Source organism: Nicotiana tabacum, chromosome 23, assembly GCF_000715075.1.
Source record: "Nicotiana tabacum cultivar K326 chromosome 23, ASM71507v2, whole genome shotgun sequence".
Taxonomy (NCBI): Eukaryota; Viridiplantae; Streptophyta; class Magnoliopsida; order Solanales; family Solanaceae; genus Nicotiana; species Nicotiana tabacum.
Genome location: NC_134102.1, coordinates 8998273 through 9142451, shown reverse-complemented (window position 1 = coordinate 9142451; position 144179 = coordinate 8998273). Strand labels below are relative to the sequence as shown.

At 39.2% G+C, this 144179-nt stretch overlaps 3 protein-coding genes and 3 pseudogenes across 3 annotated transcripts; 4 read left to right on the top strand and 2 right to left on the bottom strand.

Annotated features, from left to right (window-relative positions):
* Window positions 1-41915: 41915 nt before the first annotated feature.
* Window positions 41916-42329, bottom strand: LOC107787690 (putative mitochondrial protein AtMg01250). Its single transcript, XM_016609291.1, has one exon. The coding sequence runs from the start codon at window positions 42327-42329 to the stop codon at window positions 41916-41918; it is 414 nt and encodes a 137-aa protein (XP_016464777.1).
* A 5213-nt stretch (window positions 42330-47542) lies between these two features.
* Window positions 47543-65468, top strand: LOC107796371 (ATP-dependent RNA helicase DEAH11, chloroplastic-like). Its single transcript, XM_075246063.1, is given in 6 exon segments — window positions 47543-48045; window positions 48048-48550; window positions 51989-53183; window positions 61182-62612; window positions 62615-63136; window positions 64043-65468. Coding segments are annotated over 6 exon segments (5220 nt in total). The 5' UTR covers window positions 47543-47690; the 3' UTR covers window positions 65257-65468.
* Window positions 65469-70501: 5033 nt separating this feature from the next.
* Window positions 70502-72309, top strand: LOC107796369 (RING-H2 finger protein ATL52-like). The gene has a single exon (XM_016619123.2). The coding sequence runs from the start codon at window positions 70815-70817 to the stop codon at window positions 72012-72014; it is 1200 nt and encodes a 399-aa protein (XP_016474609.1). The 5' UTR covers window positions 70502-70814; the 3' UTR covers window positions 72015-72309.
* A 10088-nt stretch (window positions 72310-82397) lies between these two features.
* LOC107769607 (sucrose synthase-like) lies at window positions 82398-85047 on the top strand (annotated as a pseudogene).
* A 44-nt stretch (window positions 85048-85091) lies between these two features.
* On the top strand, window positions 85092-86309 carry LOC142161796 (sucrose synthase-like; annotated as a pseudogene).
* A 387-nt stretch (window positions 86310-86696) lies between these two features.
* LOC107769606 (uncharacterized) lies at window positions 86697-93474 on the bottom strand (annotated as a pseudogene).
* Between the last annotated feature and the right edge of the window lie 50705 nt (window positions 93475-144179).

Below are 144179 nucleotides of genomic sequence, written 5' to 3'. Positions count from 1 at the left end.
GGCTAAAAGAAATTTGGGATAAAATCAAGAGATTGATAGTCCCAATTAAAGAGTTGAACCTAGAGATAGTAAAACTCGACTTGAGCATTTTATCAACTGTTTTGTTCAATACCCATTTGGACTTGAGAAAGCCAAATTGGGCAAAATCACTCTCTTACCGAGAGGTATTGAGTGGGTACTTGAGTATTGATAGCTATAATACACCCCGACCAATGAAACAAGCTTTAAAGTTTACAACACATTAGGCAAAACACCTAGGTGAAGGCCATAGCTCTAGGCCTTTTACATTATTTGAAAACAACAACAAAAATAATTTCTTAGTTTTAATTATTTATCTTGTAATCTTAGTTTAAACTAGATCTAGAATCAACCAAATCTTGTGAAAGTGCAATTTAAGATAGTTCAAGCTCATTCACCGCAATATATACTTGTAAATCCCATTCATATAGCTCCCTGTGGAATTCGACCCCGACTCTCGGTTAGGTATTACTATTGCATCGACCGTTTCATATCCTCAAATATAGGTGTGACTTGGACGAGATCAATTTTTGGCGCCGTTGCTGGGGAGATAAAAATGGATTTAGCTATATATTTGGTTTTGTGTGTGAATTGTCTAATTTTCCTTCCATATTACTAATCTTTTTGGTGAAACAATTGTAGGTGAAATAATGGCTCTCAACAATAATGATCCTCTTGGAAACATGACTATGGGGGATATGGACGTGGAAGATGACTAAGTTAAAGAGGTTCCTCTGGAACCTCAAGCAAATAGACGAGGCCGACCGCCTCAAGACAACGTTCCCATTCCACCCTCACCACCAAGAGCGGCTCCACACCGGGTGTTGCCGAATGAAGGAGATGCAAGTGCCATAGTCGCGCCCCACATTAGGGCGGGCAACTTTCAAATCACAAATGTTATGCTCACATTGCTAGAGCAATGAGGATTCTTCACCGGGGCTCCGAATCAAAACGCGTACAAACACTTGAAGGGGTTTGTAGACACTTGTCGGGGGATTAAACAAATAAGCGTATCCAAAGATGCTTTAAGGTTAAGGCTATTTCCTTTCTCTCAATGGGGGAAAGCCTTGGATTGGTTAGAAAGGTTGCCAAACCATTCCATCCATACATGGGATGAATTGGTGGAGAAATTTATTTCCAAGTTCTTTTATCCCATGCATATGGCTACTCTTAGAGACAAGATTCTAGCATTCAAACAAGAACCTAATGAGCCTTTGTATGAGATATGGGAGAGGCACCGAACTATGGTGAAAGAGTGCCCAAACAATGACATGACGGAGGCTATAATTCAACAAACTTTCTATAGGGGGATCAATACTACCAATCAATGCGTGATCAACCAACTTGTCAAGGAAAATTTCATGATAACGCCATATGCGGAAGCTTGTGAGATCTTAGATGAAATGGCAGATACTTCATCGGCATGGCAAAGTAGAGAAAATTTTCCTCAAGGTTATCCAAACGTGATTCACTTACATAAAGAATTGTATGATCATGGGCAAGCAATTGGCAAGTTGACCACCATAATGAATCAATTAGCCAAGGCTCAACTTCAACAAGTGAAAGGTCCTACGCAAGTCAATGCAATGGATGGAGTTAATATGATGGTAAACAAGAGAAGGCAAACTGGTCCTCAAGTGCAAAATCGTGCGAAATATTATATGTAAGAAGATAGTGGGTTTGATCAAGATGAATCTTACAATGAACAAGAGGAGGAAGTACAATATGTGAACAACTTCCAACGGCAAAAAAACAACTCTCAAGGCCCGAATCAACAACAATGGCGACTTCATGGTAATCAAGGGAATTGAAATTCTAGCAACCAAGGTAACTGATATGGTGGTAACAACCAAGGGAATTGGAATAATCAAAGCAATCAAGGAAATTGGAATAGTCAAAATAACCAAGTCAATTGGAGTGGCAATAGTCAAGGATATTGGGGAGGTAACAACCAAGGAGGATGGAATAATAACCAAGGAAATAGGGGGTCGGGCTTTCAAAGGCCCCCGATGTATCAACAACCGAGAAATTGCCCCTTTATCCTTCCCATGGTCCAAGCTCTTCCAATAATGAGATGGGACGAATTGAGAACATGTTAAAACAAATGATGGAGAAGAATGCCGACTCTGATGCCCAACTAGCCTCTCACAACACTTCAATTCGCAATTTGGAAGTTCAATTGGGGCAAATCTCGCAAGCTTTAAACACTCATCCTAAGGGGGCACTACCAAGTGACACGGTGGTGAACCCAAAGAGTGGGAATAACACGGGATATGCTATGGCCATTACTACAAGAAGTAGAAAAGGTGGGGATGCACCCACCTCAAGTTAAGGGAAAATTGTGGATGATGAGCAAGTGGTACAAGAAGATGAGATCCCGAACAATGTGGTGCAAGAAAATGATGAAGTAAGAATTGATATTGATGACAAAGTGGAGTAGACTCAAGAGGAAGTGAGCCCGTCTAGGGAGCACATTGTTAACATACTGGAACCGGTAGTGCCAAAGGCTAAGGTACCAATGCCAAGGCCTCCTCCTCCATATCCTCAAAGGCTTGCCAAGCAAAATGGCGAGAATCAATTCAAAAAGTTCATTGACATGATGAAGAGTCTATATATTAATATGCCATTGGTTGAGGCTTTGGAGAAAATGCCAGGTTATGCAAAGTTTATGAAGGACTTGGTGATAAAGAAGCGGTCGATGAATTACGAAACTATAAAGATTACTCATCAAGTGAGTGTAATTGTGCATTCAATTGCTCCTAAATTGGAAAATCCTGACGCTTTCACAATCCCTTGTACCATTGGAAGTGCCGACTTTGCTAAATCTCTTTGTGATCTTGGGGCAAGTATCAATTTGATGCCATATTCGGTTTTTAACACTTTGGGAATTGGGCAACCAAGACCCACATCTATGAGATTACAAATGGCGGATCGTACCATGAAGAGACCGTTGGGTATAATTGATTATGTGTTGGTACGTGTTGATAAATTCATTCTCCCAGCAGATTTTATGATTTTTGATTATGAAGTGGACTATGAGGTGCCGATTACTCTGGGTAGACCTTTCCTTGCTACAGAAAAGGCTCTTGTTGATGTGAAAGTCGATGAACTCACTTTCCGGGTGGGTGATGAAAAGGTGGGTTTTCATGTGTGCAAATCTATGAGGCAACCGAATAGCAATGAAGTTGTCACGACCCAAAAACCTAACATGTCATGATGGCGCCTATTGATGGTAGTAGGCAAGCCGACTTTCCCAAAATACTCCAGTAGTTCAATAAAAGGTAGTTTAAAACTTTTTCATATCAAAATTTTTCATAAAAACCAAAGTTGAACGCAATATAGAATCAAAATGCGGAAACCAGCCCCAAATATCGGGGTGTCACTAAGTTATGAGCATCTAGATAACCAAACTAATACAACCAGTGTCTAAGTATTAATACAAGATAGAAAAAAATATAGAATGAGAGACGAGGTCCTGCGGACGCCGACAACTACCTCGTAGTCTCCGATACTCGGTCGCGCCCGAACTCAGCGACCTCCGTGATCAAACACGCCTAGATCTGCACATAAGTGTAGGGTGTAGCATGAGTACAACCAACTCAGCAAGTAACAGAAATAAATAAGAAATTGAGAAGTAGTGACGAGCTATACAATACAGTTCATTTTCAGTAATTCCAGCAAAGAGTAGACATGCTTTCAAATCCATCAATTTAAGTCAAATCAGTTGTTCAAGTTCATGTATTCCAGATATAAAATCTTCCAGAAATTTCACAACAACAACAGATAGCAATTAAGTGTAATGATAAATAAAATCAAGTACAACCTCTCAAGGGAGCAGTCACTCAACCCATCTCAACAACTCACACTCTAGGCTCTCAGCCCTCAATACACACTCTCAATAGGTGCCTGCGCTCACTGGGGGTGTTCAGACTCATGAGGGGCTCTTACAGCCAAGCACTATAAGCACGGACAACTCGCGTGCTATAATATCATATTTGGATCCGCACGGACAACTCATGTGCCATAGTATAAACATAAGGATCCGCATAGACAACTCATGTGATGCACGGACAACTCACGTGCCATAGAACAATACCTCACAACCAGGCCTTCGGCCTTACTCAGTCATGAACCTCTCTAGTTTCATAGCTCTCAATAAAGAAAGGGAAAGCAGCCCAAATCAAAGTGTTACAGTATATCATCAGGGAAAAATAACAGAGACTGAGGTAAACACGTACAAGAATCACTATGACTGAATATAACTACCATGAGCAGGAATATAGCCTAAGCATGGTTTCTAACATGAAAGGCAATCATGTTCTAGTAAACAGGAATGCATATAAACACAAATAAATTCTATTTGACTTCAAAGTCTCCTGGGATGGACCAAGTCTCAATCCCTCACGGCGTACATCCGCCCGCTCATCACCTAGCATGGGTGCCACCTCTAAACAGTCACATTATACCAAACTCCGGGTTTCATACCTTCAAGACCAGATTTAAAGTTGTTGCATACCTCAAACCGATCAAATCCCTACTGTGCGATGCTCTTGCCCCTCGATTCGGCCTCCAAATGCTCTGAATCTATTCACAATCAGTACAATACCATCAATTTATGCTAAAAGAATGAATTCTACAAGAAAACTATCAAATTAGCCCAAAATCTCGAAATCGACTCAAACCTGGCCCCCAGGCCCACGTCTCAAAATCTGACAAAATTTACAAAACTAGAAAGCCCATTCACTCACGAGTCCATACATATGAAATTTATCAAAATCCGACATCGTTTACACATAGGTCAACATCTAGTTGACTTTTCCTACTTAAGCTTCTACTTTAGAGACTAAGTGTCTCAATCCACTCTGAAACCACTACGGACCCGAACCAACTAACCCGGTATATCATAAAATAGTTAAAAAGCACAAAAGGAAGTAGAAATGGGGGAAACGGGGCCATAACTCTCAAAACGACCGACCGGGTCGTTACATCCCCCCCTCCTAAACAACCGTTTGTCCTCGAACGGATCTAGAAACATACCTGGACTCTCTAATAGGCATGGATATCTGCTCTACATCTCCCGCTCGATCTCCCAGGTGGCCTCCTCCACAGGCTAACCTCTCCACTGCATCTTTACCGAAGCTATGTCCTTTGACCTCAACTTCCGAATCTGCCGATCCAAAATGGCCACCGGCTCCACATCATAAGTCATATCACCCTCCAATTGAACCGTGATGAAGTCCAAAACATGAGACGGATCACCAACATACTTCCGGAGCATGGAAACATGAAACAATGGATGCACACTCGACAATCTAGGTGGCAAGGCAAGTTTATAAGCCACCTCCCATATCCTCTAAAGTACCTCAAAAGGCCTAATGAACCGGGGACTCAACTTGCCCCTCTTCACAAACCTCATAACACCCTTTATGGGTGATACCTTCAGCAAAACCTTCTCCCTAACCATAAAAGATACATCATGGACCTTTCTGTCCGCATAGCTCTTCTGCCTAGACTGCGTCGTGTGAAGCCGCTCCTGAATCAATTTCACCTTATCTAATGCATCCTGGACCAAGTTTGTACCCAAGAGCCTAGCCTCACCCGGCTCAAACCATACAACTATATATCTATACCTCTTCTCATATAAAGCCTCGTACGGAGCCATCTGAATACTCGACTAGTAATTGTTGTTATATGCAAACTCTGCGAGCGGCAAGAACTGGTCCTATGAACCCCCAAAGTTAATGACACAAGCGCGCAACATGTCCTCCAATATCTGAATCGTGCGCTCGGACTGACCGTCCGTCTGAGGGTGAAAAGGTGTGCTCAACTCAACCTGAGTACCCAACTCTCGCTGCACGGCCCTCTAAAACTGCGATGTAAACTGAGTACCTCTATCCAAACTAATGGAAACTGGAACACCATGCAAGCAAATAATCTCGCGAATATAAATCTCATACAACCGCTCTAAAGTGTAAGTAGTACCAATAGGAATGAAGTGCGTGGACTTGGTCAGCCGATCCTTAATAACCCAAACAACATCGAACTTCATCGGAGTCCGCGGGAGCCCAACTACGAAGTCCATGGTGATCCTCTCCCACTTCCACTCCGGGATCTCTAATCTCTGAAGCAAGTCACCCGGTCTCTGATGCTCGTACTTAACCTGCTGACAGTTGAGACACCGAGCTACAAACCCAACTATATCCTTCTTCATCCGCCTCCACCAATAGTGTTGTCTTAAATCCTGGTACATCTTCACGGTACTCGGATGGATGGAATACCGCAAGTTGTGGGCCTCCTCAAGAATCAACTTCTGAAGCCCATCTACATTAGGCACACATATTCGGCCCTACATCCTCAACATGTCGTCATCACCAATAGTCACATCCCTAGCATCACCTCTCTGAACCTTGTCTTGAAGAATGAGTAAGTGAGAGTCATCATATTGACGCTCCCTGATACGGTCATAAAGAGGAGACCTAGAGACGACACAAGCCAATACCCGACTCGACTTCAAAATATCCAATCTCACAAGCTGGCCCGCTAAGGCCTGAACATCCAATGCCAAAGGTCTCTCTGTTGCTGGAAGATATGCTAAACTCCCCAAACTTTCCGCCCGGCGACTCAAGGCATCGGCCACTATATTGGCCTTCCCCGGATGGTACAAAATAGTGATATCATAGTCCTTAAGAAGCTTCAACCATCTCCGCTGATGCAAATTAAGATCCTTATGCTTAAACAGATGTTGCAGACTCCGGTGATCAGTATAAATCTCACAATGAACCCTATACAAATAATGACGCCATATCTTCAAGGCGTGAACAATGGCTGCTAACTCAAGAAAATGGACAAGATAGTTCTTCTCATGGGTCTTCAACTGGCACAAGGTGTAGGCAATCACCCTACCCTCCTGCATCAAAACATAACCAATGTCTATCCTCGAGGCATCATAATAAACGGTGTAAGAACTTGAAGCTGATGGCAGAACTAACACTAGAGCTATGGTCAAAGCAGTCTTGAGCTTCGGAAAGCTGTCATCACATTCATCCAACCACCTGAATGGAGAACCCTTTTGGGTCAACTTGGTCAAGGGCCATGCAATAGATGAAAATCCCTCCAAAAAGCGACGGTAGTAACCCGCCAAACCAAGAAAGCTTCTTATCTCCGTGGCTGAGGACGGTCTAGGCCAACTCTGCACCACCTCTATCTTCTTCGAATCCACCTGAATGCCCTCACTGGACACCACAAAACTCACACTTGGAGAACATTGCATAAAGCTTTTCCTCCCTCAATCTCTGCAACACAACCCTAAAATGCTGAGCATGCTCCTCCTGGCTATGAGAGTACACCAGGATGTCATCAATGAATACAATAACGAATGAGTCCAAATAGGGTTGGAATACATTGTTCATAAAATGTATAAACGCTGCTGGGGCATTGGTCAGCCCAAAAGACATCACTAAGAACTCATAATGGCCATATCGGGTCCTGAAAGTTATCTTAAGAATATCTGAATCCCGAATATGATAACCGGACCTCAAATCAATCTTGGAGAACACCCTCGCTCCCTGAAGCTAGTCAAATAAATCATCAATACGAGGCAAAGGATACTTGTTCTTGACTGTGACCTTGTTCAACTGCCTGTAATCAATACACATTCTCATGGAACCATCCTTCTTCTTCACAAATAGAATCGGTGCACCCCAATATGACACACTAAGCCGAATAAACCCCTTATTAAGGAGTTCCTGAAGTTGTTCCTTCTACTTCTTCAACTCCGCCGGTTCCATATGATACGGTGGAATAGAAATGGGTTGAGTGCTCGGCACCAAATCAATACCGAAGTCAATATCCCTGTTTGGCGGCATGCCTAGCAGGTGTGCAGGAAACACATCCGGAAAATCACGTACCACCGGAACAAAATCAATGGCAGGAGTCTCTGCACTAACATCCCTCACAAACGCCAAATAAGATAGGCAACCCTTCTCAACCATACGCTGAGCCTTCAAATATGAAATCACCCGACTAGGTACATAATATATAGAACCGCTTCACTCAACCCTTAGAAATCCCTGCATCGCCAACGTCACAGTCTTATCATGACAATCTAGAACAGCATGACATGGAAATAACCAATCCATACCCAATATCACATCAAAGTCAACCATACTAAGCAGCAAAAGGTCCACTCGGGTCTCCAGACCCCCAATAGTCACCACACATAACTGATATACGTGGTCCATAACAATAGTATCGCCCACAGGAGTAGATAAATGAACAGATGAAAATAAAGACTCATGGGGCATATCCAGAAAATGGGCGAAATACGAGGAAATATATGAATACATGGAACCAGGGTCAAATAATACAAAGGTATCTCTATGACAAACTGAGACAATACCTGTAATCACAGCATCTGAAGCAATAGCATCTGGTCTGGCAGGGAGGGCATAAAAACGTGCCTAGCCACCCCCTTATCTGCCTCCCCCTCTCGGGCGACCCATAGCTGACTGGGCTCCGCCCTTAGCTGGCTGAGCTCCACCCCTAGCTAGTTGGGCGGGTGGTGGAGGAACTGGTATTGGTGCCATCGGTCGAGTACTCCATTGTGGAGTCCTACCTAATAGCCTAGGGTAATCTCTCATAATGTGACCAAAATCGATGCACTCGAAACAACCCCTCCTCTAACGAAATGTCTGGCCATGCTGATGACTGTGAGAACTATGGCCAAATGATGCACCACGGTGAAATGACCAAGATGACTGAGCATGTCTGAAATGATGACCTCTACCGTGCTGGAACTGACCCCAAAAGGAGCACCGCTGAATCCACCCTGACCACGAGGCCTCTTGGCCTCCCTCTCAGTCATTTCTTGACCGTGAACCATCTCAATATACCGAGCAATGTCGACAACCTCATCAAAGGTAGCACCAAACACCCTCTCTCTGGTTATAAGCAATCGCAGCTGCAAAGTGAGACCATCTATAAGCCTCATGATCCTCTCCCTGTCTGTGGGAACCAACCAGATAGCATGATAGGCCAACTCTGAGAATCGCATCTCATACTGCATCACATACATATCACCCTGGCGAAGCTACTCAAACTGTCTGTGCAGCTACTCTCTGTGGGATTGAGGCACGAACTTCTCCAAAAAGACCACGGAGAACTACTGCCAAGTAAGGGGTGTTGCGCCAATAGGCTTATGCCTCTCGTAAGTCTCCTACCATCTGTGCAGCCCTAGAAAATTGAAAGGTAGTGAATGAGACCCCACAAGTCTCTAGAATACCAGTTGTACGGAGTATCCTCTGACACCTTTCCAAGAAGTCCTGAGCATCTTCTCTCTCTGAGCCACTGAAAGATGGCGGCTGGAGTCTCCCAAACCTCTCTAACCTACGCGGATCATCCTCAGGTATAGCAAGAACCACATAATCCTATGCAGCTGTAATCGGATGGGCTGGTGGTGCTCCCGGTGTCTGGAGTCCCTGAACAACCTGCTCGGATGTGCGAGCGATGGGAGTCTGAGTGCCTGTGCCTCCCCCTGCTTGAGAAGTGGCTGCAGCTGTCGAGATAGAGACCACCTAAGCAAGGCTGGTACACGCAGTCAAAATCTGAGCTAGGACCTCCTGGAGGCCTGGAATCATAATAGGCACAGGTGGTGCATGAGCGGGTGCATCAACAACTGGAATCTGGTCCTGATTTAGGACAACTGGTGGATCTGCAGGTACTGCCCCAGCTGTTGTGTGGGCTGCACCTCTGCCCCTACCGCGACCTCAGCCTCTCGCGGCCCTTGCTGGTAGTACTAGTGGTTGTCCATCTGGCCCAGTAGTTCGAGTCCTCACCATCTGTGAAAGAATGAAACAACAGATGTTTAGTTACCAGAATCAACAAATTCGCACGATAAGAATTCAAGAATGTGGAATTTTCCTAAAGGTTATGTAGCCCCTCGAAGATAAGTACAGACGTCTCCGTACCGATCCGCAAGACTCTACTAAACCTGCTCATGACTCGTGAGTCCTATGTAACCTAGGGTTCTGATACCAATCTGTCACAACCCAAAAACCTAACCTGTCATTATGGCGCCTATCGATGGTACTAGGCAAGCCGACTTTCCCAAAATACTCTAGTAGTTTAATTAAAGGTAATTTAAAACTTTTTCATATCAAAAGTTTTCATAAAAACCAATGTTGAACGCAATATAGAATGAAAATGCGGAAACCAGCCCCAAACATTGGGGTGTCACTAAGTCATGAGCATCTAGATAACCAAACTAATACAACCAGTGTCTAAGTATCAATACAAGACAGAAAGAAATATAGAATGAGAGACAAGGTCATGCGGACGCCGACAACTATCTCGTAGTCTCTGATACTTGGTCGCGCCCGAACTCAGCGACCTCCGTGATTAAACACGCCTAGATCTACACATGAAGTGTAGGGTGTAGCATGAGTACAACCAACTCAGCAAGTAACAGAAATAAATAAGGAATTGAAAAGTAGTGACGAGCTATACAATACAGTTCATTTTCAGTAATTCCAGCAAAGAGTAGACATGCTTTCAAATCCATCAATTTAAGTCAAATCAGTTCTATACAGTTCAAGTTCATGTATTCCAGATATAAAATCTTCCATAAATTTCACAACAACAACAGATAGCAATTAAGTGCAATAATAAATAAAAGCAAGTACAACCTCTCAAGGGAGCAGTCACTCAACCCATCTCAACAGCTCACACTCTCGGCTCTTAGCCATCAATACACACTCTCAATAGGTACATGCGCTCACTAGGGGTGTTCAGACTCATGTGGGTATTCAAACTCATGAGGGGATCTTACATCCCAAGCGCTATAATCACAGACAACTCACGTGCTATAATATCATATCTGGATCCGCACGGATAACTCACGTGCTGCACGGACAACTCACGTGCCACAGTATAAATATAAGCATTCGCACGGACAACTCACATGTTGCACGGACTAACTCACGTGCCATAGAACAATACATCATAACCAGGACTTCGGCCTTACTCAGTTATGAACCTCTCTAGTCTCATATCTCTCAATAAATAAAGGGAAAGCAGCCCAATTCAAAGTGTTACAGTATATCATCAGGGGAAAATAACAGAGACTAAGTTAAACACGCACAATAATCACTATGACTAAATAGAACTACCATGGCAGGAATATAGCCTAAGCATGATTTGTAACATGAAAGACAATCAAGTTCTATTAGACTTCATAGTCTCCCAGGACTGACCAAGTCTCAATCCCTCACGGCGTACATCCACTCGCCCATCACCTAGCATGGGTGCCACCTCCAAACAGTCACATTATACCAAACTCTGGGTTTCATTCCCTCAAGACCAGATTTAAAGTTGTTACTTACCTCAAACCGATAAAATCCCTACTACGCGATGCTCTTACCCCTCGATTCGGCTTCCAAATGCTTCGAATCTATTCACAATTAGTACAATACCATTAATTTATGCTAAAGGAATGAATTCCACAAGAAAAACTATAAAATTAGCCCAAAATCCCGAAATTATCTCAAACCCGGCCTCAAGGCCCACGTCTCAAAATCCGACAAAATTTACAAAACTAGAAAGCTCATTCACTCACGAGTCCATACATACAAAATATATCAAAATCCGACATCGTTTACACATAGGTCAACATCTAGTTAACTTTTCCAACTTAAGCTTTTACTTTAGAGATTAAGTGTCTCAATCCACTCTGAATCCACTCCGGACCTGAACCAACTAACCCGGTATATCATAACATAGTTAAAAATCACAAAAGGAAGCAAAAATGGGGGAAACAAGGCTATAACTCTCGAAACGACTGGTTGGGTCATTACAGAAGTGTGTTCGTTTGTGGACTTGGTGACCGATGTGCTTATTGATGATACTAGTGCCACGATGAATGTTGATGATACATTGGAGGCCGTTTTGCTTAACCTTGAAGATGACGAGATGGATGGCTTTGTGGAATACGTGAACTCATTGCAAGGAATGGGGTCGTACACTTATGAACCGCGCAAATTGTCCTTGGATCTTGAATATCGGAACACTCCTCCAACAAAGCCCTCAATCGTGGAGCCTCCCATTTTGGAGTTAAAGCCATTGACTCCGGATCTCAGGTATGAATTCCTTGGCCCTTGTTCTACTTTACCGGTTATTCTTTTCTCTTGTTTGACTAACGTGCAGGTAGACTCTATATTGGCGGTGCTACAAAAGAGGAAGAAAGCTATTGGATGGATATTGGCGGACATTCGGGGAATAAGCACCGCATTTTGCATGCACAAGATTAATTTGGAGGAGGATGCCAAACCCTCCATTGAATATCAAAGGAGGCTAAATGAAGCAATGCAAGAGGTGGTCAAAAAGGAGATCATAAAGTGGTTGGATGTCGGGGTTGTCTACCCCATTTCTAAAAGTTCATAGACTTCGCCGGTGTAATGTGTTCCGAATAAGGGGGCATAACTGTGGTCACCAATGATAAAAATGAGTTGATTCCAATAAGAACGGTGACCGGGTGGAGAATGTGCATGGACTATCGAAAGCTAAACAAAGTCACAATGAAAGACCATTTTCCACTTCCCTTTCTTGACCAAATGCTTGATCAATTGGCCGGCCAAGCGTTCTATTGCTTTCTAGATGGGTATTCAGGCTACAATCAAATCCTTATTGCTTCGGAAGATCAAGAGAAAACAACTTTCACTTGTCCCTATGGCACTTTCCCTTTCAAGTGGATGTCATTCAGCTTATGCAATGCACCGACAACTTTTCAACGGTGTATGATGGCGATCTTTACATATATGGTAGAGGATTACCTTGAAGTCTTCATGGATGACTTTTCAGTAGTTGCATATTCCTTTGATGATTGCTTGGCAAATTTGGATAAGGTTTTGGAAATATGTGAAGAGACGAACTTGGTGTTGAATTGGGAGAAATGCCATTTCATGGTCGGGGAGGGTATTTTCCTTAACCACAAGATTTCAAAGAAGGGGATTGAGGTCGATGATAAGTAGGGATTTTAGCCTATTAATTGCTCGCTTTTACATGTGTATTGGGCCAAAAATGCGTGAAGGTATTCCCGAAAACTAACTTAATATGCTTGCTTGCAGGGATTGTTCAAAATGAGCCATAATCAACTCATAAAGAAGTCAAAACTTGAACAAAAACTAAAACTGGGCCAAGAGGTGTGGAACGCGGACCGCGACAAAAAAGTGCGGCCGCAAAAGTATCAACGTGGACGCGGCCATTATTTCGAGGTCCGCGATATGAAGAATCAGAGAGACGGTTTTTTGGGCACAAACATGAACGCGGACCGCGACAAGAAGATGCGGCCATGAAAGTACCAGCACAGCCATGATGGGAATTCCACGGACCGCGGTTGCAAAGGTTCAGAGAGTGCATAATTCAAGCAAAAATGAGAATAGCGGTCCGCGTCAAAATTATGCGGCCACGAAAGTCTCTCACGCGGACGCGGTGGAAATTATACGGTCAGCAAAACAAGGTTCAACCCAGGTCCAGATGTGAAAAAATGCGGACCGCGATCAGAATTACGCGGCCGCGAAAGCAAGTGTGCGGCCACAGTCAGAATTACGCGGCCGCGAAACTTCCACATAGGTATTTTTGTCTGAAAATTTTAGCTTAATATAAATAGATCTTTTTGTTAATTTTAGAAGAGGTTATGTTTTTGCTGAGTACGTGAGACGACTAGGTTTTCCTTTTTGGGCAATTTTGTACAAGATTTACCTTATAACATTAGATTTTCATCTTTTAATTTAGTATTATGGATTATATCTTCTCTTTATCTTTGAATTCTACTATTATTATGAGTAGCTAGACCTATAGCTAGGGTTGTGACTCAACCCTAGTGTGGGTATTTAATGGGTCTTGAACTTTAGGGCTTGAATGTTTATGGGTTCGTGATATTTAGCCTAGTTCTTGCTAAAATTATAGAATTACTGGTTGCAAACACTGATTCATGCCTTTATGATTTGGTCCCTTCTTGAGAAAGAGGGATTAAGTCTGGAAAAACTAGGCTAACAAGGAATTGGGGTGAACTCAAGAAGTTGATAGCCCCAATTAAAGGGTTAAACCTAGATATAGTAATACCTGACTTGAGCTAATATCACATGACTTTCATGAATACCCAGTTAGACTTGAGAAAGCCAAATTGGGCAAAATCACTCAAACTATCGAGAGATATAGAGTGAGTACTTGGGTGTGATAGCTATATTACAATCCCAAATTAATCAAGCTTTCCCTAGATTCTTAATACCCGTTAGATATCCACGTAGGCAGAAGTCGCTACCCTAGTCCTTTTAAACACTTGAAAACCAACATAAAAAATATTATACTTAGATTTAATCTTAGCATACAATATAAATAGAAATAGAAGTAGAATCAACACCTTCATGCTTGGAAGTGCAAATAGGAACAAAACACGCATCTAGACTTAGATATAAACCTAATTCCAAATCAATTAACTCTCTGTGGATTCGATCCCGACCTTGTTGGGTAAAACTGCATCAACCATCCTCGCTACTCAATAGTAGTGCAGGCTTGGACCCGATCAGTTGACAAGGCAAAATTAGAGGTGATTTCTAAACTTTACCTCCAACATCCGTGAAGGGAGTGAGGAGTTCCTTGGGTCATGTGGGGTTCTACCGGCGTTTCATCGAGGATTTCCAAAAGTGGTTAAACCTATGTGTAAGCTTTTGGAGAAAGATTCCAAATTCCACATCAATGAGGATTGCATGAAAGCATTTGAATTGCTCAAGTTCAAGTTTACAACTACTCCTATTTTCACCACCCCGAATTGGAACTTACCTTTTGAGCTCATGTGTGACGCTAGTGATGTGGCGGTTGGAGCAATTTTGGGGCAACGTATCAACAAGATCTTTCATCAGGTCTATTATGCTAGTAAGAACATGAATAATGCCCAGGTTAATTATACTGTGACAGAAAAAGAGCTCCTTGTTATTATTTTTGCTATGGATAAGTTTCGCACGTACTTGATGGGTACAAAACCAAGTGGCGGACCACTTGTATCGCTTGGAGGAGGAGAGGAGGCCACATGGCGGCCTTGAAATCAATGACTCCTTCCCCGATGAGCAACTTCTAGCCATTTCAATGACCGAGATGCCATGGTTCGCTGATTTAGCAGATTATCTTGTGAGTGGTATTATTCCGGATGAGTTCTCTTCAAATAAAAGGAAGAAGCTCAAACATGATTGCCAAGACCATTATTGGGATGAACCATACATCTTCCGGATTTGTACCGATGGTGTGATTAGAAGATGTGTGCTGGAGGAGGAACAAGTTGAAATTCTTAGGGCTTGTCATTCTTCACCATATGGTGGTCACCATGGTGGAGCAAGAACGGCGGCCAAAGTGTTGAGTTGTGGATTCTATTGGCCTACTTTCTACAAGGACGCAAGTGATCTAGTCAAGCGTTGTGATGAATGTCAAAGGGCCAGTGGGATTTCAAAGAAAAATGAAATGCCCCTCACCACCATCTTGGAAATTGATATTTTTGATGTGTGGGGTATTGACTTTGTGGGACCACTTCTAAGCTTTTGTGGGAACAACTACATTTTGGTAGCGGTGGATTATGTGTCAAAATGGGTTGAGGCCGTTGCTCTACCCAACAACGAAGCAAGAAGTGTGGTGGCATTTTTGAAAAAGAACATATTCACAAGGTTTGGTACTCTGCGGGCCATCATAAGCGATTGGGGGTTGCATTTTTGCAACAGAGCTTTTGACACCTTGCTTAGAAAGTATGGTCTCACTCACAAAGTCACGACTCCCTATCACCCTCAAGCAAGCGGACAAGTAGAAATCTCCAACCGGGAGATCAAGAATATATTGTCTAAGTCAGTGAATGCTAACCGGACAGATTGGTCAAAAAAGCTGGTTGATGCACTATAGGCTTATTGGTTTCAAAACTCCTATCGGGATGTCTCCATACCGGTTGGTGTTTGGAAAAGTTTGTCACCTTCCGGTGGAACTTGAGCAAAAGGCCATGTGGGCTTTGAAGAAGCTAAATCTTGATTAGGATGCAACTTCCACATTGCGGGTTGCACATTTGAATGAGCTAGATGAATTCTGGTACCATGCATTTACAAGTCCTTCCTTATACAAGGAGGAGATTAAGTACCTCCATCACAAGTACATTCGGAACAAGGAGTTTAAAGAAGGTGATCTTGTATTTTTGTTCAATTCTCGGTTACGGATGTTTTCGGGAAAGTCTAAATGGAGTGGCCCGTTTGAGATTGTGAGTGTGACACCCTTTGGTTCAATGGACTTGAAGAATAAAAATGACGAGGTGTTTAGAGTCAATGGTCACCGGGTGAAGCACTATCTGGGAAAAGTTGGTGATGGCCACATCGTGACAGTGATTCATTTCAAGTGATGATGGTAATTTGCGTCGTACCGTGACGTTAAATCAGGCGCTTCTTGGGAGGCAACCCATGTTTCTTTTTCTTCTTTCTTAGATAGGTCTTGTTTTGTGCTAACTGGTTTTGAAGTATGTTGCAGGAATGAGTGTGCTTTGCAGGAACTGTGCTTAGAAAAAAATGGCTAAGTGTGAAAAAAGTGCGGACCGCACACTTTTGAATGCCATAGCAGAAAGTCATCTGCGGCCATACAATTCTTATGCGGACCGCACAACTGGAGATCAAAAATTGCAAACTCTCTGAAGTTTGCCTATCAGAGAAATGGCCAAAGTGCAGCCGCACAAGGAAATGTGCGGTCCGCACCAAAATCTGCGGCCGCACTCAAATATGTACGGATCGCAGATCAGCAAAGGGTAAATGTGTAACATGTAAAGGAGTGCGGACCGCACATGAAATTGTGCGGCCGCACTCATCTCCTGAACTCTTGCCCTAACCGGTCAACTATAAATAGTAGACTTCTCAATATTGTTGAGACTTTACGAACTCTGAACAATTAACACAAAGGAAAACACAGTGCACTCAACTGATTCACGCAACTAACACTCATTTCATCATCTTTGATTCTTCCTTAGCATCACTACATTACTAGTATGTTCAATTCATCTTTAAATTTTTCAGTTTTCTTAATTTTGTTCATAATTAGTTTAGTTATTTTTTGGCCTAATGTCAAATTCATCATCATGTGAGCTTAAATTTGTGTGGGTAATTTCCTATTTGTTATTTGGGGGATGGGTAAACTGTGTATCATGTCAAAATTTCGACTACCATGTCTAAATTGTACGTAAATTAGAAACCCTAAGTTTACTGCCGATTGTTTTTGAATTGTGTGGCCGCAGAAGGAATTGTGAGGTCTACAGATCAGTAGGCCGGGGCATATGGTGTGAAATGATTGTGCGGACCGCACTTAAAATTGTGCAGTCCACAGAAATTGAACCATGACCGCAGAAAAGTATGTGCGGCCGCAGATCGAGCAATTCTCTGTCTTCAGAGAGTTGTGATTTTTGAGCTTTCATTGTGCGGTCGTACTCAAAATTTTACGGATCGCATTTCAATTGTGTGGACCGCATAATCAGCACTGCGGCCGCACTTCCAAATTATGCGGTCCGCACAAGCCCATCTGCGGCCGCACTTCCCCAACCTGCAACATGTTTTGTTCTGCAAATTTTCTGCTTACCTGCACTTAACTAGAACTGACTCTTACTGCTATTTTGTGCAGAATATGATTAGATCATATGGTCGTGGTTATACATCAAAGGGTAGGGGTGAACCTTCAAGAGGCAGAGGCAAAAACACATTACCCCTACCCTCCAAAAAGTGATCAGTAAGAAGGCAACAACATGTCGGGGTAGACAGCCGGAGCCCTCCTCATATGCCACGTCTAGGGAAGCATCGGAGGGTGACTCAGTGCAAAGGCAGCCTACTGTGCAATCATAGCCACATCAGCCTCATGACACAAACCAACTAAGAAATTAGCCTACCTCTTCTGAAAGTACTTCTGAGGGATTGTAAGGGAACAATCAGGCTTCCGAGCCTTCATCTACACATGCCCCTGACGCTCCAGCTACTACAATGTATATGTATGATATCCAGGATGATGGCCGAGGGAGCGATACTAGAGTTTCCGGCCTTGACAGGTCAAAGAAGAAAGAAATCTGGGAAGATAGGTTCGTCAGTCTAACTGCATTCAATATGTTTCGAGAGTGGTGGCCGCAGAGATCGCTCACTCTTGAGCGGCAGTTTGTGTTGTAAGATCTGGATAGATACAACCCAAATGTGTTAAGACAATTTTGGGAGAGAAAATAGTGGAGATGTTTCACTCAAAGTGTAGTGGATGCCAAAGAGCACTTGGTCCGGGAATTTTATGCCAATGTGGCACACATCAAGAAGGGGGCCAAAGTGACGAAAGTGAGGAACTTGAAAGTGAGGTTTGACCAAACCACCCTGAACACATACCTAAGGTTGGAGGATGTGGAGCCAGTGCAATACTTGGAAAAGTTGGCTATGGGCGATGCAGCTAGCCCATGGCTAGCCGAGCTTCTGGCAGCTCCGGGACCACCACCACCATGGCTCACAGCAGGGATTCCAATTCAGCGGAACACCCTGAATTTTGAGGCAAAGGGATGGCAGATGTTTGTGTGTAGCAGAATAGACCCATGCAGGAATGAAACAAATCTACCAAACCCGCGAGCAGTTCTTGTCACCTCGATCATGGTCGGGTACCCAATAAATGTGGGTGTCGTGATGTCGGCCAACATGTCCTTGGTTCCCAGACAAGGTGACACCTCCTACCCATATCCCAACACTATGACTGAGTACCTTACAGATTCGGGGGTGGACCAAGGGATATTGACACCAAGGTGAGGGCGAAAAATCCTTTCTCATGGTATTCTTTGATAGATGGTGGAAACCCAAAGAAGAAGGGTCAGCCCTCTACTACTGCAGGCCAGTCTGATGAGCCTGCCAGGGTAGATGCTAGGACAGTTGACATGCCATCTACTTCAGCAGATCCTTCTGATATTGCAGTAGGTATGCCTCCACCTCTTTCTTCAGGTCCTTCAGCTTATGTGCCTTCCACATCGGTTTTGAAGTCGGTGCTCGTGCCCACTCATCCACTATCTACGCTGCGGGTCTCCCAAACACTGGCGAGCCTCAACAACTGGATGCAGACAACTACAACAAATCTGACCGACATATCCAGTGCTGTTGCACCACAGTCATCCATCCCGGCACCCCACATTCCTTCGACATTGGAGGACACATTGAAGAAGATATTAGTGAACCAAACCACCATCATGAACACCTTGGTAGCACATGGATCAGTGATTGAGGAGTTGGGGAAGAAGGTAAAGAAAATGAGGAAATCCCAGGCGTCCAAGAAATCAGTTGACAGGTTGAGGATAGAGGTAACCAAGATAGCAGCAGCTGGGGAGCTTCCAATCGATTTGCTCATAGGGTCAGACCCACCACCTGTTCCAGTGGCACCAGCTGGCCAGTCTAAGGAGCCAGATAGGGCTGTTGACATTGCTGAGGTGGTGTGCCAGATGTTCACCAACCCAGTTACTCCTAGAGTCTGGGATGATGAAATCCAGTTAGAGGAGACTGAGGGCGGTGACACTGCTATGGACACAGAGATGTCCAAGGCCCCATAGGGAGTCCTCTTTACTCTTACCCTTACTTATTCTTATTTTGTTAAGCATTGAGGACAATGCTTATTTTTATTCGGGGGTGGAGTTTATTTGATATTTGGCTATTTGACATTTGGTTCGTACTAACAAATAACATTTTCCTCTTTCCTTTTATTTATGTATATATTCTTCCCTCTTTCTCTATTGATGTAGATATTCTATCTTTTCCCCTCTCATTATGTACATTCATTTATGTCTTTAGTAACTTTTTTTGTAGCTTCTTTATTTTGTTTTCTTATTAGCCTACGTTTAATTGTGTAGCTTCTTTTTATGTTTTTAGTAGTCAATAAACCTTTGGTTTTCTTAATGCCACGGTTCTTTCCAAATGTAGTTTTTGTGTGAACCGGGTGATTCTTCCCAACGATGGATGGCGTGACAATCTTCTTAAGGGATTGAGTCCGTTTTTAATGTTTAGGTAAGAATAGTAGTAGTAATGAATAAAAGAGTCAAACATGCTTGACTTGGTACCAGCACACTTAACTACGTGCTTATGGTTAAAAACAAGTTTCTCGGGAAAGAAGTAGCTCTAATTAGCGACCCTATGACTCTTGCGTTGACTTAGGCAATCATCGAATGGTTTAGTCGAGCCATAGTGATTTTTAATCCTAAATATGGTCGTTGTGGGCCCTCGACTCTATCCTTTTTAACATTCCAGCTACGTGAGAGGTGAGATGATTTTTGTTGCAAGTTTAAGTACCCGTGCAAATGGTCTAAAACTTGCCCCGAATGTGTTTCTAGGCAAAATTTTAAGTATTGCTTGGCTTGAGAAGTGATTGTAGGCTCTCTTTGACCCGCTTAAAATTTTCCATGACCCACCAAAGTTTTTATCCCTAGTCAACCCATTTGAGCCTAAAACCTTTCTCATTTGATAACCATGTTACAAACCTTGACCCGTTTTGTAATGACCCTCTCTTGGCACCCGAGCTTTTCTTAACACTCTTGAGAAACAATTGGTAAAACATAAGTTTGGGGGAGAGACGAGGAGTTTGAAAAAGGTATCAAGGCACAAAAAGATAAAAGAAATGAAGAATGGGGAAGGCAAGAAAAAGAAAGAAGAATAAAAAGAAAAATGCAAAAAAAAAGTGAATAAGTTGAAAAATTGAAGGGATTTCAAAGAATGGTAATGATGCAAAGCATGGAAAAAATAAAGAAGGATGAAATGAATATCATGACCAAGAAAGAGTGATGCTAAGTCTCTCTAACCCCCCTATAGGAAAGAAAATGCCTCCAAAAAGTGGTATATGATGAGCCTATAAGAGAAAATAGAGTGCTTAAGAAAAGATGAACCCCTTCTATCCTAGTATATCCAACCTTAGTCCAAAATCCTTCATTACATTCCCAAAATGCCCTATGTGATTTCAAGTCGAGTGAGCTTACATTAGTGGTAATTTACACGAGGGGCAAGCTTATGGTACTTAAAGTCGTATTTGCGACATTCTTTTGAGAGAGATGAGCGAACCTTTCACAAAACTTTGAATTAAGTGATACATTCTTAAGTGAGGTGTAAACGGAGAGTAGAAGGGGAGGAGTTTGGGATCCACAATGACCTACATGAAAGAGCGAGCTTCCTTAATGAATAAAGTCAACTCTTGATGCTCAAGTGTCACATTAGAACTATTTGTGCTTAAAACTTCAAATCATTGCCTTGTTGATAATTCATAAGTGTTGTGGGTAATTGTTGGTCCCAATTGATGTGTGTTTGATACATCTTAGATTAGATGGAATAGCTCTTATCTTGTGGAGGTGGGAATTACCTTATTAGCTTGAGGACAAGCAAAAGCTAAAGTTTGGGGGAGTTGATTAGTGGGGATTTTGACTACTTATTAGCGCCTTTTAGCTTTTATTTTACTCCAAAAGTGTTTAATTGTATTCCCAAAAACTGATAAAATATGCTTAATTGCAGGAGTATTAGAAAATGTGCCATTAAGATAAAATCCAACTCAAGAAAGAGTGATCTGAACTCAAGGACAAAAATCAGGCAATAATCTAAAATGCGGACCGCAGATTTTCATCTGCGACCGCAGAATGTGAAGGAAATTTAACAGAGTCCAGGTGCAAAGTGCGGACCGCACAATTATTATGCGGCCGCAGAAGCTATGCAAGAGCTAAAGTTCAGAGAGTCTAATTTCAAGCTCAAAAAGAAATGCGGACAGCACAATAATTGTGCGGCCGTAGAAATCAGCTACGCGGCCGCACTCAGAAATATGTGGTCCGCAGAAGAGCCTTGTGCGGACGCACTAAGAATTGTACGGACCGCAGAATATGAGAGATGCATTCGCAGTCCAGAATTGTGCGGCCGCAGAGTCAACTCCTGTCAACACTGAAGAGAAGTGCGGACCGCACATGGAATTGTGCGATCGTAGAACCTCCAGAAGGGCATTTTTGTCCTAAAATTACGGCTTTGTATAAATAGACTAGTTTCACCAAATTAGAAAAGTTTTGAATATTAAAAGTACTGTAGTCATTTTTCCTAGCCTCTTTAGGCAACTTTAGCTTACTTTTGGTGATTTAACATTGAATTTTTATCTTTTAGTTTTGCAATATGAATTTTATCATCTTTTCTTCTTCATTTTGTTCTATACCCATTATGAGTACCTAGATTTTTAACTAGGGTTATGACCCAACCCTAGTGTGTAAACCTAATGGGTGTTTGATTTATGGCTTGTTTATGATAGGGAGTTTATTATTTAGCCTTATTCTTGCTTTTAATTGTAGAATTAATGGTTACAAATATTAGTTCATGCCTATTTGACTTGACCTTTTCTTGAGAAAGAGAGACTTAGTCTAGAAAAACTTGGCTAACAAGAATTTGGGATAAAATCAAGAGATTGATTTGAGCACCTAATTTTGACCATGCTTGAATTTTCGCCCACTCATCTCACCAATACCACACTTTATCCCCACTCCACTTTCCCTTGTCCCTCATGCTTGTCCCCCACTCACAAACCCCATACCCCATTTTCAGCCATTAAAACACACGCATAACACACAAAAGGAGCGGGACAGACCTGGAAAAAAAAATAACATAGGGAGGAATGGGCAAATAATTAGACCAAAAGAGACAACAAGCTTTCTTCTTCTTCCAGATTTTTCACAAAACTTCAACACCCTCACTTGGCTTCACGACAGAACCATTTTACTACCCGAAAACCAGTTGTGTTCCACCATGAAAACTCCATGAAAACATGTCACTAAAGCTTCAAACACTTCACTAAAACTCAGTTGAAAAACACACCCAACAGCCGCTAGCCGGGGATCTCTCTCAAGTCCTCCCCTCTCTCTCTCTCTCATGGTTGTCACAGTCAACTCAGGAAAGTTATAATTTAAAAAGAAGGTTTGAAGAGAACTAATTTCAAAGCTCAACGTTTTCTCTTCCTGGGTTTTATAAGTTGTAGAAGCTCGATCTTGTGGTTGCCGTTGCTTGCTCTTGTTGAATCTATTGTGATGAGTTTCATCTTTAAAGATTCAAGCCTTTTAGGTTCGTTCTATTATCTTGTTTCGTGTTTAATGCTTGTACTTTGATGTTTCACCTGTTTGAATAAAAGGATGCTTTTCATGTTGATGCATTCTCGTATGTTTCCTTCACTGTTTGTCTTATCTTAACATTTGTTTTTAGAAACCATCATGGTTTGATCTAGCCTTAATTCACTAGTTTGGTCTATTTTCTTTTTAATGTTATGAACGTGATGTTAATTGAGCATATTGGTTCCAAAAGGTGTTAAGTTTTGAAGTTGAAAAATGAGACTTTCAGAGTTTAAGTTCAATAGAACCAATAATCCACTTGAAATTGGACCATGATTTTTGTGGTGAGAATTGATTTCTTATAGGCCCGTACAGTAATTATTCAGAAAGGAAAGAAATAAATTTGGGCCATTATGTGATTGCATGATATGTGCCATTGTATTTTTGTAGTAATTAAAAGAGATATCGTATCTTGGGCTCATGGGAATTCGGTTTGATCAAGACCAACGAAGGAATTGGGTTTGAGTTTAATTACTATTGAACTGTTTTATCTAAATGGGCAAAGAAACTTTCCTGTTAGGCCAGACTAAATAGCCCATTCTTTACAAATTAATAAACGCTAAATGATTCACAATGTATTAGAATACTTTAGGCACACTCTTAATTAATTAAATCATCGTGATTATGTATATGTTCGCGTAACATAATTACGGTTCCCAAAATAAATCAAAGTACGTGTTCACACGACTTTGGCCAAAACAATCATAATTAATAAAGCACGATTAATTGTGTACACGTACGCGTGACATGATTTTAGCGCCCCAATAAAACGGTTTCACGCACATGTAATCCGTTTCAAAGATAAATTCATATTTTAATAATTAAAAGCGGATAGATAAAACATGAAAACCAATAAATCACAGTTTATCCCAAATTAATTCAAGCCAAGTTGTAGTCAATGAAGCAACCGTGCTAGAATCACGGGACTCAGAGAATGCCTTACACCTTCTCCTCGGTCAACAGAATTCCTTACCCGGACTTTATTTTTGCAGACCAATAATAATAGAGTCAAACCTTCCTTTGACTAGGGATTCAAATAAAAGGTGGCTTTGAACACCCAAAACTCAATTCCAAGTGACGACTTTGTAAATAAAATAATCCCTACTCAAGTTTGTCACTTTAATTGGAAAGACTTTTTAACCCACAACAATAAAACACATATATCGTTTTGGGGGTAGAAAAGGGGTGTGACAGCTTTGGCGACTTTGCTGGGGACTTTCAAGAATTCGAGCTTATACATTGACTTTATGTGGATTTATTAATTTTTGTATGTATTGTGATTTATTTGGGTTTAATGTGCTGCTTGTCCACTTTTTACCGCTTTGATATTATTGAACTATACATATAAATTGTCTTCTCACGCACCCCATCTGAGTCTTCTGAAATTAAATTGGGCATTTGCTTGACATAGCCCGCTTTCTTTGAGATAGTCGAGGTGCTTGCTACCCGGTGAAGGATTTTAGTCACACATGTTTTAGGCGGGGATCACCACCAGTTAAGCCGGAAAGCAATGCTACCGGTATGCTGACCCTCCTCGGCTCGAGTTGTCCGCTCGAGAAAGCCAGTCTAGATACCTACTCCATCATGATTTAAACCTAGAAGAACAAACCTCATGCTGGATATCCCTAGTAGGTTCACTTTATTTGCATCACGTGCATTTGACTTAGCATGGCTCAACACAAGGGTCGGGTGCTATTTAGGATAAGTACTTTGTTGTGACCATTATGTTCATGTTATGTGCTACGTGTTTGCATTATTTGGGAGGCTTGCATGTTGACCGACTTTAGGATAGATTAGTTGAATGAACAGGAAAAACATAATGTGGTCTGGTACGTATGATTTTTAAAGATTAATTTTCATAAAAAAAGAAGAGAAAAATAGTCGGTTTTACTGAACTACGCGGGTCTGATTCTGACCGGATGTGAGATACGTAGGCAAATCTCATCGGTTCCTGCCCCCAATTTTCAAAAATCCAAAAATATTTACTTTCTTTTTAAAAAAAAAAAGTCTTTCTCCCAAAATTCAAAAAAAAAAAAATAAAATCAAAATCAAAATCCAAAAATATGTTTTTTCCTTCTTTAGAATTCTTTCTCCCAAAAAATTCAAAAGAAAATCAATCAAAATCCAAAAAATATTTTCTTTCTCCTTTAAGAAGTCTTCTTTTCAAACATTCCCAAAGAAAAATGAAAGAGCTAGCTTATGCACTTTGTTCCCGGTATTCCTGAACTACGCAAGATCTGATTCATGCGGTGTCATGATACGTAGGCAATCCCCATCGGATTCGATCATTGCCATCAAATAAACTGAGTGGGAAAAAAAGAGAAGAAAGAAAAGAGTGACAAAAATAACAAAGAAAAATAAATAAAAATAAAGCAATAGTGAAAAATCCAAAAAGAGAACTCTATGTCCAGTTTGACAAAGAAAATGGCGGACAGTTTCTGTGAATACTGTCAAACGGTGCGAACAAGCCGCCATGGTAAAGTCTCAAATGGACGAAGCAGAAATGGTTATTGTCTTCCAACAGGCCCAAGAGGCGGACTACTTCCAGAACATGATGTCCGTTCGCCGAGACTATCAAAATTGGGGAGTTGATCGAAAATGGTTTAAAAACCGGGTCGAATTTTGAATTATACTACCTTTAAGGCCACATCACAGGTCGTTGCACCGCCTCCCTATACGGTGATGAACGCACAACCTTACACACAACCACTGCATTATACACAACATCAAGATCCACTTCCCAGAAATACATGTTCTTACCAAGCTCCATATAATCCCCAACCAAATGATCCCCAATACAATCCTTGCCCAAGAGAGCCTTTCAGAAAGAATCAGTTCACCCCTATTGGTGAATCATACTCGAGTTTGTTCCAAAAGCTAGTCAGGCTAGGTCTGCTACAATCAGTGGCCCCGAACCGGCCAAACCCTGAGCCCCCATCGCACTAGGCTAATGCTAGATGTGAATACCACTTTGGAGTAGTGGGACATGATACAAAAAATTGTTAGACTCTTAAGGGAGTAGTGGAAGACCTCATCGAGATCAAGACAATAGTGCTTAGGGATGAAGAGGCCCCTAATATGATGAACAGTGCTCTGCCTACTCACACCAATAGGCAAATAGTCGGAATGATCTCTGAAGATGAGGAATTTGATCTGGCACTAAAGGTCATTGCATCCATTGTCGAGACATAAGAAAATCCAAAATGGTCGCCAAGCTTGAAAGTCCCTCATCAGACGGGAGTCTCGGTAGCCAGTCTTGCTATCCTTTCTGCGTCCGGATTATTTCAGGGCGTAATCCGGATGTTTTACTTTATTGTCTTACTTTCCGATGTAAACCTTTCTATATTTAAAAATAAAAAAATCAAATTAAAAAAAAAGATTAAATTTTAAAAAAATTAATTAAATGAAATTAATAATTCATTATCAAGGAATGTCTATGTTCTTAATCTTGTCACCTTTCTTATTCTTTTTTCAGCTCTGTTAATGCAGATTATAATAACATGACATGCTTGCAGACTTCATGCCCAGATCCTAAGACATTGTCAGGCCTCTAAATAATGAATTAAGAAGCATAATATTTTGAAGACAAGGCTTGTAAGAGAATAAATAGAAAATTGGAACGAAGTTGAGATTCCCTCTCTTCGGATCATTGTTGAAGCCGAGATCGAGGATAATGAATCGGTCAAGACCCGGTTGGAACAATTGACTATGATTAATGAAAAACGGATGGCCGCAATTTGCCAGAGGTAGTTGTACCAACAAAGAATGGCTTGTGTCTACAACAAGAAAGTGCGATCCAGGAAATTTGGAATAGGACAACTCATTTTGAGACGTATCCCCCCACCTCATGAAGAAGCTAAAGGAAAATTAACTCCAAATTGGAAAGGTCCATACATTATAACGAGAGTACTGCCAAAAGAGAGTGTTCTACCTGGGAAACATCGAAGGAAATATCCCTGAAATAATTGTCAACACGGATGCAGTCAAAAAGTATTATGTTTGACCCTCTATGTAGCATTAATGTTCTCTGATTGGCATGGCGAAGGCTTTCATTCTCGCTACCCAAACATCATTAATCCTTTTGTCAACTCTTTGAGCTGGTTACCTTTCTTTGATTACCCTCTTTGGAACCTGACAGAGTTATTAAAAAATAAATTAAAAAAAAGAGAAAGGAAAAGAAAAGGAAAAGAAAAAAGAAGAAGAAAAAAAAAGAAAAAAGAAGAAGAGAGAAACAAAAACAAAACAGAAGAAAAACAAAACAAAAAAATCGAACAAGTTCATATTGCTTGAACTACGTTCGACTTGATTCCGAAAGGATACGTATGTAGCCTCTCTCTGGGGGGTTCAGTCACACCAAAATAAAAATTCACATTCCAAAAAATGATTAAAAAAATTAAAACCGGGGGCAGATGTTAAAATTGGTTCGGCGATGGTTTTGCCTGAAAGGTTCCAAAGTTGTAATTCAATCCAAATCCTTCTCAAGTCCTTCCGATCAATCAACGAGAATGTTCAAAATGGGAGGATACAGTTACTTGGATCTGATGCTATCAAATGAGAGAAATAAAATGAGAGAGTCTTATTGGTGAAAATCCTCACGGGCTAAGCAGAGAAATTTAAATGAGAGAGTCTTGTTAGTGAAAACTCGCAAAGAGCACTGTAAGGCGATGGTGAGAAAAGAAATGAGAGAGGTCAGTTGGTAAAAATCTGTGAAGGGCGCCACTAATCAAAAAAGAGGATTCCCACAGTTACTGGCATCGACACAGTCCTGGCAAGATTTTTCGGTTTCGAGAAAAAGGTTTGATGATTTTCCAAGAGTCAGACGGTTTACACATATCAGGCATCCAGTCCAAAAGGCATGTCATGTTCATTGAAGTTCGCATGTACTCCAGATAAGTCCTTCTTTCATTTTTCTGAAAGGAATACCTCTTGTCTAAATTCATTTGTTCATTCCATTGTTTTTTTTTGAATCCCTTTCGGTCTAACTCTGTTCCGAAACTAAGACAAATAAGGGATGGTAAGACTGATTTACAAGGCTCTTGTTTGATAAAAGCTAAAATGCAAAAAAGCACCCAGACTCGGCAGGGGATCAAGTCGACCTTGACTGGCCATGGCGGCCGATGATTCGAAATAAAAAACTCTTGTAAGGAGAAAATCAAATTGAAAGTGCCTACAAGGGCAAAATAAAGTTGAAAAAGTTAAGTTCCAAGTGGCTAACTATTTTGGCAAAGTTTGAAAAGCCAAAGGTTCCCCAATGCTCTGAAATTGAAAGTGTTGAGTAAAGAAGTTGAAAGTGAAATACCACAAAGGAAAAATAAAGTTGAAAGTTAAGTCCCACGCGATCAACCGTCATGTAAAAGTTTGAGAAGTCAAAGGCTCTCCGGGGCCAGAAATGCAAGTGGTTTTCAGGAAACATCTAGTAGGTTGAAATCATCATCAAAAGGAGATGGTCACAAAGCCAAGCTGCCAAAGACATCAAGGCCACAAACCGATCACCACTTTTAAAACTCACAATTTTTCTTTGTTTGTAGCAGGAACAAAGCAGTGCAAAATGATGATTCCTAAAGAGCGAATGTGACCAAAGGTGAGTTTCACAAAATCTCTATTTTCTTTTATTGTCAGCATGCATCACTATTACAGATTATTTTCGTAGCTTAACTCAGGTAGAACCTTTTTGCCTAGGGGGATTCGGCTCATAGTTTCGGGTAGAAGTACTCTTCGGCCAGGGTGTTTTTCATAGCTTAACCTAGGTAGAACCTATTCGCCTAGGGGGATTCAGCTCATAGTTCCGGGTAGAAGTACTCTTCGCTCAGGCTGTTTTTTGTAGCTTAACCTAGGTAGAACCTTTTCGCCTAGGAGGATCCAGCTCATAGTTCCGGGTAGAAGAACTCTTCGCCCAGGATGTTTTTCATAGCTTAACCCAGGTAGAACTTTTTCGCCTAGGGGGATCCAGCTCATAGTTCCGGGTAGAAGTACTTTTCGCCTAGGTTGTTTTTCGTACCTTAACTCACGTAGAACCTTTCCGCGTAGGGGCATCCAGCTAATAGTTTCCGGGTAGAAGTATTTTTCGCCTATGCTATTTTTCGTAGCTTAACCCAGGTAGAACTTTTTCGCCTAGGGGGATCCAGCTCATAGTTCCGGGTAGAAGTACTCTTCGCCCAGGTTGTTTTTCGTACCTTAACCCAGGTAGAACCTTTCCGAGTAGGGGGATCCAGCTAATAGTTCCGGGTAGAAGTACTCTTCACTCAGGCTGTTTTTCGTAGCTTAACCCATGTAGAACCTTTTTGCCTAGGGGGTCCAGCTCATAGTTCCGGGTAGAAGTACTCTTCGCTCAGGCTGTTTTTCGTAACTTAACCCATGTAGAACCTTTTCGCCTAGGGGGTCCAGCTCATAGTTTTCGGGTAGAAGTACACTTCGCTTAGGCTATTTTTCGTAGCTTAACCCAGGTAGAACCTTTTCGCCTAGGGGATCCAGCTCATAGTTCTGGGTAGAAGTACTCTTCGCTTAGGCTATTTTTCGTAGCTTAACCCATGTAGAACCTTTTCGCCTAGGGGGTCCAGCTCATAGTTTTCTGGTAGAAGTACTATTTGCCCAGGTTGTTTTTTGTAGCTTAACCCAGATAGAACCTTTTCGCCTAGGGGGATCCAGCTCATAGTTTCGGGTAAAAGTATTCTTCGCTTAGGCTGTTTTTCGTAGCTTAACCCAGGTAGAACCTTTTCGCCTAGGGGGATCCAGCTCATAGTTTCCGGGTAGAAGTACTCTTCGCCCAGGTTGTTTTTTGTAGCTTAACCCCAGTAGAACTTTTTCACCTAGGGGGATCCAGCTCATAGTTCCGGGTAGAAGTACTCTTCGCTTAGGCTATTTTACATAGCTTAACTCAGGTAGAACTATTTCGCCTAGGGGGATCCAGCTCATAGTTCCGGGTAGAAGTACTCTTTGCTCAAGAATGTTTTACGTCGCTTAACCCAGGTAGAACCTTTTCACCTTAGGGGATCCAGCTCATAGTTCCGGGTAGAAGTACTATTCGCTCAGGATGTTTATACATAGCTTAACTCAGGTAGAACCATTTCGCATAGGGGTATCCAGCTCATACTATTTGCTCAGGTTTTGATACATAGCTTAACTCAGGTAGAACTATTTTGCCTAGGGGGAACCAGCTCATATTTCCGGGTAGAAGTACTTTTCGCTCAGCTTTTTATACATAGCTTAACTCAGGTAGAACCATTTCGCCTAGGGGGATCCAACTCATATATCTGGGTAGATGTACTTTTCGCCCAGGCTTGCTTTTTGTAGCTTAACCCAGGTAGAACCTTTTCACCTAGGGGGATCCAACTCATATTTCTAGGTAGAAGTACTTTTCGCCCGTGCTTGCTTTTCGTAGCTTTACCTAGGTAGAATATTTTAACCAAGGTGGATCTAGCTCATATTTCCGGGTATAAGTACTCTTCGCCCACGTTTGCTTTTTGTAGCTTAATCCGGGTAGAATTACTCTTTGTCTAGGCTTGCTTTTCATAGTTTAACCCAGATAGAACCTTTTCGCCAAGGGGATTCAGCATTTATTTTCAGTAATACAGGGTGCCAACCCCTGGTTACATTTCCTTTCCAGTAATACAGGGCGCCAATCCTTGGTTATATTTCCTTTTAAGTAATACATAGCGCCAACCCCTGGTTACATTTCCTTTCCAGTAATACAGGACGTCAACCCCTGGTTACATTTCCTTTCCAGTAATACAGGGTGCCAACCCCTGGTTATATTTCTTTTTCAGTAATACAGGGCGCCAACCCCTGGTTATATTTCTTTTTTAGTAATACAGGGCGCCAACCCCTGGTTACATTCCTTTTTCAGTAATACAGGACGCCAACCCCTGGTTACATTTCCTTTTTAGTAATATAGGGCGCCAACCCCTGGTTATATTTTCCTTTTCAGTAATACAGGGCGCCAATTTCTGGTTACATTTTTTTTTCAGTAATACATGGCGTCAACCCCTGGTTATATTTCTTTTTCAGTAATATAGGGCGCCAACCCCTAGTTACATTTCTTTTTCAGTAATACCGGGGGCCATCCCCTCATTACATTTCCTTACCAGTATAGGGTACACCAATCCCTGATCTCCTTACCAGTATAGGGTACACCAATACCTAGTTGTGTTCTCCAACATAGGATGCACCACTCCCTAGTTGATTTGATTTTAAATGCAGGATACACTACTCTCTGATATCATTTCCAGTATAGGGTGTCCCAATTTTCATGGCCACATTTTCCCAACATAAGGTACACCAATCCTTAGTTGAGATATTCTTTTGGGATAATAAAAAAAATCATCATGACCTTTTCAGGGTACACCATTCCAATTTTTTTTTATTGCTTTCAATAAAGAAGTAGTTTAGAATTTTGTTACAATAACTCACGAAATTTTCCTAGTAAAAATTGGGGCAGAAACATTTCATTCGTTTGTTTGTTATGATGGCTGAGCAGGTTTACCTCGAGGCACATGGTTCGAAATGAACAAAATAAGAAGTCTCAATCCAGAATAAAGAAAAGAAAAGGAAAAGAAGTGAATCCAAATGTAGAAGAAGATGGAAATGATATGGATTGCTCAAGACATGACTGAGGTTACGAGCTTCACATTTTCCGTTTGGCTCAGAAGAAGCCGTAGAAGAATGAACTAGCACCTACAGCTAGCAAGCATCAAGGTTCAGATCAGTGCATGCATGAACAACCAGTCAAGACTCATGATCAAGCTTCAAAAGCTTATAGATAGGAATCTTGTAACTCAAAGTTGATAGGCTTGTTTAGTTTCTTTCGATTTTGATGTAATAGCAGGACCACAGACCGGAGCCTCGACGGAACCTCACTCGACTCTTCAACTCATCATTCTATCACTTTTCTTGAAGTACACGCGACCTGATTCCCCTATAACCCGGGATATGTAGGATGTCTAAACTAGGACTCGGTTGCACCCTATCTTTTATTTTCTTCCCTTTTGAATAATGGTATGGCCAAAAATTAGTCATATCGCTCATATTTTCTTTGCATGAAAACTCTTCATGTTTCCAAGCAAAGAGGGACATGCTGTGAGCACCTAATTTTTGACTGTGCTTGAATTTTCGCCCACTCATCTCACCAATATCACACTTTGTCCCCACTCCACTTTCCCTTGTCCCCCACTCACAAACCCCATACCCCATACCCCATTTTCAGCCATTAAAACACATGCATAACACACAAAATGAGAGGGACAGATATGAAAAAAAAAACAAAAAAGAAAGAGGGAGGGGCGGGCAAATAATTAGACCAAAAAATACAGCAAGCTTTATTCTTCTTCCGGATTTTTCACAAAACTTCAACTCCCTCACTTGGCTTCATGACAGAACCATTTTACTACCTGAAAACCAGTTGTGTTCCACCATGAAAACTCCATGAAAACCTGTCACTAAAGCTTCAAACACTTCACTAAAACTCAGTTGAAAAACACACCCAACAGCCGCTAGCCGGGGATCTCTCTCAAGTCCTCGCCTCTCTCTCTCTCTCATGGCTAACACAGTAAACTTAGGAAAGTTAGAATTCAAAAAGAAGGTTTGAAGAGAACTGATTTCAAAGCTCAACTTTTTCTCTTCCTAGGTTTTATAAATTGTAGAAGCTCGATCTTGTGGTTGTCGTTGCTTGCTCTTGTTGAATCTATTGTGCTGAGTTTCATCTTTAAAGATTCAAGCCTTTTAGGTCCGTTCTATTATCTTGTTTCATGTTTAATTCTTGTACTTTGATGCTTCACCTGTTTGAATAAAAGGATGTTTTTCATGTTGATGCATTCTCGTATGTTTCCTTCACTGTTTATCTTATGTTAACATTTTTTTTTAATATCATCATGGTTTGATCTAGCCTTAATTCACTAGTTTGGTCTATCTTCTTTTTAATGTTATGAACGTGATGTTAATTGAGCATATTGGCTCCAAAAGGTGTTAAGTTTTGAAGTTGAAAAATGAGACTTTTAGAGTTTAAGTTCAATAGAACCAATAATCCACTTGAAATTGGACCATGATTGTTTTGGTGAGAATTGATTTCTTATAGGCCCGTACAGTAATTATTCAGAATGGAAAGAAATAAATTTGGGCCATTATGTGATTTCATGATATGTGCCATTGTATTTTCGTAGTAATTAAAAGAGCTATCGTATCTTGGGCTCATGGGAATTAAGTTTGATCAAGACCAACGAAGGAATTGGGTTTGAGTTTAATTACTATTGAACTATTTTAATCTAAATGGGCAAAGACACTTTCCTATTAGGTCGGACTAAATAGCCCATTCTTTACAAATTAATAGACGCCAAATGATTCACAATGTGTTAGAATACTTTAGGCACACTCTTAATTAATTAAATCGTCGTGATTATGTATATGTTCGCGTAACATAATTACGGTTCCCAAAATAAATCAAAGTACGCGTTCACCCGACTTTGGCCAAAACAATCATAATTAATAAAGCACGATTAATTGTGTACACGTACACGTGACATGATTTTAACGCCCCAATAAAACAGTTTCACGCACATGTGATGAGTTTCAAAGATAAATTTATATTTTAATAATTAAAAGCGGATAGATAAAACATGGAAACCAATAAATCACAATTTATCCCAAATTAATTCAAGCCAAGTTGTAGTCAATGAAGCGACCGTGCTAGAACCACGGGACTCAGGGAATGCCTTACACCTTCTCCCCGGTCAACAGAATTTCTTACCCGAAAATTATTTTCGCAGATCAATAATAATAGAGTCAACCCTTTCTTTGACTAGAGATTCAAATAAAATGTGACTTGGAATACCCAAAACTCAATTCCAAGTGGCGATTCTGTAAATAAAATAATCCCTACTCAAGTTTGTCACTTTAATTGGAAATACTCTTTAACCCACAACAATAAAACACATATATCATTTTAGGGGTAGAAAGGGGGTGTGACAATTGATAGTCCCAATTAAAGGGTTGAACCTAGATATAGTAAAATCAGACTTGAGCATTTTATCAATTGTTTTATTCAATACCCATTTTTACTTGAGAAAGCCAAATTGGGCAAAGTCACTCTCTTACCGAGAGGTATTGAGTGGGTACTTGGGTGTTGATAGCTATAATACACACCGACCAACGAAACAAGCTTTAAAGTTTACAACCTGTTAGGCAAACACCTAGGTAAAGGTCATAGCCTAAGGCCTTTTACATTATTTGAAAACAACAACAAAAATAATTTCTTAGTTTTAATTATTTGTCTTGCAATCTTAGTTTAAACTAGATCTAGAATCAACCAAATATTGTTGAAGTGCAATTTAAGATAGCTCAAGCTCATTCACCACAATATATACTTCTAAATCCTATTCATATAGCTCTTTGTGGAATTTGACACAGACTCTCTGTTGGGTATTACTATTGCATCGACCATTTCATAACCTCAAATAGAGGTGTGACTTAGACGAGATCAGACCTGGACTGGTATAACATATACGTATGAGTTGGAACCTCTGCTTCCAAATCCACCTGAGGTTCTACAACAGGTGATGCTACTCGAGTTCTAGACTAAGCTCTACCTCTGCCTCTACCTCGGCCTCAGCCTCGACCTCTACCCCTGGTCATAGTTGGTTCTGGTCCTTGTCCGTCAGTAGATGTATTACGTGTTCTCGCCATCTGCGAGAGAATAAAAATAGAATGGTTCAATCATTGATGATAGAATAATATCGCACGACAAAATAAAGAAAGAAGTGATATTGTTCCTAAACTTCATAGCCTCTGAAAGATAAGTACACACGTCTCCGTACCGATCCTTCAGACTCTACTAAGCTTGCTCGTGCCTCGTGAGACCTAAGTAACCTAGTGCTCTGATACCAATTTGTCACAACCCGAAATTCTCACCATCAGGACCGTGATGACGCCTACCATTTCACTTGATAGACAAGCCAACGTTAGAATAATTTTAACCATTTTTAAATAAATTAAATTAAACGGAAGTTCATTACTGAAATAAAGTGCGGAAGATCATAACAAACGGATCATCCAAATACATCCCCGAATCTGGTGTCACAAGTGCACGAGCTACTAGAATAATACAAATAAAGGTCTGAATAAAATTCAAGTTGTTTGAAAGATAATATGCATCTAAGATAATATAGAAGAGGAATTCAGAACTGCAGACGATGTGCAGTTATACCTCAAGTCTCCTCTGGGTAGCTAAATCTGAGCAAGTCTATGGTCCGCCGCTAGGACCAACTCCAAAATCTGCACAAGAAGTGCAAAGTATAGTATGAGTACAATCGACCACATGTACTCCGTAAGTGTCGAGCCTAACCTCAACGAAGTAGTGACGAGGCTATGACAAGATACGTACGTAAACAACCTGTACAAGTATATATAAATACGAAGCAACAATTACACAATAAATAACATTCTATAAATTTGGGAGGGAACATGCGAAGGGGAATGGTATAGAAATTTCAGCAGGAGAAGTGTCACGTAGCAGCCAATTAATTCATAAACAATAAAATGAACAACTGATAATATGAAAATGGAACGGCACCACCCTTCGTGCTTTTACACTCCTCCTTACCATGAAAATAATAATATAAATCTGGAAAAGTATTAAAATGAGGGAATATATATACTTATCAATCAATTCTATACCAGAATAACGATCTCACCTTCCAAAATATTCAACAATAATTAAACTGGAAATAATCTCATGAAAAATTATCAAATAAACAATAATGGCTTAAGCAGGAATATTTTAATTAAATAGACAATTATTCATAATAAACAAATCTCACCCGCATGCTTTGGATCAACCACAACGCATAAGTACTCGTCACCTCACATATACGTTGTACCCGCACATTAAATCACGTAACAAATAGACAAATAAATCATACTCCCTCAAGTCAAGGTTAACCATGACATTTACCTCGCTTTGCAACCAACTCAAGATTCCAATAAATCTTTGCCTCGTGAATTTGTATCTGATATCTTCAAATCTAGTCATAAAAAATTCAATATACTCAATACAAATCGTAGGAATTGATTCCATATGAATTTACTAATTTTTCGGATTAAAATCTGAAATTCATTTTAAAAATCGAAAGTGGTACCCACATTTTGAATCCCAAAAAACTCACGAAAACCGAACATCCGTTCCGATACGAGTTCAACCATATAAAAATTATCGAATTCCGACATCAGATTGGCTTTCAAATCTTTATTTTATATTTTTGAAAGATTTTATAAAAATCTCAATTTCTTCCATCTAAATCCGAAATAAACGATGAATATTGACATGGATTTATGAAATGTAATCACTTTCGAATATAGAATACTTACCCAAGTCGAAATCATGAAAAATCCCTTTGGAATTGACTAAATCAGAGACTCAAAACTCAAAAATGAATAAAAATGGCTAACTTCCGATTTTATGGGTTTTGTCTAGTATTTTTGCACCTATAGACTATATTTTCGCATATGCGGACTCGCATTTTCGGAAGAGGACTTCCCCGCAGAAGACCACATCTGCAGACTTTCATGTCGCATAAGCGAATGCGCAGAAGCGCGAAGGAAGCCGCAAAAGCGAGACCTCCGCATTTGCGGTCTCTTTGCCGCAGAAGCGGCATCACTCCTGCGCGAAATGCACCGCAGAAGCGGTCAGGAGGTGACCAATGCCCACATCACAGAAGCGACCAAAATTCTGCAAAAGCAGCCTCGCACCTGCGGCCAAAATTGCGCAGGTGCGACGCACCAAAACCATCCCAGTGTTCTTGAACAAAAATGGTCCGAAATTCGCCCGAAACTCATCTGAGCACCTCGAGACCTCGTTGGAATATTCCAATAAGCCCCGTAATATAATGTGGACTTATTTTGTGTTTCAAATCACGTCAAACAATATCGAAATTCTAATTCACACCTCGATTCAAACTTTTGATTTTTCAAACTTTTCACTTTGCAAAACTCGTGCCAAAACATATTAAACGCATCCGGAATGACTTCAAATTTGGCACACAAGTCATAAATGACATAATGGAGCTATCCCCCCTAACTTTTAATATAACCCCTAAGTTTATTAAATTACACTTTAGCCCTATTTTCTACTATAAATACCCCCATCCTTCTTCATTGTTTCCCACAAAAATCAATTATTCTCTCTCAAAACTCTTACATTATATCTATATTATTCTATCAATTTTGTCACAATCAAGTGATAAGTTTCAAGTATTTGGGCAAATATCTTCAAGTTTCAATATTTAATCACGGTGCACTCGTTCCATCTCCTAATTTTAATATATAATTTTTGCGCATCATTTTAGTGCTTAATTTTTGTGTTTACTTTACGTGTTTTATTTTCGTATTTCATTTGTGTGTTTAATTTTTATGTTAACTTTTTAAATTTAATTTCGTATTTAAATTATGGCACCTAAAAATGTATTTGGCGTATTTAAAAAAACTAGTAAAGGTGAAAGTAGTAGTAATCCTAACCCTTCTCCTAAAATTAGAAAACACAAAGATGAAATGACTCATGTTGATAAAATTTCATTTTTCTAACCCCCCGCATGTTATAATATTAATTTCGGAGAACAACTAGATCATGAAACTTTATAAAGATAATTTGGCAATGATATTTTTATTGAGGACGAAGAAAATAAGGATGAAGAAAATGAGAAAGAAGAATTAGATGAAACACCCACTAGTCCCATAATACAAACTCCAACTCAGAGTCAATCTCGGTCTGGAGCTTTACCCCCTGTACCTCCTGTAAGGGATAAGCCTAAGGGTGAACATCCCAAAACATCACTTGTATGAAAATGTCAATCAACGTGCTACATGTGAAATATGTAAGCAACGATTCGCGCACACCAAAAGTGGTGGGACGGGAGGGGGGGGAGGGTTAACTAGGCACTTAGGTAGGGACCACAAAGTTTTATGGATACAAGCTAAAATAGAAGTCGGACAAATACCGGATCCTAGCACCGGTACTGGCACTCCTAGTGGATTTGGCGGGTTTTTTTACAACAACAACTTGACCCTGCTTCTGGTACTATTTTACGCCCCTATAAGAAAGATAGAGATCGTGAGAACTTAGAAAAAATTGTGGTTGTCTGTGTCTTACTTTTTACTTTTCCTTCGCACCCTGCTTTTGTGCATTATATACAAGAAACTTATAATCCTGCTTTTCAAGGTTTTCCTAAGACCACTGTTAGAAATGATGTTTTTAAATTTCAAACAGAATATCTTGAGTATATTTGTTGTGTATTTTTTCACTTCCTAGAAGGTGGCTACGTAGATTAGGTGCTTTTCAAAAGAATTATATTTGTATGTGAGATTTGAAAGTTCTATTAATAAAATAAAAGGCTCTAAGCATTGAATTATTTTTATGAATTGTCTTACACTCTTACTTAGTTATTTAATGGCTTGAAATTATATTAAATAAATTATAACTCTATTATAAATTTATAATTACTGGAATATTTCATTACAAGTCTTTTGTTTTAATATTTTATAATTCTTTACTTAGTTTTCTAATTTTCGTTTAACTTTAAGTTTATTAAATAAGTCAAAAAACTAGCTGTTGCAAATTTTAAAAACTTAGTTAAAACAATAGCCGTTGCCAAACTTAATGCTTAAATACTTTTATTTTTAAAACGGCACTTAAGGCCCGCGAACCCATCCCGTTTCGTCATGTCCCGTCCTGTCCCATCCCGTTTGTTAGTGGGACGGGATGGGCCTACCGTTTCGTCTCGTTTATCCCATCCCGTTTTGTCCCATCCCGGCTAAATATCGTCCCGTCCAGTTAATTTTGTCTCGTCCCGTCCCGTTGGACAGCCATACGCCCAAGTCCCAAATCACGATACGGATCTACCAGAGCTGTCAAAATACTGATCCGGGTCCGTTTGCTCAAAATGTTGACCAAATTTAACTCAATTGAGTTTTAAGGCTCTATTTTACATTTTAATCCATTTTTCACATAAAAACTTTCCGAAAAATTATACGGACTGCACATGCAAGTCGAAGAGTGATGAGTAGTACTTTACGAGGTCTTATAACACATAAATGAATGTTTAAATTAAATATGATATTTTGGATTATCACATAAAGTTTGGCCTTAACTTCTACTTTGTATATTATAAAGAATAAAAGGAATGTTACAAATAGAAGGGACATAAACCCCACCTCCCAATCTTGTGGCGGTACGCTAGTTAACTACCTTACTAAAAGTTGTTATCCATACTCCAAAACCTAAAGATGGAAACTAGATTATCTAGCTAACAAAATGAGGGAGTGTCTCCTCTTACAACAATATATACAATGTACGGTTAAGGTACATTAAAAGAGAAAAGAAATGGCATCCAAATTAAAATATAAGTTAGATGAGAGAAATTCTTCATTGAAGCTCTAACCATAACAGAGGAAACAACCTTGTTGAAGATTCCCAGATAGTAAGTTCTCAAAAAACATGCCAAATTGGCAAGTACCTCATACTTGCCAATGTATATATGTCTAAATGTTGGAGTCCCAAATTGGTCATGTCTGATTTGGCCTCTTAACATATTTTTCAACTATTGTTGGTTGTGACAGTATTTAGATAGAGAATCAGCTGGGAGATTAGCCTCCCTATAAAATGGCATTTAAACACCACTTGGGTTGTTGCATGACCTTTGCATTAGTTATGTACGTATAATCAAACTTCTATATAATAGTCTCGTTTGTTCCGAATATTTTTGGATGCTATAGCGAAATGTTATTATAGAGAACATATATTATAACATAACATGAAAATTGATTTCGCAAAAGCTTAGTTTTTATAGTGAAGTGATGTTATACGGAGATGTTGTTATAGAGAGGTATGACTTAGCATGTTAATTTGGGTTATTTTTACAAAAGAGACCGAATTAGCATCTTGGGATGTAATTAATTAATAATTTTGCAAAGGAAAGTGTTGAACGGCCTTGCTTTGCATGAAATATTTTTGATTGGCTATAAAGTTCTATCTTAACTATTGACCTGACTTCAAGTTCAAGGATAGAAATACAAATAAAGTTATTGCATTATCAAGAAAAGACAACAAAGAATAGATAAAGGACAAGGACATATGACCCACAGGAAAAAGAAAGACGAGGACACAAGAAGAGAGTTACAGGCCAAGCTTCAAAACTCATTTTCTTTTGAATAGTGCTTTTTTTTAAAAATTGATAGCGTTAGTATATATTAATAAAGTCAGTACATAGGTTGTACTGAGAACCATATTTACAGGTAAATGTTAGCTGGATGTGCTAGTGTGCAATCCTAGCAAGATCCTAGTATGTCTAGGATTGATAGTGTATCTTCTGTGTAAATTTGTTTACACCAAAAATAAAAAAAAGAATACAATTGAGTTTGATCTTCTGCACTGAGTTGCTTCTGTCTTCAAAACATCTAGCATTCCTTTCTTTTCAAATTGTCTACCATATGCATGCTGGAACAGTCCTCCATCTATCTCTGTTAGTTGTTTCAGCTCCAGCTTCTTCCCAACTAAAAAGAACTTTTGTAATCCTGCAGGGCATTGTCCATGAAATACCCCTTAGACTAACAAAAAAATTTCATAGTTGGTATGTTATCTTGCAGTGTATAAATAGATGGCTAACTGTCTCCGTATTTTTCACACATAGAAAGCATCTTGAACACAAAGAGATTCCTCTCTTTATGAGATTATCCTGGGTTAAGACAGCCTCCTTTGCTAGTAGCCAAGTGAAACAAGCTACCTTATAGGGAATTTTGGTTCTCCGTATATGCTTCCATGGCCAATCATTTACATGTAGATCACTTTGATTCAAAATCTTATATGCTGCCTTCACCTGATAGACCCCTCTATTTTGCCTCTGCCACCAAAGTGAGTCCATCCCTTCCTGTATTCCTTTGAATGCTTCCAGTTTGTTGTAGAGGTCAGTTAATCTTGCTATCTCCCAGTCATATAACAGTCATCTACGGGTGAGTTCCTAGCCTTGAGTCCACATTTCAGCTATTGTCTTCTGTTGGTTTTGTGCCAAACCAAACATATCAGGGTAAAGTTCCTTTAGGCATTTATGTCCCAACCAGTTATCATTCCATAATGATATTTTCCTTCCATTATTCACTCTAATGAAAGTATGATTCTTCATTGTAGGCCAAAGTACCTTGATGGATTTCCACACACTAACTCCATATGATGTGCTGACTTTCTTTGACACCCAGTTATTTTCCTCACCATACTTAGCTTTGATCACTTTGCTCCATAAGTTTTGGGATTCTTGAGAATATCTCCATAGCCATTTCATTTTGAGAGCCTTGCTTTGATTCTTCAAGTTTCTAATTCCCAGACCACCTTGCCTTTTCGCCACTATGAGGGATTTCCATTTGACCAAATGGAAGACCTTTTTTTCCTTATTCCCCTGCCAAAGGAATGATCTTCTGAGTTTGTCTAATATTTGTATAACTTCAGCTGGAATTGGGAACAAGGACATCATGTAAGTAGGAAGTGAGTCTAATACTGAGTTGATTAAGACTAGCCTTCCCCCCACCCACCCATTGATAGATATTGTGCTCTCCACCTTGACAACTTCTTCTCGCATTTTTCAATAACTGAGTTCCAAATCTCTTTGGATTTAGATCTTGCACCCAACGACATCCCAAGGTAAACAGTAGGTAGAGACCCTACTTCTCCTCCCAGTACAAATGTCAATTGCTCCATATTATAAACTTAATTAATGGGATCAATATGGCTCTTTCTACAGTTGATGTGGAGTCCTGAGATTCCCTCAAACAGAACCAAGATAATCCTCAAAAACCTCAGTTGCTCCTCTTCAGCATCACAAAAGACTAGAGTATCATCAGCATATTGGAGATGTGTGATCTCTAGACTGTTTGGTCCATTCATGTCAACCTCAAAACCTTTAACCCATAAATTGACTTTAGCTGCCTTAATCATGTTGTTCAGGCCTTCCATGGCTATAATGAAAAGGAAGAGAGATAAGGGATCACCTTGTCTTAGACCTTTATAAGTAGGGAAGAAGCCTTCAGGAGATCCATTTATGAGAATGGAGAATCTAACAGTAAAGATACAAAATTTCATCCAATTAACCCATTTCTGTCCAAAACCCCTTTGTTCTAACATTTTTAGCAGAAATCTCTAGTTGACATGATCATAAGCCTTCTCAATATCTAGTTTACATAGAATTCCTGATTTTTTCTGTTTGATTCTTGAGTCCACAGCTTCATTAGCAATCAACACTGCATCCATTATTTGTCTTCCTTTGATAAAAGCCATTTGTTGAGCACCTACTAGTTTGCCTACCACCCTCTTAAGTCTTTCAGTCAAGACTTTTGAGAGTAGCTTGTAGAAACTCCCTATCAGACTGATTGGCCTGAAATCTCTCAATTCCTTGGCCCCCGTCTTCTTTGGAATCAGAGTTATGTATGTTACATTGAAGCTTTTCTCAAACATCTCCTGGGAATGAAAGTTGTTGAAAGCCTCCATGATGTCCTGCTTCAAAATATCTCAGTACTTAATGAAAAAGCCCATTGTGCATCCATCATGACATGGGGCCTTGTCACTTGCACACATCTTCAGGCAGCTCAGGACCTCTTGCTCTTCAAATTTGCTTTGTAGAGGCTCCTTCTCTAATTCTGAAATTATGGGACAATTGTTGAAATTGGTTGCAGGTCTCCACTCTTCAGGTTCTGTGTATAACTTCTTGTAGAATTCAATGATCTCATTCTTTATTCTGTTTGGCTCCTCTACTGTTTCATCTTGAATCACTAGTTGGTCAATATTGTTGCATCTCTTGTGTGCATTGGCAGTGCGATGGAAAAACTTTGTATTTCTATCCCCTTATTTGAGCCACAGGGCCCTTGATTTCTGTCTCCATGCACTTTCTTCATTCTCGAGGTGATCCTCAAATTCCATGAGGATAACTGCCTTCCTCACTGATTCCTCCTCTGTCAGAGCTCTTGATTGTTGTGTTACATCAAAACCTGTCAATTGACTCAACAATTTTAATTTTTGCATTCCCAGATTTTCCTTACAACTTCTACTCTATTCATTTAACTTATCTTTGAGAGATTTTAGTTTGCAAGCTAAAATATAGTCTGGTCTTCCTGAAAATTCAAAAGATGACCACCAATTCCTGATTCTGTCATCAAAACCTTCGGAATTCAGCTACCAATTTTCAAACTTAAAGTGTGATTTATCTTGCTCCCAAGCACCACAACGTAGGGCCACAGGGGTATGGTCAGAGATCAGCCTTTGTTGGAGAGTTTGCTTGATATTTCTGAAGCTATCATCCCATTCTTCTGAAATTAGAAATCTGTCAATTCTAGAAGCAGTAGTATGATTATCCGCTTTGAACCAAGTGTAGGATCCTCCTTCGAGTTGAAGATCTATCAACTCCATGTCTTCTATAAAATCTGAGAATCCCACCATCTCACTGGACCTCCTCGAGCAGTCCCTTTTTTCAGAGGGGTACTTTGTGACATTAAAGTCACCACAAACTACCCAAGGGCCTTCCATCAGACCCCTCACTGCACCAATTTCCCTCCATACTGTTCTTCTTTCTATTCTGTAATTAGGAGCATATACCCCTGTTATAAGACAGTGAAAGTTCTGTAAAAGAGCCTCGAACTTGCATGTCAAAGTGTATGCACCAATCTGTAACATCTCCCCTTTCCATACTCTGCAGTCCCATAGTAACAAAATTCCCCATCTCGTGCTACTAGCTTCTAAACATGCATACCTCACCCATCTCCCACCCCAAATTTGACTAACAATTTCCTTGATTTCCCCCTCCAATTTTGTCTCCTGCAGACAAATAATGTCTGTCTTCCAATTGAGTACTTGACTCTTTATGATCTCCCTTTTCTTCTTGTCATTTAATCCCCTTACATTCCATGTTATTAAATTGATCTTCATATTGCAATAATAGACATATCTTTTCCCCTATTTCTTTTCTCATCGCTCTTAAATTTGACATCAAAAGAGGCCAAAACTTTTAGTTCCAGTGAGCCTTTGAACCTTTGTTTCTTCACCTCCACCTCTGTCTCCAATCTTTTGACTTGTCTACAACTGTCAATTTGCATGAGTAACTCCAGTGCTTCTTCTTCATGGCCTTGAAAATCTACTCTGAATATTTTTCCCAATTTAATCATATTCTGATGTACCCACAGTGTCGCATCCATCTTTTTTTCCATTACTGAATTGTGGTGTTGTACTGAGAGAGCAGTAACCTCCTCCACCTCCCAATTTTGATCAGAATTGAGGTGACATAACTGCTGTTGGTGCTCCAATCTGGTATCAACTTGATCTTCCCCCATTTTCATGCATATAGTATCCTCCCCTGCCTTCTGACCCAATTTTCTTGTCTCTGCTACACATTCTGGCTGGTCGCAATTCATGTGTGTTATTGCATGTGCCATAATTTCGAGGTTTGCAGTGGGAATTGGATCCCCTGCATTGGTTTCTTGAATTTTCGAGCAAGAGGCACTGCCCAGTTCCTCACTAAAAGGCGTCATTCTTTTTTCTTCAGTGGGCTCACGTAAAACGTCATTAAAAATGACCTGGGCTGCAGAATCATGCCCATTTAATTTCAACTCAGTATTTGGATCATTAAGGCCCAGATCAATTGTATTAAAACTTGGACCTTGCATGTGTTGCGCACGTGCCTTTCCCTTATTTTTAATTTGCAATACAATACACCCCATGTTCTCGCCCATCATGTCTACAGCTGTTTGACTGCCTTTATCCATTAGTTGCTTATAGGGTTCCTTTGTCCACTAGTCTCTTATGAGTTTCGTTTCTTTATCTTCTCCGACGCTGTCTAGGTTTTTCGACGACTTCAGTTCAAATCTTGCCTATTTTTCAGCCCATATTGGAATGAAAAATCTGATCCCTTCTCTTTCAATCACGATATCATTAGGTATCTTTCTGCCATCACCAGTAATTTGAACTCTGGTCCACTTGAGATGATTTTTGAGATTAGTTTCTTCTTCAGTAGCTATCCATCCCCCCACAGAGATCTCCTATTTCTTTGAAGATCTTTTATGACCACACATGTAGGGGAATCCCCATGACTCTAATCCAGTAGGTTTTCACAATTTGAGAGTTTGGTATGCAGCCAGCAGTGTAGTTCCACCATTCCAGATGAAACTTGAACTTTTTCCATCTCCATTATCCTTGAAGAATATGCTCAACCATGTATTTATTCAGAAATTCGAATGGAAACATGTTACCAGTCATCTCATGCATGTTGACCCCAAATGCTTTGTTCCATGAAGCAGTAGCCCATCGCTTTATGTCTGCTAATGAGGGTCTCTCAGTGATTTCCTTCCCAAAGTACCCAATAATGCATCTTTTCAGCTAACTAGTGTCCTCAATTCCGGGTGGTTCCAAAATAGAGATATCTCATTTTTTGGTACTGACATCTGCCTCTCGGAGAGTATTAGATTCCCATTTACTCTCCTTAACTGCTTTGACATAAGGGTAGTTATCCACCGTATTTCTGGGTGGTACTGTGACATTCAACTTGGGGGCATAATAAATGAATCTTTCTATCTTAAATGCTATGTCTTTCCAGCCTGCATTCGAAGCCAACTATGGGATAATAATGACTGATCTTCCTTCTCCCTTTAATGACAAAATACTCATATACCTTCCATGGGCATTGAATTCCCTAGTACAGAAATATTCTGTCAGTTGGTCCTTATTTTTCCATCTCTTTACTAAATTCTTGTGATCTTTCGATGCTTCTTTAAGTACGTAGCAAATCCATTCCATTGTCTTTCTGCCCATGGATGAGCGTCTCATCATATTGCGACTTCTCTCCACCCATTCAAACCATATGTCTTGTTGGAATTCCATCTAGTGATATCGAAAGATTTGAAGCCGACATTGAAGTATATCCTGTTTTCTCCCATATTAGTGCTAACTTCTGCTTAGGTTATGTGAAAAAAGGAGGTTTGGTAGTAATCACAGTGGGTGAATACAGATTTAGAAGAAAGAAATGTTAGATTCCGCCGGAATCTGATGTTTAATGGCCGGAAAAAGAAAAAGACGTCGGAATTTGATGAAGCCGAAACAGGAAGGTTCGGAAAATCCTCGAGAGGAGGCTGTCTGAAGAAAATAGTTTGAAAAGTCGCCGGAAAAAGCCACACGTGCCGACGCGTGGCTGAGATCTCGCCGGAAAAGCACGCGAGTTGGCCGCGCGTGAGGGCGCAGAGGGCTCGTTTGCCGGTTAACTTCACTAGGTTTTGGACGCAGGAAGCTTGGCTTTTGGTGGGGGTGGTGTAGTCTTAGGAAGAAAAAGTTTTTGAATAGTGCTTTTTTATAAAGTATTTTTGATAAAAATTAGTTTGTGTTTGAATAATTAATTTGAAAAATACTTTTGAGCAGCAATTAGTGTTTGGCCAAATTTTTAAAAAGTACTTATAAGTGTATTTTTCTCAAAAATATTTTAAAAAAAAGTACTTTTAGGGAGAAGCTATAATTTTCTGATTCTCCAAAACCGCTTTTGCTTCTACTCAAAAGTATTTTTTTTATTTTTAAATCTTGGCCAAACACTTCAACTTTGAAAGAAAAGTGCTTTTGAATTTGGAGAAGGTTGGCCAAATAGCGGAGTAGGTTGTAGAAGCAGAAATGATAGCAAAATATGTTACACGTGAAAATTTTAGGTTTCTTTTTTTTTTTTTTCAAAAGAAATTGAAACACACACATATTAATTAGTTCAAGAATGAAGGAAACTTGTAGGTTTTTCTTTCAAAAGAAAATAAAACACACACACATAAAAAATATAGTGTCGCTATAGAATTTAGGTTAGTCGGCCCCTGAAGACAAAAGTATTAGTGGGCGTTTGGACATAAGAATTGTAAAAATTTGGAAAAAATGAACTTTTATTCAAGTGAAAATGATATTTGAAAATTAGAGTTGTGTTTGAATATGAATATAATTTTGGGTTGTTTTAATGTTTTGTGAGTGAAAATTTTAAAAACAGCTTTTGGAGTTTTTAAATTTTTTGAAAAATTTCAAAATTCATCTTCAAGTGAAAATTGGAAAGTTTATGGCTAAACACTGATTTCGAAAAAAAGTAAAAAAAAATCGGAAAAAGTGAAAAACATTTCATGCCGCTCTAGTCTCTTTCTTTTGCACTATATTTCTTTTGTCTCAATTTATGTGATACCCTTTTTTTTTAATAATTTCAAAAAAAGAATAATAATATTTAATAATAATTTTAATTTTAAATTTCTCTTTTTAATAAAATAATATTTAGCCGATGGTGGGAGTATAACTTAATAAAAGAAAATTCAATTTGTTTTATAAAGAAGGCGCTAATTTCAATTCCAAATCAACTTCAGCGGACTGTAAAACCCGTCTAGTTTGCACGTCTCTTCGTTTATCCCTCCATTTTTTGTTCTAGAAATTTCACTGAACTGTAAGCTGTCACTTCTTCTGTGTGCAACTGTTGATTCTCTAGGGTTTTATAATACAATGTATACACCTGATTCTTCCTCCAACAACCGCCGGTTCCCGGCGCCGGCGATGTATCCGCAGCACAGTTACCGTCCGGCGAATCACCGGCCCTATAGGCCGTGCTATTATGCTTCGAATTACGAGCTTGATCGCCCGCCGGGGAATTGGCACGAACCGCCGAATTTCATAGTCCAGCTTCGTTCCCGTAGTAACCACCGAAGAATCAGCCGTTCCGAATTGAACGCTCTAATTGAGAAATTACCGTTTGCCCCTCGGAATTCCTTTGTGTTTATCAAAGGTTTCATTTTTGGGTCACTGCTGTACGATCAATGGAGTGAAACGCTTGAAGTGATTGTGGAATTATGGAGAATAAGGCCGAAGGCGGGCATTTGTTTACGCCGTGGGTGAAACGAAATGTTGAGGTTTCATCTGATAGGGATGAGTTGAAGGAGAGGGTAAAACTGGTATTTTTGGAGAAGTTGAAGGGATTGTTATCAGTAGAGGGTGAATTGTTACAAAAGTGGGAGAACAAATTGGATTTGGTGTGCGATGAAATTACAAAATTGAAATTACTAAAGAGTAGGAATAATTTGGTGTACAATGTGATTATGAAGAATAAGGAGGGGTTTGAGAAGGAAAGGGATTTGATAAGGAAAAGGATAAAGGAGTTTAGAGGAGGGATTGAATGTGTTATTCAGCATTTGGAGGAGAAGGGTTTTAAGGAAGAGGAAGAGGGTTTAAGGGTGTTTAAGATTGGAAGAGAATTTGATTGGAATAAAATTCATTGTTTGATGATGAGAGAGTGTCGTAGGCTTGATGTTTGCTTGCCAATTTTCGCTTTCCGGCAGCAGATACTTAGGCAAATACATTATCAACAGGTGCCTAATCTATTCATGTTTTTATTCTTGTTTGAGTTTTAAGTTTTATGCACTGACAGCGTAAAGATAAAAAAAACTTTACTCTGTCAATGTATATAACTTAAATTCATTCGAGTTATTACCTTGTTGGATACATTCAAAACCATTCGAGTTGTTACCTTGTTGAATATAGTGGACAGACAAATTCTTACTTGCACCACAGACACAACGCATGCACCAAAGTAATAAGTGCAGGGCATGTGTCTTATACATAAGATTTGTCAGCTAACAATTGTTAATATATGCATTCTTACCTCAATTAACCAATTAACAGTATCATTAACTATTGTATATTGGTGCATGCACCAGTCGGACAAGTTTTTTTCTGTATGGGGAGTGTTAGGATCGGATTACCGGGTAGTGTGGAATTTAGTCAAACAACGTTATAATGACAATAACAAAGACAATGCAAGTTGATAATAACGGCAATTAAAGAAGATAAAAAAGACACAAATTTAACGTGGTTCGGTCAAGGTGACCTACATCCACAAGCGGAGAGGAGCAATTTCACTATACCAACAAGAGTACAAAATTAGAGTAAATACTCTAATTAGTCCCAAATACCCCAAGAGAATAACCTCACAAGATCACTCCAAAGAAAGGGTTCACACAAGTGTTTCCCAACACTCACTCTCTTACAAAATACTCTATAATAATGAAATAAAGGAGGAGAAAGAAAGACAAGAGTGAAAAACTCTTGAATTGGTGTGTTTTCAAATGAGGAGATAACTCCTTTATTTATAACAAGAAATCCTTGGCCTAATAGTGGATATTATGTCATGACAAATGTCATGATCCACAAATTTTGTTATAGTGGATATTATGTCATGGCAAATGTGATGAAAATTTGGCCCCCACTTGAGAAGAAGCCAAATTAATGGTCGTATTACAAATCTCCGCCTTGGCCTAATTTCGGCTTATATATAGTAAATTTGCTCCACCTTCTACGCAAAAACCCTAATGGGAAAAATCGTTCTTCATAAATGCCAATCAAGTTCAGGCAAAACTTGAACTTGGACACTGGAGAGGTTTTGTGTACATGTCAACAAGATTGTCTCTAGTGTTAGATCTTCTGAACAAAGACTTTTCCTTCAATAATGGTTTCTCGGATGAAATGATACTTTATATCAATGTGCTTCGTCCTCTCATGATACATTTTATCTTTAGTCAAGTGAATGGCACTTTGACTATCACAGAAAATGGTAATACCACCTTGTGTAAACTGAGTTCCGCAAATAGACCCTTTAACCATAAAGCTTCTTTGATCGCCTCGGTCACTGCCATATATTCTTCTTCGGTAGAAGATAAAGCTACTACATGTTGTAATGTAGCTTTCCAACTAATAGCGCAACCACCGATGCAAAAATACATAGCATGTCAGTGATTTTCTTTGTCAAGATCACCTGCATAATCTGAGTCTACAAAACCAACCAAAGTGTTAGTATTTCTCCCAAACTCCAAACATGTGTTTGAAGTACCTCGCAAGTATCTGAGAATCCATTTCACAGCATGCCAATGTGCTTTACCAGGGCAAGTCATATACCGGCTTACCACGCTCACTACTTGTGAAATGTCTGGACGTGTACAAACCATTGCTTACATAATACTGCCGACTGCACTAGAATAAGGAACCTGTGCCATGTATCTCTCTTCTTTCTCTGACTGCGGGGACTGATCAGCTGATAACTTAAAATGAGCAGCAAGAGGGGTACTAATTGGTTTAGCATCTTTCATGCCAAACCTCTCCAAGACTTTCTCCAAGTACTTCTTCTGGGTCAGAAATAGCCTGTTGGCTTTTCGATCTCTTTTGATCTCCATACCAAGGATTTTCTTAGCTGCTCCCAAATCTTTCATCTCAAATTCACTTTTCAGCCGACTTTTCAAATTGTGAATTTCTGTTAAATCCTTAGCATCAATGAGCATGTCATCAACATATAATAATAGGTACACAAATGAACCATCATTTAACTTTCGGAAGTAAACACAACTATCATACATGCTCCTCGAATAACCATGACCCAACATAAAGGAATCAAACCTTTTATACCATTGTCTTGGAGACTGCTTTAATCCGTACAAGGATTTCTTCAACAAGCTAACATGATCTTCTTTTCCTTCAATTTTAAATCCTTCGGGTTGATGCATGTATATTTGTTCCTTAAGTTCGCCATGTAAGAAAGCTGTCTTTTGTGCTTTGAACCGGCCAGTTAGATCTGGCTCTGATACCAATTTGTTTGGATCGGGTTGTCGGGTAGTGCGGAATTTAGCCAAACAACGTTATAATGACAATAACAAAGACAATGCAAGTTGATAATAACGACAATTAAAGAAGATGAAGAAGACACAAATTTAACGTGGTTCGGTCAAGGTGACCTACGTCCACAAGCGGAGAGGAGCAATTTCACTATACCAACAAGAGTACAAAAGAGAGTACAAAATTAGAGTAAATACTCTAATTAGTCTCAAATATCCCAAGAGAATAACCTCACAAGATAAGTCCAAAGAAAGAGTTCACACAAGTGTTTCCCAACACTTACTCTCTTACAAAATACTCTATAATGAAATAATGGAGGAGAAAGAAAGACAAGAGTGAAAAACTCTTGAATTGGTGTATTTTCAAATGAGGAGAAGCTCCTCTATTTTATAGCAAGAAATCCTTGGCCTAATAGTGGATATTATGTCATGGCAAATGTCATGATCCACAAATTTTGTTATAGTGGATATTATGTCATGGCAAATGTCATGAAAATTTGGCCCCCACTTGAGAAGAAGCCAAATTAATGGCCATATTACAAATCTTCACCTCCGCCTAATTTCGGCTTTTATGAGAATACACAAACATGTGACTTAGAGGTTGCCAAATAGCAACTATACCTTGTACGAGGGCTTGCCCTCTCTTTTTCCTGGACGTTAATTAGCAAAAGAAAAATATTATTCATCCTTTGTTATCATTCCGGCTCGCGATAAAGGAATAATGAGCTGAACTTATCTTGAAAACATAAAAAAATAATTACGATCTTAAATTTTTACTGCGAATTTACTGGGAAGAAATTTTGAACTACCATTTAAAAATGAAAATATTGTTAATTTTGAAGTATTGAGTTATATTACTTACGAAGAAATTAAATTTTGTTGAGTCATCGTGTTTGCTGTTTGCAGGTTCTGAGAAACTGTTTATTTTCCTTTGTCCCCCCCTCCCGTTTTTGTTGTCCAGTCTAGCATTTAATTACACAAATGGCTTGTTCATATTTGACTTTGCGAAAATGGATATTTAGTTCCGAAGGACTTTCACTTGCTCCTAGCATACCTGTGTAATATCAGTTATTTACAAGTCATCTGTGTTGAGCTTGATTCTTTGTTTTTTTTTATATATATATCCTGGAATGTTGCAAATTCTAGGTGACCGTCTTGATTGGCGAGACTGGATCAGGAAAAAGTACACAACCGGTTCAATTCCTAGTTGATTCTGGAGTGACTGGTAATGGATCTATGGTTTGTACTCAGCCCCGGAAGCTTGCTGCCAACTCTTTGGCACGAAGGGTGCAACAAGAAAGCGAAGGGTGTTATGATGACACCTCGATCATATGCTATTCTTCATATTCATCTGGTCATAAATTTGACTCAAAGGTTGTGTTTATGACAGATCATTGCCTTCTACAGCACTATATGGTCGATAAGACTTTGTCCAAGATTTCATGTATTGTTGTTGATGAGGCACATGAAAGAAGCCTAAACACTGATCTACTTTTAGCATTGATAAAGAATCTGCTCTATCATAGGCTTGATCTGAGGCTTGTTATTATGTCTGCCACAGCTGATGCAGACCAGCTTGCTGATTACTTCTTTGGCTGTGGAACGTTCCACGTGTCGGGTAGAACTTATCCGGTTGATATTAAATATGTTCCCTGTGAATCCATTGGATGTCTTGGTGCTGGCCCAATCTCCTCCTATGTCTATGATGTTGTTAAGACGGTGACTGAAATCCATGAAACAGAGGGAGAGGGAACAGTCCTAGCCTTCTTGACTTCTCAAATTGAAGTCGAATGGGCTTGTGAGAAGTTTCAATCATCATCAGCCATTGCTTTACCTTTACATGGCAAACTATCCTATGAAGAACAGCATAGAGTTTTTCTCAGCTATCCGGGGAACAGAAAGGTAATATTCACTACAAATGTTGCTGAGACATCATTGACAATTCCAGGGGTTAAATGTGTTGTTGATTCTGGCATGGTCAAAGAAAGCAGGTTTGAACCTGGCACTTGCATGAGTATTCTCAGGATATGCAATGTCAGCCAGAGCTCTGCTAATCAACGGGCTGGCCGTGCTGGGAGAACTGAACCAGGAAGGTGTTATAGACTTTACTCAGAAAGTGATTTTGAGGCTATGCCTTGTCATCAGGAACCTGAAATTCGCAAGGCTCATCTTGGTGTTGCAGTGCTGAGGATTCTTGCTCTGGGCATCAAGAACGTGCAAGATTTTGATTTTGTTGACGCACCTAGCGCTAAAGCTATTGAGATGGCCACCAGAAATCTGGTTCAGTTAGGCGCTGTTAGGCAAAAAGATGATGCTTATGAATTAACTACAGACGGACGATGTCACGACCCAATTTCCCCTCCGTTTGGGTATCGTGATGGCACCTAGTCTTAGGGACTAGGTAAGCCTAACAATAATTAAAACAACAACATTATTTAAATAGAATCTCTTACAATTCCCAAAACCGGTAGTACAAATCATAAGCTCTACAGAGTGTTTGCTAGAAAGCCTCTAAATACAACTGTCCAGAAACAGTAATGAACAATGCAAAACGAAAACTTGAAGGTGACTCCGAAGCCTGCGAACACAACAACAGGTTTACCTTGAGTCTCCACAGCAACAGTCCACACAACTAGCTAACGAACAAGTACCTGGATCTGCACAAAAATGTGCAGAAGAGTAGCATGAGCACACCACAGCGGTGCCCAGTAAATATCAAGACTAACCTCGGTAGAGTAGTGACGAGGAACAGTCAAGACACCCACTGGTCTAATAAACTGAACAAATATAAGTTCATGAATAACAGAAGTATAATGTCTTCATAAGGACTATGCAATATGGCTCACAATACAGTAATGGCATTAAAGCAAGAAAAAACAAGTATCAACGGAATATCATGAAAATGACGCAGACAAAGTGAATGGAACACAACCTAAATCCGGAATCACGAATACAGCAAGGACAAGTAATAACTCAGTAACTACAACCGCTTTTACATCACGTTTTAGCCAACAACTCCACGAGGTACCGAACCTTGAACAAATTCACAACTCACGGGTCTCAATACCTGAACCCTAACACTTGGCATCCTGTGCCCTCATAACACCTCATAACTGCACTGACGACTCACGTGCTAATAGAGCCATTCTCCCATAGAAGGCAAGTAAACAAGGGTGAGCATCTATGCTCAACAATATCAAGAACACCTCTTATCCGATAAGAGTGTTTAACTATGTGTATGCTTGTGCAAGTGTCCTAACATAGTCCATACCAGCAAATAAGCATAAGGAAGAAGAAGAACGGACAACAAGCATAAGGAAGAAGAAGAACGGACAACACGTAGAATATTTTCTCACAGCTTTCACAAGATAAAGTTCACACAGGTACGTATACCACTACACAAATATCAACAACAAGAATGCCCCCAGGCCATAAATCATCACAAATCAATCCCTGACACAGCCCACCTTGTCTCGCCACGTGTGCAATAGTAACATAAATGCCCGTCTTGTCTCGCCACACGTGCATAATAATGTTTCTACCTTGTCTCGCCACATGCGCAACCCACATATATATATACATATCCCGTCTTGTCACGCCGAATGTGCAAATATCAATGGTAACAATAGCACGACAGAAACCTCGTGCAACCCCATAATAACAACCGCACGGCAGAAACCTCGTGCATCACCACAACAAGTACCACATCAACAATGACAATAATACAAAGTACGACAAGTAAATCAACTCAAGAACTTTAATTCACAAAGAAACGGTAGAACCAATTCACAAGGAATAACCACAATAAAGAATGCTAGGCGTAAAGAGAACAACTCAACAAAGGGAAAACTAATGTGTAGCAACGATCCCACAATTTACACTTCAACAACAGGGAAGCTAACACGCATCAAATAATTTCAAATAAAACAAGTCGACTAAGATATATGATATCTAAACTTTTTTTAAGGTTGAGGAAATTACGAAGGATATTCAACAATTCAATTAAGGATAAGCAACGGAAAAATTATCATAACCTCAATTAAGACCGAACAATTATAGAAAAAAATAATATTAATTCCAATTAAAGATAAGCATTTACGAAAAGATAGCATGGCTATAAAAGAGATAACAGTTTCAATTAAGGCACATATGAATCAAGTAACAATAATAGTGGATCATGAAGCAATTGATTCTAATTAAGCAGGTAGATGTAAATCTAGTAATTAAGATTGTTAGTTTATAAATATATATAGTGTAGTCTTGTCCCACATTGGAAGAGGAGTAATATCTCCTTGTAGTGTATAGCTATAAATAGGAACCTCTTGTATTGTATTTATAATCCAATATCAATAACATATTTTCTCCCGTGCCTTCTCACATGGTATCAGAGCATTAGTGAGAAAAGATCGCTGTGCGTCATTCCAGCGTTAATCGGGAAGAAATAACTTAGTCATCGTGTAATTTTTCCGGTGACCTAAGGCTTGTCTAAGTGAAAGTCACTTTCTGTCGGTGTTGTGCTAAAACCAATACCACCACGAGGTAGATCACCCTCCGACTACCAATCCCTGAAATTTTATCCGGCAGAAAAGCCGCCACGCTCCTCCACGCGCCGGCAACAACTTTTCCGGCGAGGGTTCCAGCCACTTTCCGGCCATTTTTTCGCGAAGATTCTTCAGGACAGTGTGCTCTCCTCAAAATTCCGAGCCTACCCATCTAATTCAAATCAAATTCTGGTCACTTTTATATTTTTCCGGCGTGAACAGTGACCTTCTGGCCATTGTTTGAAAATATTTCTTCAGGACAGCTTGCTCGCAAAGGAATTCCGAGTCTATCCATTCTGGTTACAACAAATTCCAACAACTTTGGAATTTTCCGGCGAGCTACAGTGTTTCCGCGTGAACAGTATTTCCGGCACAGAACAATGTTCTGTTTTCCTGCTGTAAACAATGTTTTTCAAGCTATTTCTTCAGTTTTCTCACAGGATTTACTTATTTCCACTATTTCAAGTTAACCCTACTACTACTACAAATTGTAGCGACATGGGAACCGATGCTTTGAATAGTCGGATGGTTTCTTTAGCAGAGTATATTGAGTTCCTTCAATATAAAACATGTAAGCAGACATCTTCTGAGATAGCTTCTGTTGTTCAAACAGGTAATAGCGTGACTTGTTTCTCCCAATCTTCATCCTCTGAGTCTTGGATCATTGATTCAGGTGCATCAGATCATATTTCTGGTAACAAATCTCTTTTCACTACTATTTCGTATTCTCAATCTCTTCCAAAAGTTACAATGGCCAATGAGTCTCAAACCATGGCAACGACAATAGGTCAAGCAAGCCCACTTCCTTCCTTACCTTTAGATTTAGTCCTTTATGTTCCCAATAGTTCTTTTAATCTCATAGCTGTTAGTCGCTTAGCCAAATCACTTAAATGCGCTGTTTTATTTCTTGATGACCATGTTTTTATACAGGAACGCAGTACGGGGCGGATCATTGGTACCAGACGTGAATCAAATAGACTTTATTACCTTATCCTTGCTAAATCACATGGACTCACATCTTGTCTTCCTTCTACAACTTGTCCTGTTACTGATTCACCAGATTTATTACATAAACGGTTGGGACATCCCAGTTTGTCAAAACTTCAGAAAATGGTATCTGGTTTATCTCACTTGTCAGCTCTAGAGTGTGAGTCATGTCAACTCGGTAAGCATACCCGTTCCTATTTCCCTCGGCGTCTTGATAATCGAGCAGAGTCACCTTTTACTTTAGTCCATTCAGATGTTTGGGGTCCTAGTCGGGTCAGTTCCACCTTAGGATTCCGCTACTTTGTCAGTTTCATTGATGATTATTCCAGGTGCATTTGGATATTTTTGATAAAAAATCGATCTGAGCTGTTTTCTATTTTCCAGACCTTCCACGCTGAAATTAAAAATCAATTTGGGGTTTCTATTCGCACTTTTCGTAGTGATAATGCCCGAGAATATTTGTCTTCCCCATTTCAGCAGTTTATTAAATCTCATGGGATTATTCATCAAACATCTTGTCCGTACACATCTCAACAACATGGGGTAGCTGAAAGAAAAAATAGACATCTTATTGAAATTGCTCGTACCCTACTCATACAATCTCATGCTCCGTTGCGTTTTTGGGGGGATGCCGTTCTTACATCTTGCTATCTTATTAATCGTATGCCATCTTCAGCTATCCAGAACCAAGTTCCATTCTCTGTCATGTTTCCCCACTTACCTTTGTTCTCTCTTCCATCCCGTATCTTTGGAAGCACTTGTTTTGTCCATAACCTTATTCCAGGAACAGATAAGTTAGCTCCTCGTGCTCTTAAGTGCGTATTTCTGGGTTTCTCGAGAACACAAAAGGGGTATCGATGCTACTCTCCTGACCTCCAGCGGTACCTTATGTCCGCTGATGTTTCATTCTTTGAAACCCAATCATACTTCACAGATTCAGGTCATCACTTAGATATTTCTGAGGTACTACCAATTTCATCTTTTGGAGATTCAGTCACTCCAGCTCCACCACCTACAGCTCCAGTTGTAGCTCCACCACCTATAGCTCCAGTTGTAGCTCTACCACCTATAGCTCCAGTTCCACCACCTACAGCTCCGGTTGTAGCTCCACCACCTATAGCTCCAGTTCCTCCACATAATCCAGTTCAACCTTCTGCAGCTCCACCATTCTTGACTTATCATCGTCGTCCACATCCAGCATCAGGCCCAGGTGATTCACGCCCCGCATCAGATTCTGCACCTACTGCGGACTTGTCTCCTCTTAGTCAACCAATTGCACTCCGCAAAGGTGTACGATCCACACTTAATCCTAATCCCCACTATGTCGGTTTAAGTTATCATCGTCTGTCGTCACCACATTATGCTTTTATATCTTCTTTGTCCACTGTTTCTATCCCTAAGTCTACAGGTGAGGCACTATCTCATCCAGGATGGCGACATGCTATGATTGACGAGATGTCTGCTTTACATGCGAGTGACACTTGGAAGCTTGTTCCTCTTCCTGCAGGTAAGTCTACTGTTGGTTGTCGTTGGGTTTATGCAGTCAAAGTTGGCCCGGATGGCCAGATTGATCGGCTTAAGGATCGTCTTGTTGCAAAAAGGATATACTCAGATTTTTGGGCTTGATTATAGTGATACTTTCTCTCCCGTGGCTAAAGTAGCATCTGTTCGTCTCTTTTTATCCATGGCTGTTGTACGTCATTGGCCTCTTTATCAGTTAGACATTAAGAATGCTTTTCTCCGCGGTGATCTTGAGGAAGAAGTTTATATGGAGCAACCACCTGATTTTGTTGCTCAGGGGGAGTTTAATGGTTGTGTGTGTAGATTGCGTAAGTCACTATATGGTTTGAAACAGTCCCCTCGAGCTTGGTTTGGTAAGTTCAACACAATTATTCAGGAGTTCGGCATGACTTGTAGTGAGGTTGATCACTCTGTATTTTATCGGCATTCTGCTCCTAATCTGTGTATTTATCTAGTGGTTTATGTTGATGATATTATTATTACTGGTAATGATCAGGATGGTATTACTAATCTGAAGGAACATCTCTTTCAGCACTTTCAGACTAAGGATCTGGGCAAATTGAAGTATTTTCTAGGTATTGAGGTCGCTCAGTCTAGCTCAGGTATTGTTATTTCACAGCGGAAGTATGCCTTAGACATTCCTGAGGAGACTGGAATGATGGGTTGCAGACCTATTGACTCTCCTATGGATCCGAATACTAAGCTTCTGCCTGGACATGGGGAGCCTCTTAGAAACCCTACGAGATATAGGAGGTTGGTTGGCAAATTGAATTACCTCACAGTGACTAGACCTGACATTTCTTTTTCGGCGAGTGTTGTAAGTCAGTTTTTGGATTCTCCATGTGATAGTCACTGGGATGCAGTTGTTCGCATTCTTCGGTATATAAAGTCAGCTCCAGGCAAAGGATTACTATTCGAGGATCAAGGCCACGAGCAGATTGTTGGGTACACAGATGTTGATTGGGCAGGATCACCTTTTGATAAGACGTTCTACGTCTGGATATTGTGTTCTAGTAGGAGGTAATTTGGTCTCGTGGAAGAGCAAGAAACAGAATGTAGTTGCTCGATCTAGCGCCGAAGCCGAATATCGGGCCATGGCTATGGCGACGTGTGAGTTGGTTTGGGTCAAGCAGTTGCTCAAGGAGTTAAAGTTTGGAGAAATCAGCAAGATGGAACTAGTGTGTGATAACTAAGCTGCTCTTCATATTGCGTCAAATCCGGTGTTCCATGAGAGGACTAAACACATTGAGATCGACTGTCACTTTGTCAGAGAAAAAATACTTTCAGGAGATATTGTTACAAAGTTTGTAAAGTCGAATGATCAACTAGCAGATATTTTCACTAAGTCTCTTACTGGTTCTCGTATTAGTTACATGTGTAACAAGCTCGGTACATATGATGTGTATGCACCGGCTTGAGGGGAGTGTTAGTTTAAAGATATGTATAGTGTAGTCTTGTCCCACATTGGAAGAGGAGTAATATCTCCTTGTAGTGTATAGCTATAAATAGGGACCTCTTGTATTATATTTATAATCCAATATCAATAACATATTTTTTCCTGTGCTTTCTCACAAAGATATATAATCATAACAAGAACAACTGCATATTCAATGAATACAAGGACCTAAGAACCCTAGAAGGCCAACTTTCCACAAATAAGTTCATGCACGCACTCGTCACCTCGTGCACACGGGCAACAATCAACATAGAAGACTCAAATCCTAAGGGGAAAATCCCCCCCACAAGGTTAGACAAGATACTTACCTCGAACCAAGCTCAAACAGTCCGTAAGAATGCCCTTTCCTCAATTATCCGACTCCGAATGGTCCAAATCTAACCAAACACAATTGCATATCATGAATACAACGATAATAGACTCATCTAATTAATGAAATCAATATTTTAACAAAAATTCCGAAATTTGCCCTACAAAGTCGATCCGAGCCCACGTCTCGGAATCGGGTAAAAATCACAAAATATGAACACCCATTCACTTACGAGTCCAACCATATAAGAATTACTCAAATCCGACCACAAATCCCCTTTCAAAACTCGAAATCTTTATTGAAGAAGTTCTTCCAATTTTGTCCAATTTCAACCCCAAAAATCCGAAACTAAATGGAGAAAATAACTATAGATTAATGCAATAAAACCAAATTCGAGTAAGAAATCGTTACCCACAAGATTCCTCTGAAAATCCCTCAAAGGGTCGCCTTCTCTCGAGCTCAAAATAAAAAATGGAGTGAAAATGAAATAACCCTCGATTCCAATCCCTTTCTGCCCAGCGATCCTCGCACCTGCGACCATTTCTCGCACCTGCGCCTATCGCACCTGCGGTCTAACCAGTCGCACCTGCGGAAGTCACTAACTCCCACAGTCTCCGCACCTGCGAGCCTTCTGCGCATCTGCGGGCATCGCAGATGCGGAACTTCCTCGCACCTGCGACCCCATGCCAACTCTCAATTCTCGCATCTGCGCTTCCATCTCCGCACGTGCGAGTCCGCTGATGCGCACAAATTCTCCGCACCTGCGGAGACTGCCAAGTCCAGCTCTTCCCGCACCTGCGCCTAATTCTTCGCACCTGCGACCATCGCACTTGCGCCCAAGGTCCGCAGGTGCGATTACACCAGAACTCAGACCTCCCCAAAACCATGGAAATCATCTGCAACTCGTCCGAAAAACACCCCGACCCCGTCCAAACATACCAACAAGTTTTATACCCTAACACGGACCCGCTCGAGGTCTCAAATCACATCAAACGACATCGAAACTATGAATCGCACCATGAATCGAACTTATAAATTTTCAAATCCTTCAACTTCTAAAACTCGCGCCGAAACCTATCAAATCAACCCGGAATGACGTCAAATTTTGCAGGCAAGTCCTAAATAACATAACGGAGCTGTTCCAACTCTCGGAATCGCATTCCGACCCCGATATCAAAAATTCCACTTCTGGTCCAAATCTCCAAAAATTCGACTTTCGCCATTTCAAGCCTAAATCAGCTACAGACCTCGGATTTACAGTCCGGGCACGCTCCTAAGTCCAACATCACCCAACGGAGCTAATGGAACCGACGTAACTCCATTCCGGAGTCGTCTTCACATAGTTCCGACTACGGTCAAAATCCTAAGACTTAAGCTTCCTTTTTAGGGACTAAGTGTCCCAAATCACTCAGAAACATCCGGTAACCGAATTCAACCACGCATGCAATTCAATACACATAATATGAAGCTGCTCAGGGCCTTAAGCCACCGAACGAGACTTAAATTCTCAAAACGACCGGCCAGGTCGTTACAGACGAACGATAGTCAAGTTGGGTATTGAACCTCGGCTAGGCAAAATGATCCTCGGTTGCTTTAATCAACATTTGAGTAGAGAAGGTGTTGTTCTTCCTGCTGTTATGGCTAATTCGAGCAGTATTTTTTTCAGGGTTGGTTCTGAAGGAGACAAGCTAAAATCTGATTGCTTGAAGGTGCAATTTTGCCATCCAAATGGTGATCTCTTCACTCTACTTTCTGTTTACAGAGAATGTGAGGCTGTGCCTAGGGAAAGGAGGAATGGCTGGTGTTGGGATAATAGCATCAATGCCAAATCAATGAGGAGATGCCAGGAGACTGTGCAAGAACTGGAAGCTTGCCTCCAGAATGAACTTAATATTATTATTGCAAGCTACTGGCGTTGGGATCCTCAGGTGCATACCGAGCATGATGAAACTTTGAAAAGTATAATACTTTTTTCGCTTGCCGAGAATGTTGCTATGTATTCTGGATATGATCAGCTAGGTTATGAGGTAGCACTAAGTGGGAAGTATATCCAACTACATCCATCCTGTTCACTGTTAAATTTTGATCGACGACCAACCTGGGTAGTTTTTGGTGAAATCCTTGCTGCAGCTAAGGAGTATCTGGTCTGTGTTACCGTATTTGAGTTTAGTTCTCTTTGTACTCTTAGTCCTTCCCCGTTGTTTAATTTTCTGGAGATGGATGCCCAAAAGCTGGAAAATAAGGTTTTAACAGGTTTTGGGAGCATGCTATTGAAAAGATTCTGTGGAAAATCTAACAGTAGTGTCAATAACCTTGTTTCACGCATTAGAACTAAACATTTGGATGAAAGGATTGGCATTCAAGTTAATGTTGATAAGAACGAGGTTTTGTTATATGCTTCATCCAGTGACATGGAGCGTGTTTTGGGCCAAGTGAATGATGCACTAGAGTATGAAAGCAAGTTGTTGCAGAATGAATGCTTGGAGAAATGCCTATTCAATGGTGGATCAGCTGCTTCGTCCTCAGTTGCCCTCTTTGGAGCTGGTGCAATTGTTAAGCATTTAGAGCTTAAGAAGAGATTCTTGGCTGTTGACATATTTCATTCAAATACAAAAGCAGTTGATGATAAGGAACTGCTGATGTTTTTGGAGAGAAACACATCGGGTGATATTTGTGCACTGCTCAAGTCCTCAGGCATTGGCCACGACAATGAGGAGAACAGATGGGGCAGGGTAACATTTCTTTCTCCTGATGCTGCTAAACAAGCTACATTGTTGGATCAGGTAGAATGTAGTGGTGGCTTTCTAAAAGTTGTTCCTTCGAGGAGTGTATTCTGTAATGACCAAAAGCAGTTTTCCTCTGTTCTCAGAGCTAAAGTTTATTGGCCTCGTAGATGCAGTAAAGGTGTAGCTATTGTAAAATGTGAACCAAACGATGTTGCATTTATAGTAAATGATTCTCTGGTGTAACGATAGGTGGAAACTTTATCCGTTCAAAGGCAAGCAATAAGTACATTGACCGCATAGTAATTTCAGGACTTAATAGCGAACTTTCTGAACCGGAGATATTTGACGTTTTGAGTGCAGCAACAAATATGAAAATTCTGGATTTCTTCTTGGTGAGAGGAGATGGTGTGGAAAATCCTCCAATTGCTGCTTGTGAAGAAGCACTCAGGAGAGAAATATCCGCTTTCATGCCTAAAAGAATCCCTTTAGTCCAGTCTATTCGGGTTCAGGTCTTCCAACCAGAACCAAAGGACACTTACATGCGAGCGACTGTCCTGTTTGATGGAAGTCTGCATCTTGAAGCAGCTGAGGCTTTGGAGCAAATTGATGGCAAGGTTCTGTCTGGATGTCTTCCCTGGCAGAAGATAAGATGTCAGCAACTGTTTCACACCTCTGTTTCCTGTCCTGCACCAGTTTATCATGTTATTAGGAACCAGCTGGATTCTTTACTCGCACGTCTCCGGCGAAGAAAGGGTATCTTTTACTGCTCTAAGTTATATTTCTTCTCTCTGATTGTATTTTTTGAAAATTTTAATTTAATTAACTATCATCTCTGCTGAATTGCTTCTTAATAAAGGCATGGCAATGTGGGAAATAAACTATTGAGCAGCGGCTGAAATGATATCTAATTTAGGTGGCAGAGTTAGTGTACCCTATTACTACCGCTATTGCAGATTGCTACTGTCACTTTTTTGTTTCCTTATTCCTCAACCAGAATGAAATTGGACTTGGACAAATTCACCATTTTAAAGTAAATTATATATGGAGAAACTAAATAAAAGCTATGAAAGGAACAAATCAAGAAACTATTTGTTCCAAAATATCAAAAATTGTCGGAAAATATCGCCATCAGAGTTAAAGAGTTGACTTTTGATAAAAGAAAAGTCAGACAATTTGGGGTGGAAATCGAACTTTTTCTTTCTCTGTGTGTCTGTAAGTTTCCTTTCCTTTTTGTGCTAGATGACCCTGAAAAAGGAGTCTTGATACTTTATGGTTATATGACAGTACAAAGTTATTTACAAAGTGCCTGAGCACTATCACAAACCCTTACTCTTCTCCCAGATTTGATGCTAATCTGATGATTACTTGTACTACCCAGATTCAACTCTCACTTGTCTGGTCAAATTCTAAATGGTAACTGAAAAAAGCATTCTTGCATACTGCAGATTACCCTTTCTATCTCTCCTCCATTCTGGAGATGCAGAAAAACATAGTAGGATATAAGGAGAAGGGGGGATGTTCTGTAAAACTCTCTTAGTAAAAGTGATCTTTTTGTAAAACAATTTTTATTTTTAAATAAAGACAACAAAATTATTCAGAGACATTGATTATTGATTAGGTGGTACTTGGCTGCTGAGAGAACTTTGGATTGCTTTGCAGGTGTGGAGTGCAATCTGGAGAGAAATGAAAATGGGTCTTATAGGGTTAAAATATCTGCTACTGGTACAAAGATTGTAGCAGAATTGAGAAGGCCATTGGAGCAACTTATGAAAGGCAAGATTGTGGATCATGTGGGAATTTCTCCAACTGTTGTTCAACTTCTATTTTCAAGAGAAGGGACTAATATTATGAAGATGGTTCAGCGGGAGACAGGAACCTATATTCTTTTTGACAGGCATAGCCTTTATGTGAGAATCTTTGGTTCCTCAGACATGATTGATATGGCGCAGCAGAATTTTGTTAACGCCCTTCTGGCACTACATGAAAGCAAGCAACTTGAAGTGCATCTTCGTGGAGGACTTTTGCCTCTTGACCTGATGAAAAGAGTTGTTCAGAGGTTTGGACCAGATCTTAGTGGTCTCAAACTAAAGGTGCCCGATGCAGAACTCTCTCTGAACACCAGGAGCCATTGCATCTCTATTAGAGGTACTAAAGAGATGAAGCAAAAAGTTGAGGAGATAATTTCTGAAATTTCTCAAACAAGTGGGCTTCCAAATCAAAGGATGGATGATGAGGCTGACTGTCCTATTTGCTTGTGTGTACTCGAGGATGCTTATAGACTTGAAGGTTGTACCCACGTCTTCTGTCGATCATGCTTGCTGGAACAGTGTGAGTCTGCAATCAGAAGCAGGGAAGGTTTCCCGCTATGTTGTATGCATAAAGGTTGTGGAACACATATGCTACTCGCTGATTTGAGGTCTCTATTGTCAAGTGAGAAGTTGGAAGAGCTGTTCAGGGCTTCTATAGGGGCTTTTGTAGCAGCAAGCGGGGGTCACTACCGGTTTTGCCCCTCACCTGACTGCCCTTCAGTGTATCGTGTTGCTGAATCAGGAGTGGTTGGTGCGCCCTTTGCCTGTGATGCATGTTATGTGGAGACGTGTACGAGCTGCCACTTGGAGTATCACCCTTATATCTCGTGCGAGAAGTATCGGGAGATCAAGGATGACCCAGATTTCTCTCTAAAGGAATGGTCCAAGGGGAAAGAGAATGTGAAGAAATGTCCTGTTTGCGGGTTTACAATAGAGAAGGCGGATGGTTGCAATCGTATCGAGTGTAGGTGTGGAAAACATGTTTGCTGGGTTTGTTTGGTATTCTTCAACAGCAGTGACGATTGCTATAACCATTTAAGGTCTATTCACCAGGCCATTATATGAGGTACAAATACCTATAATTCAATAACATAGGTGTAAATATCTGCTTCTGTATATATTCCCGGACCCTTATATGTATATAAACAAATAAACAAGTAAATAAATGTATGTAGTATACACAATCGTAAGCCATCTTTATATCCCTAGTACAAATGTTTATTTCTGTAAGTTATGTGTTCAGAACTAACCCTCTTTTAAAGAGTTAAATGGTGACATTATGAGGATAACTTCTCAGATAATCTGTGCATTCAGTTAATTCCCTGCTTTCCAACGTAAATAGCAGTATAACATGTCTGATGGAGTTAACATTCTCGTAATGTGAGAAAGATTGTTTATGTGTACACCTTGTTTTGGTGGAGGGAGGGGACAAAAGAAGAAGAAAGGAAACAGAAAAAGAGAGAACTTTCTTGTTGTTCACGAAGGGGCAGATGTAATATGGTAGATTGTAGGTCTTTAGATAGGATCTATGAACATTGTGTTTTTCCAAGCTGCCTTTGATTGCTTAAAAAGGAAATATAACAGTCAGAATGACTGAATGAGATCTGAAACTGACAAGAGGTTAAAAATGACGCCTAAATCAATCGTTTGGCGATAATGGGATTATATTTTAGAGATTGGAGAAGAGTTGATTGAGGATTCTTATTGGAATCATGTTCTGTGTAAATATTGGGCCTAGTAAGGTTTTCCTTTTTTTTTTTTAATTATTTATTATTATTATTATGTTACTTATTCTATATACTTATATTTGCCCGTTTGCATGACGTGATTGCATCCTGATGAGTGTTGATGTTATATTATAGCGTTAGTGTGATTGACTCACTGGTTCGTCTAAATTTACATTTGCGCGTAAGGCTCGTTCAGAGAGAAGTGCTTTACCTCTATTTAAAGATAAATGGATCTTATCTACCCTACCACACTTGTCTTATTACATTTGAGACAGATGTTGTATTATTATTGTACTCCTTAGAATATGCTTATGCACTTGTGACACCGGGTTTTGGGGTTCTTACGGGTTGTTCGTTATTATAGTTGTGTAAATTCTATTTCATACGATTTAATTGAGGAAAGATTTTGATTTCAAAATACAAAAAAAAGGTAATTAAGTTGATCAATCACCGTTGGGTTGCCTGACGGCGATGTTAGGCGCGATGACTACCTTTACCGCGTACCAAACGACCCCTTAATCCATAATTTCCAACTCTACTCGTATTTCATTGTTGTTTCAGAAAATAAGCCTAATAAGTGGTAAAGGAAAGCTGATCACGGAATTTGCTATTTTTTCAGCTAGGCATTCTGCGCAAATAACAGTGATAATAAATGAAAATTTCCTGTCTCTGCTATCCACTCAAGGACATTATGTTCGCTTTGTAAGAAACTTCATTGAAAGAGAAACTCCGAAATTTCCTTGCTTTCTATGCTAAACACTTACGTTTAGCATTCAGAAACATTTAGTAGTCTCACAGCTTTCAAATTTCAGTAGCAAAGACTAAAAAAAGTTTGAAGAAGAAGAAGAAAGATAAATGTATTTATTATGATGAGAGAAAACGTAGACTGAATAGGAAGTTAGCGATTAAAAAGATATGGCAAATTATGGGGAGGGTTTTTCGTTAAATCTATTTCAGTAAAGCGTATGATGTCGCTAGGGCGGCCTCATTTCGCCTTACCAACTCCAAAGACAAAGCTGTTTTCTTATCGGAAAAAATGACACTGTATAGTCGCTCCCAAAATAATAGCTGAAAAATGTATATTTTTTGTATATATATACATATATGCAAATTTTATAGCGTCTACCAGATGTAAATAGTTTTGGCACTTTTTCAGTTAATGAATATAAATAATTTCTGGCGTGGGCTAAAAATAATAATACTCCGATCAAAAAGATTTGTACAAATAGGGGCGGTGCCTTAGGGGAAGGGTGAAACCAACTGAGGAAGGTGATGCCTGGGAAGTTCATGTTTCAGAAGAAAAGAAAAATATATCATATAGATTCATAGTACACGTATCTATATATATAAAGGACAAAAACAATAAAGAATTTCAGCAGTATTTGATTTCGATTACATATTTCTAAATCGTAGTATTCTAAATAGCTTCTGTTCAAACGAGAAACAAAAAAAGGTCTATATCTGAACTCCCTAAGAAGGAACATGACATCTGGTTTAATTAGCATGTCATTATTTCAACTTCATATTATTCTTTTGGGTGACAAAGTTATGATTCTTGTTTTTCCATCCGGTATCTCTTTTTTAAGGGTCTCGGCTAATTCCGATTTGTGTCATGTAAAACTCGTTAAGAAAAAAAAAAAAGCTTCCTATCTAGATTTTTTCATTCTCATGATTTCAAATATGAGACCGCTGATAAAAAATGGAGAGATCCTATTCATCCCACCACACCCTTTGACGGTGAGACAGATTATTCTGGAGAAGTTAAGAGGCAGATTAATTAAAACAAGATCGTTCCTCGTTGGTTGGTTAGCGTATATATTTAAATATATCTTTATATATAGTTATATACATCATTTTTTTTATAACGGACTATGCTGACTTTCCAGTCAAAGAAATAACGAAATTCCTTTTTTTAAAAATAGAATATTGGCCCTACCTGCACCGACTACTGTACTGTGATCACCCATTTAATGAATTAAGGGCCAAAATATTAAAAGAAAAATCTACTTAGAATATATGCTTCTAACAATTGTGGAAGAATGTATTTTGCAGAAGCCCATTTCACCACTTAAACACTAGTTCTTCACTTAGTTGACCTACCTTTTGGTATTCGTTATGGACCAAAAGCCAAGTGTAGACATAGGGAAATATCAATGTGAAGAGGCATTTTTAAGTTTGGATAAAACAAATAAAAAAATTGAATAATATTGTAGCCAATGATTGTGCTTATGAAATTCTAGTAATTTTTATTTTTATTATATGTAATATTGGTTGTAAGAAGAACATAAACGAAAAAAATATGATCAGAGATAATTAGTATAGTTGATCGTAGAAATGATACCAGATAGCCACTTTAAATGGTTGCTATTTAGGAATTAGTCGGTGCATTCTGAATTTCAGTTTTTCAGTTTAATTTTTGAGGACAAAAATGTCCTGAATTATTCTGAAATTAAGATTTTTAGTTTAAAATTTTAGGACAAAATAAGTAATGGATAATCTCAAAATAGCATTCTTAAAAATAACTAATTATGCACTTAGATTCTTCTACTTTTTTCGAGAGTTCATAATTCCTCTGATGGTTCCGTTAAGTAAGCCACTGCCTAGAAGTCGTCGGTTCATTCTTTAACAAGCACGCTTTGACTTTGATGAAAAAAATCATAGTTATTTATGGAAAAGACAGAGATTTAACTTATGGCCCTATCACTGCACAGTCCCCACCGTATACTGCCACCCTTCCAATAAGGCCAAATAACTAAAAGAAAAAGTCTACTAAAATAGTCATAGCTCTATATACTTTATTTATCAATTATCAATTGTTGGAAGATGTGGTTTGCAGAAGATAATTTAAAGACTAGCTTCTACACTTAGTTGACCTACCCTTTTGCTATTTGTGATGGACCAAAAGCCAAGTGTAGACATAGGAAAACACACCAAATGTGAATGGCATATTTTCAAGTTTTAGAAGAAAAACACTTAGAGCAGAAAATCTATCGTAAATAACTTTTCTATATGCATGACGTAAGAGTAAAGTTTATGTATATGTTATCCAGCTCAGACCCCACACTAATAAGAATACATTGGATATATTGTTGCTATCGGAGAAAACAAACACTGATTGAATGGTCATGTTGGCAATGCTTGTAGTTATGTTCTAATCTATTCATTTTCACTTTATTTGACTCAAATTTACAACTCAAGTATGTTTTAATTTATGTGACAGAGTTTAAATTGGGATTAAGTTCAAAAGGAAAACTTGACAGAGTTTAAATTGGGATTAAGTTCAAAAGGAAAACTTTTAAGGGTGTGCTTGGTATGAAGGCGGAAAATATTTTTTAATTTTTTCGTGTTTGGTATGAAGGCGGAAAGTGTTTGGTTGACTTAAATATTTTGAAAAATATTTTCCTTATGAATTCATTTTTCTCCAATTGGAGAAAAATATTTTCCTTATCAAGAGAAGCGAAAACATTTTCCAAAACTCCTTCTCAACCTTCCCCACCCTCACCCACCCACCCCACACCCTCACACCACCACTTAACCCCACCCCCTCTCTCTCCAAAAAGGCTTTTTCTTTTTTCAAATTTTAGTTTTTTTTTTCTGTCACCACCCACCCTACACCTCCCCCCCAAAAAAACTTTTTTACTTTTTTTTTGTAATTTTAAATTTTTGTTTTTTCGTTTTTCTGCACCATCCACCCCGCACAAAATTTTTTTTTTTATTTTTTTTTTGTAATTTTTAAATTTCTAATTTTTTTCTGCACCACCCACCCCACTGCCCCCCCTCCCGCACATTTTTTTTTTTTTTGCAATTTCAAATTTCTATTTTTTCGTTTTTCTGCCCCCCTCTCCTCCCCCCCCCCACCCCAATTTTTTTTTTTAAAAAAAATATTTTCAGTTTTAGTTTTTAATCTATGGTTTGCAAGTTTATAAAATTTGTAGGTTCGAAAGGTTATTGGTTCGAAAGTTTATGATTTCATGTTTATTGTATCTAAATTATTTATGAATACTCTTGAGAAGTTATTTTTCTTAATTTGCGTACCAAACACCGCAAAATGAATAAGATTACTACTTGTTTTCCAAGAAAACATTTTCCACGGAAAATATTTTCCGTTATACCAAACACACCTTAAGACTTGTAGTTTTAAACTTGTTATGATATTTGATGATTATAAAAGTATATTATTAAAGGTAAAATAAAATTTTAAAGTTAAATATTTTCAAATATAATGAGGCGTAAGTTGTTATTTCTTATGTACAAGAACAAACCAAAATAGCGACTTATGAATCAGTAGGATTACCTCAATCAACTAAACCAAACAAAATACAAAATAAAATGAAAAAGGAAACCACCATTTAATCCCCACTAATACATAAGATTTCACTGATTAATTCTACTAACTAACGTGCCTAACGGGTTACGATACCTTATGAATATTACTTAATTCATTCATTCTCTGAACTGTTTTAACTCTTACTTTAACTAAACAGATATAAACAAAAAAGCCTAATCAGTTTTTTTGTAGTTTTATTCATTATTAGTCCCCTCCACTTTTTTACGTGATTTAAGCCTCCACGACATCATTTTTTAACGCGTATAGTACGAGAAAACATCTCTTGACTTTCACAAATCTACCCAAAAATAACGAATCGAAAAACTCTTACAAAATTCTTCTCCTCATCCCCACCAAAAAACAAGTGAAAAAAAACCCTAAGCAAATTCAGACCAAAAATCCTCATACTTTTAGCTGCTTAGATGTAGCTTAATGAAACAAATTCCAAAAAGGGGTTACAATTTTCTTGGTTTCTTGAAAAAAATTTCATTTTCTTGAAAATTTTAAGGTACCAGTTTCACTCTATTTTTTTCATCTTCTTCAGTTGTTCTTTGTTTTTTTCTTTTTTAATGGCTTTGTATAGTAGGAAGATACTAGTTATAGCTAAAGATAAAATGGCTATTTGTTTAAATTGTTCACCAGAAAGATGTCCTACTGAATGTGGGGTTGGTCCATTTTTGCCCCCCCCTTCTAATCCTGTTACAAGTGAAAGTCATCATATGCCATTTTATTTTATAATTATGCTTTGTGTACTTGGGGCAATTTTTGTGTTTATTTGTTATATGATTACTCTTAAAAAGTTCAAAATGAATACAAGAAGAAGTTCTCAAGATTTGAGTGGAAATAGTGAAGATTTTATTGATGAAAATCAAGGACCAATTTTGGATCATCCAATTTGGTATATACATACAATTGGCCTACCACAATCGATAATTGAGTCTATACCTGTGTTTAGGTATACTAAGAAAGAAGACTTGATTGAAGGTACTGATTGTTCTGTTTGCTTAACTGAATTTGAAGAAGATGAAAGTCTTAGGTTGTTGCCTAAATGTAGTCATGCTTTTCATGTTCCTTGTATTGATACTTGGTTGGTTTTACACACGAATTGCCCCGTGTGTCGTGCTCCTATTGTTTCTGATTTAAATGCTGCATTACAAATGAACAATGTGGAAATTTCCTCTACTGGTGTAAATGATTCTAGAGCAAGTGATGTTAATCCAGTGGAGAATAGAAATAGTGGCTATGATTTGGATAATCAAGACTTGGTGGAAGAGGAAAGTCGCGAAATGAGGCTAGGAGGTGAAAATCTTGATGTATTGCCTAATGAAGAAGGGAAAGTTATTGGAATTTTGGAGAAAATACATGGTGTTTTAGATGAAAGGGGAAAAGGGTTGCGAGTATTTAGCGATTTAGCTGAGCGTTGTGTGAAAGTAAACGACGAATTGCAGCCAACACGGAGGTCTGTTTCAATGGATCCATCAGCTGTTTCATTAGTACATTTTGCTATGAATGAAACGAACTTGGAAAATGGCGAAGGGTGTTCAAATTTAGATGATCAATTGGTTGAAAAGACGGAAAATTCTGATATAAGTTCAAAGAAAGGAAGTAGAAATTCGAGCTTATATGAAGTGATGAAGAGTTCTTCCTTCGGTCGTTCACTGCAGAAAGTGCCAATTTGTATGATCAAAAGGTCCTTTTCTACTAATGGAAAGTGTTCAGTATCCACAAGTGAAAAAGAGGTCAAGAATCAAGAAAATCAATGTAAGTGAAATTCAAAGACTTTGGTTCTTGAATTTCAGAAGGGGTTCAAGTTTTTGCATTTGGAACCCTGTCAAAAAACATATTGGAAAATAATGTCCACTTAATAAGAACTTAGGAACAGCTCAATTGAGCTGATTCAGAATCTTCAAAGGAAAGTTCTTTGAAAGATGCATGGTATTGGCCATGTTTAGAACCCCCCCCCCCCCCCCAAACCACCCCAACAAGAAAGAGAATTGTATAAGTTTATATTGTCTATGTTGTGATGCACTTCACAAACAAGGTAATATGAATTTGATTCTCGCATTACCATTTTTTGTTGATGAAGGCAGAAAGTTTTTAGGTTTTTATAATTCTGAATGATATCTACAATTTAAAATTCATAAATTTTAAATTTGGATTCAAATTCAAATTCTGGCAATGAAGGGAATGCTTGAATTTATCAAGAAAAAGCTAGACGAAATGAATGGAGAGATGCGGGATCCCATGGTCATCCTTGCTTCATGTAGTTTTGTGAGGGATCTTACTGAGTTTCAACATTGATTCGTGCATAACTTACGTGGATAACAAAAATGGCAATCAAACAGTGTAGTGTAATGTCAAATTTTACGCAAGTATAAAAAGAGTGTTTCGTTAAAACGGCCCGAAGATGTTCTTAATACGGTATGATATTATTCGTTTCGAGCCAAACGCGCATGATTTTTACCAAAATGTTGCACTCCATTAATAGATCCCTACGTCTTATATGTAGTCTCCTAATCTTTTTAGCTACCAATGTGCTTCACTGAGTACCACCCACATTGAGAAAGTATTTATGGCAACCGAAGCCTGCTACTATTTTCTTCTTGCCTGTGTATCATCACACTGTCATCGTTTTGCTCGTTGCATCAAACTTGAGCTCTAAAACCCATTGTTGGGCTAAAATAGCTTAAAGATATCTTAACACGGTATATGACAGAGTTTACTATTAGCTTCTTCTTGTATATGTATCATCACTCTATTATCGTCTTACTCGTTCCAATGGACCTCAGCTCTAATACCATTTTGGGCTAAAATGGCCAAAGATACTCTTAACACGGTATATGTCAGAGTATTTATGACAACCGAAGCCTGTTAGCTTCTTCTTGTCTGTGTGTCATCACTTTGTTATCGTCTTACTTGTTCCGTCGAATTTGGGCTGTATTACCCATTGCTGGGCTAACATGGCCCAAAGATACTCTTAACACGATATATGGTAGAGTATTTATGGCAATCGAAGCCTGTTACTGGCTTCTTCTTGTTTGGGTGTCATCACTTTGTCATCGTCTTACTCGTTCCATCGAACCTGAGCTCTAATACCTATTGTTGGGCTAAAATAGACTAAAGATACCCTTAAAACGGTATAATAATATCCGCATTGGGAAAAGTCCGTAAGATTTTTTCCAAAACATCATACTCCATTAAGAGATCTCTACACCTTATATGTAATTTCATAATCTTTTCAGCTATCAATGCGAGATTTTGTTCGTCGACCAAACAATCTCCCTCTAGAGCTGCCTATGTGAGATTTTGTTGGCAGATCCTACAAAAACTAATCAAACACTGCATTGCTAAAATGTAATGGAAGTACCTTATGCATGCTTTTCTTTTAGTTGATAAAAAAAATATAGAAAGAAAGACCACTAAAAGATTCTTTCCTAAAAAGAGAAACTACTATTCTATTTGCAGCGGGTCAAAACCATGATTTCCTCATATGGCCCAGAATTATTTCTACTTTGACGCCAACGATCCATTAAGTATTGTAGCCCATTAGATAAAGCAACTAGGGTCTACATATCGTAGTAAAATAGTACGATGTGTGCGGTGTGAGTAATTGGAAAAGAAAAATGGATTTTTACCTTCCTATACACTATTTGAAATCTTATTACTCTTTACTCAAGTTTTAATTTAATTACATAGGCATATACAATTTACCAATTATATACATTTTAGGAATTAAATGAGTATCCATTTATATTAGGAATTGAATAAAGAATCAATTATTTCCCATCCTTATTCTCTCTCTCTCTCTCTCTCTCTCTCTCTCTCTCTACGCTCTCTCTCTACATCTCCATCTATCTTTCAATCCTCCATTCCAGTAATGTAGAGCAAAGGAAAAGAGAGCAGCAATTCCACGCTTATTATTGAAATTCCAGTAATGTAGAGCTGAAGGTGTTGCACTATTGGTGTTCAAATTCTAGTAATGTTGCACAATTGGTGTTCAAATTGAAATTGTCAATCAATAAATTTTGAAGGTGTTTGACTCTCCACCATTGACATCTATTAAAAAACTTTGAATTCAAATTTGGGTTTTTAAAAACCATTATTTATTTGTATCGGGTATTATTGCAAACAATTGAGAATATTGTTTGGAGTTTATATCTCAATTTTGAGGGTGTTTGGTGAAGATTAGACTTGATTTTGGCTGAATTTCAGATTGAAACTCGAAGAAGAAGAAGAAGAAGAACACATGACATACAATATACTTACGAAATTATAGTAAAGTTGTAGTATAATTGTATATAAATTGTATTCTGTTGTAGTTATATATATATTTTTATTTGAATGTTGTATGAAAGTTAAAAAATAATTGTATAATGTATGAATCATTGTATAAAATTTGTATTCAAGTTATCAATATTATCTTTTTACATAATGTTATTGATATGTATCAAAATTGTATTAAAAGAGTAAGTTTTGATTGGAATTTCAGAGAGGAAGAAGCACACACCATAGACAAAATATATACAAATCAGATACAAAATATATACAAAAGACATATTGTATAAAATTTGTATAAAAATTGTATTTAAGTTGTATGATATTGTAGTTATATTTAACTGGGTAGAAATAATGTATGAAAGTTGTAGATAAATTGTAAATAAGTGGTATAATATATAATTAGTTGTATGAAATTTATTTTTACTATGTATAAATCAGATACAAAATATACAAAAGACATATTTATATGAAAATTATATTTAAGTTGTATGATGTTGTAGTTGTATTTAACTGGGTATAAGTAATATATGAAAGTTATAGATAAGTTATATAATGTATAATTAGTTGTATGAAATTTATTTTTACTATGTATGTTGTTGTAGATATTCAAATTTGCATTAAATTTGTACGAAATTTATTTTTAATTTGTATGTTGATGTACCATACATTGTTCTTTTTCTCGATTGATTTATTAAGGAAAGAAAAGTAGAGAATGATGAAAAGAAATATGCATTTTAACATGTTAATCAAAGTTTATTTAATCAAATATTTTGGACCTATTAATCCAAGTGAAGCCATTACCTTCCTTTTTATAAATCAGTAATACCCTTAATAGCCAATACACAATAGTTCATATATTTTCAACTTCAGAACAGCAATATAAATAATAAAATAGCTGACCTTGTAATCAGTATCCCTAATTTGTTCTTCTATCAACTATTAATCAAATCAGACCCAGCTCAACTGCAAATTAGTTTTGTTCGACTACAACAATCCTCTTATTCATCCCACATTATTCAGGTTACTTAGCATATAGTATTCAGAGGATTCATATTAAATTCTATTATTTCAATAACGGTGGTGCTGGTGCCAAATTGAGTACACCTTGACTAATTTCCCTAATAACTGCTACTTACAGCTAGTACAAATACTGAGCAACTCCGTTACCAACTCTAAGACCTGTGGGAAGAAATTACCTAATGATTTTTTTAAAGTGGAGATATATACAAAGAGACTATATAGAAAATTTGAAATTCTTAAACATATGAATTTTTAACAGCTTTTAGCGAATAAACAATTTGCTCAATCCTAAAGAGCTATGATCACATAAAGCATAGAATTATCTTTCCAGTAATGTAGAGCAAAGAAAAAGAGAGCATCAATTCCACGCTTATTGAAATTCCAAAAGATGAAGCTACGTGGCGGCGACGGCACCGAAACAGAAGATGATAACCATGGAGTATTTATATTGGTATTGATAATGGTGGTTGAGGAAACAAAAAGACCAACATGCGTTAGCCGATGAATATTCTAGAGAGAAGAGGGGAAAGAGAGGAAAAAAGGAAAAAGGGTGTAACTAAATCCCTTGATTGAAGGCACTAATAATGGATTGAGAGCCTTTTAAGGTGGAATGTATATATTTTGTAGATAAAACTTGTTTATGTATATAATTTGTAAGTAATCCTTATTTAAGGCGGGTAATATACAAAATTAGAATAATTTTGGTAAATATGTTTCAAATATTGTATAGGAACGAAAAAATTACTTGCTCAACCTTGCCCAAAGTTTATACGGGCTAAGTTGGGTTGGGTCGAGATGAGCTAAATAATAGATGATAACCCAACCCGTCCAATTTGACCCAACTTTTGTTCTTTTGTACATACATTCTGTATGTTATATACAAAAAATATACAAGTTTTATACATTTGTTTCGACTACCAGATGTAAATAGTTTCTGGCGCGGGCTAAAAGTTGATAATACCCAATTCTTTTATGTTTGATTAATTTTTCGGTGACGTTCAACAAATTATTATTTGAAATTGTAATTTCAATTTCACAAAATTTGAAACAAAATTTTCAAATACTAGCACAAACTATTTTCAATCACCAATTTAAGCGGCTAACACCATATCAAGAAAACTTTGTCTTCTTCAACACTTTCTAATGATCAACAATGGAGGTTTAAGATTTTTAAAAGCAAATCACTAAACTAGTATTTGAACTACAAATTTAAGCACAAATCATCAAGATTCAAACGATTTTAACAATAATCAACTATTAACTTCCTGCTTTCACCCTCAAACAAGAATCTCAACCTTTCAATATTAAGGAGCTAAGAAATTACATTGTTGGTGAAAACAAAAGCCTATTTTTGCAACAAAACGTGGATAATATTTGAAGATCAGTCCCTTAAGGGGACAACTAGTGCAATTTTTTTGGTTTTTAAGTTATATATATTAGCCGTGTAAAGTTTTAATGATGTCAGTGTAGTTAACATGCCAATTGTAGTACTTTTACTAGGTGGCCAACTTATTGAAATTTACTTGTAATTACCCTATAATAACCTAATTCTGTATATCTCCAACAGAAAAGCAAGGAAAATTGGATACTGAATATCAACAACAGGAGAGAGAGGCATATATGAAGTTTAGGGAGTCTTCTTACTTGGCAGAGTTATATCTCAAAGAGAAAAGCAAGGCAAATTGGATACGATTAGGAGATGACAACACAAAGTATTTTCATTCAGTAATCAAGCACAAAAGGTTGAAGCAGGCAACAACTCAACTAAAAAATGAACATGGAGAGTGACAAAGTGATCCAGATGTAATTGCAAGCATTATTATGGACTACTATGAAGAACTAATGAAGCAAAATACTCCAATTAGAGATGGGACCAGTGCTTACCATAGAGAACCAGGTAGACTTTCTAAGACCATATAATGCTAAGGAAGTCAAGAAAGGAATATTTTAGATTGACAGCAGTAAAAGCCCAGGCCAGATGGTTTTGAAAGTGATTTTTTCAAGGCAGCATGGAGTATAGTAGGAGAGGATATCACTGCAGCAATACTGGAATTCTTCCATAATGGGAAGTTATTGAAGCAAATGAATGCAACAAACATAGCATTGATACCAAAGGTGGAGGTCCCAGAATATGCCTGTCAATACAAGCCCATATCTTGTTACAATGTAGTGTATAAAGGCATATCAAAGATGTTATGTAGCAGACTTAAACATGCAGTTAGCCAGTTAGTAGCAGACAATCAGGCTGCATTTATTCCAGGCAGATCCATGATGCACAATGTTCTTATATGCCATGACCTATTGAGATACTATAGTAGAAAAACTTCTGCCAGATGTTTAATGAAGATAGATTTGAGAAAAGCCTATGATATGGTGGATTGGGGGTTCTTGGAAGAAGTACTGAGAGGATTTGGATTCCCTGAGAGGTTCCTACAACTGATCATGACTTGTGTGATATCAACAAAGTTCTCTTTCAAGATTAACGGAGAAGGTCATGGATACTTTGAAGGCAGAAGGGGGCTTAGGCAAGGAGATCTGTTGTCTCCTCTACTGTTTGTTTTAGTGATGCAATATTTATCTAGAACATTGAAGTTCATGAGTGGTTTACCTGACTTCCAGTTTCATCGTATGTGTAAACATATTCAACTAACTCATTTGATCTTCGCAGATGATCTTATGATCTTCTGCAAAGGTTACATTGCCTCAGTAACAAGAGTCATGGAAGCACTATCACACACCAGCAAAGCATATGGCTTGATTGCAAACCTAGAGAAGTCAAGAATTTCTATAGCAGGGGTTGATGAGGTTACTAAGGAGTAGTTGCTAACTAGGACAGGATTCATACAAGGTACATTTCCTATAAGATATCTTGGGATGCCTTTGTCATCCAAGAAATGGAGCAAATTGGAGTGCCATCAATTGGTGAATAAAATAACATGTAGGATTAAACTACATATGCCAAGCAATTGTCCTATGCAATAAGACTTCAAATAATCAACTCAGTGTTGTTCTCTATTTATAATTTCTGGGGGACAATTTTCATTCTACCTCAGAGTGTGGTTAAGGAAGTTGACAAAATTTGCAGAGATTATCTATGGGGGAGTTCATAAGAAAAGAAAAAGGTTTCCCTTGTGTCTTGAAAAAGATATGCTTCCCCAAGAAATATGGAGGGTTGAATGTGAAAGGAAGTAGACTTTTGGAATGTAGCATATGTTGGAAAATTGTTATGACAGTTGATTGATAAGCAAGACTCCTTGTGGGTGAAGTGGGTGCATTAAATCTATATGAAGACTACCAATAACATTTGGAACCACAAGCCACCTTTGGATAGTAGCTCGTACTGGAGGAAACTCAACTCCTTAAAAGATGATATGCAAGCGTGGTATGAGCGAGATCACTATTCTCTAACTTCTGGAGGAGAGTACTCAATAACTAGAAGTTATACAGCTCTACTGGGAGATATGCACAAATTGAACATATCAGACTTAATATGGAGTGCCATTGCACAACCAAAACACAGGTTTTTATGTGGTTAGGAGCACAAGGCAGACTATTAACAAAGGATAGGCTTCGAAAACTGCATATCCAAGTTGAAGATGGAAGTTGCTGTTTATGTGATGCAGGAACAGAAGAAGACACCACTCACCTTTTTGTAGCATGTAGCTGGATCACAGCACTCAGAGGAGCAATTACAGCTTGGACTGGTATTCAAATACAGGATGGAGACATTAGGAAGACCTTGGAGAGTATAAAGAGGAAGATCCGGAAGCAGACCAAGAAAGAAATAGTAGCAGCAATATTTGGATCATTGTTCTACCATACATGGAGGGCTAAAAACTGGAGAATGTTTAAAGGTGTCAATGTAAATATAGAGGATGTAGTAAGACAGTTAAAACATGATATTATAGAAAGAATAGATACAACAGGTAGATCAAGAAAGGCTCATACATGTAGAGAGTTTCTGCAAAAGATCACTACATAATTGTAAGTAGTATTTGTCTAGAGGCTTAGTTTCCACATCACCCTTCCTAGAAGGTGGTTGTGGTATTAAGTGCTCTTTAGGTGTAAAGATTTTGTTATAAATGGTAATATTTACAGTTGTTACCAAAAAAACCTAATTATGTATCTTTCGGACTGTCAGTGTATATTTTTTCCAATATTGGTGGAAATAAAAAAACTTGACTCTAATAATCAATACTACGAGGAGGCAAAAACAAAAAAGGAATATTAGAATTCAGTATTACTTAGTTGATGGCACACACTTGTTACTATTAACTAGGAGTAAATTGCTTCCATGCATTCCTAAAAGTACGTTCTCTTGTTTTTGGACATACATTGTTCTTTTAAATTTTTCCTTATTATTCTCTTCTTCTTTTTCCCCTTCAACTTTCCACCTTCCCATTGGCTATATATATATGGTTAGTAGTATAGCTCCTGAAGTGTGTGCAATTGCAGTAGTAGATAGAAGAAGCTAATGAAGTATCAAACGAAGTTACTACTATTATTAGGAGAAATAGATAATAAATTTTACTCTCTCTTTTCCAATTTATGTGACACGTTTTGCTTTTTAGTATGACAAAGAAAGAATGTCACCTTTTTATATTTAGAAATAATTTAATTTTAAAATTTTTAAGTTTATCTTTAATGAAATGATTTATAATTACACAAATATCTAAAACTTTATTTAAATCATAAATTTTAAAAGTCAACCTTATTTCTTAAATTACACGCACCGTTAAATAGTACCACGTAAATTGGGACCTAAGAGTAAAGGTAACATTGAAAGTGATTTTAGGTCAAAGTGACTTGAGAGCACTATCTAGGTACTTCCACCACTATATAGAAGTGGAAGTGGTGAAGTAGAAGAAGAAATTGGAACTTTTGCAAGGTGTTCAATTCTTTTTTTGGTTCTTTTTTTAAAAAAAATATGAAACTGGTTGTTGCATATGAATGTGTCTTACTACGTGTCGTGACATTAGTATATGCATCGAGAATATATCCTTTTTTTGAACATTTTGCTGAATTAATCATTTTTCATCTTTTGCTGCCTCATTATCCGTTGCAATAGCTTATATGAGTTGTTGCAATAGGTTTTATAAACTGCGACAATAGCCTCAAAATACCCTTCCAATAGCGTCAACAACAGTTGCAATAAAAGAATGTCCAGGAAACTGTTGTGATAGTCTGAATAACCGTTGCAATAGTAGGCTATTGCGACGGTTAATGCACCCTTGCAAGAAACCATCGCAATAAGATGTGAGAAACTTTAAACCGTTGCGACAGACCTATTCCGACGGTTTCCATACAACGAATTTGCAATCATTGCCATAGACTTATTTTCTACTAGTGTTAATATCTTGGTGGATAAGAATTACTAGTTCATATGGAAAATTATGTCTGGAAAAGGAAAGGGGATAATTCCTTTTAGGATAATTTTTTAATAATTTATCAATAACAACAACAAACCCATTATATATATATTCCCCGGGCAGAACTAACGTCCTCTTCAACAATTTAAAGCAATATGTCTTTTTTTCTCTCCACTTTTTTTTTTCCTTCATTGTTTGATATTATTTTTTTTTGGTTTTTACAGAGCGGTGGTTAGACCGATCATGTTGTATGGAGCAGGATGTTGGCCAGTCAAGATTTTTCATATCTAAAAGATGAAAGTAGCAGAAATGAGGACGTTGAGATGGGTGTGCGGGCACGCAAGGTTGGATAAGATTAGGAATGAAGATATTCGGACAAGTGTGGGCGTGGCTCCCATGGAAGACAAAATGCGGGAAGCGAGGCTTAGATGGTTCTAGCACGTGCAGAGGAGAAGCCTAGATGCCCTGGTTAGGAGGTGCGAACGGTTGGCTTTGACGGGTATGAGATGAGGTAGAGGACGACCTAAGAAATATTGGGGAGACGTGATCAGGCAGGACATGGCGTGAGCACGACTCCAGCTCATCGAGAATATGGCCCGTGATAGGAAGGTATGGAGGGCGAGCATTAGGGTTGAAGGTTAGTAGGTAGTTGAGAATTTTTCGACTCCATTCTGTGTGTAAGTCTAGTCGGTCAGTGTCGTGTTGCGATAACTAATTATTAACTACTTATACCATGTGACTTTTTTCTAGGCTTTCCACTTTGGCTCAAAGAGAGGGATATTTCCTCACTTTTTAATAATATATATTGGGCGTTTGGACATAAGAATTGTAAAATTCTAAAAAATAAGTAAAAATATTTTTCAAGTGAAAATGATATTTGAAAATTAGAGTTGCGTTTGGACATGAATATAATTTTGGGTTGTTTTTGAAGTTTTGTGAGTGATCTGAGTGAAAATTTTGAAAAACAGTTTTTTGGAGTTTTTCAAATTTTCCAAAAATTTTAAAATGCATCTTCAAGTGAAAATTGAAAAATTTATGACCAAACGCTGATTTCGAAAAAGTGAAAAATTTCTTATGTCCGAACGGGCTCATAGATTTCCCATATTTGTGGGATAATGATCAAATTTCACCATCTTTACCACCTTTTAATTCATGCAACTTATTAGTAGTTTACATTAAGGTTAAAAAGATTTTCTCTGCTTTTCTCTTTTCTATTTTCTGTATGTAGTAATAATGTGTAATGTCATCATTAATCTTACATCTTTTTTGATGTTCCACTAATCAATAAGAATAACTCACTAGCTTATAAATATGCAAGTTGAGATCTCATCATTGAAATATCTCCCTTTCTCTTTTTCCTTTGGCCCATCTGTGGCTAAGATATTAGTATCAATTTGGCCTGATCATTTTGGTTTTCCTCATCAAACGTTTAATCCATTTCTTTTTTAGTCAAATAGAATCAAAGTTCAGTTTCAGAGGAAAAAAATGGCAGCCAATAGTCTCAGCATTAAGGATCATTTGGAGGAAGCCATTTTAGCCCATCCGGATGAAATTTTGGCACTCAAGTCCAGGTACATTGCTACATATAATGATATTAATAACTGGAGGCGGATACAAGATTTAAATTTGACATGTTCAATTTTTAGGTTCTTACTTAAGGGCTGTTTGGTGCGCTAAGCTCTTACTATGCGCGAGGTCCCCGGAAGGGCAGGACCACAAGGGTTTATTGTACGCAGTCTTACCCTGCATTTCTGCAAGAGGTTGTTTCCATGGCTTACCCGTGACCTCCAGATCACATGCCAGCAACTTTACCAGTTACGCCAAAGCTCCCCTTCAACTTTACCACCGAAAACGTTACACTTTCGAAATTATGAGTGTGATCTTTAACATATATATATTTATGCTCCGTATTGAAAATACTAGGTTCAATTGAACACATACTGATTTGAAATGTTTCCATTTGGCACAGGATTGAAACTGAAGGGAAAGGGATCATGAAACCACTTGATCTCTTGAACCATTTGATTTTTATAAATACTAAGAAAAATGGAGTAAATGTTGCTAGTAGTGCACTTGTGGAAGTTCTCAGTTTTAGCCAAGAAGCTGTGATTGTACCACCACAACTTGCACTAGCTGTATGTCCGAGGCCCGGTGTATGGGAGTACTTGTCATTGAATCTTGAGTCACAGAAAGTGACTGAATTGAGCATCTCTGAATACCTTCAGTTGAAAGAGAACATTGTTTCTTCAAGGCAAATATTCATGAATTTGAAACTACTAGTACTCTACAATTTTGCTTTGTGAATTGAGCTTCTTTTTTTGTTTGATTGTTAATGTTTGTGTATCAATTATGTTACCAGTGGAAACATCTTGGAGTTGGATTTTGAGCCATTTACAACTGTTACAACACCAAAAACACTTTCTGACTCTATTGGCAATGGTTTGGAGTTTCTTAATTGCCACATTGCTTCGAAAATGTTTCTTGATAAGGAGATTGCCAAGTGCCTCCTTGATTTTGTCCGATATCATAACTACAAAGGGAAGGTAGTAAAAGTAACTGATGAGCAATTTAGGCTAAAAAAAGTTTTTTTTTTGAGTCAAGTTGTATGATTATATCCATTTTTCTAACGTCAAACGTGTCAATTTGAACAGTCATTGATGGTGAAAGAAAGCATTCAAAGCCTGGAAAATTTCCAACTTGTTCTGAAAAAAGCAGAAGAGTATCTGCACACACTGAATCCAGATACTCCATATTCCAAGTTTGAGTCCAAGTTTGAAGAGATTGGCTTGGAAAGAGGGTGGGGTAACACGTCTGAACGCGTGCAAGAAACCATCGGTCATCTGTAACACCTTCTTGAGTCTCCTGATGCATCTTCTTTGGAGAATTTTCTTGTCAGAATCCCATTGGTTTTCAACATTGTCATTCTCTCGCCACATGGTTACTTCGCTCAAGAAAACGTTCTTGGTTATCCTGACACTGGTGGCCAGGTTTGTGTCCAAGGAATATCTACCTTTTCAGTCTTTGATACTGCAAAATCGAGAAATTTCAATTCTTGATCAAGTTCTTTATACCATCTGAACCAACATTCTCTTTTGGTTGTGAAATATTGAATAGGTTGTTTACATTCTTGATCAAGTTCCAGCGATGGAGCGTGAGATGCTTCGTCGTATGAAGCTTCAAGGACTTGAAGATATCGTCCCTCGCATCCTTGTTGTAAGTTCTACTGACATTGTTTTTTTGGCTTCTTTACTTTCTTGGATTGACTTTTTTTGTTATTTTATATCAGGTAACTAGGCTGATTCCTGATGCAGTAGGAACCACTTGTGGCGAGCGCATGGAGAAAGTACATGGGGCAGAGCATTCTCATATAATTCGTGTTCCATTTAGAACTGAGAAGGGAATTTTGCGCAAATGGATCTCACGATTTGAAGTCTGGCCATACATCGAAACTTTCACTGAGGTTGAACCTAAAACAAAATAAGAGTTTTGCATTTGAAAATGTCTTCTGACTAAGATACATTCTTATATAAATCATCAGGATGTCGCGGAAGAACTTGTCAAAGAATTGCAGGGTAAACCAGACTTGATAATTGGCAATTATAGTGAGGGAAACCTTGCTGCCTCCTTGCTTGCTAAGAAATTTGGGGCTACTCAGTGTACTATTGCTCATGCCATGGAAAAAACCAAGTATATAAACTCGGACCTTCACTGGAAGATGTGCGATGACAAGTATCATTTCTCAAGTCAGTTCACTGCTGATCTTTTTGCCATGATTCACACTGATTTCATTATCACCAGCACTTTCCAAGAAATTGCTGGATATATATACCATTATGTTATTTCATTTTTTTTCCCCCTAGTCCCGTGTTACTATGAAGGGGAGCCTTGGCGTAACTGGTAAAGTTGCTGCTATGTGACCAGGAGGTCACGGGTTCAAGTCGTGGAAACAGCCTCTTGCGGAAATGCAGGGTAAGGCTGCGTACAATAAGCCCTTGTGGTCCGGCCCTTCCCCGAACCTCGCGCATAGTGGGAGCTTAGTGCACCGAGCTGCCCTTTTAGGCCCGTGTCATTATAGTATTTCCATTGATATTCAAACATTGTGAATTTGCAGCAAGACTACTGTAGGACAGTATGAGAGTCATACTACTTTTACGATGCCTGGATTGTATCGAGTAGTCCATGGAATCGATTCATTCGATCCAAAGTTCAACATTGTCTCCCCTGGAGCTGATACGTCGATCTACTTTTCTCACCGAGAAGGAGAAAAGCCTAACCAAGTTCCATCCGGAAATTGAAGAACTTCTTTACAGTCCTGTTGAGAATAAGGAGCACTTGTTAGTCTCCTTATTTTTTGCTTTTTTGTCATTCCATTTCTCTACTTCTTTTCCAACAAGATTAATGATCATTTGTTATCGACATAAACAGATGTGTGTTGAAGGACAGTAATAAGCCAATTCTCTTCACAATGGAAAGGCTAGATCGCATAAAGAATCTAACTGGACTCGTGGAATGGTATGCTAAGAATGCGAGACTGAGGGAGCTTGTTAACCTTGTAGTTGTTGGTGGAGACAGAAGGAAAGAATCCAAGGATTTAGAATAGCAAGCAGAGATGAAAAAGATGTACAACCTTATTAAACCTACAACTTGAATGGCCAATTCAGGTGGATTTCTTCCCAGATGAATCGTGTGAGAAACGGAGAACTTTATCGATACATTGCAGACACGAGGGGTGCTTTCGTTCAACCAGTCTTCTACGAGCCTTTTGGTTTGACAGTTGTTGAGTCCATGACTTGTGGCTTGCCTACTTTTGCTACTTGCAATGGTGGACCATTTGAGATTATAGTGCATGGAAAATCTGGCTTCCACATTGACCCTAATCAAGGTAACAAAGCTGCTGATTTGCTGGTCAGTTTCTTTGAAAAATCTAAAGAAGATCCAGGTTATTGGGATACCATTTCAAAGGGAGGCCTGTAACGTATCCTTGAGAAGTAAACTTTAATTTGCATTTAGCACTGTTGAAGTATGTGACCATATCATCTAAAAGCTTAAGTTGTTAGACAACACACACTTCTTAATTACTTAATTATATCTTCAACACGACCCTCCACGTGAGGGCTTGATTCTTATTAGTGAGCCAAATACATGAAAATTCTTTTTTATAACAAGTGGTAGTGAGACTCGAACTCAGGATCTCTGCAGCTTGCTCTGATACTGTGATTTAACTTTTGAACAAACTAAAGCTGAACCTTTTTTTTTTTTTTTTTTGGCCAATTTATTCAAAGAAAGTGATGACACTATCTGGTGTTTATGGATTCTGGAAGTATGCAACCAAAAATGATAAAGTTGCTAATGCAAAGAAGCGCTATCTTGAAATGTTTTATGAACTTGGGTTTAAGAAATCCGTAAGTATATATAACCTTTATATTTTAATTGATTTTGTTCACAAAGTTTTGCACTTTGCTGCTAATTTGTATTTTTGTTGATTGTGTTTTTCAGGCGGAGAAAGTTCCATTGGCTGTTGATGAATAGATGAAGAGGCAGAACCATTGGCAGATGGAAAATACAATGAAGGAGACTGTTTTTTTTTTTTTTTTTTTTTTTTTTTGTGTAAAAAAAGTTTCTTTCTGTGTGCAATTCCTTGTCCTAATGCCCTTTGAATTGATTTTATCTTTCAATATTCTGTTTGAATTTTTGAGAAAGGAACAAGTCAACTGTATTTTGATATTTTGCTGATTTGTAACTGATATGCAGAAAATAAAGATTCTGTAACAAAAACTATATAGCTGTACTCTTACAAAAACTTTAATTCATTTATGAGGGAGAAAAAATTACATGAATTTTTTTCAGTTGTGTTACTTCTATACTTCTTGACACCTAAAGCCATGTCTTGAACACCAAAATGTAGCCTTTCTTGATAATTTGTCCAAGTGAAAAATAACCTAAGAAAAGGACAACCAAAAAACCAAAGTATGATAATGGTAAGGCTGTCAACCCAAGAACACTTCCAATTGTTGTGTATGGAATTACAATGCCAATTGTTGATATAACAACAGTAGAACAAACAACAGGCAATGATGCAACTTCCTGAATAAACGGGATTTTCTCAGTTCGGATCAGGTGTATGATTAGTGTTTGCATCAGAAGTCCTTCGACGAACCAAGCAGAACGAAAAAACTTAAAATCAAATCTTGAAACCTTGTAATATAGCAAAAGGAATAGGAGTGTTGCTATATCCGATGCAGAACAAAGAGGTCCATTCCATAGTGTAAACATTGCTAAGCCTTTCAGTGACCATCTCTGTGGAGTTTGAACATAACCGTCCTCCATTTTGTCCCAAGGTATTGCAATTTGGCCAAGATTATACAAGATGTTCTGTGTAAGAAGCTGCATTGGCGTCAAGGGCTCGAAACCAAATATCAACGTTGCAATCAGCAGTGAAATTATGCTTCCTAGATTGGCGATCACTGACATCTTGATATACTTCATCGTGTTTCCAAATGTGAGCCGACCTTGCTCAACTCCAGCTACAAGAACATTAAGGTCTTTTTCGAGTAAGATAATGTTAGCAAAGTCTTTGGCCATTGAGGCACCAGAGTCGACTGAGATGCCCACATTTGCTGCATCTAATGCAAGTGAATCGTTTACTCCATCTCCTAAGAAACCAACAACATGATCGCCCCTTGTTTGTAAAGATTGCACTACCCTTAGTTTCTGAGAAGGTGTGAGTCGGGCGAAAACTGTTGATCTCTTCACTGTCTCATGGAAAGAATCTGTGTCTAGTGACTCAAGGTCAGGTCCAGTGATGACGTGAGTTGTTTTTATACCGACCTCTTTGCATATTCTTATCGCAAGAGATAGAGTATCACCTGTCAATACCTTAGCTTTTACTCCCTTTTCTGCTAGGCGCCATAGCGCTTCTTTTGCAGAATCTTTTGGTGGATCAAAGAAGGATATAAGCCCAACAAACACCATACTGGATTCAGTGTCCTCATCGCAGATCATGCTTCTAACTCCAACTTGCTGCAACAAAGCAATAATAATTATGAATCAACCGATAATGTGCGATTATATTTTTGCATAAAGAACATTGGCATGCCTCAAGGTCTAATACTTGTACTTGTGGTACTGATCGTTGTCCTTCCTTAGGTCTCCATGCGACCTATAGGTCACAAGTTCGAGCAGTGGAAACAGCCACTAATGCTTGCACTAGGGTAGGCTGTCTACATCACACCCCATGTGTGCGGCCCTTCCGCGGGCTCTGCGTGAGCACGGGATGCCTTATGCACCGCGCTGCCCTTTGTTTAGTGTAAAAAACAAAGAAAATGAAAGCAGAAAGTGGCACTCGGAGTGCAAAAGGGGATAAAATTATCATTTATTTCTTTGGTGTAAACTTGTTCAAAGGGAGGTACCAACTTGCAAATAACCAATATGAAAATTGTGATTAGGAATTCAAACATACCGGTAGGAGTTGTTTCATTGCTAACCCAAGAACCCGATATCCTTCATTACTTAATTTTTCTGACAGGTCAGTAATTCTTCTGTAATCTTCTTTGGTGAAAGTGAAAATCCTCCCCTCATCAACATGCTCAATGAAAGAACATATGCTCAAAATATCTTCTAGTGCTCCTTTTGTTATCAACACTCTGTTACCAATACTCAATTGCTCGTCTTTGGCGCTCATTTTGGTTTCCAATATAACAGATGCTCTTCTTCTTGTAAAATCAAAAGGAATCTCATCTATCTTATTCCACTTGGAAGGCTGAAACTTGTATCCATTTGCATATGCATATGCCATAATCGCGTCATCCAGAGGATACTTATTTTGGTTTTGGAAATAAGCATTCAAGAAAGCAAAGTGTAGGACTGTTTCATTTGGTGACCCCCAACTATTAAAGTAATTAACCATGGTCGAAAAATTCACCGTGAGTGTACCAGTCTTATCTATGCATATAATATCCCTGAAAATAAAAGAAAGAAAATGAGATATCTGTGTCTAGTCTATAGAAGCATTTGAGAGTGAAGACTACAACTTACATGGATCCCATGTCTCGTATAGCAGTTAAGCTCTTAACTATACATCTATCTTTGGCCATCGCAAGAGCTCCTTTTGCAAGACCAGTATTCACAATAAGGGGAAGCATCTGAGGGGTGAGTGCACTTGCAACTGAGATTCCAAATAGTATACTCTTACTCAGATCATGTGATGTAAAGTAAACGGATAGGACGATAACTGTAACCACAATGAGCATGACACTGATAAGCACATATGATATGTGGCGGATGCCTTTCTCGAAATCATCTTGTGGCCTTTTCTTCCCTATTTTTGAAAAGATTGTGCTGAGGTACGTCTTTAATCCGGTAGAGATAACCAGACCGGTTCCGCTACCAGACACCACACTTGTTCCCTAAAATGAAGCACAATACTCTCAATGAAATACAAAAAGTAGAACTTAAAGGCAAAAACTGATCACCAAATTTTTCTGCAATAAGAAATGATGCTTGCAAATCGTAATTATTATTGTTACGTTAGCAAGGATTACTAAAACTCAAAGTACTTGCTCAACCAATCTGTTAATTACACATACATTTATTTAGTTTACTAATTTACTAGAAAATTTTACCCTTTTTCAGTCACTTAGATTGGTAAGACTGACTCAGAACAAGAAATAGAACAGCCCTTTAAATGCCTGGACTTACCATAAAGCATATGTTCTTCAGATCAAGCAATGGTGTGCTGTTATCTTCTCTCACGTAAGCTGTTTTCTCGGTCGTTGTAGATTCGCCTGTTAGTGAAGACTGACTGTTCAAGAATATGCGAGAACTCATTTAACAATTCACAACGAGAACAAATCATAGTACATAATTGCTGCATGTTTTACCTGACAACTAGGTGCTTTGATTCAAGAAGCCTCACATCTCCTGGGAAAAGATCCCCTGGTTCAACGATTACGATATCACCTGGAACAACTTCTTTTTGATCAACTTTAACCTGTACTTCAGTCTGAACAATTCTACCTGCACATCGTTGAACCTTTATCGGACACCTAACAAACTCTGCAAGCTTCATTGCTGCTTTTGAGCTGCTGTATTCCTAAGAGAAAAACAACTCAAGATTAGATCTTACTCGAGGTGTATTCGTGCTCGTGTACTGAAACGTACGAACTGAACGAAACCTGGTAAAAGCGGAGAGAGACACTTATAAAGACTAATATAAGCATGATACAGCCATTTGGACTGTCACTTGTAATATAAGATATTACTGATAGGAAAAGAAGGATGATGTTAAATGGATGGAATGAAGCACTCCACAGAAGATTCCACCACTTTGGGAAAGTATTCTCAAGAGGAATATTTGGGCCAGATTCTTTAAGTCTTCTGTCAGCTTCAGCAAAGCTCAATCCTGCACAAGAACAACCTCATGAATAAGAATTTATTTTTCCTTATATAGGCAGCATATACATCCATTGAGACAACCTCATGAGCCGAGGGTCTATCCCAAACAGCCTCTCTACCTTCACAAGGTAGGGATAAAGTCTGCATACACATTACCCTTTCCAGACCCTATTTTGGGATTATGCTGAGTTTGTTGTTGTTGTATACATCCATTAAGACATGTAATTTTCCTTCTATAGGCAGTTCTATGCACTGACGGTTTAAAAGTATTTATTTAATCAGGTCACTTATTAGGTAATTATAGGTAAATCTTTTCATAAACATTACTTGATAATATGATAGAAATGATAGCTAACCTGCTATCACAGGTTAAAATTTAATAAAGACTTTACTACTAGTAAAGAACTATATATTATTTCACGGGCTCGAGCCATGGAATCAGAAACTGATGCTTGTATTAGGGTAGACTGCTTACATCACATCCTCTTGGGGTGCGGCCCTTCTCCGAACGCTGCATGAACGCGAGATGCTTCGTGCACCGGGCTTTTTTTTTTTTTTTTTTAATAGTAAAGACTTTACAAGAATGCAAAAGACAGTAGATTTCTTTTATGAAGAATAGATTGGATACATTTTATGAATATCCCTGTAAGTAAATACTAGTGCAATATAGCTATTTCTAATGTAAATAACTTCTCCAACAGTTCCCCTACTTAACAGAAGTGCTTATAGTATTATTCAGGAATGAGCATTTAATACAGTAGTTAACTTAGAAATCTCAGATATAAATTACACATTGGAGCATTAGAACATCAAATTGAAAATAATTAAACTTAGCCAAGAAATAAAGAGAAGGGGAGCCTTGGAGCAAGGATTGTTTCCGAGGTCACACGTTCGAGCCATGAAAGCAACCACTAATGTATGACGTTCGAGCCATGAAAGTAACCACTAATGCATGCATTAGGGTAGGTTGTCTATATCACACTCTTTGGGTACGACCCTTCCCTGAATCTTGTGGACATAATACTTTATGCACCGGGCTGCCCTTATTTTTAGCCAAGAAATAAAGAAAACTTCCATGATTTTCGTAAATAGAAAATCAGAAAAATGGAAATGTTTTTCAAGAGAAAATTACCTCTTTCAGTGGATCGAACGTACTCATACACCAAGTCTTTTTCAGATTGAGCCAAAGCATATAGCCAAGAATACAACTTCTCTTCTTCTTCAGTTCTTGACCCTCCATCAATTTTCTCTTTATATGGAAATTAATAAAGAACAAAATAAAAGAATAATGACCCTATATTAGTTTCGTTTATAATACTTAAACACAAGTGAACCACATATTGTTCCCAATTATAACCTTAAATCAGGGCTTTATCAACATGATTGGGGCCTAAAGCCAAATTTCAGAGAGGCCCTATATAATAATATCAACAACAAATTTGCAATGAAAAAGTATAAAATAAAGGTAGAATAATAAAACTGGCTCAAGAATTTGATTAGTTGGTATACAACAACATTCCCGGTGAAAGCCCATAAAGTGGGATCTGGGGTAGAGTGTACGCAAAAAGGACATATAAGTTCAATCAATTTAGTGCAGTGTGAAAATAAAAGTAACGAAGGCGAATAAGTCATGATAAAGCAGTTTAAAAAGCATTAGTAGTTATCACAGATAAATAAAATAATCGAAGTACAAGAAATAATAGATAGTAGCAGAAATTAAAGGGTAAGAAATTATAGAGCAAGATAATTAAGTTGATATAATGATATGAAAAGTATTGCATTGCTTCAATATAATGACTGCTTGTTGTAATGCTTTGAAGAAGACAACTTGTAAGTAAGTTGCCTATTGAGAGACTTTTCAATATTGAAAATAAATAGTAAAAGAGAGAATGAAAAAGGTAAATATATAAATAATAATGTGGGCCCGTATTAGTTGTTAGGATATAAATGAGACAAAAAATAACTAACCAACCCATGTAAGGAAACAATTCATTAAGAATTAATCCATCCTCTAATAATTATAACGATTCTCATATTAAAATTATCGTACTTTCGCTCCAAAAATTCTTTTAAATTTAAATATACACATATTTTTTTAATAATATATATACAATACAATTAAGGTAAAAGTGGACTCCCCAAAAAGTTGGGCTCCAAGCGATTTCTTTACTAGCCTTATAGTCGAGCCACCATGCCTTAAATACATATACATATTATTCCTCTTTAAGCTCAAATTTTTAGATGAGTTATTCATACACTTTAACATTAAGGGCTGTTTGGCCAGAAAAAATTCACTTTTTTCAGTAAATTCTCTTTTTCCGGAATTAGTGTTTGGCCATGAGAATTTTAAATTTCACTTGAAGAAATTTTAAAAACTCCAAAAAGCTATTTCTCAAAATGTTTTCTTCAAATCACTCACAAAAATTCAAAAACAACTCCAAATTATATTCATATCCAAACACAACTCTAATTTTTAAAAATTATTTTTTTCTGAAATTTTACCTTTATTATGTCCAAACGCCCACTAAGTACCCAAATATAGAAAAAGGAGCCAAAAATCATAAATAGCGCTGATGGGATGAATGTGACTTAATCATAGGTTTCAGGTTCAAGCTCTGACAAGTTGGTGTCGGCGGTATGACTTCTCAATGATCATGTTTTCCATTTGAATTCATCCCAAATCAACATTTAAAAAAAAAGTACTAAATTTCTATACCTTTTTAAATTTTTACTAGAAAGCATACAACCTAAAGTATTATCATGACTAAAATAAATTCAAAAAACGAGTCAAATCAAAGGAGGAGGATAACAAATACTGAAAGAGAACTTCACAACCATACAAAAAGCTCAAAAATAGAAGATAAGAAAGTAACGAAAGCCTACTTCCAGAAGTGAGTCTTCGCAAGAAACGAAACACAACATTAATTTTGGGTTTGTCCATTGAGTTTATGAACAAGATTTTGGCGAATGAAAGGAGAATTATAATAAGGTATTTTAGGATGATTTAGAGAGAAAATATTGGGTAACCACATTGAAACAGAGGTTTCATTTGCAGTTAAGGAAAGATTGATGAACTTTAATTGACATACAAAAGAAAAATGAGACAATAGTACGTAATGTTAGTGATGAAAAAGAGATAAAAGACGTTGAGCTGGTAGTTTGGCTTTGAATAGAAGGTGTGGACTGGTAGAAATTATAAGGCTATTGAGAGGTGGAACATGAGATATTATTTAAGAAACTTAGTTGATCAGGGGACTACAAATTACTACGTTCAGGAATCATGATACTGCCCGTTTTTTTTTAAGGATTGCTCGATGCAAGGAGTATTCCGCGGTTTATGCCAGGTACCACATCCGTCACCCGGCACCTCAAAGGGGCGCAAGCATTAAAGACTGATTGCATGGTTCAAACCCGTAATCTGTAGGTCACATGAAGGCAACTTTAAAGATTACCGATAGTTACTACTGATGATTGCAACAGTTTCAATTTGGATTAATTAAGAGTTTAACTTGTATATATTGTCTGTCAATTTTTTTTCGGAAAATGGCCGAATATACCTTGTACTATCAGAAAAGGTGTAAATGTATCCCTCGTTCTACTTTGAGTCCATATATACCCCTGTCGCTATACTTTTGGTTCACATATACTCCTTTTTCGTTAAGTTTATTCAAAGTAGACATCCAATCCTATGTGGCACTAACAATTGATGAGGCGGATGCCTCATACGCCCCTAACCTATTTTATCCCTCCCTTCTATTTTTTTCCCCCACTAAAATTTTCTTTCCCCACCACTATTGCCACTATGACTGCTACCATGAAAAATATTGTATTTTAAATTTCAGTCTTTTATATATGGATTAGGGGCGTTGAGGTGGCATGCCATATGGTATCCACCTCATCAAATATCAGTGTCACGTATGATTGAATATCCACCTTGAACAAACTTAACAGAAGAAGGGTATATTTGAACCAATAGTATTACGACAATGATATATTTAGACCCAAAGTATAACAAATGATATATTTAAACTTTTTCTCATAGTATAGGGGTATATTTGACCTTTTGCCGAATTATTTTTAATTATAAAATAATAAGTTTTTGAAAAAAATAATTGTAGGTAATTATTGTGGAATTGTTCTTCTTCAACCGTCCGATATTGTAAATATTACATTACAATATTAGTGGGAATAATTAAATCCAAAATATAATACGTCATCTTAAAAAAAACAGAAATATGTAATTGTCAGTTATAGTATTTCATAAATAAATTAAATGTTGTTGTGCAAAAATTCAAAGATTGACATCTTAAAAGAGTATATTTGGAACCAAATTCAAATGGATGATAAATTTGTTCTTTTTTTCATTATTGAGGGGCAAATCTAAGCTAGTCCACTAACGATGAAGATAAGGGCATATTTGGGATTAAATTTAAACGGATGGCAGTGTTGTTCTATTTTCCAAAGTTGAGGGACATTTTTTGCCCTCTTCCCTTAATCTATAAATAAATTTAAATTTTCTTGCAAATAAAAAATAAAAAAATCTAGAACTCGATATCTAAATACAAATCGAAGATGAGATGCAATGCAAATATGTAACTGCTGCCCACACAACTCCAAACGTTTAGAGGGAGAGACTCATGTATACGGTCGAAATAGATTTCGGTTTTAGTACGTCCGATCGAGTTCGAACGGTGATCTATTGAAGTAAGATCCCGAAGGAGGAACGAACTAACCTCGAACCCGGGGAGGCTGATCCGTGTCGAGTTCGATATCATTATCGAGCTCGAATCAAAATCGAACCATGATGCAGAGTAGATCTATCGTTCCGATAATCCAGAGACCAACCAACTTTGGCCTCGAATCAATTCGAGGGCTCGAGCCAGGATCGGGCACGAACCAAGGTCACGAGTTCGAGTCGAGATCAAACTCAAACCAAAATCAAGGATTCTAAGCAAGATCGAGCTCGCAGACAAAAGCCGTTGCAATCCCACTAGAGAGAATCTTGGCAGAAATTATGGAAAAGCTGACTTATCATGGGTCTCCCACTGAATTTTTATTTTATTATGCTTAGAGCCAAATCCCTCCACTATAAAAGGGCTTGGTTACCATTCGTGTAAAACAAGTTTTTTCAAGGCTTACATTGTAATAAAAGGACTATATTCTTCTACAATAAAGAACCGTTCTTTCAGATTTCTTAGATTGATTCTATTTGTTGAATCTTGAGATTCATTTTTCCTGATAACCTTATCTATTTTAGCATTCTCCCCAATCTATATTTACACTTTTATTTATCCTTGTATTTTGTGTTAAATTATGCCACATATCCTCGGAACTGCGTATAAATTCAACTCTATCCATTTTTCGGGTAAGCAAATCCCCCTTCTCTCTAGAATAAATATTACCGTTGGTACAAGTTTATTACCGTTAACCCACTTGTAACATTGTTCCGACAAGGCAAACCCGTTGTCATTTTCACTAAGGAAGAAGATGATGTCTTGGCTCATACATACAAGTGGACGATTATAGGTAGGTTCATGCGGATCAATACCCTCTATTGATACTAGTAGTAGTACCCGCGCGATGCGCGAAAATATTAATTAAATTAAATTGTGATCGGGCTTGTTTAAATATATTAGATCGTATTATTTTAATAAGTTTCAATTGCAGACTTATTTGTCAATATGATATACCAAATAATAAAATCTCTATTAAATTAAAGGGACTTATATAGTCATTGAATAATATTTTTTTTAATATTTTTCTTTATTCTATTATCCAATGTTTAGTATTTTTACATTGTTAATAGAAATTTTTATTAGCATATTACTTTGTTTAATATTTTTGTCCGCTCGCTTTCTTTTTGTAATATAAGAGAAGATATATATTTTATTAATCTTGAAATATTTTTTATTTTAAATTTTATTTTGTTGTTGTCAATAATATTATCTGAATTTTAATGAACAAAATCTCTATTAAATTAAAGAGGCTTATATAGTCATCGAATAACTTTTTTGTTATGTAATTTTTTTATATTATCCAATATTTAATATAATTGCATTGCTAATAAAAAATTTTATTAGCATATTACTTTGTTTAATATTTTTGTCTAATTATTTTTTGCAATATAATAGAAGATATATATTTTATTACTCTTGAAATATTTTTTTATTTTAAATTTTATTCTAATGTTCTCAATAATATTGTCTTAATTTTAATGAATAAAATCTCCATTAAATTAAAGAGACATGTATAGTCATTGAATAATTTTTTGTTATATATTTTTCTTTATTATACTTATCCAATATTTAATATTTTTACATTGGTAATAGAAATTTTTAATAGCATATTACTTTATCGAATATTTTTTTGTACTACTTTTTTTTGCAATACAATAGAAGAACAGTATTTTATTACTCTTGAAATATTTTTTGATTTTAAGTTTTATCCTATTGTTCTCAATAATATTATCTGAATTTTAATAAATAAAATCTATATTAAATTCAAGAGGGTTGTATAGTCATTGAATAAATTTTTTGTTATGTATTTTTATTTATTATATTATCCGATATTTAGTATTATTGCAATAGAAACTTTTATTAACATAGAAGATATATATTTTTATTACTTATTTTTTATTTTAAATTTTATCCTATTGTTCTCAATAATATTATCTGAATTTTAATGAATAAAATATCTATTAAATTAAAGAGAGTTATATAGTCATTGAATAACTTTTTTGTTCTATATATTTATTTATTATATTATCCGGTATTTAGTATTATTGCATTGTTAATAGAAACTTTTATTAGCATAATACTTTATTTAAATTTTTGTATGCTACTTTCTTTTTATAATATAATAGAATATATATATATATATATATATATATATATATATATATTTATTATTTATTTTATTCTATTATTCTCAATAATATGTTCTGAATAAATAAACTTTTTATTTTTAAAAAGGAAAACAAAAATTATTTAAAAAACAAATAAATTTTGAATTGACAATTTTTTATTTTTTGTAATTTTAGTTTTTTATTTTAAAATAATTTAAAACCTCCAACTTGAAACTACTCTCCAATTTGAATGGAAAGTTTTGTTTTGTTTTATATTATAAAATATTTAAAATATTTTATTTTATTATTCTATATATATATATATTTAAATTTAAAAAATAATAACCAATAACTAATTATTAACTACTTATGCCATGTAATCTTTTTAAAAACTAAATAAAGAAGTTTATTTTGTCTTAAAATTCCATGTTGAAACTAATTCCCAATTTGAATTGGCAAGTTTTATTTTTTTAATTTCATTTTTTATCTTAAAATAATTTTAAAACTCTAACTTTGTTGGAGCTTTGTCCTAAAAATCTACACTTGTCGTCTTATGGTTATACCACTTGGCATCATATAATTATTTACTTCTTTATATATATATATATATATATATATATTTTTATATATATATAAAATAAAATAAATATTTGTATAGACTACTATATTAGGAAGAAACTAATCCCCAATTTGAATTGAAAGTTTTTTATTTCTTTATTTTCGTTTTTTTATTTTAAAATAATTTTAAAACTCCAACTTGAAGCTACTCCCCAATGTGAATGGATATGTTTTTATTATATATTTTCGTTTTTATATTATAGATAATTTTATTTTTTCTTATTTTTGTTTTTTTATGTTAAAATAATTTTAAAACTTCAACTTGAAACTACTCCCCAATTTGAATGGGAATTTATATATATTCAAATAGAGTAACCAGCTAATTAATTTAAAATATAAAAATCAAAAGGATTTGGAATTAGAAAGGTAATTTCTTTTGTCCTAATGCTACTTGGCTTTTGTGGTTATGCCACTTGTCGTAATATTGTATTTTTGCCTCTCCTTTTATTATATATAGATTATTCGCAGTGAATTCGCAAAAATTATCCCGGGAAAGGGAAAGATCAAAATTGGGGCTTATGACATGCACAATGTTTTCATAGATTTTGAGAATATGGAGGACTATTTAAATGTCAACTCCAGGAATCTCGTGACAATAGGTTCAGACAATGTGATGAAAATTATCAAATGGACGACAATGTTCAAACCTGAAGCAGAGAACTCTAATGCCCCTGTTTGGATTACCCTTCCAGATCTTCCATGACATTAGTATGAAGGGATTTTTATACAAATAGCCGGTTATATTAATTGTTTTTTTTTTCCTAGTCATATACATGAATTATACATTAATTATACACTATTATACACATGTAATACACAAATTATGCATATATTATGTATTCACCGGCTATTTTTAGTTTAAGTGGTAGGGTGGACGGCTATTTGGGTTAATTCTTCTACTATGAATGGGATGCCATCTGTCGAATTGTCCATCCTATAGGTATACCTCTCAACATGGATAAGACTACTATATGTAAAACAAGACCTACGACTGCCAAAGTTCGGACGGAGAACTAGAGATTGATCTCCTAAAACCTCTTCTCACTAAAGTAATAGTGGAGATTAGGAATGTAGAGGGTGATATGAAAATGTTCACGCAAAGAGTGGAGTATGAAACCATCCTTGCGTCTGCTCCAATTGTAGAATTCAAGGCCATTACGATAGTTCTTTTAGAGTGTTGCACCCTGAACTAAACAAGGATCATGGGAGAACAGAGCATGTCCAAAACATTATCCCTCAGAAGTCAAGAACCTCGAACATTAATAATTTCAAAGTTCAGAGTAAACCTCAGGGAGCTATTCAGGTAAATGGTACTGCTACCATTGTGCCTAACCAGCAAGTGACAATCAATAGGGTAAGTCATACTATACATGAGGAGACAAATCAATTGCCGAGGGGAGGAGAAACAGTTAATGATGGATGGCAGATAGTGACAACAAAGAAAAAAGGGAAAGGAATAAACAACACCACTACTAATGCTAGCAATGGCAAGATTGATCATCAAAGGGTCAACAAAATAAACAATTCTATATATGAGAAGGGAAATGCACAAAAGTTAAAGACTAAGAATGGCCAAGGAGTTGTGGTGGTAGCTCACAATGAAACTGATCAGGTTGAAAATATGGATCTTTTAGCCTATGCCAATGCCCAACAAAATTATAACAACTTCTCAAAAGCAGAACATAAGCACACCAGGTTAGACAAGGAAAAAAAGTCCAAAAAGAAGAAGAAGTCTAATTTCCAAGATCTGTTAACTCCGTTGGGTGATTTTGGACTTAAGAGTGTGTCCGGATAGTGATTTGGAGGTCCATAGTTGAATTAGGCTTGGAATGGTAAAAGTTAAAAATTTAAAAGTTTGGCCGAGAGTTGACTTTGTGGTTACCAGGCTCGGATTAGGGTTCCGGGAGTTAGAGTAGGTCTGTTGTATCATTTGTGACTTGTGTGAAAAATTTGAGGTCAATCGGACGTGATTTAATAGGTTTCGACATCGAATGTAGAAGTTAGAAGTTCAAAAGTTCATTAGGCTTGAATCGATGCGTGATTCATGGTTTTAGCATTGTTTGATGTGATTTGAAGGCTCAACTAAGTTTGTATGATATTTTAGGTAATGATGGTATGTTTTGTTGAGGTCCCAAGGGCCTTGGGTGGATTTCGGGTGATTAACGGATGAAAATTTGGACTTGAAGCATTGCTGGAAAATTCTGCCTACTGGTGTGATCGCACCTGCGATGGGTTTAGCCGCAGGTGCGGCTGGAGAGGTGCAGGTGCGAGGGTGGTCTGAGCTGGGGAATTCCGCAGGTGCAAAGGATTTGTCCGCACCTGCGAGGTCGCAGAGGCAAAGAGGTATCGCAGGTGCGAGATAGGGAGAGGAAGCCTGGAGGCGCAGGTGCGAAAGTGAATCCGCAGATGTGGAAGTGTGTTGGGGGTCCTGGATTGCTGAAGCGAAGGGAAAATCCATATAAGTGGGACCGCAGATGCGGTCAAGTGAAGCGCAGGTGCAAGACCCCTGGACAGAACATTAAATTCGAAGGGTTCGTGATTTTGTCATTTTGGACTTTGCAAACTCGGTCTAAGGCGATTTTTGAGAGGATATTCGAGGGGTTTCTTGAGGTAAGTCACTTGTGGTCATTTTTATTCAATAATGTTTTTTCTCCATTGAATTTCCCTCTTAGTTTGTGTGTTTTTGAGATGTAAATTTGGGGATTGAGGCAAGGGATTTGGAGAGTTTAATTTGGGAATTTGAGTGACGATTTGGTGATGGATTTTGGTAAATTTGGTATGGTTGGACTCGTGGTTGAATGGGCTTCTGAATTTTGTAACTCTTATTGGATTCCAAGGTGTGGGCCTAGGGGGCGACCTTTGAGTTTACTTTTTGACTTTTGATTGAGAACTTAAGCATTTTTATATGAAATTGATTCTTATAGCTTGAGTTGATCGTATCGAATTGTTTGTGGCTAGATTTGAGGCATTCAGAGGCCGTTTCGAGAGGCAAGGGCTTATTGGAGTAGAGTTTTGCACAGTTTGAGGTAAGTAACACTTCTAAACTTGGTTCTAAGGGTATGAACCCCTGAATTACGTGTTATGTGATTGGTGTTGAAGTGACACACATGCTGGGTGACGAGCGTGTGGGCGTGCACCGTAAGAATTGTGACTTGGTTGATTCCATAGAACTTTATAGTTGAATAATCTTGTTGTTACCTGTATTTTCAGCATTGATGTTTTATACTTCAATGCCACACAAGATAAGGGTGATTTGTATGGTGTCCAATTTTTGCGTGCACTAATTATAGAAGGACTTGGTTCTTCTATGTGTTTCTTATACTACTGTTGCGGAAATAGTAAATGCAGGAAGTAAAGAACACAAATATTTTTACGTGAAAAACACCGGCTCAAAAGGTGAAAAAATTATGACCTACTACTCAGTAGGATTTTTTCCAACACTTCACTAAATCACTGAGCCAAAATAATATTTACAAAACTTTTTGTAAATCTAAGGATTACTTCTAATCCCGTTGTGGCAACTAACCTCTAACTGTTGCGATAACTTCAAGCTAACTCTAACTTGAATACTCAGAGTACCTAATACAATTGCCTCTAGATAAAATTGAAAGGTACAATTTGAAAAGCCCTACTACAATTGAACTAGAATAAAAGGCAGACACTTGGAACTGGTTCTTGTATCTGGTTCATGTAGCTTCAGATTCGCACACTTGAATCGCACAAGAGTTACTTGCAAAATGCCTTGCTATTTTTCTCTCAACTCACGTTTAACTTCAGCGTTTGTACGTACCTGTAAAATGAGAACATCCCGCAATATATAGAGTTAGTAGAATGGGAAATAACTAAAGTTCTAATGCTATACTCTTCCTTGGTGGAAGAGTTCTAGTTATCTTCAACTTCTAACTCATCCCTTATCTTGGATAAAGTTCTCTTAGAGTAAGGAGTCCTTCTCCTTATCATTTATGCAACCTTTTCGATTATGAGATATAAAATATAACAACTTAAACTTAGTATGAAGGGATTTTTATACAAATAGCCGGTTATATTAATTGTTTTTTTTTTCCTAGTCATATACATGAATTATACATTAATTATACACTATTATACACATGTAATACACAAATTATGCATATATTATGTATTCACCGGCTATTTTTAGTTTAAGTGGTAGGGTGGACGGCTATTTGGGTTAATTCTTCTACTATGAATGGGATGCCATCTGTCGAATTGTCCATCCTATAGGTATACCTCTCAACATGGATAAGACTACTATATGTAAAACAAGACCTACGACTGCCAAAGTTCGGACGGAGAACTAGAGATTGATCTCCTAAAACCTCTTCTCACTAAAGTAATAGTGGAGATTAGGAATGTAGAGGGTGATATGAAAATGTTCACGCAAAGAGTGGAGTATGAAACCATCCTTGCGTCTGCTCCAATTGTAGAATTCAAGGCCATTACGATAGTTCTTTTAGAGTGTTGCACCCTGAACTAAACAAGGATCATGGGAGAACAGAGCATGTCCAAAACATTATCCCTCAGAAGTCAAGAACCTCGAACATTAATAATTTCAAAGTTCAGAGTAAACCTCAGGGAGCTATTCAGGTAAATGGTACTGCTACCATTGTGCCTAACCAGCAAGTGACAATCAATAGGGTAAGTCATACTATACATGAGGAGACAAATCAATTGCCGAGGGGAGGTGAAACAGTTAATGATGGATGGCAGGATAGTGACAACAAAGAAAAAAGGGAAAGGAATAAACAACACCACTACTAATGCTAGCAATGGCAAGATTGATCATCAAAGGGTCAACAAAATAAACAATTCTATATATGAGAAGGGAAATGCACAAAAGTTAAAGACTAAGAATCACCAAGGAGTTGTGGTGGTAACTCACAATGAAACTGATCAGGTTGAAAATATGGATCTTTTAGCCTATGCCAATGCCCAACAAAATTATAACAACTTCTCAAAAACAGAACATAAGCACACCAGGTTAGACAAGGAAAAAAAGTCCAAAAAGAAGAAGAAGTCTAATTTCCAAGATCTGTTAGCTCCGTTGGGTGATTTTGGACTTAAGAGTGTGTCTGGATAGTGATTTGGAGGTCCATAGTTGAATTAGGCTTGAAATGACGAAAGTTGGAAATTTAAAAGTTTGGCCGAGAGTTGACTTTATGGTTACCAGGCTCGGATTAGGGTTCCGGGAGTTAGAGTAGGTCTGTTGTGTCATTTGTGACTTGTGTAAAAAAATTGAGGTCAATCGGACGTGATTTAATAGGTTTCGACATCGAATGTAGAAGTTAGAAGTTCAAAAGTTCATTAGGCTTGAATCGATGCGTGGTTCATGGTTTTAGCATTGTTTGATGTGATTTGAAGGCTCAACTAAGTTTGTATGATATTTTAGGTAATGATGGTATGTTTTGTTGAGGTCCCAAGGGCCTTGGGTGGATTTCAGGTGATTAACGGATGAAAATTTCGACTTGAAGCATTGCTGGAAAAATTTGCCTACTGGTGTGATCGCACCTGCGACGGGTTTGGCCGCAAGTGCGGCTGGAGAGGTGCAGATGCGAGGGTGGTCTGAGCTGGGGAATTCCGTAGGTGCGAAGGATTTTTCCACACCTGCGAGTTCACAGAGGCAGAGAGGTATCGCGGGTGCGAGATTGGGTGAGGAAGCCTGGAGGCGCAGGTGCGAAAGTGAATCCGCAGATGTGGAAGTGTGTTGGGGGTCCTGGATCACTGAAGCGAAGGGAAAATCCACATAAGTGGGACCGCAGATGTGGTCAAGTGGAGCGCAGGTGCGAGACCCCTGGACAGAACATTAAATTCGAAGGGTTCGTGATTTTGCTTATTTTGGGCTTTGCAAACTCGGTCTAAGGCAATTTTTAAGAGGATATTCGAGGGGTTTCTTGAGGTAAGTCAATTGTGGTCATTTCTATTCAATAATTTTGTTTCTCCATTGAATTTTCCTCCTAGTTTGTGTGTTTTTGAGATGTAAATTTGGGGGTTGAGGCAAGGGATTTAAAGAGTTTAATTTGGGGATTTGCGTGACGATTTGGTGATGAATTTTGATAAATTTGGTATGGTTGGACTCGTGGTTAAATGGGCTTCTGGATTTTGTAACTCTTATTAGATTCCAAGGTGTGGGCCCATGGGGCGATCTTTGAGTTTACTTTTTGACTTTTGATTGAGAACTTAGCATTTTTATATGAAATTGATTCTTATAGCTTGAGTTGATCGTATCGAATTATTTGTGGCTAGATTTGAGGCATTCCGAGGCCGTTTCGAGAGGCAAGGGCTTATTGGAGTAGAGTTTTGCACAGTTTGAGGTAAGTAACACTTCTAAACTTGGTTCTAAGGGTATGAACCCCTGAATTACGTGTTATGTGATTGGTGTTGAAGTGACACACATGCTAGGTGACGAGCGTGTGGGCGCGCACCATAAGAATTGTGACTTGGTTGATTCCATAGAACTGTATAGTTGAATAATCTTGTTGTTACCCGGATTTTCAGCATTGATGTTTTATACTTCAATGCCACACAAGATAGGGGTGATTTGTATGGAGTCCAATTTTTGCGTGCACTGATTATAGAAGGACCTGATTCTTCTATGTGTTCCTTATACTACTGTTGAGGAAATAGTAAATGAAGAAAGTAAAGAACACAAAGTATTTTTACGTGAAAAACACCCGGCTCAAAAGGTAAAAAAATCACGACCTACTACTCAGTAGGATTTTTTCCAACACTTCACTAAATCACTGAGCCTAAATAATATTTACAAAACTCTTTGTAAATCTAAGAATTACTTCTAATCCCGTTGTGGTAACTAACCTCTAACTGTTGCGATAACTTCAAGTTAACTCTAACTTGAATACTCAGAGTACCTAATATAATTGCCTCTAGATAAAATTGAAAGGTACAATTTGAAAAGCCCTACTACAATTGAACTAGAATAAAAGGCAGACACTTAGAACTAGTTCTTGTATCTGGTTCATGTAGCTTCAGATTCGCACACTTGAATCGCACAAGAGTTACTTGCAAAATGCCTTGCTATTTTGCTCTCAACTCACGTTTAACTTCAGCGTTTGTACGTACCTGTAAAATGAGAACATCCCACAACATATAGAGTTAGTAGAATGGGAAATAACTAAAGTTCTAATGCTATATTCTTCCTTGGTGGAAGAGTTCTAGTTATCTTCAACTTCTAACTCATCCCTTATCTTGGATAAAGTTCTTTTAGAGTAAGGAGTCCTTCTCCTTATCATTTATGCAACCTTTTCGATTATGAGATATAAAATATAATAACTTAAACTTATCTCCTTCACGTGCATCCCTTATGCTCGAATCTGCCCGTGTCTGTGTACACTGTGTATGGACTTGGTTCATGCTTGAGTTCCTTTGTCAATCATCAAAACAATATTTACTTGGGCCAACAAATTCTCCATTTTTGATGATGACAAACTCTATGCATTTCATAAGCATAGGCCATGTGTCAACTCAGCTCAACATCAATACAATGTTAGAAATCATCAAGGACCAGGTTCATTAGGTTATAAACATCACAGTCCCAAGTAAAAATCCCAACCTATCTTCTCCCTTTTGGCATCATCGAAAAGTTGCATAATTATGTTAGATGATCAGATTTTAATAGAAATTACTCATGGCCACTGGGGCTACTTCAAATGCAATCATGGATTCAAGCATCATTTATCAATCTAATGATATTAGTCAACTAAGAAGCATCAACAAACAGTTAGAGCACAAAAATAGTTGATTATCATTGATACTAGTCTTCCACAAAGTATAAAGAGAAATAAAAATACTGGATCATGAGACAAAAGATAAAAAAGAAATCCTATCTTGGTCACTGGTTTGTCTAACTAGGCTAGGAAGGTTTTAAGGCTAGGAAGGACCAGGTTCGTGGTTCTTGGCTTGAAGCAGTTTTAGCATATCATAAAGAATGCCACCATTCTTCTCTTTTTTCTTTGCAAGCTCAGCTCTAAGAGTATCTCTCTCAGTTTCTACTTCTGCCAACCTCTTCTTCAGCCTTTCAATTTCAGCATCCTTAGCCCCACTTTCTGCACCAAGGCTCGCACTTTGCTGTTCACATGTACCTTCTTGAATGAACCAGGTTCTTTGGGAGTGGTGTGGACTTCATAGTCACAAGTAGTCAAAGTGTTTGCCCCAAAGTGATCCTTGCTTGTATCAACTTTTCATTTCTTGATGTGTACCTTGAAGTGTGCGAGTACAATAGTGAGAATGAACCTATAGGGTATGGCATGAGTTTTTGTTCCAGTCAAAACCCTATCGAAAAGCTGGATGATGAACCTATGCTAATTGATTTGCCTTCCACTGTCAAGACATTCCATAGGCAACACAACTTTGTTAACAAATTCGAACAACACTTTGTGGGGTGGCTTCATCTCACTTTTGTATATAGCCTTGGGTTGAAGCACTTCTTCATTGTCACCAAACTTCCTTGTAATGGTAAGGGAGGTAGGGAGATTCTCTAAACTTGGCCATCTGAGTTTCTTGTTATCATTGTATCCTTCAGTAGGTACACCTAAGATCTCTCCCAATTGCTTTTCATCAAAACTCACTGTCACCCCCTTCACCATACTGGTGACTCTTCCATTTTTGATCTCACAATTTGCCATGAACTCCACAATCTCAGTTCTGGCAAGCTTTCCATTCATCTGAAGGACCATGTCCTTCCAACCCTTAAGTTGTAACTTTTCCAGCAGCATCATCATACCTTCCTCCTTCAAGTCCCTGAGGAGTCTACCTTTCAAGATGGTTCTTTTCTCAAACTTAACCATCTTGTCCTTCTCTGCATCATATTCTTCTTTTTCTTCTTCACTCTCTTCTTCATCCACCGTTTTCACTTTTCTAGACTTCAAGGAAGGCCTGGTTCTTTTAGCCAAGGTAGAGGGCTCTGCATACTTTGTCTTTGAAACATACTTCTTTGTGGAAGTCTTGATTTTCTTTGACTTTGGAGTCATAACCTCCATTTCTTCTGCCTCCTACTCATCATGAAGAACCAGGTCCATCTCCTTATATTAACTGCCTCAACTAGCTCAACCACCTTCTTCTTTCCCTTTGCAACAACTTTTCTCTTACTTTCTTCTAGAGTCTTTTCCAGTTCAGCCTCACTTTGCTTCTTTTGACTCTTTGTAGCTCTTCCTCTCGTAGGAAGAGTCACTACAGGGATAGAAGAGGCAACCTTTATTTTCTTGTTTGCCCTCGCAGTGCCAAGAATTTTAATTCCTGAACTCTTTTTCCTTTTAGGATTGTAGCTATCAGACACTTTTCTCAGTAGGTCTTCGAGGAGTTCCTGCACAGATGGAACATGTTCATGGAACATCTTCCTCAACCTAACCAACCCCTCAGCAGTTTCTCCAGACTCACTTCCCACTTTTTCTCTCACACTTTCTTCTTCTCTAGCAGATTCCTCGCTCCATACTACCATAGCTTCTGTTTCTTCAGTCAAACCAACAGGAGTGGATGGAGATTCATCCATTCCTTGTCCCGTTCCCCTCACATCGCCTTGAGCACCCTCACTCATTTTTACCACGAATTTTCCCAGACTCAGTGATCTCTACCCTTACCACAGTTCCTACCAGAACAAATCTATTTCCAGATTTACATCAACCTTAGAGATTACATCAAATGTAATTTTAGGACCAGATGTTATCTGTTCTGTTTCAGAAGAAACAGTTTCTTCCCCCTCAGTTGCAAAATTCAAAGAATCTTCAGATTTTTGGGGTTCATTTTCTTGACCTGCCTTCAGTTGCTCATAGATTTTCTTGATTTGTTCTCCTCCAACGACTACCTTGCGAGCAAGCATCTTGAATATTCCTTTCTTAGAGATATGTGTGGTTGAGGATGTGGTTGAAGGAGCGGGTATGGATTCTTTGGGTGGTGATGAGAGATTTGCAGAAGTGTTAGCCATTTATGGTTAGAGGATGAGAGAAGATGATTATGTGTTTTTGGAAGATGAGAGAATATTAGAGAGAATTGTTTGGCGGTTGTGAATTAGAAATGAAGAAACAACTAAGGCCTAATCAATATAAAGAGGGAGAGTTTAATTGGGTAATGGTAGCCTTTTCAGAAGCTCAGAAGTCTAATCAAACTAGGAGTCAGTTTGAAAAGACGTTGAAGACTCTTCCTAGAATCTAGTCACTTATTATGTTTTGGTGACTCTATTTGGATGAAACTGGTTCATTTCGTATTGGATAAGCTCAATGAGGTTAGGATTAAATGGGATTCTTCTTTTGATCATAATCCAAATATAATTATTTCAAAATATGCAGGGTGGAGAGTACGTACAATGTAATCTTGATGAACTAAGTTCTTCACTGAGAAATCTCTTGTGTAAGTCTGAATTTTTCAAGAAAATAAAGATAATATCATTAGAGATTAATGAGTCAATTTAGCACATGGCACAAGAGTATAGTGATGAAAGTATCAAACTGAGCAAAATCTAATCTAATTATGTATAAAAATTCACAGATTTCCTAACCAAATTTTTTGAGTTAGAACTGGTTCCTTTTAGGTGATATTAATCATCCTTAATTCTAATATGTTCCTTTCAAAGTGATCTCTACTTAGAGATTTTGTGAAGATGTCAGCTATTTGCTTGTCAGTAGCACAAAATTCCACAGTGATCAAACCCTTTTCATAGTTGTCCCTCAAAAAGTGATGCCTAACATTTATGTACTTAGTTCTCTTGTGATGAACTGAGTTCTTGGTCATACTAATTGTACTAGTGTTATCACAAAAGATAGGGATACAACCTACATTAATTCCAAAGTCCATTAATTGTTGTTTGATCCACAATAATTGAGCACAACATGAGGCAGCAACAACATACTCAGCTTCAGCAGTAGATAAGGCCATAAAATTTTGCTTTTTAGTTGCCCAGGACACAAGACATGAGCCAAGAAAATGTGCCGTACCTGAGGTTCTCTTTCTATCCACAAGAAAACCTACATAATCAGTATCAGCATATCCCACTAAGTTGAAATTACTACCTTTTGGATACCATAAATAAAGGTCAGTGGTGCCTTTTAGGTATCTCAAAATCCTCTTAACATCAGTCAAGTGAGACTCCTTTGGATTTTCCTAAAATCTATCACAAAGGCCTACACTGAAAACAATGTCAGGTCTACTAGCAGTGAGATATAACAAAGAGCCAATCATTCCCCTATACAGCTTTTGATCAACAGATGAACCAAGTTCATCTACATTTAGTTTTGTGGTTGTTGCTATAGGAGTGTCAATTTCTTTGGAGTCTTCCATTTTAAACCTTTTAAGCAACTCTTTTACATACTTCTGCTGATGGATCATAGTTCCATTTGAATTTTGTTTAATTTGTAAGCCTAAAACGAAATTAAGCTCACCCATCATACTCATTTCAAATTCACCTCCATTAGTTTAGCAAATTCTTTACTTAACTTATCAGTAGTTGCTCCAAAGATTATATCATCAACATATATCTGAACTATCAAGAGATCTTTACCTTTTTCTTTCAAGAATCATTGTCAATTTTACCTCTCTTGTAGCCATGCTCAAGCATGAATTTTAATAATCTTTCATACCATGCTCTTGGAGCCTGCTTGAGCCCATAAAGTGCCTTGTCAAACTTGTACACATGATCAGGACATTCATTGCTTTCAAAGCGTGGAGGTTGCTTGACAAACACTTCTTCCTTTAGATAGCCATTGAAGAAGGCATTCTTGACATCCATCTTATGGAGAGTGAATTCCATATAAGCAGCAAAGTCTATAAGGAGTCTAATTGCCTCCAATCTTACAACTGGAGCAAATGTCTCATCATAGTCTATGCCCCCCTCTTGACTATATCCTTAAACCACCAATCTTGCCCTGTTCCTTGTAACTGTTCCATCTTCATCAAGTTTGTTTCCGAAGACCCATTTTGTGCCAATTACTGATCTGTCCTTGGGTCTTGGTACCAGATGCCAAACTGACTTCTCTCAAATTGGTTGAGTTCATCTTGCATTGCATTCACCCAGTTTGCATCCTGCAAAGCCTCAACAACATTTTTAGGTTCAATAAGAGATAAAAAAGCATCAAAAGCACAAAGATTCTTCAAAGAAGATCTGGTTTTGATTCCAGAGGTTGGATCGGTAATTATGTTCTCAATGGGATGAGAACTTTGATACTTGTAAGGTTTTACAACCAGTTGGTTTCCCTTAGATGTTCCTTCAATATTTTGTTGTTGAGGAACAAGTTCATGGACATGTTACCTCGAAGTTTGAGGATCAATTTCTCTTTGTTCAGTTCCACCTGTCAAGTTGCCCTGGGTGGAAGGACCTGTTCCATCACATGTTCCTTCCTTTGGTGCAGCTTCAATCTGGGCCGTGGTTTCATTTGAGTTTCTTACCAGCTCAATTGCTTCATCATCATGTTCCTGCCTCTCAGAAAGAATGTTAGTTTCATCAAAACTACATGTACACTTTATTCTACACAGATAGTTCTTTTGTTATAAATCTTATAAGCTTTACTATGTGAAGAATATCCCAAGAATAACCCCTCATCACTTCTGGGATCAAACTTACCTAGGGAGTCCTTATCATTATTGTGCTCAAAGCACTTGCATCCAAATGCCCTAAGATGGGATATATTTGGCTTTCTCCCTTTAAGTAACTTATAGGGAGTCTTCTCAACAAGAGGTCTAGTCATTGCACCTATTTATGATATAACATGCAGTGTTCACAGCTTCTGCCCAGAAACTATAGGGCAATTTACTAGAAAGAAGCATAGTCCTAGCCATTTCTTCCAATGTCCTATTATTTCTTTCAACTACTCCATTTTGTTGTGGAGTCCTAGGAGCAGAAAAATTATGATTTATCCCATGCTCATCACAAAATGTAGCAAATTTAGCATTCTCAAATTTAGAATCATAATCATACCTAATTGATGCAAGTTGATTACCTAGTTGTTTCTGAATTTTTCTAACAAAAGAAGTGAACATATTAAATACTTCATCTTTAGATGTTAAAAACAATGTCCAAGTAAACCTAGAGTAATCATCAACAAGTACCATCACATATTTCTTACCACATTTGCTCAATGTTCTCATTGGTCCACACAGATCAATATGGACCAGTTCCATCGTCCTGGTGGTGCTTACCAATTTCTTACTTTTGAAAGAGCTTCCCCCTTGCACAAGCCTCACAAAATTTATCTTTCTTGAACTTAATGTTAGACAGCCCTATCACCAAGTCCTTGGAGTCTAGTTGTTGAGTTGACTTAGACTGGCATGTCCAAGTCTCTTGTCCCAAAGGATGGGATCATTATCCAACACACTTAAGCAAGTGAGTTCATTATCTTAAAGTGTGGACATATCTATAACATATATGTTGTTCACTCTTTTTCCTTACAAAACTATCTTGTCAGTTGTAAGATTAATCACAAAGCATTTTGTAGAGGTGAATGCTACCAGGTTACCTCTATCACACAATTGTGATACACTTATTAGACTGTATTTCAGTCCATCTATCAAGTAGACGTTCTCAATAGAGTGAGAATGGGTCTTACCTACTTTTTCAACCCCAATGATCTCACCTTTCTTCCCATTTCCAAAGGAGACATTACCTCTTTTAAGGTCCTCAAGTGAAAGGAACTAGTTCTTGCTTCCTGTCATGTGCTTTGAGCAGCCACTATTCATGTACCATATTTGGCTGCTCCCTTTCACTTGGACCTGCAAAAGGCAATCCAGGTTTAGTCTTAGGAACCTAAACTAATTTGGGTCCCTTTATATAGGCAAAAGGATGAATCAAATTCTTTTTAGCCCAACTTGGTAGCCTATTCTTCCCTTGAACAAATTCTTTGTTCTTTTGACTTGCCATTTCTTTTGTAGTGCATTCACTTTTGTAGTGACCTGTTTTACCATAGTGTGTGCAAATCTTGTTCTCAGGAAGTGTGAGATACTTGCTTTTGGGATCCCACTTAGGTGCCAGGTTCCCAAGGCCAAGTCCTCTTCTGTTGCTACTATGGTGTTCCATTTAGAAGTTCTATCTAGCTCATACTTGACCTTGCTTAGATCATCCTTTAGGATTCTTACATGCTCATCTCTTTTATACAACTCATCTTTTATTTTTCCTACATTTATTTCTAGAGTGAGTTGTGTGTGGTCAACTGTCTTTTTACCTGTTCCTAATTTTAGTTTTAGATTTTCAGATCTAAGTTGCAGTTTTTTGCACTTAGCCTTCAAAATCACACATTCTTTAGACAACTATTCCTTTTCATTGTTTACATCCTCAGATTCATCAATTAGTTCTAGAAGTAACTCAGATAGCCTTTCTTTAGACAAAAATTTAATCTTGTATTTGAGATGAATTACACTTACCTCAGATTCATCATCAGATTCTCCAATGGCCATAAGTTCTTATTCATCCTCATCATCATCATCTGAGCTTTCTCCCCAAGCAGCGACCATAGCCTTGGTTGATACTTTGTTTTTGCTTTTCTTGGGTTGAACCTATTCCTTCTTCCTGTTCTTTCGCTCTGCTCTTTCCTTTTTCCATTCAATTTCCCATAAAGGACAGTTCTTGATGTGGTGATCGGTCTTTCTACACTTGTAGCAACCATCATTGGTTTGCTCTTTCTATAACTTCCACTTCTTGAAGAACCTTTTCCTATCCTCAGGTACTTCTTGAAGTCCTTGGTGATCATATCCATTTTATCATCTTCTAGATCAGAACCTTCAGTGATTATGAGTGCCAAGCTCCTTTCCTTCTTAGGTACATCCATTTTCATGGGTTATCTCCTAAGTTCATAGGCAGTGAGATTTTCAATTAGTTCATCCAGTGGGAGAGTGGCAATATTCTTTGATTCCTGAATGGTAGTGATTTTGTTCTCCCAAGTGATAGGCAAAACCCTAGTCAGTATTTTCTCGACTCTATCTTCTTCAGGAATAATCCTTCCAAGAGACTTTAGCTCATTTGTCAATGTAGTGAACCTTGTGTATATCTCTTGAATGATTTCTCCTTCCTTCATAGCAAAGTTCTCATATTGAGAATACAGTAGAGTTTCTCTAGATCCCTTCACCTGAGGTGTTCCTTCATGAGCCACTTGCAATGTGTCCCATATTTGCTTAGCAGTGGTACAACTTTGGATTCTGCTGTACTCATCTGGACCAAGTCAACAAACAAGCCATTTCTTGGCTTTATCATTCTTCTACCATTTCTTCAAGTCTTCAGCAGTCTAATCTCCTCTTGTCTTTGGCACCTCTACTCCTTCAGCATTTATCTTCAAGGTAGCCACTGAACCATCAGTAACAATGTCCCATAGCTCATAGTCCTATCCTATAATGTGATCTCTCATCTTGTATTTCCACCAAGAGTAGTACTGGTCGTTAAAGAGTGGTGGCCTAGCAGTGGATTTCCCTTCCTAGTTTTCATGTGGTGCACTCATGTTGATCTTCTCCTAAGGTGTAAGACTTTTCAAGGAGAACCCGCTCTGATACCAATTGATGTTTTATACTTTAATGCCACACAAGAAGGGGATGGGGTGCTTTGTGTGGTGTCCAATTTTTGCGTGCACCGATTATAGAAGGACTTGGTTCTTCTACGTGTTCCTTATACTACTGTTAAGGAAATAGTAAATGCAGAAAGTAAAGAACACAAGTATTTTTACGTGGAAAACACTCGGCTCAAAAGGTGAAAAAACCATGACCTACTAATCAGTAGGATTTTCCCCAACACTTCACTAAATCACTGCGCCAAAACAACATTTACAAAACTCTTTGTAAACCTAAGGATTACCTCTAATCCCGTTGTGGAAACCAACCACTAACTGTTGCGACAATTTTAAGTTAACTCTAACTTGAATACTAATAGTACCTAATATAATTGCCTCTAGATAAAGCTGAAAGGTACAATTTGAAAATACCTACTACAATTGAACTAGAATAAAAGACAGACACTTGGAACTGGTTCTTCTATCTGGTTCATGTAGCTTCAGATTCGCACACTTGAATCACACAAGAGTTACTTGCAAAATGCCTTGCTATTTTGCTCTCAACTCACGTTTAACTTCAGCGTTTGTGCGTACCTATAAAATGAGAACATCCTGCAATATATAAAGTTAGTAGAATGGGAAATAACTAAAGTTCTAATGCTATACTCTTCCTTAGTGGAAGAGTTCTAGTTATCTTCAACTTCTAACTCCTCCCTTATTTGGATAAAGTTCTCTTCGAGTAAGGAGTCCTTCTCCTTATCATTTATGCAACCTTTTCGATCAAGAGATATCTGATATAACAACTTAAGCTTATCTCCTTCAAGCACATCCCTTATGCTCGAATCTGCCCGTGTCTATGTACACTGTGTATGGACCTGGTTCATGCTTGAGTTCCTTTATCAATCATCAAAATAAACTTCACTTGGGCCAACTAGCATGTGTTAGAGCACTTAACCTACCAGTCATGTTAGAAATCTTGCTTAGGATACGTGTTGGTACTATTGGGACCCACAGAGGTCATGTTGTATGTTGAACTATTTGCTTAACTTGCTATTTATACTCATAGATATTATTTGGATATCATATCTCAGTCTCTATTGTCCTTTTATTGATACATCATATCATCATTGTTTGGGATGATTATTATGATTCTTGTGAACCCGAGAGACTGGAGAGACTAATGAATGAGTGAGAGTCTATTGTGAGTTATATTCTTGGGATCGGGCTACACGCCGCAACATGCTTATTTGATTCATGGCAGTATTTGGCTTATTATAGCGCTTGGGTTGAATCGGCTCCTCCGGAGTCTGCACATCCACTGTGGCACAATTGCTAGCAATTTATTTATGTTTTGGCAGGTTATGCCCTAGGTTTATTTGCATTTGGGCTAGATCTGCCCTGTTATGTGTTAAATTTTATTGCAAAACGTGAAAGCATCACTAAATTCTTGTACCGTTACTTATAGATTTTGAATTTTTGAGATATCACTGTCGTATTTTTCTGTAACTTTTCGTACTGTTAATGCAGTATATGGACTGTAATACTTGAACCCGTCACTACTTTCAACCAAAGGTTAGATTTGTTACTTATTGAGTTGGTTGTACTCACGCTACACCCTGCACCTCATGTGCAAATCCATGTGTTTTCGGTCATGGCAGTTTTTGATTCATAGAGTTTATACATTCGGAGATCATCGAGGTAGATGCTTTGGCATCGCAGGTCTTGACTCTCATTTCCTATCTTTCAGTTTATTTATTCAGTTCTACTTTCCAGACAGTGTACCAGACTATGTCATTATGTAGATGCTCATGTATTCAGTGACACCCCGATTTTGGGAAAACTTATGTATTGAGTTATGATACCCTATTCCGTTTTATGAGATTTTTATTTATTTAAACTGTTTAGTCTATTTTAAAGTTGAAAGTATTGGAAATGTCTGAGTAGTCGGCTTGCCTAGTACTATGATAGGTGCCATCATGACGGGTTGGGTTTTGGGTCATGACAAATTGGTACCAGAGTCTAGGTTACATAGGTCTCACGAGTCATGAGCAGGTTTGGTAGAGTCTTGCGGATCAGTACAGAGACATTTGTACTTATCTTCGAGAGGCTACCGAACCCTTAGGAAAACTTCACATTCTTGTATTCTTGTCGTGTGAATTTGTTGATTCCGGGAACTAAACTTTTGTTATTCTATTCTCTCGCAAATGATGAGGACACGTGCTACCAGAAAGGATGGAAAACCACCAGTACCACCAACTAGGGCCACGAGAGGTCAGGGTCGCAGTAGGGGCAGAGGTGCAGCTCGTGCAGTAGCTAGAGCAGCACCTGCAGATCCACTAGTCACCCCAGCTCAGCAGTAGGTTCCAAATGTGGTAGAGCTAGTGGGGCCAGCTCAAGCACCAGTTGTGCCCATTGTGATTCTAGGCCTTCGGGAAGCTTTGGCTGAGAAATTGACTGTATGTACTACCCTTGATCAAGCGGTTTCTGTTCATACCATGCAGCCACTTCTCAGGTCGGGGAAGCTACTCAGACTCCCGCCGCCCATACTCTAGAGTAGGTAATGCAGGGACTTCAGACCTCGGGGGTACTACCAGCCCAGCTGGTTGCAGTTGCTCAGGCCCATGTCGGTCCCGTTATGACTGATGATGAGCATAAAAGACTAGAGAGATTTGGGAGGCTCCAGCCTCCATCATTCAGTGGGGCTGAGTCAGAGGATGCCGAGACTTCTTGTATAAGTGCCAGTGGATTCTTCATACGACGGGTATTCTGGAGACCAATGGAGTCTCATTCACTACTTTTCAATTTACTGGGGCTGCCTTCAGATGCTGGGAGGCCTATGAGAGGTGCAGTCCAATCAGTGCAACACCACTTTCATGGCATGAGTTCTCCATTTTCTTCTTGTAGAAGTTTGTGCCACAGACCCACAGGGAGGATCTGTGCAGGCAGTTCGAGCAACTACGTCAGGATGGCTTGTCTGTGACCCAGTATGAGATGAGGTTTTTAGAGTTGGCTCATCACGTAGTTTGGTTGGTTTCCACTAAGAGGGATAGGATTAGGAAATTCATTGATGGCCTCTGCTATCAGTACCATTTTGTTATAAGTCGGGAGAGTGTATCAGGTGCTACATTCGATGAGGTGGTTGATATTGCTCAGCATCTAGAGATGGTTCGTAGTCAAGATCGTGAGGAGAGGGAGGCCATATGCCTCGTGGTTCGGGTAGTTTCAGTGGTGTTTTGTTTGGGGGACAGTCCTACCACAACAGGGGTCGTCCTTATAGGCCTGCTCAGATGGCTCATCCAGCTCATCGTGGTGCACCATCTAGCCATGGTTCATTCAGTGCTAGACCGGGTCAGTCATCTCTCAGTGCTCTCCCAACTCAGAGTTCATCTCATGAACCTTCAGTTTAGGGTTCATCTGCACCAGGTCCCTCCAGTAGTTATTCTGGTTCTTTGGGTCCGCCTTAGTACTTCCTACCATTTTTCGAGAGAGGATGTTTTGAGTGTGGAGAGTTGGCTTATGTGAAGAAGTTTTGTCCCTGCCTTACGGGAGGTCCAGTTCAGCAGAGGAGTCGGGCCACAACTTCAGCACTAGTTACTTACCACACGCCCATTCAGCTCGGGTGGGGCTCAGGCAGCTAGGGATTGCCCAAGAGGGGGAGGCCAATCAGGTGGCGGTCAGGCTAGATTTTATGCTATTCCTGCTATGCCGGATGTCGTTGCTTCAGACACAGTGATCACAAGTATTGTCTCAGTATGCCACAAGGATTCTTCTGTATTATTTGACCCTGGTTCCACTTACTCATATGTATCATCATATTTTGCTTGTTATCTGGATATGCCACGTGAGTCCTTAGTTTTATTTATTCATGTATCTACGCTAGTGGGAGATACTATTATTGTGGACCGTGTATATCGGTCATGTGTAGTGACTATTGGGGGATTGAAGACTAGAGTTGATCTCTTATTGCTTAGTATGGTTGATTTCGACGTGATCTTAGGTATGGATTGGTTGTCTCCATGTCATGATATTCTAGATTGTCACGCTAAGACCATGACATTGGCGATGTCGGGGTTGCCAAGGGTCGAGTGGAGAAGTTCTCTAGATTATGTTCCCAGCAGGGTGATTTCTTATTTGAAGGTCCAGCGGATGGTTGGGAAGGGGTGTATGTATTATTTGGCCTTTGCGAGGGATGTTGGTGCTGATACCCCTACTATTGATTCTATTCCAGTGGTGCGAGACTTTCTGAATGTGTTTCCTGCAGACCTGTCGGGCATGCCACCCGACAGGGATATTGACTTTAGTATTGATTTACTGCCGGGCACTTAGCCTATTTCTATTCCTCTGTATTGTATGACACCAGCTGAGTTAAAGGAATTGAAAGAACAACTTTAGGAACTTCTTGATAAGGGGTTTATTAGGCCTAGTGTGTCTCATTGGGGTGCATCGGTCATGTTTGTGAAGAAGAAGGATGGTACTATGCGGATGTGCATCGACTATAGGCAATTGAACAAAGTTACAATCAAGAACAAGTATCCTTTGCCGTGCATTAATGATCTATTCGACCAGCTTCAAGGAGCGAGGGTGTTCTCTTAAATTGATTTGAGACTTGGGTATCACCAGTTGAAGATTCGGGACTCAGATATTCTAAAGACATCATTCAGGACCCGTTATGGTCACTATGAGTTTCTTGTGATGTTTTTCAGGCTGACCAATGCCCCAACAACTTTCATACATCTGATGAACAATGTATTTTAGTATTATCTCGACTCGTTTGTCATAGTATTCATTAATAATATCCTGGTGTACTCACATAGCCAGGAGGAGCATGCTCAATATTTGAGGATTGTGTTGCAGCGGCTGAGGGAAGAGAAACTTTATGCCAAGTTCTCCAAGTGTGAGTTTTGGCTTAGTTTAGTGGCGTTCTTAAGGCGCGTGGTGTCCAGTGATGGGATTAAGGTGGATCCAAGAAAGATAGAGGCGGGTTAGAGTTGGCCCAGACTGTCCTCAGCTACGAAGATTCTGAGCTTTCTCGGCTTGGCCGGTTATTATCGTTGCTTCGTGGAAGGTTTCTCATCTATTGCATCGCCTTTGACCAAATTGACCCAGAAGGGTGCTCCTTTTAGGTGGTCGTATGAGTGTGAGAAGAGCTTTCAGAAGCTCAAGACTGCCTTGACCACATCTCCAGTTCTAGTTTTGCCTTCCGTATCAGGCTCTTATACAGTGTATTATGATGCTTCTCAGACTGGTATTGAGTGTCTCTTAATGCAGGAGGGTAGAGTGATTGCTTATGCTTCGCTTCAGTTGAAGCCTCATGAGAAGAACTACTTTGTTCATGATTTGGAGTTGGCTACCATCGTTCATGCATTGAAGATTTGGAGGCACTATCTCTATGGCGTGTCTTGCGAGGTATTTACATATCATCAGAGTCTGCAGCACTTGTTCAAACAAAAGGATCTAAATTTGAGGCATCGGAGATGGTTGCAGCTGCTAAAGGACTATGATATTACTATTTTGTATCATCCCGGGAAGGCCAATGTGGTGGATGATGCCTTGAGTAGAAAGGTGATGAGTATGGGTAGCCTTGCATGTATTCCTGTTGGTGAGAGATCGCTTGCAGTTGATGTTCAGGCCTTGTCTAACCAGTTCGTGAGATTAGATATTTCGGAGCCCAGTCAGGTTCTAGCTTGTGTGGTTTCTTGGTCTTCCTTATATGATCACATCAGAGAGCGCCAGTATGATGATCCCCATTTGCTTGTCCTTAAGTACACGGTTCAACACAGTGATGCCAAGGATGTTACTATTAGGGATGATGAGTGTTGAGGATGCAGGGTCGGATTTGCGTACCTAATGTAGATGGGTAACGTGAGTTGATTCTTGAGGAGGTCCACAGTTCACGGTATTCCATTTATTCGGGTGTCGTGAAGATGTACCAGGACTTGAGGCAACACTATTGGTGGAGGATAATAAAGAAGGACATAGTGGGGTTTGTAGCTCAGTGCCTAAATTATCAGCAGGTGAAGTATGAGCATCAGAGACCGGGCGGATTGCTCCAGAGGCTTGAGATCATGGAGTGGAAATTGGAGCGTATCACCATGGATTTTGTAGTTGGGCTCCGACGGACTTCGAGGAAGTATGATGCTATTTGGGTGATTGTGGATCGGTTGACCTAGTCTGCGCACTTCATTCCAGTTGGGACTACTTAATCTTCGGAGCGGTTGGCTGAGATCTACATCCGCAAGATTGTTCGCCTTCACGGTGTGCCTATATCCATCATTTCAGATCGGGGCACGCAGTTTACATCACAGTTTTGGAGAGCCGTGCAGCAAGAGTTGGGCACATAGGTTGAGTTGAGTACAACATTTTACCCTTAGATGGACGGGTAGTCCGAGCACACTATTCATATATTGGAGGATATGCTACGTGCTTGTGTCATTAATTTCAGGGGTTCTTAGGATCCGTTTCTACCGCTCGCAGAGTTTGGCTACAACAACAGCTACCAATCGAGCATTCAGATGGCTCCATATGAGGCTTTGTATGGGAGACAGTGTCGGTCTCTGGTGGGATGGTTTGAACCGGGTGAGGCTAAACTATTGGGTACTGACTTGGTTTAGGATGCTTTGGTCAAGGTTAAATAGATTCAGGATTGGCTTCGCACGACGCAACCTAGATAGAAGAGTTACAATGATCAGAAGGTTCGTGATGTTGCTTACATGGTTGGGGAGAAGGTACTGCTCAAGGTTTCACCCATGAAGGGTGTTATGAGATTCGGAAAGAAGGGCAAGTTAAGCCCTCGATATATTGGAGCGTTTGTGGTGCTTTAGAGGATTGGAGAGGTGTCTTACAAGCTTGCATTGCCTCCTAGTCTGTCGAGTGTTCATCCAGTATTTCATGTTTCTATGCTCCGGAAGTACGTCGACGATCCGTCTCATATTTTGGATTTCAGTACCGTTCAGTTGGATGGTGATTTGACTTATGATGTGGAGCCAATGGCCATTTTGGATCGACAGGTTCGAAAGATGAGATCAAAGGACATAGTTTTAGTGAAGGTGCAGTGAAGAAGTCAGCCAGTTGAGGAGGCTACTTTGGAGACCGAGCGGGAGATGCCGAGCAGATATCCACACCTATTTGAGACTCGAGGTATGTTTCTAGACCCGTTCGAGGATGAACATTTGTTTAAGAGATGGAGTATGTAACGACCCTATTGGTCGTTTTGAGTGTAGCCTCGTTCCCTCATTTACTGCTCATTATATGCTTAATAGTTGCTGTGTGACTCGCCGGGGTTGGTGGTTTGGTTCCGAGGATGTTCGAGAATAAGTTGAGACACTTAGTCTCAAGGTTGGGAGCTTTAGGTAAAAAGGTTGACCGGATGTTGACTTATATGTGAACAACTCCGGAATGGAGCTTTGATGGTTTCGTTAGTTAGTGCAGACCTTGTTCCGTGCCGCACATTGGCCAAATTTCTGTTGGGCTCTTTCACTTAATCTGTGGCCGTATTTTCTTCTGTAGCCGCAGAAATCCGTATATGGACCGCACTTCTTTAGTTATTCACCCTTTCTTGCCTTGTGATTCAGAACACTCCTTTGTGAGTTGGATTTCATAATGGGGACCAAACTTCCAACATTCTTGCAATTTGCACACTTTCATTAGTTTTGGGAACATAAATCAATACTTTCGGACTAAAAAAATAAAAAGGTGCTAATAAGTAGTCAAAATCCCCACTTATCAACTCCCGCAAACTTAAGTCTTTTGCTTGTCCTCAAGCAAATAAATTAGTTCTCACCTCCTAAAGTTACAGGTTATTTCAGTGAGTCAAATGTGAGCCAGTCACATATCAGTTGGGACCAACAATTACCCACACTACTCATGCATTATCAACAAGGTGACAAGTCCAATATTCATGCACATATAGTTCGAATGTGACATTTGAGCTTCAAGAATTGACTTTACTCATCAAGGACTCTTGTTCTATCATGTAGGTCATAGTGGACTCCAAAGTCTTCCTCTTCTACTTTTCATTTGCCAAGCTCACTTAAGAAATTAGCACTCAATCTTAAGATTCATGAAAGGATCACTCGTCTCTCACAAGAGAATGTCACAAGTACGACTTCAAGTACCATAGGCTTGCCCCTCATGTAGATCGCCACTAATGTAAGCTCACTCAGTTTGAAATCAAGTAGGACCTCTTTCGGGCTGTAATGAAGGCTTTTGGATTAGGGTAGGATACCAGATGGGTAAGTGGTTACACCTTTCCTTAAGCACTCCACACTTTTATTTCTCGGCTCACAATTGCCAATTCTTAGAGGCATTTTCTTTTTATTGGGGACTAGAGAGACTTAACATCACTCTTTCTTGTTCATTCTTTTCTCCCTTTTTGATTGATCTTGCTAGGGATCATTGCCCCTTTTGAATCCATCAACCTTTCCACTTATTCACGTTTTGCATTTTTCTTTTTGTTTTTTTCTTTTCCTTCCTTCTCTTTTCATAGAGATCATTTCTTTTCATTTTTTGTGCCTTGATGCCTTTTTCACATTTCTCATCTCTCCCCCAAACTTATGTTTTAAGCCACTTGTTTCACAAGAGTGTTAAGGAAAGTTCGGGTGCCAAGAGAGGGTCACGACAAAATGGGTAAAGACTTATAACATGGTTATCAAATGAGAAAAGCTAGAGGCTCAAAAGGGTTGACTGGGAATAACGACATTGATTGGCAATAAAAAGCTCAAACGGGCCAAGGAAAGTCTCAATCACTTTTCAAACCAAGCAAAACTTAGGATTTTGCCTTGAAATACATTCGGGGCAAGTTCTAGACTTTTCGCACGGATACTTGGACTAGTAACAATTCATCTCACCCCTCACGCAACTAGATTGTAAAAGAGGATAGAGTCGAGAGCCTACAACGACCACATTCAAGTTTAAAGATCACTACGGTTCACTTAAACCACTCAATGATTACCAAAGTTAACTCAAGAGTCACAAAGTCACTAACTAGAGCTATTTCTTTCAAAAACCTTGTCTCTAACCATATGCACGTAGTTAAGTGTGTTGGTACCAATTGAAGCATGGTTGAATCTTCAAGCATGACTTGATTAGGTATTTTTATTCATTACTACTACTATTATTACCTAAACACAAAAATGGACTCATTCCCTTAAGAAGATTGTCAGGCCATCCATCGTTGGGACGAGTCACCCGGTTCACACACAAACTACCTTTGGAAAGAACTGTGGTGTTAAGAAAACCAAAGTCTTATTATCTACTAAAGAATAAAAAGATGTTGCTTAACAAAACAAGGGTTAATATGGAAAAACTAAAAAAGCTATTAAGCAAAAACTACTAAAGAGAGACAAATATACATAAGAGAAGAGAAAGAAGCTAGATAAATACAAATAAGAAGAGAAAGAGTATCATAAAATTATTATAGACCAAATATATCAAAGTGTACCAATGTGTCAAATAAACTCCACCCCCCCTGAATAAAAGTAAGCACTGTCCATAATGCTTAGTAAAATAAGAGTAAAAGAGTAGAGGGTGAAGAAAACTCCCTATGGATCCCTGGACATCTCAGTGTCCCTAGCAATGTCATCTCACTCAGGATCAGCCAACTAAATCTCATCATCATCAAATCTAGGTGTGGCTGGGTTGGCGAACATCTCACGCACTACCTCAGCAGTGTTGGCAGCAAGGCCTGGCTCGTCAGACTGGCCAGCTGGTAGTATTGGTGTAGATTATGCTGAAGGATCTAGGGCGGACTGGAGTGGGTCAAGCAACATGTCATAGGGAAGGTCGCCAACTGTAACAACTCTAGTCACCTCCATCCGAAGCTTGTCCACTGATTTCTTGTTGACCTGGGACTTCCTCATCTTCTTTACTTGCTTTCCTAGCTCCTCAATAACTGACCCGTGATGTACCAAGGTATCCATAATCGTCTTCTGGTTCTCCAAAATCTTAGTCAGTGTCTCATCAAAGTCAGAAGGATCCTGTGGTGCATGAGAAGTGGACTGCACTACAACAGTACTAGCCAGGTCAAACAACTTAGAAGTAGTTGTCTGCATCTAGTTGTTGAGACTCACCAATGTCTGGGAGACTCGCAGAGAAGATAGGGGAACAATGGGCACTGGCTTTAGAGAAACTCTAGGGGTTGTGGTAGGAGTTGAAGATAATGGTGGAGGCATAACAGTAGCACTGGTAGAGGGCTTGGCAGAGGTGGATGGAAGATCAGCTGCCTCAGAAGCTACTACTATTGGCTCATCAGACTGGCCTGTGGTGGTAGAAGGCTGGGCTTTCTTCTTTGTGTTGCTCATATCCATCAGTGAATACCAATCAAAGGGTTTCTTTGCCTTCGCCTTGGTGTAAAAATCCCTTGGCTCTACCTTTGCATTGGTAAGGTACTCTGCGGTAGTGTTGGGATAAGGGTAGGCCAAGCTATCCTGCCGTGCAATCACTGAAATATTGGCCGACATCACGGCACCCACATTGATTGGGTAACTGGCCATGATGGAAGCCACAAGCACTGCCCTAGGGATAGGAAGGTGAGTCTCATTATGGCATGGATCTAACCTGCTACAAACAAAGGTCTGCCACCCTTTAGCCTCAAAGCACAAAGTACTCCGCCGAATGGGAACCCCAATGGTAATCCATGGTGGTGGTGGCCCTGGTGGTGCTAGAATCTCAGCCAACCAAGGTCGGACTTCATCCTTCAGTGCACATTTTTCCAGATATTCCTTCGGCTCAACATCATCAAAGCCCAAATACATATTTAGGGTATGCTGATCAAATCTCACCTTGAGGTTGCGTACTTTGGTCACCTTCATCCCTTTCTTTATATTAGCCACACTAGGATAGAATTCACGGACGAGGTATTCTTTGGCATCCTATACTCTCTCGACGAACCACATCCACCCCTTTCATGCCCTGGACTGTCTTAATATAGCTGGGTTGCATTTCTCCAAATCCTTCAACAGAAACTGTCGTTCAAGAGTTAGCGACCTCACTGGACACCACATACGAAAACTAGTGAAAACGGCCAAGCTAACAAAACGATCCTCCCAAACCTCTTTCTTCTTTGATCGCTCAAGGCCTATAGCCGTAGCATCTCCCCCTCTGCCATCATCAGGGATGTCATGTATAACCGGTTCCTCAGGGACTGGTGCAGTTGATGGCTCAGAAGCCTGACTAGCACTCTCCGATCCCACGAAGGTGCTGTGACGGCTCGTCCCTGAGCTAATATCTCCCTTGCGGCCTCAATTGTGTGGTCGGTTGTTCCTACTGAACAGAGGTTGAGTTGCCCTCTGACAACTTCCTAGATGGTACATAGGAGTTGGACTCGGAGAGGTCTGCACCTCTCCCTCTGTCGGCTGTTATTTTCTTTCTTATTGTCTTGGGCTGGCCAAGGGGTAAGGCACTTTTGCTTCGACCCCGAGAAGATTCACCTCTCCCTTTTGAAGTGTCACCTCATCCTCTTGATCAAACCATTGTCTGTATCAAACATAGAAGATTGTTAGTTGTAATTCATTGTTCAAACACATACAAAAGACATTTAAGTAAGGGAGAAACCATATGACACAGTGGGGTTGTACAGTTGAGTCATGCCTGCATGATAGGGGATTTGCGGTCCGCATAATGTGACCTGTAGTCACAGTTGGGAACTCGTGGTCTGTACATTTTTGTTGTGCTGCCGCGGAAGGGAAGTGCGGTCCGTATATTTAGGATTGGAGCCGCACTTCTGAGGCCCAAATTTGTGCACTCTCGAATGACAGAGAAATGGTCAAACTGTGGCCGCAAGAGGATTTCTGTGGTCTGCACATTTTGACTTGCGACTGCACCTTGGAGTCTCAAAAGTGAAGACTCTCTGATGACAGAGAAAATCCTAATATGCGGCCACAAGAGGAAATCTGTGATTTACACAATTTGACCTGCTGCCATAGATTCCTGCCTCACATAAAAGTCTAAAAAATTGCATATATGTGGACCGCACAATTCAAGTGCAGCCGCAAAATTCAAACCATTACGAACATACAACTTTTTTAGTCTAAGATTTTTCAATTTCTTGCACAAATAGGCATGGCAATATTGTAAAAGCATGAAATTTCACTAACTCAATCCCATAGAGCATGTATCAAGTTAACCCATTTCAAATCTACCCCACATGGACACACAATGGAACTTTAATAACAAATGGCCTAAAAAGTACTAAAATAATCAACAGATTAAACTAACTTAAAAATTAACATGAAATTGAAGCATACCAGATAGAGTGAATGCACTGAGTGAGTAATCTAGGTGGCTGTGTGTGTGGACAATGAAAATCTCCAAGAAACATTTGCAGAGTAATAATGTTTTGTTCAAAGAGGGAAAAATGTAAAATGAGGACCACTATTCTATTTATACCCAAAATCTTGAGAAGGGGAAGAGACGAGTGCGGCCGCACATTTTCATGTGCGGTCCGCATTCTTTAACCTGGGCGATTATTCTTAGAAACCAATCTACGGTCCGCACAGTTTTGGGTACGGCCGCAGATTTCACGTGCGGTCGCAGATCGACCTCCGCACTGACAAGCTTAAACTTCATAGATTTGGCATTTTTGACATTTCAATTCTGTAGTCCGCAAGAAAAATGTGCGGCCCCAATGCTTATCTGCTATGGCACCTAAAAATGTGCGGTTCGCACAAATAAAGTGCGGTCCGCACTCTCTTGAACACTTAGCCATATTTTTTCCCACAATTCTTGTAAGTCACACTCACTCCTGTAGCACACTTCAAATCAAGTTAGAATAAAAATAACACCTAACTACAAAAGAAAAAAAGGAAAAGAAACATGGGTTTCCTCCCAAGAAGCGCTTGATTTAACGTTGCGGCACGACGCAGAATACCCTTAAGTGAAATGAATGACCACCACAATGTGGCTATCTCCAACCTTTCCCAAGTAATGCTTCACCCGGTGACCATTGACTTGGAATACTTCATTGTTTTTGTTCTTTAAGTCTAATGCACCAAAAGGCGTCACACCCACAATTTCAAAAGGACCACTCCATTTGGATTTTAGCTTCCCGGGAAACATCCTCAACCTTGAGTTAAACAACAATACAAGGTCGCTCACCTTGAACTCTTTGTTCCAAATATATTTGTCATGAAGATATTTCATCTTTTTTTTGTATAAAGACGAACTCGCATGAGCACGGTATCGGAACTCATCCAATTCATTCAAATGTGCAACCTCAAGTTAGCGGCTATATCCCAATCAAGATTTAACTTCTTTAGAGCCCACATGGGCTTGTGCTCTAGTTCCACCGGAAGATGACAAGCTTTCCCGAACACCAACCGGTATGGCGACATTCTGGTAGGTGTTTTATAAGCCGTCCGATAAGCCCATAATGTATCATCAAACTTCTTGGACCAATCCATCCGATTAGCATTCACCGTTTTGGACAAGATAATCTTTATCTCCCGGTTAGAGACTTCCACTTGCCCACTAGCTTGTGGGTGATAGGGAGTCATGACTTTATGAGTAACGCCATACTTGCTAAGTAAAGTGTCGAAAGCCTTGTTGCAAAAATGTGAACCCCCATCGCTTATAATTGCACGTGGAATACCAAACCTTGTGAAAATATTCTTCTTCAAGAAAGCCACCATACTTCTCACCTCATTTTTGGGTAAAGCAACGACCTCAATCCATTTGGACACATAATCCACCAAGACCAAAATGTATGTGTTTCCACAAGAACTCACAAAAGGGTCCATGAAGTCAATACCCCACACATCGAAAATATCAATCTCCAAAATGGTTGTGAGAGGCATTTCATTTTTCTTTGAGATTCCAAAGACCCTTTGAAATTCATCACATCTTTTCACTAACTCACTAGCATCTGTGTAAAGAGTAGGCCGATTGAAACCACAACTAAGCACTTTGGCCGCCATTTTTGCTCTACCATGATGAACACCATATGGCGAAGAATGGCAAGCCCTAAGAATTTTACCTTGCTCTTTTTCTATTACATATCTTCTAATCACCCCATCCGTACAAATTCAGAAAAGGTATGGCTCATCCCAATAATAATCTTGACAATCCCGTTTGAGCTTCTTCCTTTGGCTTGAAGAAACCTCATCCGGAATGATTCCACACACAAGAAAATTTGCTAAATTCGCAAACCATGGAAGCACCTATTTCATTAAAATTGCCAAGAGTTGCTCATTAGGGAAGGAGTCATTGATTTCAAGGCCATCATGCGGCCTCCCCCTTCCCCCCCAAACGAGACAAGTGGTCCACAACATGGTTTTCACTACCTTTTCTATCTTGGATGTCAATATCAAATTCTTGTAACAAGAGCACCCATCTCATCAAGCAAGCTTTGGAGTCCTTTTTGCTCATAAGATAACGATGCACAATCTGTGTGGACAATGACTTTTGCACCCATCAAGTACAGGTGGAACTTCTCAATTGCAAATACAATAGCAAAGAAATTTGTGTGGACAATGACTTTGGCACTATTCATGGTCTTACTAGTATAGTAAACCGGATGAAATTTTTTGTTGATGCGTTGCCCCAAAACAGCCTCAACCGCTACGTCACTTACATCACACATGAGTTCAAAAGTCACACTCCAATTTGGAGCAGTGATGTTGGGGGTAGTTGTAAATTTGAGCTTCAACAATTCAAAAGCTCTCATGCAATCATCATTGGAATGAACCTTAGCATAGTTCTCAAGAAGCTTACACAACGGGTTTACCACTTTTGAGAAGTCTTTGATGAAGCTCCGGTAAACGCCTGTATGGCCTAAGAAACTCCGCACACCCTTCACTGAAGTTGGGGGTGGAAGCTTAGAAATCACCTCAATCTTTGCCTTGTCAACTTCAATTCCATTTCCTGAGATTTTGTGGCCAAGGACAATACCTTCATCGATCATGAAATGGGATTTCTCCCAATTGAGCACCAAATTTGTTTCTTCACATCTAGCCAACACTTTGTCCAAATTTGCAAGACAATCATCAAAAGAATCTCCAACTACCGAGAAGTCATCCATGAAAACTTCAAGGTAGTCCTCCACCATGTCCATGAAAATAGCCATCATACACCTTTGAAAAGTCGTTGGTGCATTGCACAAACCAAATGGCATCCACTTGAAAGCAAAAGTACCATAGGGACATGTAAAGGTAGTTTTATCTTGATCTTCCGGAGCAATGATAATTTGGTTGTAGCCCGAATACCAATCAAGAAAGCAATAGAAAGCACGACCAACCAATCTATCGAGAATTTGATCTATGAAAGAAAGTGGAAAGTGATCCTTCCTTGTGACTTTGTTGAGCTTGTGATAGTCCATACACACCATCCAACCGGTCACCATCCTTGTAGGAATCAACTCATTCTTGTCATTGGTGACCACCGTCATGCCCCCCCTTCTTTGGGACACATTGAACCGGAGAAGTCCATGAACTATCGGAGATGGGGTAGACAACCCTGACATCTAACCATTTGATAAGCTCCTTCTTGACAACTTCTTGCATAGCCTCATTGAGTCTCCTTTGAGGTTCAATAGATGGTTTATCACCATTCTCCAACTTGATCTTATACACGCAAAAGGTGGGACTTATCCCCTAAATATATGCCAAGGTCCACCCAATAGCCTTCTTCCTCTTTTGTAGCACCGCCAATGTGGAATCTACCTGCACGTTAGTCAAATAAGAAGAAAGAATTACCGGTAAAGTAGAACAAGCGCCAAGAAATTCATACCCCAGATGTGGAGGCAATTGATTCAACTCCAAGGTAGGTGGCTCTTCAATAGAAGACTTTGTAGGAGGAGACTTCCTATTTTCAAGATCCAAGGACAACTTCTGGGGTGCATAGTTGTACGACCCCATTCCTTGCAAAGAGTTCACACATTCCATGAAGCCATCCATCTCGTCATCATCAAAGTTGAGCAAGAGGAACTCCAACATATCACCAACATTGATTGCAGCACTTGTATCATCAACAATGACATCGGTCACTAAGTCCACAAAAGAACACACTTCATTGTTATTTGGTTGTCGCATGGACTTACACATATGGAATACCACTTTTTTATCGCCAACCCTAAAAGTGAGTTATTCAGCTTCAATAAATATCACAAAGATCCTTACCCATAGCAAGGAAAGGTCTCCCAAGAATAATCGACACTTTATAATCAACCTCACAATCTAGAATGACAAAATCCGCCGGAAGACACGAACCAAAACATCTTTGATCACTCCCAAAGGCCTCTTCATAGTATGATCGTCCATTTGCGATCTCATAAAGGTGGGTCTTGGTTTCCCAATTCCCAAAGTCTTAAAAACTAAATAGGGCATCCAGTTGATACTTGCCCCAAGATCATAAAGAGTTTTAGCAAACTTGGCACTTCCAATTGTACAAGGAATAGTGAAAGAACCGGCATCCTCCAACTTAAGATCTAGTGAATGCCAAATTGCACTCACTTGATGAGTGACTTTGATGGTCTCAAAATTCATTGACCGTTTCTTTGTCACAAGATCCTTTATAAACTTTTCATAACCGGGAATTTGATCCAAAACTTCAACTAATGGAACATTAATTGAGAGACTCTTCATCATTTGAATGAACTTCTTGAATTTATTCCTACCATTTTGCTTGGCGAGTCTTTGAGGGTATGAAGGTGGAGGCTTAAGCAATGGTGCCTTATCCTTTTGCACTACTGGCTCCGGTATGTTCATAATCCATTCCCTACACGGGTTCTGTCACAACTCAAATTAACCCTCCGTAAGGTGTCGTGACGGCACCTAGTCTTTACGACTAGGTAAGCCTAATATTAAGAAAAATATAAAGAAAACACAACATTTTAAAGATAAACAGCATATTGTGAATAACCAAAAGTAGTACCACACGGCATATACAATTTTTTTCCATGACCCGGAATATCACTAAGTCACAAGCTGCTATAATCTATGTAGCTCTATACAAAAGTCTGAAGAAAATAAAGAAAATCTCTAGGCGAGGGAGTAGAAGGGGACTCCAAGGATCTGCGGACGCATGAAGAAGTACCTTGAAGTCTCCTAGAATCAGCAACACACATTAACCCTGAGGCTGATAGCTCGTACCTGAATCTGCACACAAAAATATGTGCAGGAAAGGGCATGAGTACACCACAATGGTACCCAGTAAATGCCAAGCCTAACCTCGGTCGAGTAGTGACGAGGTCAGGTCAAGGCCCTACCGGAGTAATTATAATAAATTAAACAGTAAAAAATATAAGTAAAGTTTACGGTAACATAGTTAAAGAAATCCTCAAAAATTTAACAGTTAAGGGAGCCCTCGGCTGAGAACAAGGTAATCACAATGGGGATCTCCCGGGATACTGTCCCAAAGTTCTGAATAATCATGTAGTACAAGGGGATCTCCCGGAATACGTCTGTAGTCCCCAAAAGTAAATATGCAGTGCTGGGGGATCTCCCGGAATACGTCCGTAGTCCCAAAATAAATATGCAAGGTAGGGGGATCTCCCGGAATACGTCTGTAGTCCCAATTTAAATATGCAAGGCATGGGGATCTTCGGGAATATGTCTGTAGTCCCAATTTAAATATGCAAGACAGAGAAATCTCCCGGAATACGTCCGTAGTCCCAAAAGTAAATATGCAAGACAAAGATAATATGACAAGTGTGGCATCGAGTTATACAATTTAGACTAACACAGATAAGGAAAATAGGGGTATGACTAAGCATGAGGCACAGAATGGAAAATAGGCAGTTAAAACACGTAAGCATGCTTCCCTAATCTAAACCAAACAATTTAAATGTATTAGTGCAATTCAATAAGGTAAAACAATTTATGATTTAGAAGGGAAAAATGGGATTTTTGAAATAATAGCCCGTGTACGTACTCGTCACCTCACGTATACAGCGCCCACACATCAATTAATATCAACCATCCTAAAGGGAAGTTCCCCAACACAAGGTTAGGCAAACCACTTACCTCAACCGCTCAAATCAACTCGATATCACGTTCTTTCGACGAGTATCTGACTCCAAATGGCCTGAATCTATCCAAAGTAATTGCATAATATAAATATAACTACAAGTAACTAATTTAACTAATTAATTCGAAGCTAAAGCGTGAAATTAAAAAAAATGCCCAGAAGGTCTCCCCGGGACCACATCTCGGAATCGGGTAAAAATTAAAAATTATGAACACCCATTCACTCACGAGATCACTCGAACAAAAATCATCTAAATCCGACGTCAAATTCCCATTCAAATCTAATATTTTCAATTAGGGTAACCTTTTCCCCCTTTTCCAACATCTACCCTCAAATTCCTTAATTAGAAGCGGAAAACAACAATAGATTAATGTATTATGATCAAAATAGAGTTAGAATTAGTTACCCAATAGTTCTCCTTCAAAATCCCTCGGGAAATCATCTCCCACCGAGCTCTAAATCAAATTTTGTGTTATGAAATTTCAAACACTTGAAACCCTCTTTTCTGCCCAGCGATAGCCGCATCTGCGCTCATGGGGTCGCATCTGCGGTCCCGCACCTGCGGAAAAATCATCGCAGGTGCGAAGGTCACTTATTCGGGCTGGGGACGCATATGCGGGCATTTCTTGCACCTGCGGATACCGTACCTGCGGTCCAAACGGCACATCTACGCATTTCATTAAAGCAGCCAGGCTCCGCACCTGCTCCCACGCTTTGCACCCACGGACTCGCAGGTGCGGTCATACTTGCGTACCTGCCCTCCATCACCAGCCCCACTAGTTCCGCATCTGCGCGCTCCTTCCGCACATGCGGCTCTCGCACATGTGTCCTCCTTTCCGCAGGTGCGAAACACCAGAACTCGCAAAGACACCAGAATTTCCAAAGTCCAATTTCATTCTGTTAAGCATCCGAAATACACCCGAGTCCCTCGGGACCTCAACCAAACCTACAAACCCTTCCTAAAACATCGTTCAAACTTATTCGAGCCTTCAAACCACATCGAACAACACCAAATACATGAATTAAGCACGGATTCACGCCTAAGAACTTAGAATTTTCCAAATTCTACAAACGACGCCGAACCACGTCAAATCTAGTCCGAATGACCTCAAATTTTACACACATGTCACAAATGACACCATAAACTATAGCCACTTTCGAAAATCCATTCCGAGCTCGATATCAAAAATTCCACTATCGGCCGAAATCGCCAAAAATCTAACTTTCGCCAATTCAAGCCTAAATCTACTACAGACCTCCAAAACACATTTCGGACGTTCTCCTAAGCTCAAAATCACTCAACGGAGATAACAGAGTTGATGGAATTCCATTTCGTATCCATCTTCACATAGTTCCGACTACGGTCCAATATCTAAGGCTTAAACTCACAACTAGGGACTAAGTGTCCCAAAACTCGCCGAATTCCATAACCAATCATTCCGGCAAATCATAAAAATAGAAACAAATATGGGGAAAGCAGATATTAGGGGATCAGGGCTCTAATTCTCAAAACGACCGGTCGGGTCGTTACATCCTCCCCCTCTTAAAACAATCGTTCATCCTCGAACAAGTATAAAGACATACCTGAAACTGTGAAAAGATGAGGGTACTGGCTGCGCATATCCTGCTCGGTCTCCCAAGTCGCCTCCTCGACCGGCTGACCCCTCCACTGGACCTTTACTGAAGCAATATTCTTTGACCTGAGCTTTCTGACCTGCCTGTCCAAAATGGCTACTGGATCCTCAACATAAGATAGATCCTTGTCCAACTAGACTGAGCTGAAATCGAATACATGAGTCGGATCACCGTGATACTTTCGGAGCATAGACATGTGGAATGCCGGGTGAACTCCTGCTAGGCTGGGAGGCAAGGCTAGCTCATAAGCAACCTCCCCAACTCACCGCAATATCTTAAAAGGATCAATGAACCTTGGGCTGAGCTTGCCTTTCTTCCTGAATCTCATAACGCCCTTCATAGGCGATACCCGAAGCAAGACCCACTCACCAACCATAAATGCCAAATCACGAACCTTTAGGTCCACATAACTCTTCTGCCTGGATTGGGCTGTGCGAAGTCTCTCCTGAATCACCTTCACCTTATCCAGGGTATCCTGGACCAAATCTGTGCCCAACAATTGGGCCTCGCCTGACTCAAACCATCCCACTGGGGACCGACATCGCCTACCATACAAAGCCTCATACGGTGCCATCTGAATGCTAGATTAGTAACTGTTGTTGTAAGCAAATTCTGCAAGTAGCAAGTATTGGACCCATGACCCTCCGAACTCCATCACACAGGCACAGAGCATATCCTCAAGAATTTGAATCGTGCGCTCGGACTGCCCATCCGTCTGAGGATGAAAGGTTGTGCTCAGCTCCACCCTAGTATCCAACTCCTGTTGTACGGCTCTCCAAAATCGTGATATGAATTGTGTACCTCTGTCTGAAATGATGGATAAATGAATACCATGAAGGCGGACAATCTCTCTGATATAAATCTCAGCCAACCTCTCAGAAGAATAAGTGGTCAACACTGGAATAAAATGAGCTGACTTGGTCAGCCGATCCTCGATCACCCAAATAACATCGAACTTTCTCAAAGTCCGTGAATGTCCAACTACAAAGTCCATGGTGATCCACTCCCACTTCCACTCTGGGATCTCTAACCTTTGAAGTAATCCACCCGGTCTCTGATGCTCATATTTAACTTGCTGACAATTGAGACACTTGGCCACAAACCCAACTATATCCTTTTTCATCCTTCTCCACCAATAGTGTTGTCTCAAATCCTGGTATATCTTCGCGGCACCGGGATGAATGGAGTATCGCGAGCTGTGGGCCTCCTCAAGAATCAACTCTCAAAGCCCATCTACATTAGGCACACAGATCCGGCCATGCATCCTAATCACACCGTCATCACCAATAGTCATATCTCTGGCATCACCTTGCTGAACCCGGTCCTTAAGAACTAGAAGATGAGGATCATCATACTGGCGCTCCCTGATACGGTCATAAAGAGAAGACTGAGCAACCACACAAGCTAATACCCGGCTAGGCTCTAAAATATTCAATCTCACGAACTAGCTGGCTAAGGCCTGAACATCTAAGGCTAAGGGCCTCTCAGCTACCGGAAGATATGCCAAACTCCCCAAACTATCTGCCCGGTGACTCAAGGCGTCGGCCACTACATTGTCCTTCCCCGGGTGGTACAATATAGTGATATCATAGTCTTTAAGTAGCTCCAATCACCTCCGCTGATGCAAATTAAGGTCCTTCTGCCTGAACAAGTCCTGCAAACTCTGGTGATCAGTGTAGATCTCACAAGGAACACCGTACAAATAATGACGCCAGATCTTCAGGGTGTGAACAATAGCTGCTAAATCGAGATCATGGACCGGATAATTCTTCTCATGCACCTTCAACTGTCTAGACGTGTAGACAATCACATTACCGTCCTGCATCAATACCACTCCAAGGCCAATCCTCGAGGCATTACAATAGACAGTGAAGGACCCCGAACATGTAGGCAATACTAACATTGGGGTTGTAGTCAAAGCTATCTTGAGCTTCTAAAAGCTCTCCTCACACTCCTCGGTCCACCTGAACGGAGCACCCTTCTGGGTCAGCCTGGTCATAGGTGCTGCAATGGATGAAAATCCCTCCACAAAGCGACGGTAATACCCTGCCAAACCAAGTAAATTGCTGATCTCCGTAGCTGATGATGGTCTAGGCAAACTCTACACTGCCTTAGCCTTCTTCGGATCTACCTTGATCCCATCACAAGACACTATGTGCCCCAAGAATGCCACTAAATTAAGCCAGAATTCACACTTAGAAAATTTTGCATACAACCTCTTCTCCCTCAAAGTCTGAAGCACCGGCCTCAGGTGCTGCTCATGATCTTCTTGAGACCGAGAATATACCAGGATTTCATCAATAAACACAATGATGAAGGAATCAAGATAAGCCCGGAACACACTGTGAATCAAATGCATAAAGGCTGCTGGGGCATTGGTCAGCCCAAATGACATGACAAGAAACTCATAGTGACCATATCTGGTCCTGAAAGCAGTCTTCGAGACATCCGACTCCCAAATCTTCAATTGATGATAGCCAGAACGCAAGTCAATCTCGGAAAACACCCTGGCACCCTATAACTGATCAAATAAATCATCGAGGTGAGGCAAATGATACATGTTCTTCATGGTAACCTTGTTCAACTGCCGATAATCAATACACATACGCATAGAACCATCATTCTTCTTCACAAATAAGACCGGAGCACCCCAAGGTGATACACTGGGCCTGATGAAACCCTTATCAAGAAACTCCTGCAACTGCTCCTTCAACTCCTTCAACTCCTTCAACTCAGGAGGAGCCATACGGTAAGGAGGAATAGATATGGGCTGAGTGCCCGACAACAAATCAATGCCGAAATCAATATCTCTATCGGGCGGCATACCCAGAAGATCAGCTGGAAACACATCAGGGAAGTCCCTCACTACTGGGACTGACTCAACTATAGGGGTATCAATAGTGACATCTCTCACATAGGCCAAATACGCATCACACCCCTTCTCAACCATTTGTTGAGCCTTAAGAAATGAAATGACCATGCGAGGAGTATACTTTAAGGTACCTTTCCACTCTAATCTCGGCAAGCCTGGCATAGCCAGCGTCACGATCTTAGCATGACAATTAAGAATAGAATAATGGGGTGACAACTAGTCCATGCCCAAGATAACATCAAAATCTACCAAACTGAGTAATAACAAATTAGCTCTGGTCTCAAAACCACTAAGAGCAATCAAACATGACCGATACACGTGGTCCACAACGAGAGAAACTCCCACGGGAGTAGATACATAAATAGGGGAACTCAAAGAATCCCTAGATATCCCCAAATGTGGAGCAAAATAAGAAGACACATATGAATACGTAGAGCCTAGGTCAAATAATAATGATGCATCCCTATGAAAGACAGGGACGATACCTGTGATGACTGAATCTGAAGCGACGGCCTCTGAACGGGCTAGAAGGGCATAGTACCTAGCCTGGCCTCCCCCTATAGGGAAACCTCTACCTCCCCAACCTCCGCCTCGAGCTGACTGAGAAGGTGGAGTGGCAACTGGGGCTGGAAGAATGGCTAGAGGAGCCGGTGGAGCACGTGGAGGCTGATAAGTCTGTGGAGGTGCACCCATCCTCGCTTTAGGGAAATCTCTAACCATGTGACGAGTTTTACCACACTCAAAACAAACCTTCGGAGGACGCGGTGGCTAAGACTGACTCGGACCTGGCCTGCTTGACTGGCCGGTAATAGCACCTCGAGTAGAAGGCATACTGGATACTGGTGGTGCATAATAGGGCTCCTAAGTTCTAGGAGGAGCTGGAACACCTCTGGCTACTAGAAGAGATGAATGAACAGGGTGACTCACAAAACCCCTACCATGGCGTGCTGCTGGTGCATGAGCTCCTGAATACTGATAAGTGATGTCCATCTCCAACTCCCTGGCCATACTGGTCCGAATACTGGGGTGGAGTCCCTCAATGAAGCGACGAACCCTCTCTCTGACTGTAGCAACTAGAGCCGGTGCATGGCGAGCTAACTCACTCAAACGGACTGCATACTCCGACACAGTCATAGCACCCTGACGCACCTGCTCAAAGTCTGTGCGCCAAGAATCTCCGAGGCTTTGAGGAACATACTCACATAATAACATCTCTGAAAACTGAGTCCAAGTGAGTGAGGCTGCCTCGTCCGGACTACTTAGCTGATAGGCACGCCACCACTGATATGCAGCTCCCCTCAGCTGGAAAGCGATGAAAGAAACCCCACTCGTATCCACAATGCCCATAGTGCATAGAATACGGTGACACTCCTCAAGAAAACTAGAGCATCATCTGAAGCTAGTCCGCTGAAAGTAGGTGGGTGGTACTTCTTGTACCTCTCAAGTCTGAGTTGTTCTGCCTTAAAAGAAGCTACCCTGGTCTCATGCTGAACTAGGGGCATAGGTGTATACTCTGGGGCCTGTTCAACCTGTACCCTCTACTCAGGAGTGCGGGCTGCGGGAGTCTGTGCCCCTCCCGCGGCCTGAGATATAGCGGGAGCTATCGAAAATAGTCAAGCTTGAGCCAGAGTGCTAAACATGCTCATGAACTGAGCTAAAGTCTCCTGGAGGGCTGGAGTAGCAATAGGGATCTCCAGTGCTGGTCCTCCAGCTGGAGCTGCTGGGGGCTCCTCTGACACATCTCTCGCAGGTGCTCGGATTGCACTGCGTGGTCGTCCTCTACCCCGACCTCGGCCTCTGGAAGCTCTGGCAGGAGGCTCAGGTGCCTGATCGTCGGTCCTCGTAGTACGGGTCCTCACCATCTGTGAGAAAGAATATAATAGAATTTTAGAATTTTTTTTTGATGTCAATAACTTGCATGACAAGGAAATCAAAGAATTATGATTGTTCTTAACAATTACATAGCCTCCCGAAGATAAGTACGGACGTCTCCACACCGATCCGCGAGACTCTAATAAACCGGCTTGTGACTCGCAACTCCTATGAACCTAGTGCTCTGATACCAACTTGTCACGACCCAAATTAACCCTTCGTAAGGTGTCGTGAAGGCACCTAGTATTTACGACTAGGTAAGCCTAATATTACGAAAAATGTAAAGAAAATACAATATTTTAAAGATAAACAGCATATTGTGAATAACCAAAAAGAGTACCACACGGCATATACAAATAATATTTTTTTCCAAGACCCGGAATATCACTAAGTCACAAGCTGCTATAATCTATGTAGCTCTATACAAAAGTCTGAAGAAAATAAAGAAAATCTCTAGGCGAGGGAGTAGAAGGGGACTCTGAGGATCTGCGGACGCAAGCAAAAGTACCTTGAAGTCTCCTAGAATCAGCAGCACGCACTAACCCCGAGGTTAATAGCTCATATCTGAATCTGCACATGAAAACATGTACAGGAAAGGGCATGAGTACACCACAATTGTACCTAGTAAGTGCCAAGCCTAAACTCGGTCGAGTAGTGACGAGGTCAGGTCAAGGACCTACCGGAGTAAATATAATAAATTAATTAGTAAAAGATATAAGTAGTGTTTACGGTAACACAGTTAAAGAAATCCTCAAAAAATTAACAGTTAAGGGAGCCCTCGGCTCAGAACAAGGTAAACACAATGGGGAATCTCCCGGGATACCGTTACGAAGTTCCGAATAATCATACATTACCGGGGGATCTCCCGGAATAAGTTCGTAGTCCCAAAAGTAAATATGCAGTGCTGGGAGATCTCCCGGAATACGCCTGTAGTCCCAAAATAAGATAATATGATAGGTATGGCATCGAGTTATACAATTTAGACTAACACAGATAAGGCAAATTGGGGTCTGACTAAGCATGGTGCACAGAATGGCAAATATGCAGTTAAAACATGTAAGCATGCTTCCCTAATCTAAACTAAACAATTTAAACCTATTAGTGCAATTTAATAAGGTAAAACAATTTATGATTTAGAAGGGAAAAACATGATTTTTGAAATAATAGCAGTGTACGTACTCGTCACCTCACGTACAGGGCTCCCACACATCAATTAATATCAAACATCCTAAGGGAAGTTCTCCAACACAAGGTTAGGCAAGCCACCTACCTTAACCGCTCAAATCAACTCGATATCACGTTCTTGCCACGAGTATCCTACTCCAAATGGCCCGAATCTATCCAAATTAATTGCATAATATAAATATAACTGCAAGTATCTAATTTAACTAATTAATTCGAAGCTAAAACATGAAATTAAGAAAAACGCCCAAAAAGTCTCCTTGGGCCCACGTCTCAGAATCGGGTAAAAATTACAAACTATGAACACCCATACACTCACGAGTTCAATCGAGCAAAAATCATCTAAATCTGACGTCAAATTCCCACTCAAATCTCAGATTTTCAATTGGGGAAACCTTTTCCCCCATTTCCAACATCTACCCACAAATTCCTTAATTAGACGAGGAAATCAACAATAGATTAATTTATTATGATCAAAATAGAGTTAGAATTAGTTACCCAATAGTTCTCTTTCAAAATCCCTTGAGAAATCGTCTCCCACCGAACTCTAAATCGAATTTTGTGTTATGAAATTTCAAACACTCGAAACCCTCTTTTCTGCCCAGCGATATCCGCATTTGCGCTCATGGGGTCGCATCTGCGGTCCCGCACCTGCGGAAAAATCATCACAGGTGTGAAGGTCACTTATCTGGGCTGGGGCCACATCTGCGGGCATTTCTTGTACCTGCGGTCCAAACGGCGCATCTGCGCATTTCATTTAAGCAGCCAGGCTCCGCAACTGCGCCCACGCTTCGCACCCGTGGGCTCGCAGGTGCGGTCATACTTGTGCACCTGTGCTCCATCACCAGCCCCAGCAGTTCCGCATCTGCGCACTACCTCCACACCTGCGGCCTCCTTTCCGCAAGTGCGAAACACCAGAACCAGCAAAAGCACCAGATTTTTCTAAGTCCAATTTCATTCCGTTAAGAATCCGAAACACACCCGAGGCCCCCGGGACCTCAACCAAACCTACCAACCCTTCCTAAAACATTGTTCAAACTTATTAGAGCCTTCAAACCACATCGAACAACACCAAATACATGAATTAAGCACAGATTCAAGCCTAAGAACTTAGAATTTTCCAAATTCTACAAACGACGCCGAACCACTTCATATCTTGTTCGAATGACCTCAAATTTTACACACAGGTCACAAATGACACCACGAACCTACAGCCACTTTCAGAAATCCATTCCGAGCTCGATATCAAAAATTCCAATATCGGCCAAAAATGCCGAAATTCTAACTTTTGCCAATTCAAGCCTAAATCTACTGAAGACCTCCAAAACACATTCCAGACGTGCTCCTAAGCTCAAAATCACTCAACAGAGCTAACAGAGTCAACAGAATTTCATTCTGGATCCGTCTTCACACAGTTCCGACTACGGTCCAATTTCTAAGGCTTAAACTCACAACTAGGGACTAAGTGTCTTATAACTCCCCGAATTCCATAACCAATCACTCCGGAAAATTCCAAAAATAGAAACAAATATGGGGAAAGCAGATATTAGGGGATCGGGGCTCTAATTATCAAAACGACCGGCCGGGTCGTTATAGGTTCACCTCCTCTCGAGTCCCTTCCACACTATCATCAATATAAATCCAAACTTCATTATTAGGTTGCACCATATTGTTCGGGATCTCTTCTTATTTCATCACTTGATCATCATCAACAAGTTGCCTTTGACTTGAGGTGGGTGAATTTCCGCCTCTTTCACTTCTTGTGATAACCACCATGTCATGCCCCGTGTTGTTACCACCCTTTGGGTTTACCACCGTGCCACTCGGTAGTGCCTCCTTAGGGCGAGAATTTAGAGCTTGAGAGATTTGCCCCATTTGAACTTCTAGGTTGCGGATTAATGTGTTGTGTTAGGCAAGTTGGGCATCTGAATCGGCATTCTTTTCCATCATTAGCTTGAATATATTTTCAATACGCCTCATCTCAATTTTTGAAGAAATCGAACCATGGGAAGGATAAGTAGGTGGATTGCTTGGTTGTTGGTACATTGGGGGCCTTTGAAAACCCGACCCCTGGTTGTCTTGATTGTTGTTCCATCCACCTTGATTGTTACCTCCCCAATTTTCTTGGTTGTTTTCACTCCAATTTCCTTTACTGTTGTTGTTATGTCAATTCCCTTGATTGTTGTTTCCAGTCCAGTTTCGTTGATTGTTAGAATTCCAACTGCCTTAATTGTTTTGAGGTCACCATTGTTGTTGGCTTGGGCCTTGGAAGTTGTTTCTTTGCCCTTGAAAATTATTCACATATTGCACTTCCTCTTCTTGTTCATTATAGGACTCATATTGCTCAAATCCACTGTCTTCTTTCTCTACTCGATTTTGAACTTGTGGACCCTTAGTCCTCATTTTCTTCACCATCATGTTCACTCCTTCCATAGCATTGACTTGCTTTGGAGTTTGCACTTGATTTAGTTGGGCCTTTGGTAGTTGAGTCATGATAGTTGTCAATTCGGAAATGGCTTGACCATGGTCTTGCAATTCTTTGTGAAGGTGGATCATATTCTGGTCACCTTGTGGAATATTGGTCTGAGATTGCTAAGCCGACGACGTTTCCGCCATCTCATCCAAAATCCCACACGCCTCTGCATAAGGCATAGTCATAAAGGTTCCACCGGCTAGTTGATTCACTGCACATTGGTTGGTTCTGTTAATCCCACGATAGAAGGTTTGTTCAATCATATTATTCCTTAACCATTGTTCTATAGTGCTCCCATATCTCGTGTAGTGGTTCATTCGGATCTTGCTTGAAGGCCAGGATCTCATCTCGAAGTGTAGCCATGTGTCGGGGAGAAAAGAACTTAGCAATGAACTTTTCTGCCAACTCATCCCAAGTGTGAATTGAATGGTTCGGCTATCGTTCCAACCAATCTAAAGCTTTTTCCCGTAGAGATAAGAAAAAAAGTCTTAGCCTCAATGCATCCTCGGAGACATTTGTTTGCTTGCTCCCCCAACAAGTGTCCACAAACCACTTCAAATGTTTATAAGCATTTTGTCTTGGAGCACCGGTGAAGAAACCCCATTACTCAAGCAAAGTGAGCATCACAGGGTGAGACTATTGCACTAGCATAACCTTCGTTGGACAATATCCGGCGTGGAGCTGCTCGTGGTGGAGGTGGGTGTGGAATGGGCACATTTGCATGAGGTACCCGGCCTCTCCGATTGGCTTGTGGCTCATGAGGTACCTCTTCTACTTTCTCGTCATCCGCATTCAAATCCCCCAAAGGTAAATTTCCGAGCTCATTGTTCACCATGGTTGTATCTAATATTTCTCACACAAGTTAGTAACACGGAAGAAAAAGAAAATATTCCAAAAACAAACCCAAATATATAGCTAACACTGTTTTAACTCCCCGACAATGGTATCAAAAATCGATCCACGTCCAATCCGCACTCAATAGTGAGTGGAAACGGTCGTTGGAAGAATAGTACCCAACACAAGTCGGGGTCGATTTTCACAGGGAGTTACTAGGGGTGTTAGGAGTATACACTTGACGAAAGCGAATGGAATAACTAAATTGAACTTCCACAAAATGTTGTGATTTCTAATTCTAATTTTACTCTAGCAATTATAAGCTAAGAAAAGAAACTAGAAGCGAATCAATATTTTTGGTATTTTTCCAAATAATTAAATAGCCTAGAGATGTGACCATAACCTGAGTGTTCGCTTAATAGGTTAAATACGTTAATACTTGTTTTGTTGATTGGGGTATATTTGTAACGATCCGGCCGGACGTTTTGAGTAATACAACCCCGCTTCCCCATTTACTGCTCAAATTGTACTTTACAATTGTTGTGTGACTTTCTGGGATAATTGGTTCGTGTCCGATGAGGTTTTGGAATGAATTGGAACACTTAGTTCCAAGGTTTAAAGCTTAAGTTAAAATAGTGACCGGATATCAAATTATGTGTAAACGACCCCGGAATGGAGTTTTGATGATTTCAACAGCTTCGTATGGTGATTTTGGACTTAGGAGCGTGTCCAAAAATTTTTTTGGAAGTACGTAGTGGTATTTGTCTTGAAATGCCGAAAGTTAAATTTTTGGGAAATTTGACCGGGGGGTTGAATTTTGATATCGGGGTCGGAATATGATTCTGGAAATTAGAATAGGTCCGTAATATGAAATGTGATTTGTGTGCAAAATTTGAGGTCAATCGGACGTGATTTGATAGGTTGCGGCATCGTTTGTAAAATTTAGAAATTTGGAAATTTATTAGGCTTGAATCCGTGTGTAGTTCGTATTTTTGAGGTTGTTAGGTATGATTTGAGGCTTTGAGTAGGTCCGTGTTATGTTATGGAACTTGTTGGTATGTTCGGATGGAGACCCGAGGGTCTCGGGTGAGTTTCAGATGGTTAACATATTGATTTTTGAATTTGGAAGACTGCTGGAACTGAAGCCTTCTAGTGTAATCGCACCAGCGAAAAAGTGGTCGCAGGTGTGAGCTCGCAAGTGCGAGCAGGGGAGCGCTGAAGCGAGGCGCGCAGATACGGAATCGCACCTGCGCGAGAAGGAGTGCAGATGCGGGCAGAGGGCTGTGAGGCATTGGTCGCAGGTGCGAGGGAATTTCCGCACCTGCGTGAGCGCAGATGCGGACGGAAGCGCGCAGAAGCGAAAACTGGGCAGGCGAGTGGAGTCTGAAAATGCGATGCTTCGCTCTCACAAGCGGATGCGCAGGTGCGCAAATCTTGTCCGCAGATGCGGAAATCGACTGGGCAGAACCTTAAAATTCGAGGGTTCAACATTTTCACCCATTTTCGGATTTTGGAGCTTGGGTTGGGCGATTTTGGAGAGGAAATTTTTCACACAACTTGTGATAAGTGTTCTTAACTCCCTTGTGATTATATTCCATGAATTAATCTTCATTTTTGGTGTAAGATTATTGAATCTTCAAGAGAAATAGAAGGAAATTTTTATAATGTCACAAAACGAATTTTTCAAGTTTGAATACCGATTTGGAGTCGGATTTGAGTGAAATTAGTATGGTTGAACTTATAATTGGATGGGTTATCGTATTTTGTGGTTTCGTCGGATTTCGAGATGTGGGCCCCACGGGTGATTTTTGGCGCGTAATTTCGGATTTTATGGAAAATATTAGCGTTTTGATATGGAATTAATTCTTATAAATGGTGTGAACTGAGTTAAATTGTTATGACTAGATTCGAGCCATTTGGAAGTTGATACGAGTAGAATGGAATTTTTGGAGCATTGCTTAGCTTGCTCGACATTGGATTTGGCTTGTTCGAGGTAAGTTACTCTTCTAATCTTGGAGTTGAGGGTATGGACCCTGAATATATGTATTTCGTGAATTGTTGGGAGGTGACGCACATGCTAGGTAACGGGCGTGTGGGCGTG

Coding starts and splice junctions, on each gene's coding strand:
- LOC107787690 (XM_016609291.1), bottom strand. CDS start 42,329: ATGTTAGAACAAAGGGGTTTTGGACAGAAATGGGTTAATTGGATGAAA.
- LOC107796369 (XM_016619123.2), top strand. CDS start 70,815: ATGGCTTTGTATAGTAGGAAGATACTAGTTATAGCTAAAGATAAAATG.